The sequence below is a fragment of the Hevea brasiliensis genome, chromosome 8 (assembly GCF_030052815.1).
Source record: "Hevea brasiliensis isolate MT/VB/25A 57/8 chromosome 8, ASM3005281v1, whole genome shotgun sequence".
Taxonomy (NCBI): domain Eukaryota; kingdom Viridiplantae; phylum Streptophyta; class Magnoliopsida; order Malpighiales; family Euphorbiaceae; genus Hevea; species Hevea brasiliensis.
Window position 1 is genome coordinate 43,808,830 of NC_079500.1, and position 144,179 is coordinate 43,953,008.

Genomic DNA, 144,179 nt, shown 5'->3' on the forward strand with positions numbered 1-144,179 from the left:
AATGTTAAGTTTGAATGGAATGATAAATGTCAAGCCAGTTTTGAAAAGTTGAAGACAATGCTTACAGAGGCACCCATTCTTACATAAACCAATATCAGGGAAAGACTTTGTGATATATAGTGATGCCTCACACAATGGGTTAGGGTGTATGCTAATGCAAGAAGGCAAAGTAGCTGCTTATGCTTCCAGGCAACTTAAGCCACATGAAAAGAATTACCCAACTCATGATTTAGAACTTACAGTAATATTATTTGCATTAAAGATATGGAGGTATTATTTGTATTGTGAGAAGTGTTACATCTACACAGATCACAAGAGTTTTAAATACTTGCCAACTCAGAAGGAGCTCAATCTGAGATAGAAGAGGCGGGTAGAGTTTCTGAAGGATTGTGATTGCATCATTAATTATCACTCTGGGAAGGCGAATGTAGTAGCAGATGCTTTGAGTAGGAAATCCATAGTAGCATTAAGACCATTGAATGCCCGCTTGCCTTTAACACAAGATGGAGTTATTATGGCTGAGTTGCAAGTGAAGCCTAGTTTACGACAGCAAGTATAAGAAGGGCAGAAAATAGATGAGAAGTTGATAACCATTGTGGGGCAAATACAAGAGTGGAAGGAAAGTAAATATGAGATCAAGGGAGATGGTTATTGGTACTGTAAAGGGAGAATATGTGTACCTGATGATGGAGAAATTAAGAAGAGCATACTTGAAGAAGTGCACGACAGGTTTCATGCTATACATCCAAGAAGCAAAAAAATGTACCAGGATTTGAAAGTTCAGTATTGGTGGCCTGGGATGAAAAAGGAAATTGTGGATTATGTGGCAAAATGCTTGATATGCCAACAAGTTAAGGCAGAGCACCAAGTCCCATCAGGGTTGTTGCAACCAATAACAATACCAGAGTGGAAATGGGATCGCATCACCATGGACTTTGTTGTTGGCCTCTCTCTTACACAAAAGAAGCATGATGCAGTGTGGTTGATAGTGGACAAATTGACTAAGTCCACTCATTTTCTACCAGTTAGAACTGACTACTCACTGAAGAAGTTAGCAGAATTGTACATAAGTGAGATAGTTCGGTTACATGGGGTGCCAGTATCCATCATTTCAAATAGAGACCTGAGGTTCACATCTAGATTTTGGAAGAAGTTACAAGAAGCCTTGGGTACACAATTGCAATTCAGTACTACTTTCCATCCACAGATGGATGGTCAGTCAAAAAGGGTGATACAGGTACTGGAGGATATGCTTAGAAGCTACATCATAGATTTTGGAGGAAGCTGAGATAGATATCTTCCATTGATATAATTGCCTATAACAACAATTATCAATCAAGCATAAAGATGGCACAATATGAGGCTTTATATGGAAGAAAATGTAGAATGCCTTTTGTGTTGGACTGAACTTGGTGAAGATAAGTTGATAGGGCTGAATTTGGCGAGACAAACAGAGGAAAAAGTGAAAATCATTCGAGATAGATTAAAGGCCACCTCAGATAGATAGAAGTCTTATGCAGATTTCAAGAGGAAAGACATTGAGTATGAGGTCTGTGATAAGGTATTTTTTAAATTTATCACCATGGAAGAAAGTCCTCAAATTTGGAAAGAAGGGTAAGTTAAGCCCAAAGTTAATCGGTTCATATGAAATCATCAAACGTGTGGATTCGGTAGCCTATAGGCTAGCTTTACTACTAGAGCTAGACAAGATACATAACGTGTTCCATATATCAATGTTGAGGAGATACAGATTAGATCCCTCACATGTCTTGTCAGTAGAAACTATTGATGTACAACCTTATTTGATATATGAGAAGGAGCTAGTATAGATCTTGGCACGAGAAATTAAAGAGCCAAGGAACAAAAAGATTCCACTGGTGAAAGTACTATGCAGAAATCACAAAGTAGAGGAAGCAACATGGGAGAGCGAGGAGATCATGAGACAACAGCACCCACAGTTGTTTATATCAGGAAAATTTCGAGGATGAAATTTATTTTAAGAGGGAAAGAATTGTAATATCCTTACTTTAAGTAGTTTCATATATTCTACTGTTCCGATGACAGCTAGAATATCTGGAACCACACTGAAACTAGATTGAGGAGTTATAAATTGGTTAAATAATGATTAAGTAAAGTTGAAGAAAAATAAAAGAAGTAGAGTGTAAATCGATTAAGTAAGCCTAAGTCCACAACGATGGGTGACCAAACTGGGAAGTAACTATGAGTTCAGTTGCTACCCAAATTCATGAGGAACACTATGAGACTTTTATTTAGGACTTAATTGAGGGATTAATAGAAATAAATAAGTCCAAGACATGAAAGAAAACCAATGCCAAAAACTTAATCGGTAAAGATGGACTATAACTCGATAAAGGGCATTTTGATCATTTCACTTGAACAGCTTACTTTTGATCAAAATGCCACATGAATTAAATGAAATAAAAGTATTGAAGTGGACTTTAATTAATTGAAAAGAGAATGGAAAAATAAGGAAAATGGAAATAGAAATATGGTGATGGAAGAATTAAAATTTCAATTATAATTATTAAATATCTATTTTTCCTAATAAGACAAATTAATTAAATTAAAGTTTATATCTTTATACATACCAAATTATGTTATTGGTCTTCATTTCATCTTCTTCCTTTCTTATTGTCGTCACCCTCATTCTCTCTCTTTCTCTCTCAAATTCCACTATTAAAGCTTTATTCAAGCTTCCAAACCCTAACTTTTCTCCACAATTTATTTAGGAAATTAAAAGAAAACACTAAATTAAGCTTTGATTAAAAGAAAGCATATAAGAAATTCAAGGAAAGTGGAAGGATTTGTGGAAGGGAAATTTGGCCAAATCAAGATAAGTTGGGATTTATACTCATTTAGCTATTAGTTAATGATATTCAAGTTGAATATGAAGTTTTCTATGGAAAATTAATTGAAATCTTTGGTATGTTGAAGAAGAGAATTTCAGCCAAGGGTGGATTCAAGTTGGAAAGTCAAGTTTGGTTGGATTAGGAGGTTAATTTGAGTTGGTTAAAGCTTAAGCACAAATTTTAGTACTATGAATTATGATGAATTTTAAAGTTATAGAAATTTAAAATTAGGGTTTCATGAAATTAGGATTTTCAATTCTTATATCCTATTTGATGTGTTCATACCTAAATTAAGACTATTTAGTGTGCAATTGTTGTGAAATGTTGATGAAATGCCAAAATAATTGAGTGAATATGGAGTGGTAGATTCGGACTGCTCCTTGACAGCCTGAGTCCAGTGAGTTCAAATGTTCATTACTTGAGCTAGATAACTCTAATTGATGTGAAACTAAAGCCAAATTAAAGATAAGACAAAATACTTATAACACCCCTCACCCGACTACAGTGTAGCCGAGCGAAGTGTGCTACATTCGGTGCTGGAGCACTCTATCTTGTCTTACTTTATTATTTTAATACTTTGATCTCATTATATTTTAATATCAATTATTTTTCTAAGGAGAAACTAGCGGAGTTTCCCCTGTTTCTATTACCATTTGGCATATTTCACTATTTACCTGTTTGAAAATTTCAATAATAATTTCTAATAATAATATTATCCATACTCATATCATCATTTCAAAAATCATTAAGTAATTCAAATTTATACTCATCTGTACAAATTCATTCATGCTCCATTCTTATAGTAAAATTCTCAAATTTGCATTAATTTACATAATTTGCAACTAATTACAAAAATTCTTAATTTACATGATATACAAATTAATTACAATTTGCTAATTTATATTACAATATAAGAAATAAATAACATACACATAATACATGATATGCTTAATGTGAGCCCTATCTACATGCATTGCTAAGAATGTGACAACCTTTGAACATTCTACATATCAGAATTCCAAAATCTCTGTTTAGTATTCGCTGGGCTTTAACTTCAGTACCTGCGCGAGGAAGCAAATCCATCGAGCTAAGCATTGCTGCTTAGTGGTGCAATAATATAACAAGAAATAATGTATACAAATAAAAATAATTGGAGCATATTTTCTATACTCAAGAATTTTACTGGGTTCATATGAAATTTGCCATACAATATATCTTTCGTCATTTATGTTGCTCTCTAGAATCACTTCTTTCATAAGTTTACAATAATTATTTATATAATGTACAAATAAATCTAAATATTTATTTTATATTTATATTATTATGGAGGATGCATTTCTAATAATTACTTTCGTTATACTTATTTTGCTAGTCTTTCATTTACTCTCTTAGTATTTTCTATGTATTATGGATCATTTCATAATAATTAAATTCTTAATACTAGTTTAATACCTTTCGGATTTTTTCTCACTTATTTACTTTCTAGCATTTTTAATTGCTAATATTCACAACTTATTTTAATAAATTAGACTACCCAAGTAATCTACGACAGGCTGACTAAACTGGATAACGGGTCGTTGGCACTGGACACCGCGGTGCCTCGGGCCGTTATACCATGGGACGCAGAACATCAACCACGTATATAATCAGTATGGCTAAAAAGCCATGATAACACATAATCGGATATAAAGCCATGAATACGAGCATAAAGCCATGAATACAGGCATAAAACCTTTCGCAGTACTGCTAAAACAATACCCTATTGCCAAACTATCCAATCTGACACACATGTCTAGGCAATACAAGGGCACATAATATCATTAAATATTAATATATTGTGTTTTACGACTTCATTATTTCATGATAAATTTAAATTATAATTTATACATTCATTTGATCATTTATATGATCACAATTTTAAACAATGGTTCACATGAATCATTGTATTCAAAACATTTTTCCTTTCTCTCTTGATGGGAACTTAAATCCCAAATGGCACTTTTATCTCATTATACATTCAACAATCCATTCATGTAAAGAACATTTCATACTTCAAGTTGTTTTACTAATATATTATGAATTCCACTGGTGTTGGGAGTATAAATCTCAATTACCTATTCCAAGTAATCCATGAACATTTTATAGATTCCAAATTTCATGTCTTAATTTCCTCTACCAATTTAGTTCTTATACTTTGTGTCTTTGTATTACTATTCACCTTAATATTCACTCAAATTGTTGACTTTTGTATACATAATAAATTTATTGAACCTAAATTCACCAAGATACCATATTTTGCATTCTAAAGTTGTTGGTATTGGTTGTCAATACCATTTCAAAGCTTAGTGTTAGTTATTCACAATTTTCAGATTTCAAGCACTAAGTTTACTGTTCCATTGGTCATTTGTACAGTAGGAATTTGATAAAATTATCTTCATGAAAGTAGTTCCTTATTGTGTCTAGATACATTTCTTTTTTTTAATCACTCCATTTGGAGTTTTGTAGCTCAAGTTATGGTCATTTTACCATAACTGGCCGGATTGACCTGTACCCAAAATTTCTGGACAATTTGGTTCTGCCAGATTTTGTGACCTAAGTTTGGTTGGCAATTTGACTAGGTTATAGTCAGAATTTGGATTTATACTCTCCATGAAAGTTGTAGGACTATGTCTCAGCTTTCTTCTGGTAAAAGTTTAGGTCAATTGGACCTTTCTACATTGAGTTATGACCAAATGAATAAACATTATTCATTTGGTCATTTTGCACAGGCAGAATGCAAGTTACCCAGATTAGGGTAATTTTTAGGTCAACTTAGTTTGGTTTTCTGGGCAGGGTTTCTTCACTAAAGTTGTGCCATTATGTGTCTAGTTTAATGTCTAATTGACCTTGCACCAATTAAACCTATACAACTCTATTTATAGCTGCCCAAACCTCTTGGACTCACAACCAGTCCTGTAGGTCACCAAGGGCAGCATGCCTAAACTCAACTCCATTATCCTTACTCACTTCAATTCCTCCTCACACACATTCAAATGGTCACTACTTGACCATTACAAGGTTATATCATTACATGAGCAAACCCTAATGTTATTCAAATGTCCAAGTTCTCAAGTTCATTCACGCACTATACTTGTATTTCACTTATACAATCATGTTCAAGCACTCATCTCATGCTATGGGTAGCTCATAAATACTTTAATTCAAGTAAATTCATCAAACTCTAACCACCCTTAGGCTGATGAAATTTATAGGGATGGATACACATAATTTTTATTTTATTTTTCTTACATTTTCTACTTATCTCATGGCATTAAGCATGAATCAAGTAAAAGTGCTAAGAGATTGGACACTAACCTCTTTTTCTCACTCTTCCAAGTCTCTAAAACTTCCTTCTTTCTTCAAGATGCAAGATCACTTTTTTGTGAAGCAAGGTAGCGGTTTCAAGGTGAGATAGTGGGTGGTTTCAAGCTTACCTTAAGCTTTCATGGTGGTTGGGGTAGGAAGGGTGACGCCTGGTTTTTCTTGAGGAAGAAAGTAGATAGATTTTGTTTATTTTTACCTCCTTTTACCTCTTTTTGTTTGTTTTAAGTGGGCTTGGTTAAATATGATTGGTGGAAATGGTTTAATGACATCATGGTGATATCATAATTGGCATTTTCTTTCATTTTCTTTTCCTTTCTTTTCTACTCATTTTCAATTTAATTTTTAGCAATATTTATTCATATTTTATGTCATAACAATTATTTACTTAACTGGACAAGCCGGCCAAAAATCATCTCTGAAGACGAAATGATTAAAATGCCCTCCATTTGGCTTAACAGACCAAAATTGTCTGTACCGATTGAAAAATTTTTCTAAGCCTTTTCTTGACATTCTAATGCCATAGAACTCTCAATGACTCTTCTCTGAAGTCCCAAAAATTATTTTATAAATTTTCTCTAGAGTCTAGGGCTCTTAGTTGTGAGGACCGCAACTTCCCATTGGGTTACCCATCGCTAGGGCACCGGCTCATTTAACTTGGTTGTATTTTATTTCTAAAATTTTTTCTAAATTTTTCTTATTAATATTTGAGTAAATTATGGTTCCTCACTTTAGTTTAAATATTTTTTCAGACATTCTAACTGTCTGGACCGACACCGGTCACCGGAACAGTAGAATGTACGGAATTGCTACAGTGAAGGTGTTACAATACTAAATTTTTTATGAGGAACACTTGACCTGAAACTGACTGAAAATCACTTGAATTCTGAGTTGAATCTAGAAATGAAAATCTAGAATTCTGGAAAAATGACTAAATGAATAGTACACTCCAAAATGAGCATAACTTGTACTAGGAAACTCCAAATGAGGTGATTTTTGTTTTGTTGGAAAGCTGAGACATAATAGAGTAACTTTCATGAAGAACAAACTGCCCAATTCTAATTGTAACTTGGTCAAATTTTGGAATTCGAAAACTTGCTCAAAACATGTATTGTGACTGGAATAGTGAAATATTGCTTAAAAATAGTAATGAATCAAATGACCATAACTTTTGATCCAAAATTTCAAATTGAGTGATTCTTGAACCTATGTAACCCTGAGACACAGAGAATAATTCATATGAAGAACATAAAGTCAAATTGTGATTGCAACTTACTCAAAATGGCTTGACAAAGTAGCTCCAGAAATCTGCCCTGTTCTAGAATGCCCTGGACCTGAAATTGGTCACTGGACCAATTTTGATAAAATGACTATAACTTGAGTTACACATATGCAAATTGAATGATTTTAAAGCCAAAATAAACATAAGACATAAGCCTATAAATTTTATGAAGAAAGTATGGCTAAATTGTTACTGCATCTTGGCCAAATCTATTAGAGAAGTTAAAGTATCAAATCTGGAACTTATGAAATATCCATAAAATGGCTTAAAATGTAAATTGTACTTCATGCCAATAAAATGATGAACATATATGACATGTGAATCTGTGATTGGGACCTATGTTCCCACTATGATTGAGATGGTAATGCCATGATGAAAGAGTGATGATGAATGATGAAACAATGTGATCATTGAAATGCTAATGATAATAAATAAGCCCAAGGATACCTAGACAGTAGTGTAAGGGTTGGATAGATTGGTATGCTAAGAAGGGATGAGATTAGCAGTACTGCACATGTCTTCTATGCCAAGATACCATGGGCAGGCACCTAGTCTCCGATATGGTTATCCCTTATTGATAATGACTTGAATAATCACAGGCAGCCACCGAGTGTTCAATGTGATTATTCCCATGGCTTTATGCCCGATATTACATACCCAGTAGGCACTGAGTGTCCGACGGTATGATGGCCAATAGGCACCGAGTGTCCAGTGCCAGTATACCCATGTATCCAGCCTTAACAACCTGTTAGAGGTTATTTTAGGCACTGAAAGTAAGCAAGAAAGTTGAACAATAAAGTAAAAAAAAAAAACAAGTAAAAATCCTCTAAAAGGAATGATTCCAAAGATCATGAAAAATATGGAAATACATGAAAATATGGAAAGTACCCAGAGTTTATTACATAGTAAACATATGTAGAAGTTATAAACATTTGACATTATAAAACCCACATTACTATCAAATTGTTTTATGGAAACTCAAATGTAAATTATGCTTACTCTACACAGTATGTTAGCTAATTTAATTTTTATATATTGTATTTTATTATATTATTGTACTACTAAACAAAAATGCTTAGCGCGATAGTTCTTCCTCGCGTAGGTACTAGAGATAAGACCCAGTAGATATTGGACTGGGATTTTGACAACAGATCTGCAATAGGAATTGGTGTCCCCTCAGCATATCACTTTGGTAGGGTCCACAGATCCACAACAATTCATATTTTGTATGTTGTAATTTAATATAAAGTTTGTAATTAAATTTTGAGAGGTAAAAAAGTTATGTAAATTATGTACATTCTATAAATTAATGAAATGAGATAATTTCATGTATGGAATGAATACGAATTTTATGGAAACATAATTTATGATATGGAATAATGATGAAATTCGAGATTGTGTTATAGAAATATTTGCACAGGTAAATATTTTAACAGGGAAAATATCAATAAAACAGGAGAGACTCTTTCAATTTCTCGAAAAGAACAAAAAAAAAAAAGAAAAATTTCTGAACTGAATTATAACAGACTCAATGTGACAAGGAAATGAACTAACATAAGACTAGGTGCTCTGGTACAAGATATAGCTTTCCTTTGCTCGGCTACAATATAGATCGGGTAAGGGGTGTTACAGGGAAAGAGGTCGAAGAGAGAGAAAGAAAATAGGTGGGGGGCTTCTACTGAAATTTTGAAAATTTGACGATTTTTTTTTTTTACTTTTAATTACACTATTGGTCCTCGAACTTTTCAAGTTTATTCAAATAAGTCCAAAATTCTTTTTCAATTGGGTCCCAAATGCAAATTTGTATTTATTTACACAATAAAGAAAATAATAATAATAATAATAATAATAATAATAATAATAATAATAATAATCAAATTAATAATAATAATAATAATAATAATCAAATTAATAACAATTTAATCAAACCTTAAAATATATAAAATGAAAGTTTTACAAAAATTATAAATTAATTAGATAATATTGAAATATTATTAAAATACTGTATTAAAAATATAAAATTTATATTTTAAAAATTCAAGTTATTACAATCTTCCTCCCTTAAGAAAAATTCATCCCCAAATTTTCAAACAAACAGGGGGTAAAGAAAGAAAAGTTATTAGAACGGGGGCAAGCATTGCTCCTCCAGCTATGCAAAGATAATTAAAAACACTTTACTTACAATTGTCCCTGCTGTAGCACGCTAGTTACCATCTTCCATCTAAAACTAAGCTATTACATCAGAGTACTCGTTGATCTTTTTCTAACATCTCTAGTATTCTCTATGCTTCCTTTACACTCTAATGTAATAACTTGTAATGCTAGTCTTTGTTCCATTTTATTACCACTCTACAGTGCATGGATGTGACTCATACTGCCCATTTTACATTGTCTCATGAAGTGCTCTTTTGACATAATTACTTGTACATGCACCTTATCCAAGATCACTGCCAATCCTGTTGGCTATTAAAACTGTAACACCCTCACATTAGGTAGTTCCATACATTCTACTGTTCCGGCGACTGATGTCTATCCGAACGGCTAGAATGCCTGGAACTATACTTAAACCACAGAGAGAAGTCATAAACTAAAATAATAAAGATTAAATGAAGTTGGATTAAAATAAGAGAAATGAAGAACAAATCGGTTACATGAGCTTAACTCCCGAAGATGGGTGACCAGTCTTGGAAGCGACTGTAAGTTCAGTTGCTACCCTAATTTCATAAGGATCCTCATAAAGACCTTAATGAAGGATTAATTTAGAAATTATTAGGAATTTAAAAATCAAAGAAATGAAAAGGGAACAAGTACAAATGAATGAATCAAAACCTAAGGACTCATCGGGTATTATGGAAAAAGATGGACTATAACCCGATAAGTGGCATTTTGGTCAATTCACTTCAAGAGTTGACTTTTAACCTAAATGTCCAATTAAAATGAGTAAGACTAAAACACTAGAAAAGAAATAAATTTAGGAAGATTTGTATGGAAAATTTTATGGGACATGAAGGGAATTAAGTAAATTGTTAAAAATTATGACAATTATAAACTCAACTCAACTCAACTAAGCCTTTATCCCAAAAATTTGGGGTCGGCTATATGGATTCGCTTTTTTCACTCTGAACGATTTTGGGTTAAATCCTCAGAAATGTGTAATGCTTCTAAGTCATGCTGTACTACTCTCCTCCAAGTCAATTTAGGTCTACCCTTTTTTTTTCTTTCTATCCTCTAGCCTAATGTGCTCTACTTGTCTAACTGGAGCCTCCGTATGTCTACGCTTCACATGACCAAACCACCTCAATCTCCCTTCTCTCAACTTATCTTCAATTGGCACCACTCCTACCTTTTCTCTAATACTTTCATTACGGACTTTATCTAGTCTAGTATGGCCACTCATCCACCTTAATATTCTCATCTCTGCAACTCTTATCTTAGATGCGTAGGACTCTTTCAGTGCCCAACACTCACTACCATATAGCATAACCGGTCGTATGGCTGTACGGTAAAATTTTCCTTTTAATTTATTGGGAATCTTACGATCACATAAAACTCCCGTAGCACGTCTCCACTTCAACCATCCGGCTTTAATCCTATTACTAACATCCTCCTCACATCCCCCATCTACTTGAAGGACTGAGCCTAGATATTTAAAGTGATTACTTTGGGACAGTGCCACTCCATTCAAACTAACTCCTTCCCTATCACCAGTTTGGCCTTCACTGAACTTGCAATGCATGTATTGCTCTTCGTTCTACTTAACTTAAAACCCTTTGACTCTAGAGTACTTCTCCAAAGTTCTAGCTTCCTATTGACTCCTTCTCGTGTCTCATCTATCAGAACAATATCATCCGCAAACATCATGCACCAAGAAATACTCTCTTGTATATGTTTCGTCAGTTCATCTAAAACTAATGTAAAAAGATAAGGGCTTATGGCTGATCCTTGGTGTAATCCAATTGAGATCGGAAAATCTCTTGTGTCCCCTCCCACTGTGCGCACAATAGTAGTTGCTCCTTCATACATATCTTTCAATACTTGTATATACCTAATAGATACCCTCTTTTGTTCTAACGCATTCCATAAGACCTCTCTTGGAACACTATCATAAGCCTTCTCCAAATCAATAAAAACCATGTGTAGATCTTTCTTCCCATCTCTATATTTCTCCATCAAGCTTCTAATGAGAAAGATCGCTTCCATAGTTGAACGACCAGGCATGAAACCAAATTGATTGAGAGAGATAGAAGTATCATGACGTAGTCGATGCTCCACAACTCTCTCCCACAACTTCATAGTATGGCTCATGAGTTTAATTCCCCTATAGTTTGAGCAACTCTGTATGTCTCCCTTATTTTTAAAAATAGGTACTAAAATACTCTTCCTCCATTCATCATGCATTTTCTTTGAGTTTAGAATCTTATTAAATAATTTAGTTAACCATGCCACTCCCATATCTCCCAAATACTTCCACACTTCAATTGGTATTTCATCGGGTCCACAGGCTTTACCTACTTTCATTCTCTTAAGTGCTTCCTTTACTTCTAAAGATCTAATCCTTCTAGTATAATTTACATTCTTTTCTATTGTTCTATAATCTATATTCACGCTATTTCCATTTTGACTATTATTAAAGAGATCATTAAAATAATTTCTCCATCTTTCTTTAATGTCCTCATCTTTCACCAACACTTTTCCTTCTTTATCCTTAATGCACCTAACTTGATTGAGATCTTGACATTTCCTTTCTCTACTCTTTGCTAATCTATAAATATCTTTCTCCCCTTCTTTAGTTCCAAGTTTCTCATATAACTTTTCAAAGGCCTGTGCTCTTACTTGGCTAATCGCCTTTTGCCTATTTCTTTGGTATATTGTACTGTTCATATGTCTCATTATTATCACATTTAGGTAATTTCTTATCCATTCCCTTTTCTCTTCACTGCCTTTTGTACTTCCTCATTCCACCACCATCTCTCTTTTGAGGGTGGTCCATGTCCTTTAGACTCCCCAAGTACTTTTCTAGCTACTTCTCTAATCTTTGATGCCATCTGTATCCACATATCATTGGCCTCCATATCTAGCTTCCATACTTCGGACTCAAGAAGCTCATTTTTGAACTTCACTTGCTTTACTCCTTTGAACTCCCACCACTTTGTTCGAGCTACACTATTTCTTCTGACCTTACTTGAATTGTTCCTAAACTTGACATCCAAGACCACCAACCTATGTTGACTTGTTAAAGCTTCTCCTGGAATGACCTTGCAATCCTTGCATAGAGCTCTGTTGTCTTCTGGTTAAGAGGAAGTCGATTTGGCTTCTATGTTGCCCACTTTTGAAAGTCACTAAATGTGACTCTCTTTTTATAAAGTAGGTATTTGCTAGTATTAGGTCGTATGCCATAGCAAAATCCATGATGCTTTTGCCCTCCTCATTTCGACTGCCAAAACCAAAACCTCCATGAACATTCTCATAACCTTGCCTATCACTTCCTACATGTCCATTCAAATCTCCACCAATGAAAACATTCTCTTCATTCGGTATGCTTTGCATTAAATCATCCATATCTTCCCAAAACCTTTGTTTACTCTCCTCTGTCTAGTCCTATTTGTGGGGCATAAGCACTAACTATATTTATTGTTTCTCCGTCTAGTACTAGCTTTACTAGTATAATTCTATCTCCTACTCTTTTCACAGCTACTACTGCGTCTTTCAATGTCCTGTCTATGATTATACCCACTCCGTTCTTGTTTCTCTCCTTTCCGGTAAACCACAATTTGTACCCTGAATTACCCACTTCCTTACTTTTCTCTCCTACCCATTTAGTCTCCTGAATGCAAGCAATATTCACCCTTCTCCTTTCCAAGGTATCCACAAGCTCCATCAATTTTCTTGTAAGTGATCCAACATTCCAAGTACCAACCCTGATCCTCCTCCTATCCTGCTCCTTCCTAATTGGTCTCCTTCTATGATATCTTCTATTATTTTCTATGTCTATCTTGTGTTCTGTTCCACTATTTGTTCTATTATCTGTCTTATGGACTAACTTCTTTACCCACACCCGTCCATGATGTGGGAACCCTTGCTCACTTAACACCACACCGGTAGCGACAGGGCGCGTCGCTTTCGGTGAACGCCCTACACCCTTGCATATTTATCACTACACCCGGGCTCCGATGTAGCGCGTCGTTAGTAGAGGACGCCCCAACGTTTATATCATTTGAATCCATATCATAGGGTGTGACGAAATTTTTACGCTGGTTGTCACCTACCGCAACCCTCCTCCTTTATCCGGGCTTGGGACCGACTAAGCGCAAACTACATAGGCGGAGTTAAAAAATTATGACAATTATAATTAAAATTAAATTAAAATATATATAAGAGATATTTATAAAAGAAGACAAAAACATTTAAAATAAAACAAAATCATTCTTTTTCTTCTTTTAGTTGGCCGACTCCCACTTCTCTCTCTCTTCCTCTTCATTCTTCCTCCCTTGTTAAGTAATTTTGAGCTTGAAACACCCATTTTTCTCCCATAATTCCTATATCCAATCTTGAGAAAACCTCAAATTAGACCTCAAATTGAAGATTGGAAGAAAGAAAAATCAAGAGAATTGAAGAAAATATAAGATTGGAAATCATCATTTGAGGTAAGCTTCCTTTCAAGCTTAATTAATTATGTATGCATTAAATTAAGTTTGATGATGGGGGAATTACATGAGAAATCATAAAAATTATGCATGAAAAAGAGAGCTTGAATTTTGGCTAGCAAAGGGGAGCTAGGGTTTTGGTGATTCAATTTAATTGAACTTGAATTCTAGTGTTGGTTGTAATGTACACATGAATTTGATGCTTGAAATTGTTTAAAATTGCTTAGATGTGGAAGATGTGGAATTAGGGTTTTGAAGAATTAGGATTTCTTTGATATGAAGTAAAATAAGGGTTATTGATATTGAATTATGGTCATTTGATGTGCTTTGGTTGAGAATTGATGTTGGTTTGGTGAAGGGATTGGTGGAAGTGAATATGCACTTTGGGTGTTGAATCTGGACACTTGAGTCCAGTGTGTTTAGAAGCCTACAAGTTGAGCTACAAAATTCTAATTGGTATGAAATCAATTGAAAATGAAACCTAAGACATAATTCTAAAATTTCCATAAAGACAGCCCACCCAGAAAATGACCATAGGGAACCTTAATTAGAGCTTGAATCTAAGTTACTAATTCTGGACCTGGAGAAAATGATTATATAAATAGTACTTATTCAATTAGGCATAACTCACTCTAAAAAGCTCTAAATTAGGTGATTCTTGAATCTGTGGAATCCTGAAACATAGGAGAATAGTTTTTATGAGGACCATGAAGCTAAATTATGACCCTAACTTGATCAAATTACTAGACAAAATCAGTCTAGCAAATCTGTCCTGATTCTGGACTGAACCTGAAAAATGTGAGGAATTAGGCATCTGACCAGTTTTGGCAAAATTGCCATAACTCAAGCTACACAATAGCAAATTAGGTGATTCTAAAGCCAAAATAACCATAAGACATAGAACTAAAAAATTCATGTTTAGACCTAAACCCAGTTCATAGCGCAAAGTATGGAAAATATTGGGGTAATCCAGGAATGCCAAATCTGGAAATCCTGCACCTTAAGCAAATTACTTTATGACCTCTGAATGGTTATTAAGCCATAACTTCCTCCACAAAACTCCAATTAAAGTGATTCAAAATGATTTGAAAACCTAAGACAAAGGTCTAAAATATTGTTTTAGGGACCTAGTTTAAATTCTGAGCATAAGGTGCTCGAATATAGAATGCAAGTTTAAGGTACAAATCTGGAAAACTTAGAACTTCAGGATATGGCATTTAGAACAGTGTCTAGTAATTTCACTATAACTTGAGATCCAAAACTCCTAATTAAATGATTCAAAAAGGAAAATAAAACTAAGACATAGAGGAATAACTTTCATTGAGATCGCCTTCCCAAATTATGACTGAAACCAAGTTGAAATTAGGTTCTACAGTGAAGGTCCAAAACTATCCAGAACCCAGAATTCATTTAACTTATATAGTTAACTTAAGGATTCATTAGACATATATTGATTAGCTATTGGTGATAATTGGGATGAGTATTAAGACATTGCACTTATGTGTTTTCAGTAGAAATAGAGACCTTGAGAGATAAAGAGAAGTAAGTCAAAGAAAAGGAGATTCATTTAAGGTTTGTGCACAACTAGCTCCCTCTTTTGCTTTAAAATTTGTAATATGATTGAATGGACTTTTATGAATCAAATATGCTTTTCTTTTACATTTAAGAATTATTTACATTGTTTTGAAAATTTTGAATTGTGAAATGGATTTATGATTGTGGAAAGGCAAATGTTGGCTATTTGAAATTATTGTAGCAAGCGGGCGAGCCAGTTTGAATGCTTTTAGAAGTGTTTTGAGTATTAATGTGTTGCCAACCCTATATAAGGATTTTTTATAAATAAAATGTGATTATTTGATTTGCAATGTGATTATTGAATGAAAATTATTTTGAATTTGTTTTGAAACCACAGTTGGCATAGAAATTTGATTTGTATCTCTCATTATTTGAGGTGAGATTGATTATGTTAACTCCATCTCTGGCTTGCCAGTTGAGGTTGAGATTGGATGAGTATTGTAACACCCCTTACCCGACTACAATGTAATCGAGCAAGGAGTGCTACATTCGGTGCTGGAGCACCCTATCTTATCTTACTTTATTCCTTTAATCATTTTTAAGTTATTATCTTTTAATATCAATTATTTTTCGACGGAGAAACAAACGGAGTTTTCCCTATTTTATTATCGATTGACGTGTTTCACTATTCACCTGTTTGAAAATTTCAATCATATTTTAAAATAAAAATCTCATCATTTCATGCATCATCTATATATTTCAATTTAGTATTCAAATCTATACAATTTCATTTATATCAATTTCCATACATTCCCATTCATGCTCAACTTATATATGAAAATCTTCAATCTTCATTAATTTACATGATATACAATTTAATCACATATGAATTAACGGATTTATTAATTTACATTACATACCTATTAATTACATTTTCACAATCTACATTACAATACGATAACTATTGTACTAGAAATACTGTCACTCATATTCTTAACAACTTAAGCATAGAATTTCTAACAAAATATCAATGAACCTTTTCTATTACACATAAATATCTTATGTAAACGGAAAAGTAGAAATGCCTTTTATTAATAAAAACATGTACAAGATACATACTAAATGATATGCTCTAGGGCATACTATTAATAATCTCCCACTAGCACTAGAGCCATTCATTACAATATCTTTGACCCATCTTCTCAAGATGTCGGTTTAGCTAAGTTTGTGACATAGGCTTAGTGAATGGATCAGCTGGATTTTCAGCTGATGCTATTTTCTAAATGGCTACATTGCCTCGTCTAACTATTTCTCTGATAATGTGGTAGCACCTTTCTATATGTTTGGATTTCTGGTGAGACCTTGGTTCCTTAGCTTGTATGACTGCTCCATTATTGTCACAGTGTAGTGGAACTGCTGACTCAATGGAAGGAACTACTGTAAGTTCTGTCACGAACTTCTTTATCCAAACAGCTTCCTTTGCAGCATCTGATGCAGCAATATACTCAGCCTCGGTAGTGGAATCTGCAGTCTTGCTCTGTTTGGAACTTTTCCAACTGACTGCACCTCCATTACAAATGAACACATATCTAGAGGTAGACTTTCTATCATCGATATCTGATTGGAAATCAGAATTAGTATAACCATCCAATTGCAAGTCTCCACCTCCATAGATCAAGAATAAATCCTTAGTTCTTCTCAAGTACTTAAGGATATTCTTGATAGCTATCCAGTGTTCCAAACCTGGATTGGATTGATACCTGCTAGTCAAACTAACAGCATATGCGATATCCGGACTAGTACACAATATTGCATACATTAAACTTCCAATAGCAGAAGCATATGGAATCCTAGCCATTTATCTCTTTCTTCAGGTGTGTTTGGAGACATTTCTTTAGAAAGATGGATACCATGTCTCACTGGTAACAATCCTCTCTTGAAATCAAGCATGTTAAACCTCTTTAACACCTTTTCCAAGTATAGACTTTGGGATAAACCAATTATTTTTTCGCTCTATCTCTATAGATGTGAAACCCAAGAATATAGGTTGCCTTCCCTAAGTCTTTCATGGAGAATATATTTGACAACCATACCTTTACAATTGTCAACATACCTGTGTCATTACCCATCAACAGTATGTCATTCACATATAAGACAAGAAAAGTGATAGCACTGTCACTAACTTTCTTATATACACATAGCTCATCCTCATTTTCTATAAAACCAAAGAATTTAATGGCTTCATCAAAACGGATGTTCCAACTCCTCGAAGCTTGCTTCAACCCATAAATGGATCGCTTTAGCTTGCATACCTTGGAACTATCTTGGGATTCAAAACTCCTAGGTTGTTCCATGAAAATGTTTTCTTCAATGTATCCATTGAGAAAAGCTGTTTTGACATCCATCTGCCAAATCTCATAATCATAGTATGCAGCTATTGCTAATAGAATCCTAATTGATATAAGCATGGCAGTAGGAGAGAAAGTTTCCTCATAATCCATTCCTTACCTTTGGTGAAACCCTTTCGCTACTAGCCTTGCCTTATGGGTCTCTACCTTTCCATCAGAACTAATTTTCTTCTTGAAAACCCATTTGTTCCCTATAGGTACAATACCTTCAGGTAGGTCAACAAGATCCTAAACTTGATTCTTATACATGGAATCAATTTCTGATTTCATAGCATCAATCCATTTTGAAGAGTCTATATCTGATATAGCTTTTTCATAGGTAAGTGGATCATCTCCATTATCTACTTCTTCATGAGTAGACAACTCTTGTTCTTCTTCATAAAGGAAACCATATCTCACTGGTGGGTAAGATACCCTAGTTGTTCTATGAGGAACAGCTGCAGATGTTTCATCAATGGGTGTAGGTTGACTAGATGGATCTATATCCATCTAATCTGTTGGTTGGTCAGAATTCTCTAATTCCAACTCTATTTGCCTTCCTTTGCCTCCTTCTTGAACAAACTGTTGTTCAAGAAATGTGGCATCTCTACTCACCACAACCTTTTGTGATGTAGGCAAATAAAAATAATATCCAAAACTATCTTTTGGATATCCAACAAATCGACCCTTTTCTAATCTGGTTTCCAATTTATCAGTGTTCAGTTTTTTGATATAAGCTGGACAACCCCAAATCTTAACATGCTTAAGACTTGGTTTTCTTCCATGCCATATCTCATAAGGTGTGGAAGAAACTGATTTTGATGGAATCCTATTCAAAATATACAAAGCTGATTCTAATACAAATCCCCAAAAGGAGATTGGCATATCTGTATAACTCATCATACTACGTACCATATCCAATAGGGTACGATTTCTCCTTTCAGATACACCATTCAGCTGTGGCGTTCCTGGAGGAGTCAGCTGGGAAACAATGCCATGCTCTCTCAAGTATTCATCAAATTTAGTACTCAAATATTCACCTCCACGATCTGATCGAAGAGCTTTAATACTCTTTCCTGTTTGATTTTCTACTTTAGATTTAAATTCTTTGAACTTTTCAAAAGATTCATGTTTGTATTTCATCAAATACAAATGCCCAAACCTTGATTTATCATCAGTAAAGGTAATAAAGTAATGAAAACCGCCTCTAGTCATTTCCTTAAATGGACCACATACATCACTATGTATTAGCTCTAAAATATTTTCAGCCCTTAGCCCTTGTCCAACAAAAGGTGATCTAGTCATTTTGCCCTGAAGGCAAGATTCACAAGTTAGAGTAGGCTCAGAGCCCAATGAGGATAGAATTCCCATTTTCTCCAGTTTTGCAATCTTATCTTCTGCAGCATGACATAACCTTAAGTGCCAAATATGTTTTGAACTTGAGTTGGTTTTCACCATGGCATTGCATTCATTTAGATCACTTGCATTCTTTTTGTGTTTGTCATTATTATCTAAATAATAAAGACCTTCATTCATATAACCCGAACCAATATATTTATTTCCAATACAAATATTGCAAACATCATCTGTGAATTGAAATTCATAGCCATTTCTAGTCAAACTAGATATAGAAATGATGTTCTTAAAAGCATCAGGTACATATAAAATATTATCCAAACACAAAACATGTCCAAACATGTTAAAAGATTTAGATCCTATGGCTAAAGCTTCAACAGTTGAACTATTGCCAATCCGGACTCTAACATCTTGAGAACGCAAGCTGCTACTATTTGCTAGTTCCTGCATATCATTAGAAATATGAGAACTGGCACCAGTATTTAAAATCCAAGTTGTAGATGAACTATGAGTATTATCAGAATCTAAATAACAAGATATGGACATACCTTCCGAAGGTTTATCCTTCTTGTTCTTCAGAGAAGCAAGATACTCTGGGCAGTTCCTTTTCTAGTGCCCATCCTTCTGGCAGTGGAAATACTTTCCTTTGCCTCTATCAGCTTTAGGCTTCCCTTTCTGTTTAGCTATTTTCTTGGAAGGACCAGGAATCTGAGGTTTCTTTTTCTTATTGCTCTTCTTCTTTTTGGACATTCCAGCTGAAGAAGATGCAATCAAAGCCACCTCTTTTCCTTTATTACCTGGCATATTCTTTTGAGCAATAACCAGCATGTTGAGTAAACCAGCTAAGGTGCATTCCTGTTTAGTCATATAGAAATTTGTCACAAAATTCCCAAAAGACTCAGGAAGGGACTGAAGGATCAAATCAGTCTATAGTTGGAAATCCATGTTGAAGTCAAGATTTTCCAACTGCTCAATCAGCCGAATCATCTTGTGGACATGATCCCCAACATTCTGTCCCTCAGACATTCTCATGCGGAACAGCTGCCTAGATATCTCATACCTAGCATTCCTACTGTGCTCACCATACAACTCTTGTAGGTGAAAGAGGATCTCACTCACACTCTGCATGTTCTCATACTGCTTCTATAACTCATTACTCATGGAAGCAAGCATGTAACATTTAGCTCTCATATCACGCTCCTTCCACTTGTCCAAAGTTTTATGTTCCTCTTGAGTGGCCTCTGGAGGTAAGGGACCAGGAACATTTGAATCTAGAACATATCCTATATGTTTAAGGTTCAAGATAAGTTTCAAATTTCTTAGCCAATCAGAGAGATTAGGTCCTGTCAATCTATTGCGATCAAGTATGCTTGCAATGATATTGGATGGTGGTGGTTGTTCTGTGCTCATTATTATCAAAAAATTAACTGCAGAAAATAACCAGATTAATTAGTAAATATATCATGTAATTAACCAAAATGATTATGGTCTTTTAATCAAATTGGTCCTCCCACTAACTTAGCGAATCCTACACTTTCAAAGTAGAAAACGGAAATCCTAGTTGGATGGATTTCTAATGAGTGATTGAATTCTTATAATTCTATTGATCATTCTCAGGTGCATCCATTATTGGAATTACAATAAACTATAAGTGAGCAACTCCTTACCTATCACATCTCATGTGAGGTTCAATCCTTTACCTAGCCCCTAATGCTCAAAATCTCAGGTACATCCATTATTGACTTATCTTGCATTAGTTAAGTTGATCCCATTGAGTCAGTAATTATGCAAATAATTTTAATGTCCTCAGGTACATCCAATATTGGCCACCAAACCATTTACATATTTATAACATCTTATGCAACTATTTAAAATTTCTTAAAATAATTGCCCCAATGGAGGGCCCATGTTATAATTACTTTAATTATAGCATTTCCAACTTAATCATTTGTTTGGAAGATTTTATGGTCATACTAATCACTATTAAGGTCTCACTTTGCACATTATCCATCTAGCATGCATATATCATATAATTGCATACATTCCCATACATCTCATGCATTCATGGATAAGTAGTAAACATGGTATAATCATGGGCTTTCTAAGGGATTCAATTCTGAGCCACCAAGAATTGAATCAGGGCATTCCTAGGTGCATTTCATTCATTCATTTTATAAGAGTTTCTGAAGGAGTACATAATCAATACTTGATCTTGAATTCCTCCCACTGGTCCCACCAATGCTCTTGACCTCCTTGAACTTCTTGCAATCCAATATTACATAGTAATCATTGGCATACCAAAGCGAATTTACAAGAACTTAAATAAATGAAATTACAACCAAAAAATTATTACAAACTTAATAATACATGCCTAAAATAAATTAAAATAAATTAATTAATTTATAATCCCAAAAAAATATAAAAGAAATAAATCCAATCACATTGGTCTTTTATAGTTCATGATCATCCATCATGCATATCACTATTTAACAATTAAATAAAACATACATACTTAAATTAAATTGAATATCTCATATTCAACTTAAAAATCCAGATTTGAATATGATTCAAATAAATTTAAAATTTTAGATTTGAATTTTATTCAAACAAATTTAAAAATTCATATTTGAATCACATTCAAACAACCTTAAAAATTCATATTTGAATCACATTCAAACAATTTTTAAAAAATCAGATTTGAATCATATTCAAACAATTTTTAAAAATTAAGATTTGAATATTATTCAAACAACTTTAAAAAATCAGATTTAAATATGATTCAAATAACTTTAAAAATTCAGATTTGAATCACATTCAAACAACTTTTAAAATTCAAATTTGAATCACATTCAAACAATTTTTAAAATTCTGATTTGAATCAAAATTTAATTGTGTGATTGAAATTCTAATTAAATAATTTAATTAGACATAGGATGAGCTTTTAGATCATACAACAATTGCAAATTAAAAAGCCAAACCTTGAGCCACCCATGAAGCCACAAACCTTGCGCACCATTAGGTGTTCTCTTGCATGCCGCCACACATCCATTGCAACCAGCAATGGATAAATCATCTTATGATCAAAACACACAATTAAATCATATAATCAACAATCTAAATGGCAAATATAGTGGCTCTGATACCAATTGAAGGAGCGAAAGTGTGAAAAACACAAGTTTATACCATTGAATTCAAAAATTTTCACCTAGGGTCACATATTTCATGCAAGATTTATTTTTATCTATTTGATTTCAATGATAAACAACATATGAAAACACTTTTAATATGTTTTTAGATCTATATTTGTCATTTAAGATTTTAGAATTAATCAGATTAATTTTAGAACTCTAGATTAAATCAAGAACAAACACACTAATCTTTTGATGCACTGCAGTATATTTGCGCCTTTGAGACTCGTCTTCAGGATACCAGATGTTGTCCCTCTAGCTTGTCCACACCAAGAACACCTATGGCAGCCCTTGAACAGCTTCTAAAGCTTTTTCTATTATTTAGAAAATCAAGTTATGCCTTTTAAGAGATTAAAGATGTAAACAGGACACTATAAATGATTTCTAGTATTTTTAATTCAAGAGATTGTTTGCTAATCTCTTGGAATAGATGAGAGATGAAGAGGAAGAGAAAATATGAGTCTCAAGGGTGGCGGCACACAATGGGAGGCAGCAGCTTGTATTTTTATTTTTTCATAACAACACTTATATAGCTATGTCACCACTTAAACCCTTGCCACATGTCACCCTTTGATTGGTTCCAGGTTTAATTGACCCAATCACATTATGCCAAGTGTCAAACCTATATTTAATCTTCATTTTAATCATCTTACATGATTAAAAGACATTTGGCAAGCTTATGTGTAATTCCATGTGTCACCATCTCATGGTGCTACATGTCACCCTGTGAAATTACCAAAATGCCTCTGTGTCTTAATTTTGAGTTCTTAACCCAAAATAATTATTTCTCTTCTTCTAATCAATTTATATCAAATATAAATTAATTAATTAACCTCTATTAATTAATTTCTCATTAATTAAATTCATATTTAAACACTTTAAATATAAATTTAACCTATACTATACATCCAATAATCTAGATTTGGTTTCAAGTCATGCTAGGGACTTTGCAATCTAATTGCAAATCAAACCTATTTAATTAATCAATTAAACTCTTTAATTAATTAATTAAATCATATTTAATTAGGTGATTACTTGTGCATGTGTGTGACTTACTAGGCTCATCACTAATTAGCAATGAGATATGATATCAACTCTTAATATCATCAGAACTCTTTCTTACCATAAATGATTTCTTTAAATCATTTTACGCACCTCATAGACCATGGTTAACACCTAGCATAGCATGCCATGGCCACCCAATTAGTAATAAGGTTTACCTTAAATGAACCTATAATCATATGTTACCATGCACTGGAATCTCTCTGTTATAAAATCCCAACTCAAGTTGGAGTCATGGTTTATGTCAAACTCCATTTGCTATGAATATTATGTTCTCTTTTAATTTTAGTTCTTGATTAAAAAGATTTTCCCATCAGAAACTCTTTTCTGATTAAATCTATCTGTCCTGGCCAGGAATTTGAAACATCAAGAACAATTAAATGAATATAGGATTTTATCTCTATTTACTTAGAGGAACAGATTCCATCTTAATCAACACCTACCTCCATATATTACTAGTAGGAGCCAACACATGCCCATATACCTATACACAGTACAAGTATGAAAGCAGTATCAAACTCAAACTACCTATATACAAGATAACTGTGCTATCTCAGGTCTAAAGATTATATGCACTGATATGATTTATGACAAAATATTGACAACAGTAAACTCCATGTGCTTGTCATAAGTGTCACTGGTTCGGCCTACTTATCATTTATAAGTGCCTATCATGTTTGTCATATGGCATGAGACTCACCATTCCATCTTATTTATATCTCATATAAATAACTTGGAAACAAACATGAATACAATCTTTCTGAATAAGTCATGTCCTTATTATGAAGTATCCTCGATTGTGAACCTATTTATGATACTTTGTACTAGAAATACTGTCACTCATATTCTTAACAACTTAACAATATAATTTCTAACAAAATATCAATGGACCTTTTTTATTACACATAAATATTTTATGTAAACGGAAAAGTGGAAATGTCTTTTATTAATAAAAACATGTACAAGATACATACTAAATGATATGCTCTAGGGCATACTACTAATAAGAGCTTCAAATTACCCTAAGGTGACATTCACAATAATTTCATCAATTAAAATGTAACACAAAGCGTGCCTAATATTTAACTATATACATATATGTATAAGTGATACATGAACATGCCTTGAATAATAAAATAAAATTGAAATTATAAATAAAATCAATATCTACTCATAGTATACCAGAAGCTACTATAACAGCTGGACGGAGGAGGAATGCTAACCCAGCTCACCTAAACAATTATATTACAAATTTATTATAATCAACCCAAACCAAGACTTTAAAAAGTCAAACATATCCTAATTTATGCCAAAAATCTAGCAGAGTTTTCCCCATACCTAGGACTTACCTAACTTGCAAAATAGTTCAAATAATATTTCTAAAATCAAACATCTCAAATTCACATCTCAACAATATCATATGGCCCCTCTTGGGCCCGCTAAACTAGGCAAACTCAAGTAAATCAGAAAATTTAGCTATAAGTTTTAAAACTAACATTTTCAAAAACTAATCAAACTAGCTATAAAAATTCTAAAATTTTGCCCCCTTAACAATGCTATAAGGCTATTGCAAAAGGAATCACGATTTTTTATTACCCACGAATATTTTATGAATTTTATTCTAAATTCAGTATTAGGCAAAAATGAACAATTTAGAGTTCGGGTTTACCTATGCCAAATCTGACTTTTAGAATGCGTTCGGACGTCTGAAAACACTAGGATCGACTGTAATATTAACTATGTTTTGGGACACGCTGCCAAGCAACCAGATCTGACCGAAAACTAAATCTCGAATGCCGGTGGGCTATCATCAATCCGACCACATCAAAATAAAGCCCCAAAATTGTCAATAATTATTATAAAATTATTTTTAATTTTTGGAAATTAAAAAAGCCCAAAAATCTTACCAAGTAATTTGGACTGTCCAATGATCGTCTCTTTCAAACGGTATCGGATCGGGACAGAGCCAGTCCCATCTCAAAGGCTTCATTGCGCTGAGTTCATCGATGGTATCAGATTTTCGATCTGACAGTCGGATCATCAGGAAATTGGTCAGAAAGTCGCTTCCACTACTTTCTCTCTCCTCGATTCTCGCTGGAAACCTCCATGGAATGAGACACCGCCAGTTGAGACAAGAAGCCTGTTGTCTCTGGAGTCGAGCGCCACCTTCCTTTCATTGAATGGTCACCGAAGTTTGGAAAGTGGTACATCACGTCTATCTCTCTCCCTCCTCCAAAATGCACCAGACTTTCGCCAGACGGGGTGTTGCAGCTGCTATGAAGCTCGCCTATCGCCTCTAGAGTCCAATGGTCCACCATTGGCGTGGTTGGTTTGCCGACCCGAAGGGAAACGAGAGAAAGAAAGTGAGGGAGGGAGAGAGGTTGAAGAGAGAGAAAGAATTTTTTTTTGGGGGGGGGGGTGTTCTACTGAAATATTGAAAATCTAAGTTTTTTTTTTAACTTTTAATTAAACTACTGATCCTCGAATTTTTCAGATTTATTCAAGTAAGTTTAAAATTCTTTTTCAATTGGATCCCAAATGCAAATTTGTGTATATTTAAATAATAAAGAAAATATAATAATAATAATAATAATAATAATAATCATCATCATCATCATCATCATCATCATCATCATCATCATCATCATCAAATTAATAACAATTTAATCAATCCTTAAAATATATAAAATGAAAGTTTTACAAAAATTATAAATTAGTTAGATAATATTAAAACATTATTAAAATACTATGTATAAAATATGAAATTTATATTTTAAAAATTCAGGTTATTAGAATAACTATGTCCTTTTTGGTCCATCTCATTAATCTACCCTTCTCACTTTTATATAGATATCGTAATTTCATAAAGTATTTTTTGTATTAAAAGATAAATTAATATCTTTTAATATGTGGTTAGTGATAGATTCAATAAAATAAAGATTTTTTTTTATGATGTAGAAATTTATTATCTTATATACAAATAAAATAATGCACTTTTAATTAATAATTATGTTTGAAAAAGTTAAATAACTTCACTTACTTATGTCATTTTCTTATTAATTCATCATTTTATATAAATTTTTACGTAAAATTATGATTTTATAATATAATTTCTTATATATTTATGTCACAACCAAATCTCATCAGTTAAACCGGCACTGGGACTCGGCCCGGCTTAAAGCTATCAAAGCTCATCGTAAGCCTTATTGTTATCTGTAACACCCACCATTTCCTGATGTCGGAATATCTGTTTGTGACGGAATATTCTGGTGAAATCTGAGACTTCACTATCTTGGAAGTGGTGATAAAATGTGAAAGTAGGTTTATGTATATGTGTTTAAAATGTTAAAATGCATTTAAGAATGAAAAATATTTTAAGGGTTTTATTCTTTAAAAGTTCTAAAGAAGTTATTTTGGGCAGAAGGAACTTTGGTAGCCAAAAGATAGATTTTCAATAGCCGAAGTCTCTTTTTGGTCCGGATACCTCTTTGGGTAAAATCGACTCTGGTAGTCGAAAGTCCCTCGACAGAGAGGGCATAAAAGGGATCTCAGTTCATTTCCTACCCAAAACACTTGGGCTTCTTTTTTTCCTCTCTCTCTCTCTCTCTCTTTCAACTATTGGGGCATATAAGGAGCTCCTTGAAGAGATCTCATTGGGTTTTTGAAGATCTGGAGGTGGATTCTTCCATTTAAAAGAATGGAAGAGTAGATTTAAGCTTCGAAGTTTTGGTTCTTCTGCCTCCAAACTCTAAGAAAAGAGGTAACCTTCTTTTCTTCTTGATCTAATAGATAAATCTAAGAGAGTTGATAAGAAACTAGGTTTATAAAGCTTCAATTTCATGAAAAGTTATTTTAAGTTTCTGATAAAGTTTATGCATATTGGGTTTAGGAAAAACCTAGGATTTGAATTTTGATGAATGTATATAGGTATTAAGCATGTTTTCTAGTTGTTCTAGGCCCTAGAGATATGTATATGTAACATCCCTCACCCGTCTATAGTGTAGCCGAGCAAGGCATATCACACTAGGTGCTGGAGCACCTGATCTTATCTTATCTTAATTATAGTTCTTGATTTATTAATTTAAAGGCTTTTAAGTGAAACTCATACCATTTTTGTCATTTATTAAAATTTTGATTAATTTGGAAATTATGCAAATTTTACAGAAAATCCGGCAGAATGTCTGCTATAATTGAGAAAATAGTTCTTCTAAACCTGAAAAAAAAAATACTTCCAATATATTTTTGATATTCTTAACTCCAAATCAATCTCAACACAATTCAGCAAATCCCAATAATCTCAATATTTCAACACAATTTCATTCATATCATAATTACACTAAATTTCATGGAAAAATTCTTAAATTTTATTAATTAACAAAATTTACTGATATTTACATCAACATATAATTATATGAGTTTATAATGTACATGGCAAAATGATAATCTAATTACAAAATCCAAAATACAAAATATCTAATGAAGCCTAGTGGCCCTACCAAAATGCACAGTAGTGGAGGTGACTCTAGACTCAATGCAGATCTGAATGCTCACCCAATTTGAGATTTGCTGGGCTCTCTATCTGTGTTTCCAGTACCTACTCGTGACAAACAGCAACGTGCTAAGCAATACAGTTTAGTGGTGTCAATAATAAATAAAAATAAACTACATAATTGAATATACATGCATTATGTTGATATTTTATGCAAACTGAGATTTTTGGAAATCATTAACAATATTATTAAATTCAGTACTTTTTATGTTTATTATTTGTTAATATTTTATTAAGACTTCTTTTAGTTGCCCAAGTAACCTATACAAATTGACTGGGCTGGATAAACAGATAAACTAACACTGAGTACCAAGTACCTCAGGCCGTCACACCATCGATCACAAAGTGTCTCCAGGTGTGCAACAGAATGGTTAACAAGCCATAATAATCATCGGGCACAAGACCAAGTATATCAAGTATATCAAAATGGCCAAAAGCTATAATATCACAAAATGGCCACAAGAGCCATAAATCACGAAATGGCATAAAGCCATATGCAATACTGCTATCGAAACCCTATTGGCATGCCAACCTATCCAAATCAATCATACTAGGCATACTAGGGTATATTACAAAGTTAATTGTTTGATTCTTTATACTTAATGTTTGATGGTTACTATTCACCTTACTATTCACGCATAAATATTGACTTTTTCATGCACAATAGATATGTTAATTCTAATTACACCAAAATTCCACATTTTAAATTTTACACTTATTGGCATCAATTGCCAATCTCAATTCAAAGTTCATTAAAAGTTATTTCAAATTTTCAGATTTCATGGCCAATATTTACTGTTCCAGTGGACCAATCTACAATTATTTCGAATTTTTAGTTTCGATCACAAAAGTTCATTGATCCATTGCACATTTTTACAATAAGAATTTGGCTAAACACTCCTCATTAAAGTTGTTTCTTATTGTGTCTACTTTAATTTTCTTTTTGAATCACTCCATTTAGAGTTTTATAGCTCAAGTGATGCCATTTTTCCCATAACTGGCTGGATTAGTCATTACCTAGAATTTCTGGACAAAACTGATTCTAGTAGTTTTAGTGTCTTGAATTTTGGTTAGCAATTCGAGTGAGTTATGGTTAGAATTTGGGTTTCTATCCTTCATGAAAGTTGTTCTAAATTGTCTAAGCTTTCTATTGTCATAAAAATCAGGTCATTTGGACCTTTCTACACCAAGTTATGACTATTTAAACAAACACTGTTCATATAGTCAATTTTTAGGTCCAGCATGTTGGTTGCTCGGATTTAGGCAATTTTTAGGTCACTCTAGGTTGGTTTTCTGGACAAGGTTTCTTCATAAAAAATGTGGCATTCTATGTTTAATTTCATTTTCAATTGGCCTTACACCAATTAGAGTAACATAGTTCAAGTTATGGCCAATTGAATACTCTGGATACAAGCTGTCCAGAATCAGTCTCATTGCACAACCTTACATACCTTTAATTATTTTGTTATCTCGTCAATATATATCAATAAACACATGCTAAATAATCTTAATTTAGGCTTAAATATATCAATTAAATCATAAGAATTCAGATCTCCAAATTTAAAAATCCTAACACAATTTGCTAAAATTTTAAAATCCAAAAGATCCAATAGCACTAACCTTGTGTGCTAGCTTATCACCCTTTAAACACCATTTTCTTCAATCAAACACCACTTCCCTCTTATCCTCCACTTCTGGCTAGATTTTTCTCATGGAATTTAGTGTGTTTTTCTTTGCTTTAGGGCTGGATATGAAGTTCTCTCAAGGTTTGCAACAATTTTGGTAAAAAAGGGTAGATGTTTGGAATCTTAGGTTTGGTGTATCAATGGAAGAAATGAAGAAATTTTTGAGAGAAAATGGAAAGAAAGAGTGACGAGAATGCTTAAGAAGAAGAAGAAGACCATTAGCCTTAAAATAAGAAAATAAAAATGAGTTGTCAAATTTCCATTTGGTGGTGGCTTTTTATTGTGTCATGCTTAGGTTACCATGATGTCATAATTTGGGATTTTAATTTCTTTTTCTTTTTCTCTCTTCTCTAATCATTTTTAATTAAATTTTCATCAATATTTATTCATATTTTATGTTATATGTCTCACTTACTTAAATGGACAAGTTGGTCAAAAATCATTTCTGAAGGTGAAATGACTAAAATGCCCTTCATTTTGCTTATTGAGCCAAAAGCATCTGTACCGATTGATAAAATTTTTTTAGCAATTTCTTGGCATTCTTTTGTCATCAAAGACTCAATAACTCTCCATTGGAGTTCCAAAAATTATTTCACAAAGTTTTCTCACCGGTCTAGGGTCGCTGACTATCTTCACAGTTGCTTCCCGTTAGGTCACCCATCGCCGGAGCACCGACTCATTTAACCTTAGTGTATTTCATTACTCAAAATTTTCCGTAATTTTTCTTACCATTATTTGAGTTATTTATGACTTTCCTCTCTAGTCTAAATATAGTTCCATACATTCTGGCTATCCGGACCAACATTAGTTACTGGAATAGTAGAATGTACGGACTAGCTAAAGTGAGGGCGTTATAGTATATGTGATGAGATTGTGTTTTTGAACTTTGAAATAAGTTTTGACACTTTTGGGAGAGTGGATTTGTAAGTTTTTGACTTAGGAATTCTGAAAATTTCTAGGTTTGGCTACCAAAAGCCAGAGGTTCAGCAGTCGAAGTTTGTATTTTCTCGAAAAATTTAGAAGTTTTCTAGGTTTGGTAGTTGAAGTCCAAGACTTTGGCAGCCACAGTGGCTATTACCCGAAATTGGGTACTTAATGTTCAAAAGTTTGGCAGCCAAAATCCATGGCTCAGGTAGCCGAACTTAGTTCTGCCCACTGACTTTCTCCTTTGATTCCAAGGTTTCAAAACCTAATTTCATAGTTCCTAAGGGCCTAGAATAGGATGATTAAGTTATATATAGAGTGTGACACCCCTTACCCGTCTACAATGTAGCCGAGCAAGTTATGCCACTCAGTGTGCCGGAGCACCAATTTATGTTTCTATTACAATTTATCCCTTTATAATTCATTTATTTTCAATTTTGATAAATCTGAATTTATCCGCAAATTTTATAGAAAATCCGGCAGAGTGCCGGCTGTAAATTGGAAAAACAGTTCTTTTGAACCTGTTTAAAAACACTTCCAAAAAAATTTCCAAATCCAAACTCCATTATATATATTCAAGTCAATCTCAAAATCTCAATCTCAATCACGATATTATTTTCAAAACTTTTCTGTTCACTTCATCACTTGAAGCATATTCATAAATAATTCTCAACATTTCATTTATCAACATACATAATGCAGAAAATCTCAATAATATGAAATTTCATATATTTACATTAATACATAATTACAGGAGTTTATAATTACAATCCAAACTAATACAAAATACAAAATACAAAAGGGCCACCTATAGTCCTAATGTCCTACCATATGCAGTGCAGATATGAGGTGACTCTGGACTCTGACATACTACGAAGACTCACCCGTCGATGTCTGCTGGGCTCCCCAGCTAGGTCTCCAGTACCTGCGCGTGGCAAAAGCGACGCGCTAAGCAATTCTGCTTAGTGGTGACAATATAAAATAAAATAAAATAGAATAAAATAATTATGCAGAGTGTATGATTTCATTTTTGGATAGACTTAATTTCTGGTATTGTTTATAGTATTATTCACTTAAAACTTGATACGGTTTATTATCATTGCCCGAATAACCCATACTAGTTGACTGGACTGGATAAATGGGTAAATCGGCACTGGGTACTAAGTACCTCGGACCATCACACCATCGGTCACATTATGCTTCCCGATGTGCAACAGAACAGCTAATAAGCTGTAATAATTATCAGGGTCAAAACCCAAGCATATCAACTCAAATAACATAGCCAAAGGCTATTATTTCACAGAATGGCATGGGAAAGCCATGAAACACAGAATGGCATGAAGCTATATGCAGTACTGCTAACAGAACCCTATTGGCATGCCAAGCTATCCAAACCAATCTTGTTAGGTATACTAGGGCATTTTACACTTTTAAGTTTTACAATTTTTGAATTTCAAGTTTTGGTGTTCCTATTCACTTCATTAGTCAACCAAAATATTGACTTTTGCATAGACAATAGGTACATTAGTTTTAATACTCCCAACATACCACATTTTGCATTCAAATTTTGTTGGTATTGGTTGCCAATACCATTTCTAAGCTTAATGTTAAGTAAGCAGAATTTTAAGTTTTCATGCCTTATCTTTACTGTTTCATTAGTCATTTTTGCAGATGGAATTTGGTAAAATGATCAACATGAAAGTTGTTCCTTATTTTGTCTAGTTGAATTTCCTTTTCTGAATCACTCCATTTGGAGTTTTGTAGCTCAAGTTATGATCCAAAAACCACAGCTGGCCAGATTAGAATTTTTCTAGACTGACCATATCTACATTCCAGTGAATAGTGACTGCAACTCCTTTGTTGGATAGGTTCTAGTCATAATTTGGGGTAGGTTTCTTCATGAAAGTTGTTAGTCTATATCTTATCTTGTTGCTGGTAAAATTTCAGGTCAATTGGACCTTTCTACATTGAGTTATGGCCAAATGAAAAATCACTGTTCATTTGGTTATTCTGCAGAATCAAACTGCAGGTTACGGACTGCAACTCACTTGTTGGATAGGTTCTGGTCATAATTTGGGGTAGGTTTCTTCATAAAAGTTGTTTTTCTATATCTCAACTTGTTGCTGGTAAAATTTCAGGTCAATTGGACCTTTCTACATTGAGTTATGGCCAAATGAACAATCACTATTCATTTGGTCATTCTGCAGAAATAGCCTGCAGATCACCGGGATTTAAGTAAGCTTTTGATCCACTTGGTTTGGTTTTATGGGCATAGTTTCTTCACCAAAGTTGTGCCATTATGTGTCTAGTTTCATGTCCAATTGGCCTTGCACCAATTGAACCCGTAAAATTCAAGATATGGCTGCCCAAACCTGCTGGACTCATGTCCAATTCTGCAGGTCACCATGGGCAGCCACACCAACTGCAATTCCTACTAATCAAACCACCTCATTTCTTATTTACACATAACCAAATGGTCACTAATTGACCATTAAAACTCACTTTCATCATTACATGCTCAAAGTCCCATTTTCCACCCCAAACCCTAACCCTAACATCTCAAACATTACCCCAAATGCATTTTCACTTCATTTCATCAATCCATTTAGTAAATACATGTTGTGGGCAGCCATGATAGTCTTTTAATTTCATTAAACTCAACACAATCAAACCCTAACCATGGCTACCAAAAATCTAGGGTTTTCATCCAAATGGTATTCAATAATTTTTTTCTTTGCAATTTATACATGTTCAAAGTTCTTAACATGAATTTAAAGAAAATTTCATGGTTAGGTCACTAACCTTAAAGGAGTGAGCTTTCCAATTTGTTAAAGTTCTTCCTTTCCTTTTCTTTTTGCTCCCAAAAGAATCTCTAAGATGCTAGAACAATTTTTTGTGTTGGGAAATTTAGGTTTTAATGGATAGAAACCCAAGAAATCAAGCTTGGTAAAGCTTTGGTTATGGAGGGCAAAGGGGGTGGCATGAAGAAGAAGGAGAGAGGAGCTTCACGAATTTTTGGGCTTCCTTTTCTTTCTTTTTCTGCCACTTAATTCTTTTTAAATACCTTGGTGACATGTGTCAACACTTGATTGGGTTGGAGACTTTTAATGACATCCTTATGATGTCATAATTTCAATTTCTTTCATTTTTCCATCCTTTTCTTGTCCAATTAATTTCAATTAAATTTTTAACAACATTTAATCATATTTTATGTTATATAAATTATTTATTTAACTGGACAAGTTGGCCCAAAAATCATCTCTGAAGACGAAATGACCAAAATGCCCTCCGTTTGGCTTAACGGGCCAAAATTGTCTTTACCGATTGAAAACTTTTTCTAAGTATTTTCTTGGCATTCTAATGTCATAAGAACCTCAATGACCCTTCTCTGGGGTCCTAAGAATTATTTTATAATTTTTCCTAAATTTTTTTTAATTAATTTAATTTTTTTTATTAATTATTTTAGTTAATTTTTGGTTCCTCACTTTAGTTTAAATATTTTTCCGAACGTTCTAAATATGCGGACCGACATCGTCACCTAAGAGATCGTATGCGGACTAGCTAAAATGAGGATGTTACAACTCTTTCCCTGTAATAAAAATTTCATCCTCGAAATTTACCTGATGCAAACAGTTGAGGGAACTGTTGCCTCATTATCTCTTCACTTTCCCAATTTGCCTCTTCAGTGTTGTGGTGCCTCCAAAGCACTTTTACCAGTGGAATTTATTTATTTCTCAGTTCCTTCACTTCCCGAGCTAGGATTTGTATAGGTTCCTCTGTATATGTCTAGTCTGGTTGGATTTCAATTTCTTCCATGGAAATGACATGTGAAGGGTCTTAGCGATATCTTCTCAGCATAGAAACATGGAACACATTGTGAATTTTATCCAGTTCTGGTGGTAAAGCTAGCCGATAGGCCACTGGTCCCACACGTTCAATGACTTCATATGGGCCAATGAACCTAGGGCTTAACTTACCCTTTCTCCCAAACCTCAGTACTTTCTTCCACGGTGAGACTTTGAGAAACACTTTATCGCCAACTGCATACTCTATCTCTTTTCTCTTCAGGTCGGCATAAGACTTCTGTCTATCTGAGGCAATCTTCAGGTTAGCTTTGATTATCTTCACTTTTTCCTCAGTCTGTTTCACCAGGTCTGGTCCTACCAGCTTATCTTCACCCAATTCAGTCCAACACACTGGGGTTCTACATTTCCTCCCATACAGTGCTTCATACGGGGCCATTTGGATGCTAGCTTGGTAGCTATTATTGTATGCAAATTCTGCCAGTGGGAGGTATCTATCCCAACTCCCCTCAAACTCAATGACACAACTCCTTAGCATATCCTCCAGGATCTACCACATAATTCGCATTGTTACTATCATTTCAATTTATTAATTGCAAAAATTCAATTAGTTCTTAGGTTTACCTGAATTACTCGTTCTGACTGTCCATCCGTCTGGGGATGAAAAGCCGTGCTAAAGCGGAGTTGTGTGCCCAAGGCTTCTTGCAACTTTTTCCAGAATCTCGATGTAAACCTTGGGTCTCGGTCAGATATGATGGAAAGTGGGATTCCATGTAGTCTAACTATCTCACTGATATACAATTCTGCTAGCTTCTCCAATGAGTAGTCAGTCCTAACTGGCAGAAAATGTGCTGACTTTGTCAATCTATCCACTATCACCCATACTGCATCATGCTTCCTTTGGGTGAGAGGTAGACCACTAACAAAATCCATAGTGGCGCGGTCCCATTTCCATTCAGGTATGCTTATAGGTTGTAGCAATCCTGATGGAACTTGATGTTCTGCTTTAACTTGCTGATATGTCAAACACTTAGTTACATAGTTAGCTATATCCCTCTTCATACCAGGCCACCAATAATGAGGCTTCAAATCATTATACATTTTTGTGCTTCCTGGGTGCATAGCATAAACACTAATGTGTGCTTCTTTCAGAATATCAGTCTTCAGTTCCCCATCATCTGGTACACACACTCTTCCTCTGTAGTGCAGACACCCATCTGCTTTCACCTCATAATCAGTTTCCTTCCCTTTTGGAATTTTACCCATAATGACCATTAGTTTTTCATCTGCCCTCTGCCCATCTTGTATCTGCTGTAGCAGGGTTGGCCTCACTTGCAACTCAGCCAAAATAGCTCCATCTTGAGCTAAGGAAAGACAGGCATTTAGTGATCTTAAAGCTGTGATGGACTTCCTGCTTAAAGCATCAGCAACTACATTTGCCTTCTCAGGATGATAATAAATCACACAATCATAGTCCTTCAGGAACTCAATCCATCGCCTCTGCCTGAGGTTGAGCTCCTTCTAGGTTGGCACATATTTTAGACTCTTATGGTCTGTATAGATGTAGCATTTTTCACCATATAAATAATGCCTCCATATCTTCAGTGCGAAGATAATTGCTGCTAACTCCAGGTCATGAGTAGGGTAGTTCTGTTCATGTGGCCTTAACTGCTTGAAAGCATAGGTGACCACTTTTTCCTCTTGCATCAATACACACCCTACCCCTTTATGTGAGGCATTACTGTAGACCACAAAGTCTTTTCTCGACATTGGCTGTGTTAACACTGGTGCTTCTGTCAACATAGCCTTCAGCCTCTCAAAACTGGCTTGGCACTTGTCGTTCCAGCCAAATTTCACATTCTTGTGTAACAACTTAGTCATTGGAGCAGCTGTAAGAGAGAATCCCTTCACAAATCTTCTGCAATACCCAGCTAGCCCCAAGAAACTTCTGACCTCAGTTGTATTTCTGGGAGGCTTCCATTCCATCACTGCTTCTATCTTTTTGGGATCCACTCTAATCCCCTTAGCTGATACTATGTGTCCAAGAAAAGAGATCTCACTCATCCAAAAGTCACATTTGGACAACTTAGCATATAACTTCTTTTCTCGCAGGATTGCAGAACAATCCTCAAATGTTCATCATGTTCTTCCCTGGTCTTGGAATAAACCAGAATATCATCTATAAAGACCATTACAAACCGATCTAAGTATGGATGGAAGATACGGTTCATAAGGTCCATAAATGCTGCTGGTGCATTTGTCAAACCAGACGGCATCACTAAAAATTCATAGTGTCCATACCGAGTTCTAAATGCAGTTTTTGAGACATCTGCATCCTTTACCCTCAACTGATGATACCCTGATCTGAGATCAATTTTTGAAAATACACCGACTCCTTTCAACTGATCAAACAGATCGTCAATTCTGGGTAACGGATATTTATTCTTCACAGTTACTTTGTTCAACTGCCGATAATCAATACACAATCTCAAAGTTCCATCTTTCTTCTTCACAAACAGCACCGGAGCTCCCCATGGTGATACACTGGGGCGTATGAACCCCTTATCAAGCAACTCTTGCAACTGAGTTTTCAACTCTCTCAATTCAGTGGGTGCCATCCTATAAGGAGCAATAGAAATGGGTGCCGTACCTAGCATTACCTCAATAGCAAACTCGACTTCCTTTTCTGGTGGTAACCCAGGTAACTCTTCAGGAAATACATCTGGGAAATCTCTTACTGTGGGTATATTACACAGGTTTGGCTTAGCTTGCCTAGTATCAAACACGTGTGCTAGGTAAGCTTCACAGCCTTTTCTCATCAATCTTCTTACAACCGTGGCTGAGATAACATTGGACAGGAAATCTGTCCTTTCACCCACAACAGTAATCTCATTACCCTCATAAGTTTTTAAAGAAATCCTCTTTAATTTGCAATCAACTATTGCCTGATGACGTGACAACCAATCCATTCCCAAAATCACGTCAAACTCGTGGAAGGGCAACTCAATTAGGTCTGCCGAGAATTCATACCCCTGAATCCTCAATGGGCAACCTTTATACACCTTATTCACTACCACACTGTGGCCTAGTGGATTTGTGACCAAAATGTCTTGATCACACTCCTCTACTGGAACTCCCTTCTCTATGGGTAGTTTGATGCAAATGTAGGATTGAGTGGATCCTGGATCCACCAATGCAGGCACAGAAGTGTTGTAGAGGGAAAACATACCCCTGATGACGTCCGGGGCATCTTACTCCTCTTGAGCTCTGATGGCATAGGCCCTGGAAGGTATTCTAGTGTCAGGCCTCTCAGCTGACTCAGATGCAGGCCTCAGTGATGGACCAGCTGCCTCAGGTTTACCGAGCTTCCTACCTCTTTGTGGTGCAGGAGCAGGTCTGTCAGATTGTGTTGGAGCAACTGTAGTAGTCCTCTTCGGACAATTCTTGATCTGGTATTCTGTCGATCCACACCGTAAGCATGCACCGGTCACTCGCTAACATTCCCCCTTATGCCACTTCTGACAATGCTGACAAGCAGAAGATGCAGGGGCTGATCCCCTAAACACCATCCCTGGAGAGCTGCCCATTGATGGTGTGGACTGGCCTCTCCTAGGTGTGAGCGTGGTGCAGGCTCCTGAGGTGACCACGACCTTGTGGTGGTCTGAACTCGGCGGGAGGACCCTTACTCTTCTTCTTGGGAGCGAGAAAATGTCTTGGGTGACCGGACCCCTCTTCTGCTATCTTTCCCTTCTATTTTGTTCATTGATTCTGACCCTTTCCACTTTTGATGCTGCATCTACCAGTTTAGAAAAATCCGTAATCTCCAGTGCTGTGATCATGACTTTGATGTTGTCATTGAGCCCTTCTTCAAACCGTCTGCACCTCTCTACCTTTGTAGGGACTATCTCCCTCCCATATCTGCTCAGTCTGACAAACTCACGCTCATACTCAGCCACTGACAACTGTCTCTGTCTCAGACTGATAAATTCCCTTCTTCGCTCTTCTAAATACACTTTTCTAATATATTTCTTCTGAACTCTGTGAGGAAGAATTCCCAAGTGATCCGTTCGGGTTGCACCTCACTTTGATTCTTGTGTCCCACCACTGATATGCATCATCCTGAAGCAGGGACACAGCACCCACCAGGTTCTGCTCGGGGGTGCAATTTAGCTGTTTCAACACTCTGATGGTTCTATCCAACCAATTTTCTGCAGCCTTGGGATCATCCTCCCTCTTCCCAAAGAAGTCTACAGCCCCATGCTTCCTCAATTTCTCCAAATGAGATTTACGTAGTCTTTGGTGGTGGTTGTGGTCGTGGTTGTGGTGGTGGAATTGCCCCCATCATTTCTTGGTAGAATTCGGTCATTTCTTTGAAATAACGCATGGCGAGGTTGGGCAGTGCCTCATTCTGGTGGAGCAGATTCTACCACTGCCCAGTTCACCCTTGGTGGAGCACGACTCTCCACCTCTTCCTCAAGCTGCTCTTTGCGGCAGATCCATATCCTATTCAAAATAAGAAAACAAACAGATCTGCATCAGTGTCACCTCAACACTTACAAATGTAATGCAATGGTATGTACTCTATCTAGGCCCAGAAACACCTAAACCGATGCTCTGATACCACTAAATGTGACACCCCTTACCCGTCTACAATGTAGCCGAGCAAGTTATGCCACTCAGTGTGCCAGAGCACCAATTTATGTTTCTATTACAATTTATCCCTTTATAATTCATTTATTTTCAATTTTGATAAATCTAAATTTATCCTCAAATTTTATAGAAAATCCGGCAGAGTGCCGGCTGTAAATTGGAAAAACAGTTCTTCTGAACCTGTTTAAAAACACTTCCAAAAAAATTTTCAAATCCAAACTCCATTATATATATTCAAGTCAATCTCAAAATCTCAATCTCAATCACGATATTATTTTCAAAACTTTTCTGTTCACTTCATCACTTGAAGCATATTCACAAATAATTCTCAACATTTCATTTATCAACATACATAATGCAGAAAATCTCAATAATATGAAATTTCAAATATTTACATTAATACATAATTACAGGAGTTTATAATTACAATCCAAACTAATACAAAATACAAAAGGGCCACCTATAGTCCTAATGTCCTACCATATGCAGTGCAGATGTGAGGTGACTCTGGACTCCTGATACAGCTCTGAAGACTCACCCCGTCTGATGTCTGCTAGGCTCCCCAGCTAGATCTCCAGTACCTGCGCGTGGCAAAAGCGACGCGCTAAGCAATTCTGTTTAGTGGTGACAATATAAAATAAAATAAAATAGAATAAAATAATTATGCAGAGTGTATGATTTCATTTTTGGGCAGACTTAATTTCTGGTATTGTTTATAGTATTATTCACTTAAAATTTGATACAGTTTATTATCATTGCCCGAATAACCCATACTAGTTGACTGGACTGGATAAATGGGTAAACCGGCACTGGGTACTAAGTACCTCGGACCATCACACCATCGGTCACATTGTGTCTCCCGGTGTGCAACAGAACAACTAATAAGCTGTAATAATTATCAGGGTCAAAACCCAAGCATATCAACTCAAATAACATAGCCAAAGGCTATTATTTCACAGAATGGCATGGGAAAGCCATGAAACACAGAATGGCATGAAGCCATATGCAGTACTGCTAACAGAACCCTATTGGCATGCTAAGTTATCCAAACCAATCTTGTTAGGTATACTAGGGCATTTTACACTTTTAAGTTTTACAATTTTTGAATTTCAAGTTTTGGTGTTCCTATTCACTTCATTAGTCAACCAAAATATTGACTTTTGCATAGACAATAGGTACATTAGTTTTAATACTCCCAACATACCACATTTTGCATTCAAATTTTGTTGGTATTGGTTGCCAATACCATTTCTAAGCTTAATGTTAAGTAAGCAGAATTTTAAGTTTTCATGCCTCATCTTTACTGTTTCATTAGTCATTTTTGCAGCTGGAATTTGGTAAAATGATCAACATGAAAGTTGTTCCTTATTTTGTCTAGTTGAATTTCATTTTCTAAATCACTCCATTTGGAGTTTTGTAGCTCAAGTTATGATCCAAAAACCACAATTGGCCAGATTAGAATTTTTCTGGACTGACCATATCTACATTCCAGTGAACAGTGACTGCAACTCCCTTGTTGGATAGGTTATGGTCATAATTTGGGGTAGGTTTCTTCATGAAAGTTGTTAGTCTATATCTTATCTTGTTGCTAGTAAAATTTCAGGTCAATTGGACCTTTCTACATTGAGTTATGGCCAAATGAACAATCACTATTCATTTGGTCATTCTGCAGAATTAGACTGCAGGTCACCGACTGCAACTCACTTGTTGGATAGGTTCTGGTCATAATTTGGGGTAGGTTTCTTCATAAAAGTTGTTGGTCTATATCTCAGCTTGTTGTTGGTAAAATTTTAGGTCAATTAGACCTTTCTACATTGAGTTATGGCCAAATGAACAATCACTATTCATTTAGTCATTCTGCAGAAACAGCCTGCAGGTCACCCAGATTTGAGCAAGCTTTTGATCCACTTGGTTTAGTTTTATGGGCATGGTTTCTTCACCAAAGTTGTGCCATTATGTGTCTAGTTTCATGTCCAATTGGCCTTGCACCAATTGAACCCGTAAAATTCAAGATATGGCTGCCCAAACCTGCTGGACTCATGTCCAATTCTGCAGGTCACCATGGGCAGCCACACCAACTGCAATTCCCACTAATCAAACCACCTCATTTCTTATTTACACATAACCAAATGGTCACTAATTGACCATTAAAACTCATTTTCATCATTACATGCTCAAAGTCCCATTTTTCACTCCAAACCCTAACCCTAACATCTCAAACATTACCCCAAATGCATTTTCACTTCATTTCATCAATCCATTTAGTAAATACATGTTGTGGGCAGCCATGATAGTCTTTTAATTTCATTAAACTCAACACAATCAAACCCTAACCATGGTTACCAAAAATCTAGGGTTTCCATCCAAATGGTATTCAACAATTTTTTTTTCTTTGTAATTTACACAAATTCAAAGTTCTTAACATGAATTTAAAGAAAATTTCATGGTTAGGTCACTAACCTTAAAGGAGTGAGCTTTCCAATTTGCTAAAGTTCTTCCTTTCCTTTTCTTTTTGCTCCCAAAAGAATCTCCAAGATGCTAGAACAATTTTTTGTGTTGGGAAATTTAGGTTTTAATGGAAAGAAACCCAAGAAATCAAGCTTGGTAAAGCTTTGGTTATGGAGGGCAAAGGGGGTGGCATGAAGAAGAAGGAGAGAGGAGCTTCACGAATTTTTGGGCTTCTTTTTCTTTCTTTTTCTGCCACTTAAGTCTTTTTAAATACCTTGGTGACATGTGTCAACACTTAATTGGGTTGGAGACTTTTAATGACATCCTTATGATGTCATAATTTCAATTTCTTTCATTTTTCCATCCTTTTCTTGTCCAATTAATTTCAATTAAATTTTTAACAACATTTAATCATATTTTATGTTATATAAATTATTTATTTAACTGGATAAGTTGGCCCAAAAATCATCTCTGAAGACAAAATGACCAAAATACCCTCCGTTTGGCTTAACGGGCCAAAATTGTCTTTATCGATTGAAAAATTTTTCTAAGTATTTTCTTGGCATTTTAATGTCATAAGAACCTCAATGACCCTTCTCTGGCGTCCTAAGAATTATTTTATAAATTTTCCTAAATTTTTTTTAATTAATTTAATTTTTTTTATTAATTATTTTAGTTAATTTTTGGTTCCTCACTTTAGTTTAAATATTTTTCCGAACGTTCTAGCTGTCCGAACCGACACTGGTCACCGGAATAGTAGACTGTACGGACTAGCTAAAATGAGGATGTTACATAGAGTTTTAGAGCCTTATATAATACTCTAGGGTCCGATTTTATAAGATTTAGCTTGAGAGACTCATAAGAGTAAGGATCTGAGGACAGCTCCTGTTCAAGTATGGAGGTTGATAGACTACAAGAGATAAGTAACTCTCACCTTAATAAAATGAAAACTATTTACAGGTAATTAATGAGTATCCTCATATATCATATCATATTTATTTAGGATATATGTATCTAGAATACGAAGATATTACACAACTGCATAAATTACTATTGGTGTATTAATGGATATTGGATGACCCATTACTCCCCCCATGTTATGTTATGTAATGTTATAGATCCATATGTAAATCCTAAGGGGAGATCTTGATGTTGCCCTTTAAGGGAGATCTGATAGTTGCCCTTGGGTACATGATATAAGTCATGTTTAAAAGGAAAGTTTTGGGATTTATTGGTGATAATGTCCATCTTACATGAAATGTCTGTGATATGAAAATCTATGTGAATGATAAATTGCACATATATGAATAAATGATGAAATTAATGATGGTTAATTTACTTACTGAGCTTGTGTAACCTTATCTTATTTCCCTAACCGCCAAGTGCAGAGTTGTAGGACTAGAAGAGTTCTTAAAGAGAGAGCTTTGGAGAGTCTTAACCCTTCCTTATGTATGCTGTATGGGTAGATAGACATGTAATTTATAAATTGATAGTACTGTGCTGGCAATTTAAAGAAAAATGTAATAATTATTTAAAGTATAATGATGTTTATGTTGTGTGAACCCTTTTGAGGGTATGCTTGTTGAACTATTATACTTTGAATTTTATGCATAAGGTTCAAATTATGAACCACTATTATGTTATGAATGATTATATAAGGATAAAAAGACTGAAGTATAATGGTTTAATATATATTAAGATTGTGAGATGTAGGAATATATATATATGTTTTACAGGTTTCAGGCTTGTTACAGGTTCTGGCATCCTTAAGTTGACTCGATCCCTCGTGTCGGTAATGGTCCCTAGCCTGAGTTGTTACATTATCAAATCCAATACTAGACCCAACATAAAATCAAAATGTACATAACATAAAAGCCTAATTACAAAAATAAGTCAAATTTTTTGTGCTTTTACAATCTGATTCAACCATTTAAATCTTGGCATACTTGACCAAAATTTCGAACTTTATAAAATTTTATCCAATTTTTTTGAAAGTTTGAAAAATTGTTGCAATTTATCCAATTTTTTTCGCTATATTATTCCACTTCATTTTTTGACTGATCCAGCTTTACTATTATCATTAACTACTACCAAAATTCATTTTGTTATGTATTGTACATCAAAATTCCTAGTAATTTGGTCAAATTGTATAGTTTTAGTCACACATTCTCTATCTTCACTATCACTAAATCTCAACATTATTTGATGGTTATCAAAATGAAATTCTGGAAGAGTTGGTGAATTTGGCAAAGTTAGATTTTCAATGGTAGCTAAAAAGAAGTAAAAAAATAGAGTTTAAAATTATGAAAATTGGATAAAATTTTAACAATTTTTAGAAATTTAACTATTGTTACTAAGATTTAATTGTTCAGATTATATTATTGAGATGCGAAAAGGTTTAGATTTTTTTGGTAATTAGGCCTAACATAAAATAACATAATCTAGAGGGATAAATTTTGACAACTGTCCCTGAACTTATCTAGCTGTAACATTATGGGACCTCAACTTAAAAATGTAACATAAAACTCTATCAACTTTCAAATTTTGCACAGTAAAATCCTTCTAACATCCAATTACTAGTTTTTCAGTTAGACGCTGATCTGGACAGTTCCAGCATAGAGCTTAGTCAGTGTTTCTCTTTTCTCTCTCAAGCCATGTGTAAATTAAATTCTTTTTCTCTCTATAGACAGAGTAATTTTTCATGCGTAAAGAGAATAATTTTATACTTTGCATAAAAAAGGAGAGAGAAATGTTGACTAAGTGCCATGCAGGAGCTATTCACATCAATTTCTACATGAAAAATCAGTAATTAAAAGTCAGAGGAATTTTACTGTGCAAAATTTGAAAGTTTAGGGGATTTTATGTTACATTTTAAAGTTAAAAGACTGTAGTGTTACAACTATATAAGTTCAAGGACAATTATTGAAATTTATCCTAATCTAGAGAGTCCAACTCAATTCAGTAGCATCATAGGGAGCATAATTCAACCCATATTTTTGCCAATCAACCCTAGATTCATATATTTTTTATATGCAAATTCAACTTCTTTCACATATATTCAGCTCTCTATTTTTACTTCTATAATACCTTGTTCTCCTCCATAGATTCATTTATCACATACTTAGCTCATGGCGGCATTTTAGGGTCACACTAAAGAATGAATTATATCCATCCTTCTACAGACAATAAATTCACGAACCCATTAATGTGGACACATTATATTCACACACCCATTAATTTGCACAATAAACATAATCTTCAAATAAATACATTATTAGCAAAATAAATAAACTTACTATGCATTTTTTACATCAAAAAGCCTTTGACGTCCATATCAGAAAATTTGCTTACATAGTATAATTGCAATAGATGGAAAGGCTCTTATAACTATGCTTCATTCACTCTTGTCATATAAGGAAAAAGAAGATGTTGAAAATGTAGAAATCACCATTATTCCTTTACTCATTTTGAGTATGAAAATAATAAACTATGTATTGCCAAACAATTTCTCTATTTCCACAATTCCATTTAGATTTTGCATTTTTCAATCACTAAATATCAAGAGTTAAGGTTCTTTCAATTTGGAAGTTTTACATGCATTATTACGATTACTTCTTCTTTATTTTACTCTTTTTTACTGAGTCTTGATAATGGTGGCAATTAATGAATAACCTTGTATATGAGCTTATACGATCACTTATGTGTCTAATTAAGAAAATTGAGGACAAAAAAGCTTAATTGAATCTAAAATTTTTTTATAGAACTCAATTGAGCTTGGTAAGTTTCTTCTTATTGTTTAATTTTAATTAGTTCTTGAATTTTATTGACAAAAGTAAAAATTTTTATCAGAATTATGAAAAGGTTAAAGTTGGTGCTTATTATTATTATTTTTTAAATTATACTAACATTTAATTAGTTTTTTCTATAAAAAATTAAAAGACTAAAAATTCAAATTTATTACTTAGACTAAATTAGACTATCCGAGCATCTTTTAATTAAAAATACATTTAATTAGTGAGTATAAAGAGAAGGAGAAAAAGGAAATAAAAGGTAGGCGAGAAAGGAAATCATTGCAAACGCTCAAAACGACATCGGAAGAATTGCGGCTTGTCCGCAGTTCGACCTCAGTCTCGTTCGTCTGCATCTATTAACAGTGTGAAATACCGAATTGCCCTTCTGTCGAAAGAAACCCCTCCCTTTTTCTACACCTATCGGCTTGCATTGCAGAGCTCCTTTTTCTTCCTTCTCTCCCTCAAATTTTTACTTTGTAGCTTTCTCCGATTCCTCGATCGGACGACCACTTTTACCACCCATGACTCTGATGACTCCTCCACCATTAGATGTAATCACCATAAGCCATTGCTCCTTTCTCTGATCACACTCGCTGAAGCCATTTCTCTCTGGTTTATTTCAATTGAATTCAATTTCGATTTCGCGATGATTAGCTTTTACTATTTCGATGGTTATTTAATTTAACCCAAAAATTTCTCCATTTTTTGGTCTCCTGTGCTTAGCTCTTAGGGTTTTCGATCAGCAGATCCAAGCGCTTGCATTGAATGTGTTTTTTTTTTTTTTTTTTTTTTTTAATTTTTTCCCGAAATTTGAAAAATTTTTTTAGCAGCAAGAGGACGATGAGATGCTAGTCCCACACAACGACTTAGTTGATGGTCCGCAACCTATGGAAGGTACATTCCGTTCCTGTCCTAAATAATACTGATTGACTATGGAAGAAATTGGAAATCCTGAATTTTTCGGTTTTAGTTTTCTTTCTCTTTAGTATGATGTCTGAGTTCAAATGGGTAGTGCTTCATATGTTCTTATTTTATGTTCTTCCCATAGAAAAATTATAAATTTTGAAATGGTTTGGATGTTGGTTTGAATTTCGCAGTTGGTATTGCCCTGCTGGTTTCAGTTGAGTGTAGTCTGGGTTTTGTCTAGGAATGAATGACCCATTGATTTTAGGAGCTTAGAATTATAGTAGTAGATAGTTGCTCAATTTGAATGAACTGAAATTAGGGATTTTTTGGTTAATTGCAGTTTTTTTTTTATTTCTTTTGCCTCCAAAATGGAATTGAACTTATTTCTTGTTGTTATGCCTTTTCATTTTGAACATTGAACATTTAACATTTTCATTTTGGTATATTTGGTTTCTGATTGTTTGGTTTATGATTTTTAGTAGCACCAGCAGAAACAGCAAGTGCAGTTGATGCGCAGTCAGTGGATGATCCACCATCAGCAAGGTTCACGTGGACGATTGATAGTTTTTCAAGGCTCAATAGCAAGAAGCTCTATTCTGATATTTTTGTTGTTGGAGGCTATAAATGGTATTTGATCTCTTACAATTGCTGCTTAATTTGATACGGATTCTTTGTTAATTGTTACTTGATTTCGTTAAGTTTTTGTTGACCATTTAAATTTGCATTGGTAGGCGGATTCTGATTTTCCCAAAGGGAAACAATGTGGATCATTTGTCCATGTATCTGGATGTTGCAGATTCTGCAACTTTGCCATATGGGTGGAGTAGATATGCGCAGTTCAGCTTGTCTGTTGTCAATCAAATTCATCAAAAATACTCAATCCGGAAAGGTATTGTCCCTTGATGGCTTGGAATGATCTATCTTTTCTTATCTTTCTACATCTACCTATTAATATCCATGTGTTGAAAATTTGCCTTAATGCTTGTTCTTAACTTTGCTGGATTTGTGAAAGTTATAATTGCTTTATCTTTATCCTATTTTTTTTCCCCTTACTTTTTAAACTTCTTATTGGGCAATCCATTAAATTGAGCAAAGCTTGTGCTGAACCCATTTCTGTATCAGCTGTGGTTTTATTTATGTTTTTCTTTTTGCATTGAAGTTCATTGTTATCTATTATTATTAGTTTTTTATTTTATTTTATTTTATTTTTGCTTTATATGGCATTGGCTCAACTTGTATCTGTGGCGAACTTTGCTTGATATCAGTTAATGGATTTGCAAGTGAGTGATCCCGGATCTCTTATGATACTCCACGGATACTTCCTGATTTGCATGGGGTATTTCTTGGAGTACTGCTAGAAGCTAGATTAAACATAAAATCGTTCTTTCCTTGTACATCCTATTTGGTATTTCTTGGATTTCCTGATCTTAGTGAATTTAGGTTGACGATTGAACATTACAGGTTGCATTGTATGTCATAAAGAAGCTTGTTGCAAGTAGCAATTTGTGAGGGCATTTTTATATGCTTTTTAACTACACACGGAATGGGAATACCTAGGTTATTTACATTGTGAATTAACTATACACTAGACAATACTATAAATTTCAAGCAAGGGAAGAATTTACGTTTCAAAATTTTCACTAATGTATTTATTATTTAATGGATGCTGCCATACTGTATGATTTTAAACCATATTCTTCCTATGCTTTGGGGATAGGCAAATTCTCTGTCTCTCTCTTTGTCTATCTGTCTGTCTGTCTCTCTCTCTCTCTCTCTCACACACACACACACACACACACACAGAGGCTTGTGTGTATTACTTAAACAAACAAAAGGTTGTGGACACTAATCAATGATGGATCATGTTTGAGATTAGTGGTATTAGAGACTAGTTTTGTTGCTTTTAATCTCTTTTTTGAATCTTGAAATTTCTCTTGGACTTTTGAAAGTTGATGCTAGCTTTACTTTAGTAGGCCATAGAGAGTTGTGCATTGGTAGATGGTTCGATGTTTGATGGTGCTGGTAGGGTGGAGAATGATAATGATAATTTGGATTCCTTGATCTCTGATTAGAGTGAAAATGCTGGTGTTGTTGCTTCTGTTATCATAGTGACTATTTGTGGTTGATGAAATGGATCTCAGGGATGGTAAATTATTTTACCTGTAAAAGTGGCTGAGTTAACTCAGTTTTAGTTATTTGGTGTGTTCACTTAACCCTTCTTGTCTGCATTCTGGACTGGAGAGGTATTTGTGTGCTGAGACCTATGTTACTGGCATATGTAGAGGGCTAGAACCTCCCAATTTTTTCCCATGGTTTTGAGCTGTCAAAAGTGTCATATTCATATTTGGGAATTTTTGTACCATTGTGGGTCAATCTCGAGCGTTTAAATAGACCATTGTTACTACTACTAGAAATTGCTGCACAGTTGACTTAGCAATTTCTGAGATGATCCAGAGCATGGATGATAAGCAATATGGATTGTTGAAATCAATGTTTCAACCATAGTCACCTGGAGTGTGGTACGCTACTTGGTTATATGCTACGTAGGCAGGCTTAGCCAGTTCGCTCTTTTGGGACGTTGTACATTTGAATAATATTTTGGATTTACAAGTGTAAATTGATGATATTTTTAATTTTTTTTAGACATTTTATCACTTGTAATCTTTTGTTTAGTTTATTTTTTAATTTAATTTTGATAGTTTTAGAAGTTCGGTAGCTAGAGGCTAATTAATATTTATGCTAATTTATGTATAATTTTAAAAGAATCAATTAATAACATTTATTATTCTCTATAATTTTTTAGCCTTTCAAAAATCATAATGATAGTTTGATGTCCATTTATTTAATTTTCTTGAAAATGATAGTGATAAATGCTCTCTACGTCTCCCAACACACGTAATCCCTACCAATCAAATATAATCACACATGTGACACGTTATCTCACCCAGCTAAATCGGAGTCCACCCTTGCAAAGTCACTTCTTCTTCCTGTTCTCTAATCTATTCATCATTCAGCGCCTTCTCTCTAGTTTGTCTTCCTCTTCTTGTCTATTCAGATGAGATAAACCATGAGTCCAATGACGGATTTTCTTCCTCCTTGTTCTTTCTTATCTATTTTTCCTTCTTCTTGTCCTCCTTATTCTTTCTCCTCCCCTTATCTTGTTTTGCTTCTTATTCTTTCTCTTTCTTCTTTGTCTCTTGGTTTCTTGCTGCCATGGAAAGGAACATATGAAAAAAAATTGAAATCAATATTCGCTATTTTCAGCGAACAGGATATTTACCCAAGCGTTTTGGACTGTTGGAGTACTGTATTCTGGGATTTGCATCCCTATTCATGGTTCGGGGCACACTAACAGCAATAGGGTAGGGAAACATAATAACTTAATCACTTTAACTTTAGATTATTTTGATATTGGGGATCTGTTTGATTTTTGATAGTGTTGAGGTAGGTAGCATAGCATTGAAAATTGAAACTAATTATTGGGCTCATAAATCTGGGATTATTTTTATTTCATTATAGTTAGGTGTTTGGCCTGTATGATATTTAAATGTGCAACAAAAAGTGTATGGCCTGTATGATATTTAAAAGCAAAAATAGTGGACTGGTATCTCACATTTATGTAATATTCACTTGTGAAGTTAGCTTGTGAAACCTGTATGGATGTAAGAGGTTGGTCCACTAATCAGTCCTCTCTCTTTGCAGTCTCCTTTATTCTTCCATTGTGGGCTCAGTTTTTGTACTTTACCTTTCTTCCAATCTCCTCTCTTTTGCACTCCTCTTTATTATTGATATTATTATTTTAATTCATTTCCTTTCCTTCCCATCTTCTCTCTCTCTCTCTCCCCCTCTCCTCTCACAACTATTCTTCTGTCCATAAATAAATAAATAAATAGAGAAGTCATCATCTGTTTATTTACCCCTTTCATTCATTTTTTTTTAAACTTTTTTTATTCCTTATTTTCCCAACTGAATTCTATGAAACCTAGGATATTGTTGCCCCACTCATAAGAAGATGGGCATGGACATTTTGTCTCAATCTCTAATATGGATACTATTCCTCTATTTTTTGAAGCCCGTTGCGTTGATTTAGAAAATGGATTCCAATAATTCTAGCATTTAATTCCATAAGAAATCATGTGGAAAAATGGAATTCACTCTTATTTCTGTGAGAAGGGAGTATTGACTATAATGTGTGATACTAATTTTTCACTTTTTTAGTGCAGTTTTTTCTCATTTTGTGCCTCACCTCTCAAAGGTAAGTGCATCCGCCATGACCATTGTGCTTAGGCTTTAGGATCACTTTGCACCTTTAATAACTATGGTGGGAATTGAAAAGCCAGGGGTCCACAGTCCACTATAAGAAACGCTGACTATATGGGAGATGCATGGGGTTTGAAGCAAAGAGGGACAAGAAGATAGCATAGTTTTTGAAAATAAGGGCCAAGTGTGACTAGCTTATATTCTTGAGTTGGTTTTTTAAGTTCGCTCTAAAGGTTTTAAAGGATGTATTGGCTGTTTTACATCGGATAAACACTGAAAAGGGTGACAGCAGTAAAATATGTAACAAGATGGATGAGGTGTCTTTGATGCCTATGATGAATTATGTTGACGTACTGATTTTGACAAAAATTAGGACAAGGTTGAATATTTAGGTTTAATGCGCCATATATATAGTGTTTTGAAGGTGGCCTAAGTTGTACATTATTTGTTCAATAATTGATTTATAATATGCTTAGAGAAGAATTCGTAAAGACAAAAGGAGGCTTGGCTTGTTTGAAATAAATTGATTAACTTATGTAAACAGTTATTAGGCACCTTATGTTCCACCGAAAATATTTTCCCATATATATATATATATATATATATATATATATATATATTAATTATTTGCATTGTTTGAAGTTTGAATGCTTAGAAAATTTGGTCAATAGAAGATATAATTTGTTTTTCGAAGTGAAAACTAAACATTTTTCCAAGAAAATGACTTTTAAGTTTCAAAATAGGAAATCATTTTTGTTTTTCAGAGTTTTTCACACACATTAAAAAGGAACTAGTCTATAAGGGAACCATAGGTACATATCTAGTAGTACATCAACCTTTGAGGATCATCTCTAGTGGTTGCCAGCCACTAGTGACAATCACAATTTTTCTTTCTTTGTGCAATTTTCATGCTGATTGCAAATAGAAGAATATACTTGCCTTTTGGGTCCAAATTGTTTCATTATTTTATTACTGAAAAAAAAAAAATACCAACTGATTTTCAGTGTTGCTACTTAATAGCAGAAAGTAACTTTCTTTCATAACAAAATGTTTTTCCTTATTTTTTTATAGACATTTTTATTTATTTTTTTGAACAAATGGAGCTGAGCCTAAATGCAAAGTGTTTAGGTATATTCCTGAACAAGGAGGTGATGATATATCTTGTATATGCCCTTACTCTTTGGCCGAGGTAAAAAAGGGATTGAGTTAGATTATTCCCAATCCAACTGTAGCATTTATAAAAATTTGAGATGTACTTTCTAATGGCTGCTTTACAATGTAAAGAAAGCTATTACTTATCATTGATTACTTGTTCCAAACAAAATCAAATTAATCCATATTGAGAAGATATTGGTAAAATTCTTTAAGTTGCTGGTATTGATTATGTTTTGTTGCTTTATGCAGACACGCAGCACCAATTCAATGCACGGGAGAGTGATTGGGGCTTCACTTCATTCATGCCTCTCGGGGAATTGTATGACCCTGGAAGAGGTTATCTTGTTAATGACACATGCATAGTTGAAGCTGATGTTGCTGTCCGTAGGGTCATTGATTATTGGTCTCATGATTCCAAAAAGGAGACAGGTTATGTTGGACTTAAGAACCAAGGAGCTACCTGTTACATGAACTCTCTCCTTCAGACATTGTACCATATTCCTTATTTCAGAAAGGTTAGTGTGTTTGGTATTTATAGTTTGAATTAATGAAATTATTTGCAAGCCCATGTTTGGAAATGTTATTGGCAGGCTGTGTATCATATGCCGACAACTGAGAATGATATGCCATCTGGGAGCATTCCTCTGGCTTTGCAGAGTTTGTTTTATAAGCTTCAATACAGTGACACCAGTGTAGCAACAAAAGAGTTGACAAAGTCTTTTGGCTGGGACACATATGATTCTTTCATGCAGCATGATGTGCAAGAACTTAATAGGGTTCTTTGTGAGAAGCTTGAAGATAAAATGAAGGTATAAAGTTTCATGGTTTCACTGTTATTGCTAAGGTGTTCAATGGATTAGTGAATATGTACCTTTGTTTTGCTGGCGCAGGGAACAGTTGTGGAGGGCACAATACAACAGTTATTTGAAGGACACCATATGAATTATATTGAATGCATCAATGTGGACTATAAGTCGACAAGAAAGGAATCATTTTATGGTACACATTTGGGTTACACTGAGTAACTAGATTATCAAGATTTATCTTGTTGGCCTCACGGGATTTTATATATAATTGTAGATCTTCAGCTTGATGTCAAAGGCTGTCGAGATGTTTATGCTTCTTTTGACAAATATGTGGAGGTGGAACGCCTTGAGGGTGATAATAAATATCATGCTGAGCAACATGGGTTACAGGTTAGATGATTTGGGGACATGGGGACTTTAAGGGGGTGTTTGGTCTAGCTTTGGGATGCAGTTGATAGTTGATGGCTACAAACAGCTAAACGAGCTTGTTTGGTAAATCCTTTAAAGGGGCAGCTGATAGCTGATAGAACAATCATTAGTTGCCTTTTGGATCAGTTCTAATTGTAGAGTTGTTCATGAATTGCTGGGTCATTCTTTTATTATTTGACAAAAATAACCTCAATATTAATAGTATGTGGCAACATAGTACTCTTATTTTCTCTTTCTTGAAACTTTATAACATTAAATGTCAACTGTGCTAAGTACACACGCCTTCCATAATAACTTAAATAAAAAATACTTTCTAGTAAAAGTTACTTTGTAGATGAATCGACAACTGAGATATGAGAAATCCCATTTGTTCTCCTTTTTTTTCCTTCTTTATTTTGCATTTTATATTTATTTTATTATTATTATTATTATTATTATTATTATTATCCACCTAAGTATCAATTAGTTTTTAAAATTATTTTTTTTAAAAAAATTAATATATATTTTTTAATTTAGAGTCTCAGTACTAAATAGTCATAATTTTAATTTTTTTTAATTTATGTTTAGGTTATAGAATTACAATTTTCTAAGATTATCTATTATTTGTTTATATATTTTAATAATAAAATAAATTATATAATATAATATATTTATTTCAATAGTAAAATAAATTATATAATATATACTTATTAGTTGTTTTATACATCAACAGTAATAGGTAGACATAATTTTACCAAATACTTAATATAAATCAGCTATAGTCAACTATTAGTTATCAGCTAACAGCAACAGCTATCAGCTGCATTCGACAACTAAACCAAATAAGCCCTAAGTTTTTGCACATTTGTGCTTCTTTTCAGGATCGCTCAAATATCGAACCTTTGTTTTTAGACACTTAAGGGTTTGAACAGAAATTTTTATTTATTTATTTATTTTTTATTTTTGCATTTGAGCAGCTTGTCTCATTCTCAGGAATTTCTTTCATGTCTCATATCTTTCATTTGCTTGTTTAATTTTTGAAATCATTAACAATTAATGAAGTGCATTGGTTAATTCTTCTGGTTCTAGTTTTGCTTCTTCTTTCTTTCTATTTAAATAGATTGTTTGGAAAATGCTTCCTAGTGTTTTCTTATTTTGAACTTTTGGAAAAGTTACCTAATATGCTTGATATATTGGACTTTTTCAGGATGCTAGGAAGGGTGTCCTCTTTATCGACTTTCCCCCTGTTCTTCAACTTCAGTTGAAACGATTTGAGTATGATTTTATGCGGGATACCATGGTAAAGGTTAGTTGTTGACCACATTGTTTCTTTCTAGCTTTGTTTTTATGTTTTGCATTTGGCCCATTGAATATAATGGGGTTAGCTCTCCCCTTCATATAAACCCTCCACCCCAACCTAGTGGGATTCAAATTTGAGACCTCTCAGTAGAGATATCAAACTCTTTGCAATAGAATGTCTGCTTGGGGACTCTAGGGCAATGTTTATTTGTGGTTAACAATATCTGTTTTCCTAAAAATCTTTCCATGAAAAATAAACAAAATTTGTTGCTTAGTAGAATGATTTGTTACTTGTGAAGTTGGTAAGATGTTGAGGAGTAGAATCATCTGGAGGTAGTGGGTCAAATTGTCAATCCTGTAGAGATGTCTAGGAGTGTGGTAATGATAGAGTTAGGAGTTTGAAAAGAGAAATTAAAGAGAGAAAATGTAAAGGATATTGCTCAACAAGCTTTGCATTACTGAATAAGAAAAGGAAATACAACCAAATGAAATTAACTACTTCAAATGGCCCTCCAGAGATTCAGACCCTGGCCCAGCAAGTATGCCGTTACGATAAGAAATCACTCAAAGCATGCCCTTATTCTATTGTTTACTACTATATATAATTTTCTTTCCTGCACATGCTATTTCTTTGGGTATTCAGTTATTGGCCAGCTTGCTCCAACTCATCCCTCCTTCTAGGACCTTTCCCCTTGCTACTAGAAGCTCTTGCTCGGTCTCTCTCTTTCTCCATTTCTTCCTCTGCATTCCATCAGGTGCAGGCCCATCTTTCTTTAGCTTTCCCAATCTGCATAATTCATATCATTGCCAACCTGTAAAAGATCAGCCTTGTCCTCAAGGCTGAAGTATGGAAATTGATGCTGCATATGTATTGAATTCATCTGGTTCACGAAGCCCTCAATGTCATACACAATTTTTAGTCAACAAAGCCAGACGGGTTAAACAAAAAGGGAAAATTTGTCCGTGAAACCACAAGGAACCAGCGAGAGATTGTCATGATTATGTAGACAAAAGTACTTGCAGCCAAATCACTGTTGGAAGCATATATTATTTGAATGACTCCAAGCTCCATTGCCTTCACAAAATGGCTTAGTGCAATTAGTCTATAATTCCTTTGGGTCAAATTGACTCCAACCCATTCCTTTGATGACACATAACACCAAAGTAATTTTGAGTCATCCTCCCTTAAGGAACTAAAATGATCTCTTAACATTCCACCTCCTAAAATTTCTTGTTCTAAGGATCTCTCAATCACCTTGAATAGGATCATAACAACTAACGCTATCTCAAATGTAATCACCAAACTAGATTTAAAAGAATTAGGGCTTGCAAAAGCAAGTTCAGATAGCCAAATCGAGGCCACTCCTTTGACTTCTTTCTCTAAAATCCCTTCCATCGTATTGGTATAATACAAACAACATGATGATATAACAAGGATGATATAACAAGCAACAAAGGCTTCCAATGTAAACAAGGTTGGCTTTAATTTGTTTGAAACAAGATAATGTCATTTGGCTACAAGCAATTGGCAAGGAGCATTTCACACCTTCAGTTTTAGTGGAATAACATGTGATATATATCAGCCTATGGAAACATAAACAAATTCTTGAGGTTGCAGATTCATCATGTTCTTCCCAATCAGCAATAAAATCAACCCAAATGAATACTAGCTCATATCGGTTAAGCTGTATAATTACCTCCCTTTCGATAACAGAAATGACAGTGAATTGTAGCGCGCTTCTCCTATCAAAATGAAGAACCATGTGATGCCTCCATCGATAAAATCCAGATAGAATATATATTTTGTTCTGCCGTTGATGGAGGCGGTAGGGTAATTCCATGAAGGCTGAGTTGGACATTAAACCTTTTCCAATCTTCATTTGGAAGCTTGGGGGGCGGGCTTTCAAACTGATTCGGACTAATATTTTGCTCAGGTGGTCTGATCTAGTGGTACAGTAATTTCAGTGTTTCAAATGGTCCAGGTCCAAGAGTTGGGCCGGTTGGTGGAGTTGGACCTGCTTCTCCTAATGCTACGTTCAGTCCAAGCCTAGCACCCCACTTTATCTTCTTCCCCATTGGGTTAACAAAGAAACAGCGCGAGGCGAAAGTTCTTCTCCATGATTTTGTTATGATACTCTCTCCATTCTTGCTTCCACCTCCCTCCTTTGACAGAGGCCATGGGTCTTTGACATGAACTAGTCCCAAGTGAGTTGAGAATTTTGTTGTTGAACCTCATGAACCTAGTGAAGAGAGGCTCCATCCACGCAAACTAAGGCCGATGGGACTTCCTTGTCCATTGGTGTGTGATGCGCAACGAAGCATTGATTTTCAAGGGCTGGGCAATTATCAAAGTCTTCCTCCTTGAAACTGGGTAATTCTTTTTTTTTTGAGTGTTAATTGGGGCTCTTCGGCAATTATTGGAAGAGTTGGGTGCCTCTGATTTGATGGGTCTTCTAAAATGCCCAAATGCATTGGAGTCATGATATTGCCTGGTTATTACTCTCAAACTTCTTCCCTTTCACCAAAGCGATTGAAATACTTCAATTGCATCTAACTTTTCTAATTTTTTTTCTGGTTTCCATGAATGAGATGGCTATTGCTTCTAACTTGTTAAAGCGTTAATTATGTTCTTGTCGCATGGTATCCAACATCTCTTCCAAGTTTGCAATTCTCCTCTCTATCCTCTCTACTCTGTTTTGCATTTTGATTTGGGGATCCGGCACGTCGGACCAATAGTTAGGAGTTTGAAAAGAGAAATTAAAGAGAAAATGTAAAGGATAATACTCAATAGAGCTTTGTATTACTGAAAAGAAAAGGAAATACAACCAAATGAAATTAACAACTTCAAATGGCCCTCTAGAGATTTTGACTCTGGCTCAGCAAGTATGCCGTTGCAATAAGAATTCATGCAAAGCACGCTCTTATTCTGTTGTTTACTACAATATATAATTTTCTTTCCTGCACATGCTATTTCTTTGGGTATTCAGTTATTGGCCAGCTTGCTCCAATGCATCTCTCCTTCTAGGACCTTCCTCCTTGCTACTAGAAGCTCCTGCTGGGTCTCTCTCTTTCTCCGTTTCTTCCTCTACATTCCACCAGGTCCAGGTCCAGGTCCATCTTTCTTCAGCTTTCCCCAATCTGCATAATTCATATCAGGTAGTAGTCAACGTTCTTTAATATTAACAAGAAAAGATAAAACCTTTATGTTTTCCTATTCCACTTTGCATATCAATTTCTAATTTTCATCTGCGATGGAAAATTGGAGAAGTTATCATTTTTATCTCAATTTCTACTACTTTTTATGTATAATAGGTTTTGCTTGTGTTGGAAATATTAGGTTAATCATTTTTTTATTATTATTATTATTATTATTATTATTATTATTATTATTATTATTATTATTTTAAATACGGTAGCATAGCCCAATGAGCCCATAATGAGGTGATGGTGGCAGGTGTTGGGGGTTAAGGAGGTGATTGGTGATGGTAGTGGCATTTGAGGTGGTAGGTTGTGATAGCAACCACGTTAGCAAGGTGATGTATTGGGTGGTATTATGATGATAATGGGACTGCAGGTTGGCAGCCAAGTCGTGTTACTAATGATGGTGATGTGGTGGAAAGGGGATGGGGGCACTAGTGTTGGTGGGTTTAATGGTGGTGGTGATGGTAGTACCAATACGAATTATGTTGTTGGTGATCAATAGTGGCAGGGAGGTGGTGTAAGCTGTTGTCAATGGTGGTCGTGTGCTTATGACAATGGCAAAGTGGCAGGGGCAATGGATTTAAGTCGCGGTTGTGTGTAATGGAAATGGGGCTGTTGCAACTGTCACATAACGGTAATTACCTTTTTGTGACCTGTACCATTATGTAAAAGCGTCGCCTTTTCCTTTCGAGGCAGAAGCATCAATTATTTGCCTCTCTTCTATTTTCTCACTTTTGCTGACACCTATCTCCTCCCAGAATAACCCTTTGAGCTGCTGTAAGCTTGCTGCCATTAAATTTCATCAACCCACTTCAAATTTCTTCCCCAAGATCACATAGAAAGTAGAAAGAATTAAGGAGCAAGGTAAAGGTCTCTCTCATTGTTGCTTATTTCTTGTTGCCTGTGCTTGGTAAAGAGATAAAGCATCAATTATCTCATAGAAGGTGCCACTCACTTGATTTGGTCTCTCCTTCCTGTGTTCTTTTCTTTCCCTCTTTCCTATTGTGATGCAATATCATTTATGGTTTTAAATATCAGCAGCTATGTACTTGTATTGACCAATGTGTAACAGAATTTTGAAGGAATGATTTGACATTTTTCAAAATATCCCTTGTGAATTTAGATTTCACTGCAGAACGCTTATGTATCGGCTGAAACGACTGTTACAGCCCTATTTTTGAGAAAGGTGCACTGGGAATGGCCAGCCTAATGAAGAAAAAAATAGAAAAAAAAATAAGGGAAAAGAAGACAGGAAGAAGAAAAAGGGTTGGCAACCGACCTTGTTTGAATTTTCAGATCTTCTTTTTCTTCAACCATCGTAACATGAATCAAGGAGTTGTGTATATATTTAAAAGTTTTTAACACAAAAACTATTTGAAAGATGCATATTTTAAATTTATTTATTTAATTGATAAGTTATTATTATATCATTTTTTAATAATTTAGTATTACATTATAATCCGTTCATATTATATATATAATTTTTTTAAAATAATATTTTTTTTATAGTAAATTATTTCTCTTTAACTTTTTTTTTTTTAATTACAATTTACTATATATACAAGATTATGGTGATATTTAGTTCAATCCTTGCTTATTGTCGATTTTAGTCATTTTGCTAATGATTTAAAAAAAAATTCACGAAATCAGAGAATGATTTGGTCTGTTTCAGACCCATTAAATCCAATTCTGTTATATAATTTCCAATTCCAAAACCGTTTCCGATTCCCTTATCTAAAACCCTGGTGTGACTTCATTAGCCAGCACACATTGATTTGTCTGAAAGGTTAATTTCCGATTCCAAAATTGCTTCCAATTCCCTTATTTAAAACTACTGATATTTGCATATAAACAAATAGATGCAAATATCAGTAGTTTTCTTCCTCGTTGAGTGACAATGGTTCCCAAAGGATTACATAATGCTTTGTCTGAAAGGTCAAAAGTTTGTAACATTTTCTTTCCAGGGAGGGTTCTGTCTTTTTGTTGAAATATTTTTGCCATCTGTTGATTTACTCATCTTTAATTATGTTATCTTCAGCTACATGTACTTTTTCATGGTTTCCTCTTTTCAGTTTTCTTCATTTAAACCATTGATGCCATGCAGATAAATGATCGCTATGAGTTCCCTTTGCAACTTGATCTTGATAGAGAGGATGGTAAATATTTATCTCCTGAGGCAGACAGAAGCGTACGCAACCTTTACATGCTTCACAGGTAAAAATTTGTGTTGTAAAAGAATATGAGAACAAATTAAAAGATATTTTACTTGAACTAATCTATGACTGAGAATTCATAGGAAACTGAATAGCACAAGTGAGTGTGCTTTGAGGACACCCTATGCACCTATGCGAGTAAGCTGCTCCAACTATTTAAAAGAAAGAAAAGTGTCATGATAGCAAAAAGTAACTAATAATTGTCTGATGAGGAGACGTAAAAGCACAATGACAGCTTGAAAGGGCCAGTCACGAGGATGACAGATGGAAAACCTTGAATAGTTACATAGGAAGCTTGACATATTTAAACAAAAAATTAATTATCTTACAGTTGATCCGAAATCAGGCTCAGATGTGTGGGCTGCCTTGATTTTGTCATCTAGTGCAAAATATTCTAAATTTTTGAGGCTATGTGTGGAATGACATAATAATCATTACATATAAAAAATTGATGGTAATTACATTGCATATTTAATTACTTTATTTCAGAACAAAAAAAAAATTGATGTAATGGAATAGCAATACATAATGTAATCAATTACATTTTAAGTAATGTAATTATCATTACATAAAAAAATGGATGGAATCATGATTATTTGTTTTGATTTTTTTATTTATTGTCAACACTATCATCACTAACACCCTGCCAACTCTGCCAGCCGCGGCCACCGCCACTACCACCCTCACCTGGCCACCACTACTACCACCACATTGCTGCTACCACCACTGCCCCCAGCCCCACCTTGCCACCACTATTGCTACCATCACCCCCGCTTGGCCACCAACACCACTGTTTGGCCATCGTCATCGCCCCCACCACTACCATTACCACCCCACAATCACTTAGCCACTGTCAGTACCACCTTCTCCACCACCACTGCCCTATTACCACTGTCGCCACCACTACTTGACCACTGGTTGTCAGTCCGTAGCCACTACCATCACTACCACCACTTAGTCACCACTAGCAGCACCACAAGTTAGTTACCGCCACTACCACTTAGTGGGGGTGGTGATAGTTGAAATATTAATAATATTGAATTAGAATAATAACTAATAAAATAGCATTATATATTAAAATTTCATTATTAATTTGATTGCATTCCATCGATATATATATGTAAACAAACACGAGATTGTAATGGTAATTACATTTCAGTTTTGTTCTTCCAAATAAAGTAATGTAATGCTTCACACATTGCATAATATTACAACTTTGATTCCATTACATAGTTAATTACATTTCATTACTCCATGTTGTACCAAATGTAGCCTAATAGACTACTATCCAACATTTTGGCTTACTAAATGTCTTCATCCAGCTCTATGTATGTGCCTTTTTTTCCTTTTTCTCCTATGCATATGTATAGTGATTGCTTCCATAGGGATTCGTATATGGTTGGGTGAAATGTATTCATATTCTTAAGGTATCTGATACCCCTTTAAATCTGTAGTGCTGTTGACATTTTCTTTTTGTTGTCAGTTTATCCTGTGATGGTTCTCGTTCTGATGGTTAAATTTTCTTTTGATTCATTGGTATCCATGGTATTTCCTTAGTTACAGAGTTATGCAAAGGGTTTTCTTCTCTATGCTATTTGGTCAGACCTGTCATTCACCAATACAGTTGGACTTCTCAACCAATTCCTTATGATGGATGCCTATTTTAACTGATGAATATGAGTATTTTGTTGCTGATATGCATATTGAGATGATAATTTAAATTTTCTTTTGATTCATTGGTATCCATGGTATTTCCTTAGTTACAGAGTTATGTAATGGGTTTTCGTCTCTATGCTATTTGGTCAGACCTGTTATTCACCAATACAGTTGGACTTCTCAACTAAAGCATACTGTTGTCTTCCTTATGATGGATGCCTAATTTAACTGATGAATATAAGTATTTTGTTGCTGATATGCATACTGAGATGATAATTATGTGCCGTTGCTTGTTTTCAGTGTTTTAGTTCATAGTGGTGGTGTGCACGGTGGGCACTATTATGCATATATCCGGCCGACCCTCGCAGATCAATGGTATGCATTGTGTTCCCTTGAGTTTTGCTAGTTTAAGTTGATGCATTTTTTTTTTCAAATTATTATTTGAAGCATTTACATTACACTATCTAATTCTTTTGTTGAAATGAGTATTTATAAGCTATTCTAATATCTTATTTATTCCATTCTCTATTTGTTTGTTAAATGTTGCTGGATGACTGTTACGTTAATGTTTCTTTTTACCACATTCCCTTTCTGTTTTTTGGGAGGGAGTTAATTACTTAACTACTCGTTCATGTTACTACTTACTAGTGTTCTTGAACTTGCATTTTTGGGCATGCTCTTCAATACCTGTTCTAAAGTAGCTCTTGCTTTTTCTTATTTGAAACCTCTTCTTGTTATTTATATTTTTATAGTGCATGATATGTCTTGGTTGTGTCTCTTTATCGTAATTTGCTGCTCATTTGGCTTTGCATCATGTAGGTTTAAATTTGATGATGAGCGGGTAACAAAGGAGGATGTGAAAAGGGCATTAGAGGAGCAGTATGGTGGTGAGGAAGAGGTAACATTATTAAGCATTACTTGTTAGCTTTTATTTGATTTCAAGGCTTCAATTTAGCTTTTTGTGTAGCAGTTACCACAGACAAATCCCGGCTTCAACAACTCTCCATTTAAGTTTACAAAATATTCAAATGCTTATATGCTTGTATATATACGTGAAAGTGACAAGGAAAAGATAATATGTAATGTGGATGAGAAGGACATTGCAGAACACCTCCGGGTGAGATGATGCTGATTTTTATCAACTTGTATATTTGATATTCCATTGTTTAGCAATATTTTATTGTTTATATCTAATATCTCATTGCAGATTAGGTTGAAAAAAGAACAGGAAGAAAAAGAACAAAAGAGAAAGGAAAAAGCTGAGGCCCACTTGTATACTATCATCAAGGTACAGGCTTTCAAAATTTTACCCTTATACCCCTATGGGCCCACCTAAGACTCGTGTACAGAGGGAGGGAAAAGCAGTTGCACTCATATCTTTTTCCACCTGTATATGTACACATCCACATAAATCGGCATATCATTGTTTGTTGTTGGTATAATGCTAAAATGTCTCTCATGGAACATTGTCAACGATTTATTTATTTTGTGCTTTTAGGTTGCTCGTAATGAGGATCTACTTGAACAGATTGGGAAGGATATATATTTTGATCTTGTGGATCATGACAAAGTTCGTAGTTTTCGTATCCAGAAACAAATGCCCTTTAATCTTTTCAAGGTATCTCTTTTCTTTCTCTTTCCTTCCTCCTATGTTGGCTTTCTTGCCTTTTGTAATTTAGAGATGCTTGGCTTTTTCTAATTGGATCAAGCTGTTCCAGTTCTTAAAAAATTCCAACATTTGTGCTTTACATCGTCCAATTTGAGACTATTTAATATTTCCAACACTATATAATATATCCAACAATTAATCTTAATTGGGAAGATTTATAAGCATGATTTCAAATAACGGCTGTTACGTAGCGTAATGACTGATATTTACAAGTTTTGGAAGGGCTCATTATAGGATACACTGTTATTTACAGTAAATCTAGAGTTGCAGGTTTAACGACCCTTACGACCATTACGTAACGATGGCGGCCATTATGTACTGTTATGTAATGGTAACGGTTGTTGCTTCCTTTTTTGCAATCACATGGAAACAATGTTATTTTGCTTCTATTTTTTTGTCTGCATATTCTCTATTCCACGGCTACCATATCTCATATTCTCTCAAATTTTCACCACTCAAATTTCTTCTATAAATTCTCTCCCTTATTGTTTGCTAAGCTAAGATCATCATTAAATACCTCTATTCTAGCTATAAATTGTTCTTATTATATAGTTGTATAACTTAGTTTTACTTATGTCTACCAATATATAGTCATTTTATGAGCTTTGCAAATTTTTAAAAAAAATTGGCATAGCACCAGGCTGTTGCCGCTGTGTTATGGTCGTTACAGGCTTATTTCCATTATCCACGACTGTGCCCACGATTTTAAACCATGTTTATTAGTGCTTTACTAAATTTGCATTAACTAGCGACATCAGTTGATGTACCATAACTAAGTGGATTGAAATGGTGTAGTTTGGTTCCTTTGTCATTCATACAGTCAATGTTGTTTATTGCTTCATTATTGCCTTGTTGCACTCCTAATTGTCAATATATATGTATCTAACATGCACAGCTAGGCACATTCAAATGCTTACATGATTTTATAAATATGTTTAGTGTAATTTAATATTCTTTAATATAACCTAGTTGTGTGGGTTCAATTTTGATGGATGTTATTTAATGGAAATTTCTGAAGTATAGGACTTGTTCTGGTTGATATGGTGTAACATATTGGTCATTAACAAGAATAATGGTAGGCTTTGATTTTATAGTGTTGCGGCTTTATGACTATCATATATAGTTCTTTTAAAGTAACCTTTTTTGTTTTTTTTGATAAACTATATTCTGACTTTTGTTAATAATTTAAATTGTTAGATACATGAGATTATTATGATATTTAGTTCTGTTCATTTAGTGTCAGTTTGAGTTGTTTTCTATTTTTGTAAAACATTTTATGAATTACGATAGCAGTGGCCATGGATTTAAATCACAGTTGCGATTGCGAGTAATGAAAAGAGGCCTATCACGGCCATAATGCAACATAACGGACTATCGTCGCATAATTTTATTTTTTTTTGGGAAAAATTTGCAAAGATCATGAAATGAATAAATACTGATTATATAATAAAAAAAGATACACAACTAAATAATTAGTATAAATACCTCAAAAAAAGACATTAATCTATCATTAGTTTTAATCAATTTAAAATTAAAATAACTAAGTAGATAGTAAAGAACTAACCTTGTTTCCACCAAAATGTGTCTGGAGGGTTCTTGATGGTTGACTTTGATTTTGGGAGCCTTGATCATCAAATGTTAATGAAGCCTAAACCTTTCTTTGATGTTATTCTCCAATTACTTATGTATTTTACTAAAAGTAACTTTGAGAATGGTTAAAAATTAGAAAAAAAAAAGACTATAACCTATAGATTGGGCAAGTTAAAGCTTCATACTATAAATTTCATAAATAACCTAGCATAAATCATAATTTTCTTCAACAAATGAGCAAAAACACCAAAAATGAAGACAAATAACTCACTCTTTGCAAAATGTGGATATGTAAGTGTGATTAATTGGTTTCATTCCCTTCAAATAAACCTTCACTTCTTAGCTCAAGAAATGAAGATTTGTAAAAGATGGAAAGTTGAGAGAAACATAAGAGGTGTTGGAATCCCACATCGAAAGAATATGAAGTTAAAGGGCAATATATAAGTGGTTGGGTTGCAACATTTACTTGGCTAGTCATTTTGATGTATAAAGCAATCTAATCACTTATATAAGGCCGAATTAAAATGAATTAATTATAATTTAAACGACACTCTCTCCGAATTTAACGGGGTATCAGAGCCCCGATTGGATTGTGGATTTCAGCTGCCCATAAGGCTGTATAATTGGGCCCGTATTGGGTTAAAAATAAAAATACAAACTAATTGTCAAGTGACAACCATGTGGTTACACTTGAGGGGGGAGTGTTAGAATCTCATATCGAAATAATACGAAGTTAAAGGGCGATATATAAGTGGTTGGGTTGTAACATTTACTTGGCTAGTTATTTTAATGTGTAAAACAATCTAATCACTTATATAAGCCGGAATTAAAATGAATTAATTATAATTTAACCGACATTCTCTCCGAATTTAACAAGATGAACCCTAGAAAGCAACATCATCAACAACAATAACAATTAAGTCTTAATCCCAAGCTATTTGGGGTTAGGTTTGAATCATTTTTCGCTATTCAACTATGTTTGAAACCAATTCCATTTCAATATCCAAAAATCATAAATCTTGTGATACTTTCTTCCACGTTATTTTAGGTTTCACTTTTTTCTTTCTCACTCTTACTATTAACTAATCACATTTCTACACTGGGGCATTTGATGCTCTATGTTAGATATGATTAAACCATCTTAATTGACCCTCTCTTATTTTATCCCCAATGTGTACTATATGCACTCTCCGGGGGATGTAATCGTTCCTAATCTTATCTGTTATCATAATATTAGACATTCATCTTAACATGTGCATCTTTAACACACTCATCTTGTGGAAATGTTGTATCTTAGATGTCCAACTTTCGCTCTTATACAACATAGCTGGCTTGACCAAGGTTCTATAGAACTCAACTTTCACTTTGTTGGGGATTAAGGTCGCATAGCACACCCATTGCATACCATTTCATCTATCCTGTTTTGATCCTATGAGTTATATACTCATGTTACTTAGTTCTTAATAGAAACTAAAGAAATAAGCTCTCTGCCTCTTGCTTCAACAGAAAAAGGACAGGTGAGTAACAGCTATTACATGTTACTTAATGGCCAGTAACGACCATAACTGTTATGTAATGGACATAATGGTTGTTACGCCTGCAAATTTTTTCGGTCGTTATTTCACATATATCATGGTAAAGGCCCTCTACAACTTAAAACCTATATTTAACGGTTGTCACATTACATTATGACTGTTAGTTAAAACCATGGCTGCAGCTGATTTTGTCAAATTCAGTTTGATTCATTCCAATTCCATGACACCATTTTCAACTGTTATTTAAAACCCTGATCCCTGCCCTCCATTGCCATCCCTAGCCAAACAACTCTACTAAAGCATGGGCCTTTTTGCATTTAGTTGCATTGCATGTGGGGAAGATTAGATGCTAGGTTAGGGTTTTAAACAATGGTATTGGTCATTGCCTTGAGTCATGAAAAGAGAGATATTCTCTAGTCAAAATTGATGTTGTAGTATTAATAGTTTTTAAAATTGATTATTAAGGGCACTTGATAAACAAATTTTGAAACAAAAAAATAATTCTATAATAATTTTGTAAAGCATTATAAAAATTTAAGAAATTAATTTTTAAATCATTTGAAACAAAAATGATGGCTGTATATAAACTGTTGGAGCCCCTTGTTTTATGAATTGGATGATAATGTTAAACTAAGTAAATACTTGGAAAAAAAAATAGTGGACAGTATGATTAGAGAGGGAAAATCCATTAGATGCTAGGACAAGGTACACCTTACACCTCTACCTCTCTCTCTCTCTGTCCTCTCTCTCTCTCTCTCTCTCTCTCTCTCTCTCTCTCTCTCTCTCTCTCTTTACTTATCAACTCTTTCTTTTCCTAGTCAGTCCAGGCTTTTATGGTGATTACATACACTTTTTGTGATGTATATTGTAATATGTCTGCTGCAATTGTTACTCAGGACAGGATTTTGTTTCTCTATGAATTCCAACTCAAAAGTAAAATATCTGTAAAAAAGATGCATCAAAAGCCTTAAAATCAGTTGACCTCTTTCTCATTCTTAGGGGTGTGCATCAGTCAGTCAGGTCTGAAAATTGACCAAAACTGAAATAACTGAATTTTTTGAGAACAGAAACTGAACTGAATTAAATTAAATAACTGAATTCATCGGTTTAGCCTTCATTGGAAAAGAATAATTATTGAAACAAAAGTTGCATACTTGCAGATGGTAACAAAGTTGCAGCGATGAAGATAATGAAAAAAGCAAAAAAAAAACTTTTGTCGCAATCTAATCCAATTAGATAGGATGGGTTTTAAAAAATTTTGAAAATTGAGTGGTTGAAGTCTATCCAATCTCAATCAATAACAGCAACACTGCAAAGAAAAAGTTTAGTCAAACACAATCAAACAATAGCTTGAATTGGGTAAACTTTAATGGCATAATCAATAATATCAACAACAACACATTAACAGCAGTCATTCCATGAACAAACAAATTTTAAAAAATAAAACACTTTCAAAAAATCCATGTAATATTTTGTTCAAATTACCTTATGTTGTGTAAACTTTCACTTTCTATGAAAATGGATAGATTAGTGGAATTTACAGACAGAATCCGGGCTTGAAATACACTGATTATGGTAGAGAAAGAAAAGGAGGAAAAACCACATCTTGGAGAGGTGGACAACAGAGTTAGACTTGACCAAATTGAAGAGAGATTGATATTGATTGACTATTTGTGCAAGAGATGATTGGCATGCGAGCATAGCTATGAATGTCTATCCAACGGCCGACATTAGAGGATATGGGAATCGACTCTTAATTGGAAATAGTGGTAAGATCGATGTCTCAGCTCTTGATTGGCAAGTGGAGGCATGGCTGCTTGTTAGCTTGTGAGGATTCAATTCAAATGGGCCATGACTGTGAGGTGATGTGATAGAGGGAGTTAACTGGAAATGGGGGGCACTGCTGCACTTGGGCTTGCTGGCAGACTTGGTAGATCGAAGTGACTAGTGAGACAGAGAGAAGAATTGAGACAGATATAGAGAGGGTAGAGAGGAGATGACAGTGAGACACAATTGAGAATTTATAAATGAGTTTTAGTTTTGGGGTTGGAAACTTAAAACCACAGTATATCATACCTAAAAATAAAAATTTATTTAAATTATAGTAGAATTCTAGTTTGGTTTTTATGGTTTTTTCCCCTAAAAACCAAACTGAATTGAATAAACCAAAATTTTTATTGTGGGATCGTTGAATCTGGTTTAATATCGTTTTCCCATAAAAATTCGATAAATTTGATAGGTTTGAATATTTAATTAAACTTATTTAATTATTTTTTAGGTTAACATGAAGCCCTAAAAATATTAAATTAAGCTTAGTTAAATAATTTGGGCTTTTAGGTTGTTCCATTAAAAAAAAAAAAAAAAACCTTGTTATGCTCTCAATTAGCAAACCAAAATAAAAAAAAAATATTCCTGTTTTTCTAAAGTCTCCCGAGTGCTTTAAGATTTCTCATTATTCAGTGGTATTTCATGGTAGGACTCTCACTGCTTTTACAAAACATGCATTCTAGGGGTCAAAAAATAGATGTCTGCATTTTTAAAGCAAAACAAAACTGAATTTTCAAAGAAACAGAACCAAATTTCTGATTTTTAACAGTTAGGTTCGACAATTTGGTTTTAACAGAATAGTGCTCGCTTCAACTCTTTCTGCCCCCTCTTTTTGTCTTACTACCTTTTAATCCTACTTTTACTACTAAAAAATTAGCAGAAAAATATAAGAGTTTATTCACATTAGACCATGTATAAAATCTTGGATTTTTGAACTGAATTGCACATATGCATTTTATAAATCTTGCTGATCCCGCTACATTAACTAAATCTAGAACTAGAAATTAGTGCCTCCATTTGCTCGATTGGCTGCTTTTTTTGCACTGTTAAGCGTACATGCAATGAAAAGACGCCTCACCTGAGTGCTCCTCTTTCTTTTGACGTCCTGGCATTCTATGCATATGTAATATAAAAATATCATGAATAGAATACTTGGTTTTATACAATGAGTTATTATACACCACGTAGATTCTATGTAACTACACCTTTGAAGGTACGGGTCAAAATAATACTAAAGTGATAATGGATGGATATTTCATGGAGGAAATGACGTAGCGTGAAGCTCAGAAAGAACACTCTCACACACAATGCACAAGTATTGGGAGAAAAACTCTGTAGAATTTTATTAATCAAATCTTAAAATCTGAAAATACATAGAATATATGGGCTATTTATAGAGCTTTGATCTCCTAAACCTAATAGGAATACAAAACTATTAATTAGGAAGTTTAACTAAACTAAATTACAATAGGAAATCCTAAATAAAATAGAAATAAATCTAGATCCTACTGAGAATAGGAAAATTAAATAAATCCTAGATGAACTAGGAAACCGAAATTGAATGGGAAAGCTAAAATAAAATCCTAATTGAAATAGAAAAACCCAAAAACTAAATCTACAACTGTGTCTCAACAAATAGGAAGTGGAAGTGTGTTTGGGCAGCTTAGAGGCGAAATCTGGACTGAGAATCCCTGCTGCCCGCTGGTGGACAGAAGAACACATGCCCTGGGCATGTGGAAGCGTGCTTTTACATGCCCAGGGTGTGTACAACACTGCCAAAACTTGACACGTTTCCCCAAACTCGCTGCCACTACGTTTTTGTTCCAAAAGCCCAAAATAGCACCGTGTCAGAAAAATGATATAAAAACAATCACAATCCCCCAAAGCGAGAAATAACTAAACTACAAAGGCATGTTTCTAAACTTTGCATTATGTCTTTTTTATGTGTGGATTTTGTATGCATCTTTTTGGGCCCTGTTATCTGCGGTATTCTAATTGTGAAGCTCTTTGCAGGAAGAAGTTGCTAAAGAGTATGGTATACCAGTGCAATTTCAACGATTTTGGTTGTGGGCGAAGCGCCAAAACCATACATATCGCCCAAATCGACCATTGACTCCTCAGGAGGAAGCACAATCTGTTAGTACTTAAATTATTGTGTCTTTAACATAATATTGTACTGTGCTAGTTCGACTTGGGTGTGAGCATCCAATACGTGTCTGCATGCTGGGCTTACTTATTTTTCAAAATGTATTAGATTTTTCCCAACTGATTTGAAGTGTGAAAGTGCTTTACCCATGTTAAGGTATCTTTATCGAACATGGAACCTTTAGTGTAAAGTGAAGATTTGAATTATTTGTAGTCACTTGTTTCACTTGGTAAATTATATTCAATTTTATAGAGTTGTTTAGATGAAAAACCAATCATTATCTAATTGACTAGATATTATTTTGCATGACCTATAAGAAGAAAGTAGTAAATCCCAAAATCAGTTTGGGTGATACAAAAAGTTCTTAGACTGCAAAAAAAATCTTGAGTAACATTTGATATTTGAAATCTGAAGTTAGGGTCTTATTTGTGCATTGATGTAATGGAAATATTAGGTCGCTGAACTAGTTTATAGGAATGCAATTTTTTTTTCCTTTGATAACTTAACGGTATAGGATTCTGAGCAGGCCCCCATGCATGGGCTGCAGTGTATGCCTGTATGATCCCTCAAGTTTTTGAAACTCCTATTTTGTTCTATGCAAGATAGGCTAGATGCCTAAAAAAATGTCACCTTGTCCAGATTAGTTTGCATGGCATTGAAGTTCGAAAGTTTTAAATGAATGTGGCCTGCAATTCTCAATGAATGCTCATTTAGTTGTGCTATTCTCTTAAACTGATAGCACGCCTGGTCTAATTTATCTCATTTCCTTTCTGTTTTTCTATGTCAACACATTATTTCTTCTTTTTGCTCTTTCGCTAAATCCTACTGCAATAATATTCTGCAAATTCCCTGCTTTCTTGCCAAAATAAGCCCCTAAATTAGACTAAATTACATGTCAATATACCCTACTTCTGACACATTATTCTTTATTAACTAATCAAACAAATTGTAAACCTCAGTCTTGAGCAGCTGACAAATACCGATTTAATTCCGAATGCTATTCTTATGCCCTCAATTCTCATCCAATAACATCCAATTCAAACTACAGATGCCATTTTCTAAGATCACCCGCTAAAATTTCCGTCTGCCAATCATTGCAGTCCATCAGTACAATGCTTTGCAGTGCCTCTTGTTCTTTTTGTTTTTTTTTGGATGTTTTAATGACCTGTGGCTAGGTTTTTTCTGTAGTGTACTCTATGGGTGCATTTTCTTTTTGTCTATATTTATTTTATTTGGGATCTTTTGGCTTTTGTTGGGGGAGGAGTGTGTGTTGGTGCTGCGATTGAAAGGGACATGGCCCACCATCTGCTAAAATTTAACCTGTTTTCCACTGAATGACTGAAATGAAACAAAAGCTAAAGTATAGTTAAATATTTTTTTTGACAAAAGTCTCATTTAATGATTATTTCTCATTTTCTTGGGAAACAATGAAATCTTGTTATTTGTTAATGGAGTTGAATAATTCTTGGCGTCTGTGTTAGTTGATGGTTTTTACTTTCCAAGATGTTTCTATGCAGGGAATTAAAATAAATAAATAAATAAATAAAATTGACGTGCGCTGCTCAGTTCTAAATATAGACAATAGATTTTTTTTTGTGATTATATGCTTATGCATAGCAAATGTTCTGCTTGCGACTGTCTTTGGCTTCTAAGTTTATTTTCCCCTTTTCTTGTTTGTAACACTAGAAAAATGCATTGCAGGTTGGACAATTAAGAGAGGTTTCCAACAAAGCAAATAATGCTGAGCTAAAGTTGTTTTTGGAAGTAGAATTTGGACAGGTATAAGCTTAGCAGTAGCACATATCATAGTTTATCTTTCCAATGGCTTTCTAGATAGACATTAATGAATGTTTTTCAGCTTATCCTTCATAACTTATCACTATGATAATCCAGGATTTGCGTCCAATCCCTCCACCAGAGAAGACTAAAGAGGACATTCTTCTTTTCTTTAAACTTTATGACCCTTCGAAAGAGGAGCTCCGGTAATCTAAGTTTCTAGGTTTTCTAGCTTTGCGGGAATGTAGTGAGTTAGCTGACGTTCTGCAATGACAGGTTTGTTGGGAGGCTGTTTGTGAAGGGGATTGGCAAGCCAGTGGAGATATTGACTAAGTTAAACAAAATGGCTGGCTTTAGTTCTGATCAAGAGATTGAACTTTATGAGGTCTTTCATCTAGGTTTAGTTTGAATGGCAATTATTTTATAGATGTATTAACTGGTTACAACATTGATTATATGTCCCAACAAATATCTTACTGTCCTCATTTGTATCCAGGAAATAAAATTTGAACCTAATGTCATGTGTGAACACATTGATAAGAAGCTCACTTTTCGTGCTAGTCAGGTATGTAAAATCAGCTTCTAATTGCAGTTTTTTTTTAATTGCTTTATAGCAATTAATTTGTTTTTTATTTTTATTTTTAATTCATCATCTTTGTTTTCATTCTCATGGGTTCTATATGCAGCTCGAAGATGGAGATATAATTTGTTTTCAGAAATGCCCTCAAGTTGGAAGCGGTGCACAACACCGCTACCCTGATGTACCTTCATTTCTTGAATATGTGCATAACCGCCAGGTATAATGTGGAGTATTCTGATAAGGATTGTAGTTTTCCATTTATTTCCTTTATTTCTGCTATTCGAAGTTCTCTTTATCATAATGGGTTAGTTCCTTTATTGTTGCAAACTTTGCGTCCACCATAATTTTACAATGTTCTAAACTTTGGTATTTAAAGATTCCATTATGTCTCATATTTGACATTCTGCTGATGGTTTTTGTATGTGGCATTGGCTTTCCTTTTCCTGATGCCCTGTAGGTTGTTCGCTTTCGATCTTTGGAGAAGCCAAAGGAAGATGAATTTTGCCTTGAGCTGTAAGTTAAACTTGCACACGCACATACACACTACTTGGGCTCACAATTGATTGATTGTACTTTTTTTTTTTTACACTACTTTGTCCAATAAAATTCAGGTCAAAGCTTCACAATTATGATGATGTTGTGGAAAGAGTAGCTCACCATCTTGGCTTTGATGATCCATCCAAAATTAGGCTTACATCCCATAACTGTTATTCCCAGCAACCAAAACCCCAACCTATTAAGTACCGAGGAGTGGATCATTTGTCTGACATGCTGGTCCACTACAACCAGGTAAACCAACCACAGAAGTGTAGATTTATATCATAATTTTTTTCTTTGTTTTCTGGACTGATGGCTGGAATCAAATGGTTTTCTTTGTTGCTTGATAGACATCTGATATTCTATACTATGAAGTACTGGATATCCCTCTGCCAGAACTTCAAGGCCTGAAAACGTTGAAAGTTGCTTTTCATCATGCCAACAAGGATGAGGTTGGTGTGGATCTTTAGAATTAGTTTTTTAATTATCATATTAAGTAAGCTTCAAGTTTTTTGATTCATTGGAGCACTGATGTTTTCAGGTGGTAATTCATACCATTAGATTGCCAAAACAGAGCACTGTAGGTGATGTTATTAATGACCTTAAAACAAAGGTATCTGTTGTAACTTTGCAGTTGGCTTCATTTTTTTACCCTCCAAATATATTTGATAATTTAAGTTACCTTGATTGATTTGAATTGCCAATGACATGCTTCTTATTAAGGGAGTCTTATTTTTGAAATTGGAAACTATATAAATCTATCTTAGAATGTACAATTTTTGTTTGAAATAACTAATTCCTTTTTGTGATTGCTTATATCTTTTATCTTGTTGCCATTTTGCCTTCTTTTGGAACAGGTTGAGTTATCTCATCCCAGTGCAGAACTTAGATTGCTTGAAGTTTTCTATCACAAGATTTACAAGGTATCAAGTATTCTTCCAATAATAGTATTCTATTCTTAAATGTGGAATCCTTTTGTAATGATTTCAACCAGTCATTAGCCGAGTCCATTTGGTTATCCATGCTGTTTTCTGTAAGCGTCCAATATTTTCTTTTGCAAAAAATGGTGAGCACCAAAGAAAAAAATCCAACTTGCAACCTCTTGTTTTGTGCTTCTGGTGTCTTGTATCTAAGTTGCAGTTTATTTTTCCAGATCTTTCCACACAATGAAAAAATTGAGAATATTAATGATCAGTATTGGACATTACGTGCAGAGGAGGTAATCTCTCTCTCTCTCTCTCTCTCTCAATCATCCCTCTGTATGTTTGCACCATGCAGTCTGAGCTGAATTTTGACAATGCAATTTGAAAATATATATTTGAGTGGACTAGATACATTATGAAATGCGTCTGAATAAATGTTGAACGGAGAAGTTTATAATTAAAATTGCTCAAGCCCATGTTTGCCTTTCTTGTTTAATGCACATTAATATGCCGAACTGCTTGCTTTGGTTAACTATCCACTGTATTAACTTTTCCATCTTTGGATTGGTAAATTGTTAAATGCGTCTGAATAAATGTTGAATGGAGAAGTTTATAATTAAAATTACCCAAGCCCATGTCTGCCTTTCTTGTTTAATGCGCATTAATATGCAGAATTGCTTGCTTTGGTTAAGTGTCCACCTATTAACTTTTCCATCTTTGGATTGGTCCATAAATATTAAAAGGATAACATTTCAATATTAAACTCCCATCATATTGGGGTAAATTGCACCAATCGTCCCTCAACTTTGGTGGTTATTTTATTTCAGTCACTCAACTTTAATTTGTTGAAACAAAATCCCTCAAATTTAGTTTTGTTTCAGAAAGTCCTTTTAACCTGCAATGGCAAGTTTTCATTTTTTTTTTCTAACACTAAATTAATATTTAATCAAAATAATCTATAAATTATTATGTATTGTTTATTTCTTATATAAAAACTAAAATATTAGTAAAATATTAACTCCGCCTAAGTAGTTTGCACTTAGCCGATCCCAAGCCTGGATAAAGGAGGAGGGTTGCGGTAGGTGACAACCAGCGTAAAAATTTCGTCACACCCTATGATATGGATTCAAAAGATATAAACATTGGGGCGTCCTCTACTAACGACGCGCTACATCGGAGCCCGGGTGTAGTGATAAATATGCAAGGGTGTAGGGCGTTCACCGAAAGCGACGCGCCATGCCGGCGCCCGGGTGTGGTGTTAAGTGAGCAAGGGTTCCCACATCATGGACGGGTGTGGATAAAGAAGTTGGTCCATAGGACAGATAGTAGAACAAATAGTGGAACAGAACACAAGATAGACATAGAAAACAATAGAAGATATCATAGAAGGAAACCAATTAGGAAGGAGCAGGATAGGAGGAGGATTAGGGTTGGTACTTGGAATATTGGATCACTAACAGGAAAATTAATGGAGCTTGTGGATACCTTGGAAAGGAGAAGGGTGAATATTGCTTGCATTCAGGAGACTAAATGGGTAGGAGAGAAAAGTAAGGAAGTGGTAATTCAGGGTACAAACTGTGGTTTACCGGAAAGGAGAGAAACAAGAACGGAGTGGGTATAATCATAGACAGAACATTGAAAGACGCAGTAGTAGCTGTGAAAAGAGTAGGAGATAGAATTATACTAGTAAAACTAGTACTAGAAGGAGAAACAATAAATATAGTTAGTGCTTATGCCCCACAAATAGGACTAGACAGTGAGAGTAAACAAAGGTTTTGAGAAGATATGGATGATTTAATGCAAAGCATACCGAATGAAGAGAATGTTTTCATTGGTGGAGATTTGAATGGACATGTAGGAAGTGATAGACAAGGTTATGAGAATGTTCATGGAGGTTTTGGTTTTGGCAGTCGAAATGAGGAGGGAAAAAACATCCTGGATTTTGCTATGGCATACGACTTAATACTAGCAAATACCTACTTTATAAAAAGAGTCACATTTAGTGACTTTCAAAAGTGGGCAACATATAAGCCAAATCGACTTCCTCTTAACCAGGAAGACAAATAGAGCTCTATGCAAGGATTGCAAGGTCATTCCAGGAGAGGCTTTAACAAGTCAACAAAGGTTGATGGTCTTGGATGTCAAGTTTAGGAACAATTCAAGTAAGGTCAGAAGAAATAGTGTAGCTCGAACAAAGTGGTGGGAGTTCAAAGGAGTAAAGCAAGTGGAGTTCAAAAATGAGTTTCTCGAGTCCGAAGTATGGAGGCTAGATATGGAGGCCAATGATATGTGGATACAGATGGCATCAAAGATTAGAGAAGTAACTAGAAAAGTACTTGGAGAGTCTAAAGGACATGGATCACCCTCAAAAGAGAGATGGTGGTGGAATGAGGAAGTACAAAAGGCAGTGAAGAGAAAAAGGGAATGGTGTAAGAAATTACCTAAATGTGATAATAATGAGGCATATGAACAGTACAAGATAGCAAAGAAAGAGGCAAAAAAGGCAGTTAGTCAAGTAAGAGCACAGGCCTTTGAAAAGTTATATGAGAAACTTGGAACTAAAGAAGGGGAGAAAGATATTTATAGATTAGCAAGGAGTAGAGAAAGGAAATGTCAAGATCTCAATCAAGTTAGGTGCATTAAGGATAAAGAAGGAAAAATGTTGGTGAAAGATGAGGACATTAAAGAAAGATGGAGAAATTATTTTAATGATCTCTTTAATAATAGTCAAAATGGAAATAGCGTGAATATAGATTTTAGAACAATAGAAAAGAATGTAAATTATACTAGAAGGATTAGATCTTTAGAAGTAAAGGAAGCACTTAAGAGAATGAAAGTGGGTAAAGCCTGTGGACCCGATGAAATAACAATTGAAGTGTGGAAGTATTTGGGAGATATGAGAGTGGCATGGTTAACTAAATTATTTAATAAGATTCTAAACTCAAAGAAAATGCCTGATGAATGGAGGAAGAGTATTTTAGTACCTATTTTTAAAAATAAGGGAAACATACAGAGTTGCTCAAACTATAGGGGAATTAAACTCATGAGCCATACTATGAAGTTGTGGGAGAGAGTTGTGGAGCATCGACTACGTCATGATACTTCTATCTCTCTCAATCAATTTGGTTTCATGCCCGGTGGTTCAACTATGGAAGCGATCTTTCTCATTAGAAGCTTGATGTAGAAATATAGAGATGTGAAGAAAGATCTACACATTGTTTTTATTGATTTGGGGAAGGCTTATGATAGTGTTCCAAGAGAGGTCTTATGGAATGTGTTAGAACAAAAGAGGGTATCTATTAGGTACATACAAGTATTGAAAGATATGTATGAAGGAGCAACTACTATTGTGTGCACAGTGGGAGGGGACACGAGATTTTCCGATCTCAATTGGATTACACCAAGGATCAGCCATAAGCCTTTACCTTTTTACATTAGTTTTAGATGAACTGACGAAACATATACAAGAGAGTATTCCTTGGTGCATGATGTTTGCGGATGATATTGTTCTGATAGATGAGACACGAGAAGGAGTCAATAGGAAGCTAGAACTTTGGAGAAGTACTCTAGAGTCAAAGGGTTTTAAGTTAAGTAGAACGAAGACAGAAGACAGAATACATGCATTGCAAGTTTAGTGAAAGACAAACTGGTGATAGGGAAGGAGTTAGTTTGAATGGAGTGGTACTGTTCCAAAGTAATCATTTTAAATATCTAGGCTCAGTCCTTCAAGTAGATGGGGGATGTGAGGAGGATGTTAGTCATAGGATTAAAGCCGGATGGTTGAAGTGGAGACGTGCCACGGGAGTTTTATGTGATCGTAAGATTCCCAATAAATTAAAAGAAAAATTTTACCGTACAGCCATACGACCGGCTATGTTATATGGTAGTGAGTGTTGGGCACTGAAGGAGTCGTATGCATCTAAGTTAAGAGTTGCAGAGATGAGAATGTTAAGGTGGATGAGTGATCATACTAGACTAGATAAAGTCCGTAATGAAAGTATTAGAGAAAAGGTAGGAGTGGTGCTAATTGAAGATAAGTTGAGAGAAGGGAGATTAAGGTGGTTTGGTCATGTGAAGCGTAGACATACGGAGGCTCCAGTTAGACAAGTAGAGCACATTAGGTTAGAGTATAGAAAGAAAAAAAGAGGTAGGCCTAAATTGACTTAGAGGAGAGTAGTACAACATGACTTAGAAGTATTACACATTTCTGAGGATTTAACCCAAAATCGTTTAGAGTGGAAAAATTGAATCCATATAACCGACCCCAAATTTTTGGGATAAAGGCTTAGTTGAGTTGAGTTGAGTTGAGTTGAGTATTAGTAAAATATTATTTTAAAATTTATTATTATTATATTATTTTTTCTAGGTTGTTACAAATTAAATTTTAATTAATTATAAATAACATATATATATTTAATAATTTTATTGTTAATAATTATTAATTAATTTAATCATTAAGGTAAGAAAGATAAAGAAGGAAAAGAGGGTAAAAGGGTAATTTTATTCTTTTTTAACTTGAAAACCTACTATTGTGAGTCAGGAAGACTTTTTCTAAAACAAAACTAAAGTTGATGAATTTTATTTTAATACATTGAAGTTGAGTGACTGAAATGAAATAACTATATTGTCTGCTTGAGCTTCAGATGATCATAGAAAGATGTTACCTTTTTTGTCCGTCCCTTGTTTGTTATGTTTAAGAGTTATATTAAGCATCTAAGCATAGCTAGTTTTGCTTCTTTTTTTTTTTTTTTTTTTCCTCATAAATTATATAGAATACGCTGTACTTTTGTTAAATTTTGTTGAAGGAATCCTTCCAGTTGCTGGGAACTAGGAAGAGAGATTGGCAAGGTAGACATGGGATGGGATACCTAGTTGTCAATTGTCGCGATAAATTTGTGAATAGTTCTGCTTAAGTAGTTTTTTATTCTCTTTAGCTAAATTTCTCCATGTTTTATTATGTTTATTTCCTCTTGTGCCTGCTTGTGTGACTTTTGACATATTACTTGTTGCCTCAGATTCCAGAGGAGGAGAAAAACCTTGTTCCTAATGATCGTTTGATTCATGTTTATCATTTTATGAAAGACCCAGCTCAAAATCAGGTGCTATGATTTAATTTAATTTCCCTTTTGATTTTATATGGAAGAAATGGATCTATGTAGCCATCTCCAATCATTTCTGGATTAAGGCTTTGTTGAGTTTTGGTTGGCATTTTTATTATTTCCTTGTGCTTGTGGCTCAGTTTTACTTGATGTTTAGCCAGTTGTTGGCCATCGATGTGAGCTACTAATCCTTTTACTTTGTAACTACTGAAGATTACTTTCTTGTAAAATTTAACAGCAGGTTCAGAATTTTGGCGAGCCCTTTTTTCTGGTAATTCATGAAGGTGAGACATTAGCTGAAGTTAAAGTGCGGATACAGAAAAAATTACAGGTTCCTGATGAGGAGTTTGCGAAGGTATTTATTTAATACCTGAACCTGATTATATATATTTGTGCGCGTGCATGTGCTCTTTTTTCAATGTGTTTCTTAAGTTTTGAATATGGTATTTCACTGTTTTACATTTTAAGGAGCTTGGTCTATTCCTCCAATAAAAAATTGGCTTGGTTGTTAAATATATACTTTTTGTACTTGTACCATTTCTATTTATGGGGCACTTTTTTTATTCAGTGGAAGTTTGCATTTTTGTCACTGGGTCGTCCTGAATACCTTCAAGACTCCGATATTGTATCCAGTCGATTTCAGGTCTCTATCTCATTCTCATTTACGTGCGTTGCAAAACAGCAGCTCTCCCACTTAAATGAGCTTTCTACTGACTGGATTTTCATTTTGGTTCAGAGGAGGGACGTCTATGGTGCTTGGGAGCAGTATCTTGGACTGGAGCACTCTGACAATGCTCCTAAAAGGTCATTTGCTGCTAATCAGGTATCTTTTTTCTTGGACTTACAAATTAGGGTGTGTTTGGATTGAGGTTAAAGGGGCTTAACAAGTTATCCTCCTTTAACCTTGTTTGGTATGTCTGATCCTTCAAGAGGGTAACAGTTAGGGAGTTTAATGGTTAACCACCTCCCCCAAAGGTTAAAAGTGTGTTGAGAGTTGGTAAAGTGGTGAAGTTATTAGAAATTATAATTAATTATATATATATATGTATATATATATATATATATATATATATATATATATATATATATATATATATATAACAAATTCTCCTTGTTTTTTCAACTTATACGGACCATACCCCCTTAATTGTTACACCCATAACCTTTACGCCTGTAACAGTTGAACCCCCAATTCTTTAACCTTAATCCGAATGCAGACTAAGAATTAATCATGTGAGCAACTTATTAATCATGTAAGGACCTTGAGTGCAAACATGCACCGACGATTATGAGGGGGAAAAAAAAAGCTTAAGGGCCTGTTCACTTTTGGAAAATTGGAAAGGTTTTCTAAGAAAATTGAAAAATAGGAATTATGTTCACATGTGCCTATTTTTCAAATGAAGAACTGGAAAAGTAAACTAGTTTTTCAATTTTCCAAAGTTTAACAAAGGTTTGGAAATTGGGTTTCAAGTTATTTTCCTCTGTTTTCTCATATGACAAAAGTGCTGTTTTTCACTTGTTATCCAAATGGAAAAAAAAAAATAACTTTTCCATCACCAAAATTATATTACAACTTTTTATAATTAAATATTTAGAAAAATATTTATGTACAATGATAAAAAAGTAATATTATTATAAAATAAATAATACGTATTACAAATTTTAAAATTAAAATGTTTTAAAATATATTTTATAATGAATTATGAAAATATGATTTTTTTTAAAAAAGATTTGTATTAGAAAATTGTTTTTTTATTATTGACAAGTGAACACATTTTTCATGTTTTCCATGGAAAACAAAAACTGGAGTTTTTTTGGAAAATAAAAAACAAAAATCTGGTTTCTACAAGTAAACAGACCTTTATTGATCCTTTGGTAAGCTGTTTCCTGACATTTTCTTAATTTTGCAGAATCGACACACATTTGAGAAGCCAGTGAAAATCTACAATTAGGAAAGAATGATGAGTTGAAACTAGTCCCAACTTCTATCCAGGATCCGAATGACATTTGAACTGTTGCAAAATGAGAGAAGCTTGCATTGAAGAGGAAATTATTAGTTGGTGTTAGATGTGTAATTCTTTTCTGTAGGGCAGAGAGGACTTTGGCAAAAGACCTCAATAGTTTTGACTTCTCTCTTGTGCCTTTTTCTCAGGTGAAATAGATGGCATAAATTGGATTGTAATTTAGTACATAAGATTTTGTGGGGGATGTATAGAGGGTATAGGTGTGTGTACTTGATTATTTCTTTTTATTATTTTTATTTTTTTTAAATCATCCCTTTTGTGGATTTTCTTTAGTTGTATTAGAGAATGGTTATAGGTTGTCTGTATAATGTGTTATTTGGTTACTGATTCTGGGGCTTCCAGGATTTGTGCAATTTCAAAACCAATTTGATCTTTATGTTCAGCTTCTCCACCCTCTTTTTTTTTCTTTGTTCTGTTTATTTGTTATTTTGGATCTGTCTGGTAATTTCTGCTTAGGCTATCCTAAGTAAGCTCCATGGCAGTTGAAAAGGTGGATATTTGTATACATCACCAGAGATATGGAGCAGTAAAAGAGGTGAATTTTTCCAAGATCCATATATTTTATCCTTTTTTGCAACAACGATTTCGTTGGTAGTTAAGAGTTAGGGGTGTGTATTATTTGGTTTAAATTGAAAGGTTCAAGACAAAATATGGTTTGGTTATTACGCATGTGTTTGGTTAAGTATTTCGGTTAATTCAGATTGATTTTTATAATGAAAAGATTGAATTTATGATTATTAGAAAATTTGCGATTTGGTTCTTATGTTTTAGCACCAGACAACTTATTTCTTGTATTTTAAAAATTAAACTATTTAGGTCTTCAGGCTTAATTCTGTTAAAATCAGTAGCCCTTTTATTTAATTGTTAGTTATAATAATAATTAAAAAAAAAAAAACTAAATTGCCCTCCACTCTTTTTTCCTTTCCCTTTCTCTTATTTCTCCTTTCTGGACTCTCTTGTGGATTTTACAGAGCACTCATCCCCGTCTCTCCTTGTTTAGTCATGCTTCTTCTAGCACTCGTTTTCAAGGCAGCTGATGCTTTGAATTTAATGCTCGAGTTGCTAAGTCGTTGTTGTGCCTCCAGTGCATTTAAAAATTTGTTTGTTCAATTCTCCTGGATTGTTTCTCGACAGCAAAATCCCTCTTGATCTTCATTCTCCGTTGCGTATAAAGCTCTAACAACCTATTTCATTGCAGCCTATCTCATCCATCAGAATTGGTGTGCCTAAGAGTATGGATGTCGAGAGCCGGTCAGGTCTCATCTACTAAGCATTAAACTGTTGGGGTATTGTTCAATTTTCGCAAAATCATCCGAAGCAAATGGTTGATCGAAACAAATATATCAGAGGCAGCAATATTTAGGATGACGCAAGGGGAGATAGAAATCCTTGTTGGATTTCAAGATCAAGAGTTTGTTTTGTTGAGTGGCACGAGTTTTGTCAGTAATTATCTATGGAAAAACTTGTTGAGTAGCTGTATCATAAAAGATGTCAAATACCTAGGGGTGGCCACAGTTTAGTTTTGAACCGGAATTGAACTGGAACCGGTTTGGTCAAAATCGAACTAAAACCGGTTAAAATCGGAACCGGCTTCGAATCGGATAGAAACCGTTATTCTCTGTGATTTAGTTCAGGTTTATATTTTTTAGGAACCATGAACCGACGGTTCCAAACCGGATTGAACCAACGGTTTTGAATCGGACTAAACCGAAAATTTAAATACAAAAAAAATCAATAAATATCTTCTCTCACTCCTAATTCATTTATATATATCATTAATTCTCAACACTCTATTCAATTCTTAATATTTTTTCAATTTCTCTCAAATTCTCTAAATAATTATTTTCTACACTCTTTTTAATTTTCATTGCTCTCTCAATTTTTCTACTTCATTATTTTATATACTCACTAAAATTTTCAATATTATCTCAATTACTTTGTTATTATTTTATATTATCGATAAATTTTTAATACCCTCTATTTTAATTTTTTTTTTTATCTTTTATACTTTTTTTAATTATCATATAATTTAAAAAAAAGAAGGCAAGTAATAGAATTAGAAATTTTGATTTCTCTAAATCCTAAAGGGATATATAGGCAAAATTAAGTTCATACAATTTTTACTAATTTCTTTAAAAAAAATTAATTTCATCTCTAATTTTTTAATCAGGTTCAAGTCTTTACTGATTAAATTTTTCTTAAAGATAAATTATTTTCTTTCTTTTTTTCTTATTTTATTTTGATCGAAAGATTTCTAAGAAAAAATAAAATATTTTTATAAATATAATTTAAATTCTGAATCAATAAAATTTTTCTCTAATTTTTTTTGTCTAAATTCCCCTTAAACCGCTCCCAAATCATCCTCTAAACCGTCTTGAACTGTTTTTTTTTAATCGCCATACAGACCGTTTTAAACTAGGGTTCGAATCAGAACTGGCGATTCATGAATCGTCTTCCAAACCTAATGGTTTGTTCAGGTTCATGATTTCATTGAACCTAAATTGGCGATTCAAAAATCATAATCGACGATTCCTGAACCGTGGCCACCCCTAAAAATACCTACATTGTTTTCTAATACAATGGTGAGTTGGCTTCGCTACAAAAGAGAAGTCATTTCTTAACTTATGGCAATTGTAATATAACCACTGTATGAGGCATATTTTGGGTCCCGTAATTATTTTTAAAAATTTTATTTAAATTTATTAAAAAATAAATTTTAAATTAAAATAATTAAGAATTATTTGAAAAATAATGAAAATTTTTAAAAATTAAAAATTAAATTAAATTAAAAAGTTGAAAAACTAAATTAAAATATGAAAAAAAAACAATGATAAAATATTATCATCAATAATTATCTATAATAATTTATTATCGTTAGTATTTATTTGCGATAATTTGATATCTTTTGTAATTAGTGATAAAAATTTTCATCGGTCAATATCCTTTAAACCATTACTAGCTTATGATCCCTACGAAATCACCAACAAAAAATTTCACTTCATCAACCATTTTTTTTTTATCAATAAATTTAATGACAAGCTTTTTTTAATCAGTGAAAGTCACATGTGCATAAATTTATGTAAAAAAAATTTCATCGATAATTAGTTAATAATTCTAATTACCTATAAAATATAAGTATATTTCATCAGTAATTTTTGTAATTTTTCTTTTAATTTTTGTAGTTATTATTATTATTATTATTATTATTATTATAAAAATTTTGGAACAATTATAATCTGTAATTCACTATTCTAATAGTAGTGTTGTAATTCTTTTACTATTCTTATTTCTAATATTTTTTGTTTTGTAATTTTTTTATTTTATTTTTACATAATATATTTTGAAAATCTTTTTACATGCAATTTCATTTTTCTTTTTTCTTTTTACTTAGTTAAATTTTTTATACTGGAAAGAATGCTTGAATTCCTTTCAAATTTTTATTTAGTTTTTTAATTTGATTAATTATTTTTTGGCTCTTCGGGTCATTTAATTTTTTCCAGGTGAATCTCTTATAATGAAAAATCGATTTGATTTTAAGTTCAGATCACTAGTTTATGCCGTTGGATTAATCCAAATTTTATAATAGTAATATAAAAAATAGATTGAAATCCTTAAATCTAGTAACTAGAAAACCTAAATTGAAAAATATTCTCTCACCACAGGTGGAAGATGACCATCATAAAGTAGTGATAAATATAAAAGTGATAAATATAAAAATATTAATTTACGGTTTTCATAGGGATGAATGTCTGTTTAATTGAATATTTATCTTAATTTACAAATAGATGACAAAAAAAAAGTTGAGATTAATTTTTTATTTTGTTACTTATAAACATAATTTGACTCATTACTCTCATTTAATGAAGGAGCTGAACTATAAAACTTACAGAATCAATTATGCAAGAACATAAGCAAGGATTTGAATCTACGTGTCCGTTGGGAAGCAACAGATAATCTGGCTCTCCTTTATGCATAGACTCCAAGCGAAAAACACCTTTGCTAATTACAACTATGAAGAAAAATATTCAATAACCAGTCAGTTGTGTTGTAATTTTGTGGGGAAAAAAAATCCTCAGCACAGGTCATACAAAATTTAATGCATCACAAAACAAACCCAGTATCAAAGTTCAGAAACCAAAACGTTAATGCGGTAATGTTTTTAACAAAACTAGCCCCATAAAGGGTAACGTCAAAACTACCTGAGGCAATAGCACAATTTCTACTAGCATGGTCCTAAACTCATGACTCACTCTCATCCTCTTCCTCTCCATCTCCACCAGAAGCCTTCTTGCTAGCTGCTCTCTAGTCCTTTCTCTTCATTCTTCCAGGACGCCCACCACCAAATGGACTTGTCAAGGAGAAATCAATGTGCTTCTGTGAATCAACCCTCACCATGAAAGATAGGATGTTCACCACCGGCCTTCTAACCCTGCCAACCCAAAAATTTATAGGATATAGAAAATAAGTAAATGACTGTGTCATCACATTACAAGAAAATTGTAGCCAAATATTTTAATTTCAAGTCAATAATACGATGACAATTCAAAACATTAGGCAATCTATTGTCTACAAAAACGATTCTTCCAAACAGAGTGAAAAACATCAGCACTTTGAGCATACAAAGAGTGAAGCCAGTATTTTAGCAATATGAAATTCATGCTTCTTCTTATTCTGTTGTTTTCCCCAAGTTTTGATAGTTAGTGGGGGGTATTTGAAAACAATCTCTCACTAGTTGACCACTTGAACACATTTCATGGCCAGAACCTTTACAAACAACAAATGCTATCAAGCCCAGCCCCCAAGTGATGGAAATATATATTTTGTTATGACTACTTTGCCTCTTATATTTCTCCTGATTTACATAATATTTCCTTCCAATGTCATTGCAACACAGAGCTAAAGTCATCATATTTCAAAGTTTCAAACCAATAATACAGTACTACCATCATAACATAATATATGTCAGATGAGATGTAAGCACCATCATTATGCCTCGCAAGTACCTATTTCATCAAGGTACACTCCAGTGATTTTGTCAAAAAATATTTATCGTAGAACTCACAATTTTCTAACACAACTGGAAATTTAAACATTTGTAATCAGTAGTAGAACATAAATAGGTGGCTAAATTTTTAAAATCAACAAAGCACTAGGCGAACATCCTAGTGTAAAACCAAAATAAAAATTTTATAAGCTCATCTGATATGCCTCTGCCTGATAAGCACTCGGGCATGATGGATGGACTTTGCCATACCAGACTTATAGACAAGTGTTTGCACGCAGCGTTCAAGGAAGTTCTCCACTGTCAAGGCCAACACATAATCAAGCTTGTTCTGACTCTCATCCAATAGACCACAGTGGTTCAACCTGCGGAGAAGAGCCTTACCCTCAAGGATACGAGGAGGGTTCTTTTCATCAAGAGTCAAAAGCATTCTAGCAGCATTACGGATGCCAGGATGTGGCTCAAGGCATAGCTCTTTCTTGCACCACAAACTCTATTCTCCCACCAATTTCAGCTCTACATCCAATCTCTCCTTCTCATATGACGGCGGGGCTTCTTAAATGTCTTCCCATCTATTTATTCAGAATTTTCAGTAAAACCCAGAAATAAAACACAAAAACAATTATCAAACTAAAAAATAAATATATATATATATCATGTATATTTTTAGGTTCCAAATAAACCATATATGTCATGTATATTTTTAGGTTCCAAATGCCTAGACAACGCCCAGACTGCTTAATTAAGCTTCACATAATACGTTGGAATTTTTCATTTCAATAGATCAAAAAATCTCATACCCTAATATTTACATCTTCAAAATTAATTTACCTCTTATTGCATATCACCTGGTTAACCTAAAAGCAACACAAATCGGTAATGCCTCACTAGTTTACTATTTAGCATCCATGCTAACAAAGCCTTCGACTCAAAGTGCAAGACACAACCATTTTAGCCTTGTCGGGAATAATAACAATAAATTAAATAAATAAAGTGATTGGGCATGACACTTTTCGCTTGTTTTGCACAATTTTCTCGGGAACCACACAACAGAAAATTAAATTTGTTTATGACCCTTAATTTACGGATAAAAAAAACTTTAGATCAAACATATAAAACTACAAGAATTTTACTGTAAATACTTCACTTAGACAACAGGAATCACTAAAAAACAATTGCTAAACTAAATGTATACATATATAAATTTATTAGAAGAAAATGCAGACATAAAGGGAGAGTAAGAGAGATGGAGAGATTACAGTTGCGATAGAAGGACACATGCACCATGGCTCTACTCCTGAGGAGCCGTTCCTCTGACAGAGCTTCGTCTCTCACTAGACTTCCGCTCTTGAAAAAGGAAGGAAACTTTAAACCCCAATGGTATTTTCTCTCACAGACCGCTTCTAGAGTAGGGCCTTTTTTCTTCATTGCTCCCTCTAAATTCATGATTTTTTTTTTTTGGCGATAGGTACACGGTGGAGGTGGGGATCGAGCGGGTTGTGTCGTGCCACTGGACCAAAGCGAGGCGGCCGAACCAAATTAAATTAAATCTATTTAAATTATAAAAATTAAATTAAATTAAATTAATTTAATTCAATTTAATTTTTCAGTGTAAATCAAATTCTGCTCAGGCCTAGCCTAAATGCATGATTTTTTTTTTCTTCTTAAATTTTCATTGTTTTTTTTAGGCACCTGCAATTGCATGACAACTTGTTATATTATCAACTAGCATAATGGCCATTGAATAATTTATAATTTATAATTATATTTTAAATAAAATAAATTATTATTATTATCAAATTAAATTTTTTATTTAATTTAATTTTAATAAATTTTTACTTATTATAATAATAAAATTTTAATTAATTTACAATATAATTAATTAAAATACCTATTTAATTATATATATATATATATATATATATATATATATATATATATATATATATATATATTAATAATAGTTTTTATGATTATTTCATTTAAAATGTAATAAAAATATTTTATTCAAAAAATAATTTAAATTTTATGAAATTTTGATATTTTATTACATAATTTATGTAAATTAATATTTATTTTTCTGTAAATTATAAAAAATATATTAAATTAATGAAAAAATAATATTATTTTAAAAATATATAAACATAATATTTTTTGTTATCAATATAATTAAAAAATTAAATTATTAATAATGAATTGAATTATTTAATTTTAATAATAATGAAAATATATAACATTATTATTAATTAAAAATAACATTCTATTATATTATTTTTTAAAAATACTATATCTAAGTGTAAATTTTTTTTATTAATATAATATTTTTTATAAAAAATTTTTTTAATAAAAATGGTTATCACTTTTTATAAATTTATAATATAAAATAACTACATTTCATAAAAATTAAAATTTTAAAAATTTTTATTTTCTAATAATATAATAAATATTAAAAATAAAGACTAAATTTTCGGTGCAATCATATTTCTATTTTATCTTTGAAATTTTAATTCTAAATAAAAATATAATTGAAAGATGATTTATGCATAAAAATATTGTCACGACCCAACCTATGGGCCGGACCGGCACTAGGACCTGGGCCAGCTTAAAGTCCCCGAGGCCCGTAGTAAGCCTAACTATTCACTTAACCCAACTTTAAGGCCCATTTGGGCCCAATATCAAGAAATCAACCGGATAGAGTCCGGCCATAAAATGGACCTTTCAACGGGGAGTTTTTATCTCACCCGACCTGTAAACAAAATATATCATCAATTGGGGAGCTCAGCTCACCCTCCACATACTCATCAGCATAAAAATAATGAGAGCTCAGCTCCCTCATCCAATCCATCAAACAGGCATATCATTATATGTTTACAGGTCCAACATGATAATAATATTACAAACCAAAATCAAATAAATACTTCTAACACATGCGGAAATTCTAGGAGTTAATAAAATTACACAAACATTGATAAAACCACCTGCGAGGGAAAAAAACAGGTTAACCTCAAAAATATCCTCATGTGGCCTGGAAAAATATTGAACAGGAGTGAGCGTTCGACTCAGAGAGTAAAATATCAATTTTAACCATAATCTCTATAACTATCTAAAACTAATGCACCCTATAGAGTGAAAATGCAACATCAACCACATTTTCACATCATAATATCAAAAAGGTAATTTGGAGCATTCACACACCCAATAATATCAATCATAGTATATGGGAGCTGATCCCCTATACAGCTCTCTTAATTCCAACTGTGCCAGCGAAGAACTCAGCTCGGACTTCCACTTAATAATCAAATCGGGGTCCCAGCGAAGAACTCAAGCCGTGTCTACCCCGAAGGACCAGGTCCCAGCGAAGATCTCAAGCCGTGTCTACCCGTCCTATCCATAGTCCACACCACATCACACACACGCCAACGCATGCACACTGCTCCAAATTACCACAACAACATACATGGCACTTTCACAGTTATGAATGCAACATAAATCGTGCCTAAAGTTTATCTACATAGATATATGTATATAAGTGATGCATGGGCATGCTCAAACATATAATAATAGTGAAATTACAATTAAAATTAATATTTTACTCACAGACTTGACAACGGTCACTGTGGCGGCTGGGCGGAGGAAGAAGGCTGTCCCGGCTCACATGACAATTACATTACAATTTTTAATATAAATGAGTCAATACAATCAAGAAAAGACCAAATACGTCTTAAGTCGTACCGAAAATCCGGTAGAGTCTTCCCTATACCTAGGACCTACCCAACCTGCAAAAGGGCTCAAAACACACTTCTATATTCACAATCCATATATCCACAACTCAATCACATCACATAGCCCCTCCTGGGCCCATCAAATCAGTCATCCATCACAATATGTAAAATTTTAATTTAGTCCTTATAATTAATCATTTTTGCAAAAACTGCCCAAACAAGCTCTAAAAATTCTAAAACTTTGCCCCGCTGTCCTTAGCAATATTACTAGGCTATTGCAAAAAGAATCATAATTTTCTGAGCTACCACGAATATTTTATGGATTTTTAATCCTATTTAAGCACTAGAAAATTATGAAAAAGGAAGGTTCGGGTTTACCTTTACTGATTCCAACTTCGGGGATCCGCTCGGGACGTCTGACAATGGGGGGTTAGCCAAAACCTCAGGCCAATTCGGAGACTTTTCCAGAATGCATGCGGCGAAATTTGCATCTTGGTCAACTGTCGAATTTCCACAAATTGAGGATACCCACACGAAGCCCATAACACGGGGGTTAGTACATAAATTTTTCAGAATTTTCTAAGCTCATTTAATGCTCGGAAAAACACTGCGAAGTTCCGTGGGACCCACCGAAAAACGGTGTCGGAAAATTTCGAAATTTATGTCGCCGCGAAGCTCTCGTCGAGTGGAGCGCTCTAGTACTCTCGGTTTTCTCGTGGGATTCACGGTTTGTGAGAAATCTAGCCCGAAAGTCAAAATGGGCTAAAAATTCCCGGGTAAAAATTGGACAAACCGCTCAATGGATTTCGGCGTTCTTGGTGTATATGGAAAGCTCTCGTCGAGTAGATGATTTTAGACACAAGACCCGGTCCGATTGGTGGCCGGATCAACCGAATTTTGGCCGGGGAAGTCGAAACGCCGCGCACGCGAGAGAGGGAGTTCGCGCGCGTTTTCCCGCTGTTCGGGGCGGCGGCCGGCTGGCTGGGGAGGCTAGGAGGAGGCGCCGGTCGGCTGGGGTGGCAGGGGGAGGTGGCTGGCCGGCGGCAGGGGCAGGAGGAGAGAGAAAAGAGAGAGAGAAGGAAGAGAGGTCGATGCGCGCGGTGAAGGAAAGAAGAAAAAGGAAAAGGCCGGCCCGATTCGACCGGTCCGATCCGGTCCGGTTCGATTCGGCCAGTCCGATTCAAGATACAAAATTTTGAATTTTTACTCTGCCTCGGGACTGAAAACGAGGTCCAAAAATTCCGAAAAAATTTCAGAAAACTCAGAAAAATACGTAGACTCCAAATATATTTTTAGTTTTGCCACGTAGTCTTTAAATTAATTTTTAAAAAATCATCAAAGTTTATATTTTCGGAAAATCGAACCCGATTTTTAAAATCCGAAAAATCTAAAAAAAATTCCTAAAATTTAAATAAAATTAAAATACAAAAAATGCTCATAAAATTTAAAATTTTGGGGTGTTACATTCTTCCCCCCTTACAGAAAATTCGTCCTCGAATTTTTACATAAGGCAGAATAAAGTACATGATTATACATTGAACAAATAAGGGTACTTGCTACACATGTCCCGTTCTGACTCCCAGGTGCACTCTTCCACCGACTGACTCCTCCACAAAACCTTAACCATAGGGATCTGTTTTGATCTCAGCTGTCTCACTTGGTAGTCCACTATGGCTACAGGCTGCTCCTCAAATGTCAAATTCTCTTTTAGCTCTATCACATCATTTGTAGTACATGAGAAGGATCTGGAATGTATTTCCTGAGCATGGAGATGTGAAACACGGGATGAACGTGAGAAAGGTTGGGTGGTAGCTCCAACCGGTAGGCAACTGCTCCAACTCTATCAGTAACCTCAAAAGGTCCGATATACCAAGGTGCCAACTTGCCCTTCTTTCAAAATCTCATGACTCCCTTCATTGGAGAAACCTTCAGGAATACATAGTCGCCCACTGCAAACTCCACATCCCTCTGTCTGGGGTCTGCATAACTCTTCTGCCTACTGAAAGCTATCTTCAGTCGTTCCCTAATTAAAGGAACTACCTCTGAAGTGTACTGCACTAGGTCTACATCATGCACCTTCGCTTCCCCCATTTCTGTCCAACATAGAGGAGACCTACACTTTCTTCCATATAGTGCCTCATAGGGTGCCATCCCTATGCTGGAGTGATAACTGTTATTGTAGGCAAACTCCACCAAAGCTAGTTGCTCATCCCATTGACCTCCAAAATCCAAAACACTCATGCGAAGCATGTCTTCCAGTGTTTGGATTGTCCTTTCGGACTGTCCGTCATCTGAGGGTGGAAAGCTGTACTGAAGTTCAACTGTGTGCCAAGTGCCTCCTGCAACTTTCTCCAAAACCGAGAAGTGAACTGGGGCCCTCTGTCAGATATTATGGAAGCCGGAACTCCATGCAATCTGACTATTTCTCGAATGTAGAGCCGGGCATACTGTGCCACAGAGTATGTAGTCTTTACAGGCAAGAAGTGAGCTGATTTGGTCAAGCGGTCTACAATTACCCATATCGAATCACATCCTCGCGTGGTACGAGGCAACCCAGTCACAAAATCCATAGTGATCATTTCCCACTTCCATTCTGGGATAGGGAGCTCTTGCAGCTTCCCTGACGGTCTCTGGTGTTCAAACTTCACCTTCTGACAAGTCAAGCACTTGGACACAAAGTCTGCTATGTCTCTCTTCATACCATTCCACCAGTAGCTATCTTTCACATCATGGTACATCTTGGTGGAGCCTGGGTGGACATTGTACAGTGTATAGTGTGCCTCTCGCATGATTTCATTCCTGAGATTGTCCACATCGGGCACACATATCCTAGAACCTTGCACTAGGGCGCCATCATTGGCAAATCCAAACTCACCACCTTCACCTTGCTGTACTCTTTCTATGATCTTCATCTATTGTTGGTCTCTGTGCTGGGAAACTCTAACTCTGTCTCTCAAGTCTGGCCTCACTGAAAAATGAGCCAGCAATACCCCCTCATCTGAAAGATCTAGGATTAAACCTTGATCCATGAACTCATGTACTTCTTGGATCAATGGTCTCTTCTCTGCTGAGATGTGGGCCAAACTACCAGAAGATTTTCTGCTCAAAGCATCTGCCACTACATTGGCCTTCCCAGGGTGGTACTGGATGGTGCAATCATAGTCTTTTTCAAAAGCTCCATCCATCTCCTCTGTCTCAAATTTAAGTCCCTCTGTTGGAAGATGTACTTCAAACTCTTGTGATCGGTGTATATCTCGCACACTTCACCATACAGGTAGTGTCTCCAAATTTTTAGTGCAAAGATTACAGCCGCCATTTCCAAGTCATGGGTGGGGTAGTTCTGCTCATTCCTCTTCAGCTGCCTTGAAGCATAAGCCACTACTTTTCCATTCTGCATCAAAACACACCCTAGGCCAACTCTGGAAGCGTCACAGTACACGGTGTATCCTTCACCACTCATAGGTAGTGTCAACACAGGGGCAGTGGTTAGACACTCCTTAAGCTTCTGGAAACCCCTCTCACAATCATCTGTCCAAATAAATGGAACATTCTTCCGAGTTAACTTAGTTAGGGGAGCTGCTATCCTGGAAAAATCCTGTACAAAATGCCTATAGTAGCCAGCTAGACCCAGAAAACTTCGCACCTCAGTGACTGTTGTAGGCCTAAGCCAATCAGTTACAGCTTCAATTTTCTTAGGATCCACTTGAATGCCGTCATTAGAAACCACGTGTCCCAAGAATGAGATGCTTTTTAGCCAAAATTCACATTTCGAAAATTTGGCATATAGCTAGTGCTCCCTCAAAGTCTGCAAAACCATTCTCAAGTGCCACACGTGCTCTTCCTCGGTCCGAGAGTATACCAAAATGTCATCTATGAATACAATGACAAAACGGTCCAAAAATGGCTTGAACACCCTATTCATCAAGTCCATGAAGGCTGCTGGTGCATTAGTGAGTCCAAAAGACATCACCAAGAACTCATAATGACCATATCTTGTCCTGAATACCGTTTTGGACACGTCCTCATTCCTGATTCTCAACTGATGGTAGCCTGATCGCAAGTCTATCTTGGAAAAGAATCTAGCTCCTTGGAGCTGATCAAACAGATCATCAATCCGAGGAAGTGGATACTTGTTCTTCACAGTCACCTTGTTCAGCTGTCTATAGTCAATGCACAACCTCAATGACCCATCCTTCTTTCTCACAAATAGAACAGGAGCACCCCAGGGTGAAGTGGTCGGACGTATGAAACCTTTGTCCAACAGCTCCTGTAGTTGCTCCTTTAACTCTTTCAATTCTGCTGGGGCCATCCTGTAAGGTGGCATTGATATGGGGTTTGTACCCGAAACAACATCAATGCAGAACTCTATTCCCCTTTCTGGTGGCAACCCTGGAAGCTCTTCAGGGAAGACATCCATAAATTCTCTGACAACAGGAACATTTTCCATACTGACACCTTCTACAGAGGTATCTCTCACCAATGCTAAATACCCTTGGCATCCACGCCTCAACATTTTTCTAGCATTAATTGCTGACACCAAGTTATATGGAGCCACGCTCCTGTCACCATCAAAGCTAAACTCTTCCACACCAGGTATGTGGAAATACACCTTTTTGTTCCTGCAGTCTAAGGTGGCATAATGAGTTGCCAACCAATCCATCCCCAAGATTACATCGAAATCCATTACTGGTAGAGGAACCAAGTCTGCTGGGAGGATCTTTCCATCCACTACTACTGGGCTACCCGGAAAAACCATATCTACATCTATGTTGTCACTAAGTGGGGTAGCTACCGACAAAGGGCATTCTAAAGTTGTAGGGTTTCTACCTAATCTCATGGCAAACACAGGGGAGACAAATGAGTGCGTAGCACCCAGATCTATTAAAACACGAGCCTCATAGGAACAGACCAGAAGAATACCTACCACAACTGCATTTGAAGCTTGAGCATCCTGGTGGGTCAGGGTGAAAACCCGAGCTTGACCCCTACAACTGACGAGGAACATTCGCAACAGAACCCTGTGACCCCATCTGTGGCTCGCTGAACATGGGGCATTCCCTAGCAAAGTGACCTGGTTGGCCACACCTGAAGCATACTCCTGAACCCATCATACAAGGTCCTGAATGTCCTCTTCCACACTGTGCACAAGGTGCCAAGGAGGATCCTGAACCAGACCCAGAACTGCTGTACCCTGAACTGTGACCACTGTTGGATCCGTACCCTGGTCTGAACCCTCGGGATTTGTGTCTAAATCCACTCCTCTTATTTCTGCTTCTTCCTCTGTAATTAGTTTGGCCACCACTATCCGTAGTACCCATGTGGGGAATACCTGAAGAACCCTCTGCTCTATTTTTCTTTGCCCTTCCGCTGTCATCCACAGCATAGCTAATCTCTATCTGTCTGGCTCGATCAACTACCACATCAAAAGACTGGTCAGACATCATGGCCAGGTTTGCATACTTCCTGTCCAGCCCCTTTAAGAATCTCTTCACCTTCATAGTTTCTGTAGCTACTGCTGTAGGGGCATACCTGCTCAGTTCTAGAAATTCTGTAGCATACTCATCTACAGACCTGCCATTCTGTCTCAAGGCCTCAAAGGCCCACTACTTCTGATCTCTAAAGCTTTCTGGCACAAACCGATTGATGAACAGTTCCACAAACTGAGTCCACGACAAACCCTCTATCCGAGGTAGTATGTAGTCATTCATCCACTGTCTAGGCATAGGCCCCATGACATGCTGCATACACTCTATTAGTCTTCTATCAGTCAACTGTAATTCTGTTCCTGCCTGTCTACAGGAATCCAAAAACCGATATGCATCGTCTGACACATCATAAGTACCAGGCACTAACTTCTTGAAATTGATGATCTGTTTATAAGGTTCCCCTCTTGGTGCGGTGGACTGTTGCTACTATGGAGGGTGGACCATATACTGCGCCATCATATCGATGGTCCTCTGCAACCCGGCTAGAGTAGCTGCCATGGGGTCCATGGGACCCTGTGCCACAAAAGACTGATCCTGTACTGGTGGCAGCTGCTCTTCTACTTGAGCAGCTCTAGGCCTCCTACCCTGCCTCCTCGGGGCAGGCGCCTCATCCTGTGCCGACACCTCGTCAGGCACATCTGGTTCTGGTGCAGTGGCAGCTTTCCTGCTTCTACGCATTTTCCTGAAATTCAGCAGCATTAGCCCATAAAATTCAAAATTGCACATTACATAGCTCTATAGACTCATGTTTACACACAATATATGGAGCAGAAACTAGAAGCAAAGATGACAATGCAAGACAAATGTGGACCCTATTTTTCCGCATGTGACTCATAGTAGACTCTTCCCAACACTTTAGATAAACATTCCCTAAGAATCTGGAGCCTAAGCTCTGATACCACATTTGTCACGACCCAACCTATGGGCCGGACCGGCACTAGGACCTGGGCCAGCTTAAAGCCCCCGAGGCCCGTAGTAAGCCTAACTATTCACTTAACCCAACTCTAAGGCCCATTTGGGCCCAATATCAAGAAATCAACCGGATAGAGTCCGGCCATAAAATGGACCTTTCAACGGGGAGTTTTTGGCTCACCCGACCTATAAACAAAATATATCATCAATTGGGAGCTCAGCTCACCCTCCACATACTCATCAGCATAAAAATAAATGAGAGCTCAGCTCCCTCATCCAATCCATCAAACAGGCATATCATTATATGTTTACAGGTCCAACATGATAATAATATTACAAACCAAAATCAAATAAATACTTCTAACACATGCGAAAATTCTAGGAGTTAATAAAATTACACAAACATTGATAAACCACCTGCGAGGGAAGAAAGCAGGTTAACCTCAAAAATATCCTCCTGTGGCCTGGAAAAATATTGAACAGGAGTGAGCGTTCGACTCAGAGAGTAAAATATCAATTTTAACCATAATCTCTATAACTATCTAAAACTAATGCACCCTGTAGAGTGAAATGCAACATCAACCACATTTTCACATCATAACATCAAAAAGGTAATTTGGAGCACCCACACACCCAATAATATCAATCATAGTATATGGGAGCTAATCCCCTATACAGCTCTCTTAATTCCAACTGTGCCAGCGAAGAACTCAGCTCGGACTTCCACTTAATAACCAAATCGGGGTCCCAGCGAAGAACTCAAGCCGTGTCTACCCCGAAGGACCGGGTCCCAGCGAAGATCTCAAGCCGTGTCTACCCGTCCTATCCATAGTCCACACCACATCACACGCACGCCAACGCACGCACACTGCTCCAAATTACCACAACAACATACATGGCACTTTCACAGTTATGAATGCAACATAAATCGTGCCTAAAGTTTATCTACATAGATATATGCATATAAGTGATGCATGGGCATGCTCGAACATATAATAATAGTGAAATTACAATTAAAATTAATATTTTACTCACAGACTTGACAACGGTCACTATGGCGGCTGGGCGGAGGAAGAAGGCTGTCCCAGCTCACCTGACAATTACATTACAATTTTTAATATAAATGACTCAATTTAATCAAGAAAAGACCAAATACGTCCTAAGTCGTACCGAAAATCCGGCAGAGTCTCCCCTATACCTAGGACCTACCCAACCTGCAAAAGGGCTCAAAACACACTTCTATATTCGCAATCCATATATCCACAACTCAATCACATCACACAGCCCCTCCTGGGCCCATCAAATCAGTCATCCATCACAATATGTAAAATTTCAATTTAGTCCTTATAATTAATCATTTTTGCAAAAACTGCCCAAACAAGCTCTAAAAATTCTAAAACTTTGCCCATGTCCTTAGCAATATTACTAGGCTATTGCAAAAAGAATCATAATTTTCTGAGCTACCACGAATATTTTATGGATTTTTAATCCTATTTAAGCACTAGAAAATTACGAAAAAGCAAGGTTCGGGTTTACCTTTGCCGATTCCGACTTCTGGGACGCGCTCGGGACATCTGAAAATGAGGGGGTAGCCAAAACCTCAGGCCAATTCGGAGGCTTTTCAGGTAACAGTGCATGCGGCGAAATTTGCGAACGATCAATCGCCGAATTCCGCAAATTGAGGATACCTACACGAAGCCCATAACACGGGGGTTAATACATAAATTTATCAGAATTTTCTAAGCTCATTTAATGCTCGGAAAAATACTGCGAAGTTCCGTGGGACCCACCGAAAAACGGTGTCGGAAAAATTCAAAATTTATGTCGCTGCGAAGCTCTCGTCGAGTGGAGCGCTCTGGTACTCTCGGTTTTCTCGTGGGATTCACTGTTTGTGAGAAATCTAGCCCGAAAGTCAAAATGGGCTAAAACTTCCCAGGCAAAAATTAGACAAACCGCTCGATGGATTTCGGCGTTCTTGGTGTCTATGGAAAGCTCTCGTCGAGTAGATGATTTTAGACACAAGAACTGGTCCGATTGGTGGCCGGATCGGCCGGATTTTGGCCGGGGAAGTCGAAATGCCGCGCGCTTGAGGGAGGGAGTTCGCGTGCATTTTTCGGCTGTTCGGGGCGGCGGCCGGCTGGTTGGGGAGGCTGGGAGGCGACGCCGGTCGGCTGGGGTGGCAGGGGGAGGTGGTTGGCCGGCGGCAGGGGCAGGAGGAGAGAGAAAAGAGAGAGAGAAGGAAGAGAGGTCGACGCGCGCGGGGAAGGAAAGAAGAAAAAGGAAAAGGCCGGCCCGATTCGACCGGTCCGATCCGGTTCAATTCGATTCGGCCGGTCCGATTCAAGATACAAAATTTTGAATTTTTACTCTGCCTCGGGACCGAAAACGAGGTCCAAAAATTCTGAAAAAATTTCAGAAAACTCAGAAAAATACGTAGACTCCAAATATAATTTTAGTTTTGCCACGTGGTCTTTAAATTAATTTTTAAAAAATCATCAAAGTTTATATTTTCGGAAAATCGAACCCGATTTTTAAAATTCGAAAAATCTAAAAAAAATTCCTAAAATTTAAATAAAATTAAAATACCAAAAATGCTCATAAAATTTAAAATTTTGGGGTGTTACAAATATAAATATTTAATTAAAATTTTAAAATAATTATATTGAAAATTAATAATAATAAAATTTAAATAATCAAAATATTAGTTATCGTTGTATTCAATATATAATTATAATGAAATAAAATATTTAAAAGTTTAAAAAATATTAAATAAAAAATTTATAAAAATTTAATAATTAAATAAATATTAATTAAATATATTTAAATAAATAAATTTTGACAATGATAATAATAACTTTTGAAAGAAATAATAAAAAAATAGTACAAATAAAAAAAAATTTAAGAGCATTTAGATGAAATGAAAATATTTTGTGAAAAGAGAATACTTGATGTGTATTAAATGTGTCATATAATATGCTATATATAAACAAATAAATGAAAACCATTTAAATAAAAAATTAATTTATAATTAAATATTATTTAATTAAAAAACAGTAACAAATATTCAAATTCAATTTTTGTAACAGTAAAATATTTTCTATTTACTTGACTATTTCAATTAAATTATCATAAGTTAGCCATAATGATAATAATAAGCATTAATTAATCTTAAAAAAGTGAAATAAAAAGAATATTAAATTATTAACATAAAAAATAATACATATTAATTATAAATAAGGCAAATTTTTATATTTTATTTTTAGAATTTTTCATGTAAATTACACTTTTTGTCTCTAAAATCTTTTTAATAAAGATTTTATAATAAAAATAATGAAAAATATAACAATGTAATAAAAATATTTATAAAAGATTCGAAATAATTTAAGGTTGATTAAATTGTATGATAGTTGATTATGAGATTACAAATTAATATTCAATTTTCTTTGAACTAATGGCTATCAATGACCTTATATTATTATTATTATTATTATTATTATTATTATTATTATTATTATTATTATTATTATTATTATTATTATTATTATTATTATTACTATTACTACTACTACTACTGAGAATAACATGTGGTAAATAATATTTTTGCATAAATAAATTTATAAAAAAAATATAAATAATTTTTAAGTATTACATTTAATTATAAAAGGTCTTAATTTTTTAAAAAATTAAAATATAAAGAAAGTAATAATTTAAATAATAAATGTTAAGGTAATATTATAAATAATAATGATAATTAAAAGAGAAATAAAAAAAATTAAACAATAATTAGTATTTATAAAATAATATAAATAATTTTTAAATATTATATTTAATTATAAAATATCTTAATTTTTAAAAATTAAATTTTAAAGAAAATAATAATTTAAACCATAAATGTTAAAGTAGTATCGTAAAAAATAATAATAATTAAAAAAAATTAAATAATAATTAGTATAAAGGAGAATATATATGATTACTTATAAGATTATAAATTAATGATCAGTTTTCTTTAAACTGGTGACTATAAATTAATGGTCAATTTTTTTTAAACTAGTGGCTATTAATAACCTTTCTTCTTTTTTCTTCTTCTTCCTCATCTTCTTCTTCTATTATTATTATTATTATTATTATTATTATTATTATTATTATTATTATTATTATTATTATTATTATCTTTTAAATTATTTTTTATTTTAAACTCCTATTATTATTATTATTATTATTATTATTATTATTATTATTATTATTATTATTATTATTGAGGGTAACATGTGGCAAATAATATTTTTGTATCAATTAAGTTATAAAAAAATAATATAAATAATTTTTAAACGTTACATTTAATCATAAAAAGGTCTTAATTTTTTTAAAAATTAAAATTTAAGGAAAATAATAATTTAAATCATAAATGTTAAAAGAGTATCATAACTAATAATGATAATTTAAAAAAATAAAAAAATTAAATTATAATTAGTATTTATAAAATAATATAAATAATTTTTAAATATTATATTTAATTACAAAATGTCTTAATTTTTAGAAATTAAATTTTAAAGAAAATAATAATTTAAATCATAAATGTTAAGGTATTATTGTAAATAATAATGATAATTAAAAAAATAAAAAAATAAATAATAATTAGTATAAAGGAGAATATTTATGATTGATTATAAGATTATAAATTAATGGTTAATATTCTTTAAACTAATGGCCTTCACTGATCTTTTATTATTATTATTATGAAAGGTAAAATGAGGTAAATAATATTTTTACATAAATAAATTTATAAAAAAATAATAAAAATAATTTTTAAATATTACATTTAATCATAAAAGGCCTTAATTTTTTAAAAATTAAATTTAAAAAAAATAATAAATTAAATCATAAATGTTAAGGTACTATTGTAAATAATAATGGTAATTAAAAGTAAAATAAAAAATTAAATAATAATTAGTATTTATAAAATAATACAAATTATTTTTAAATATTATATTTAATTACAAAATGTTTTAATTTTTTAAAATTAAATTTTAATAAAAATAATAATTTAATAATAAATATTAAGATAGTATTATAAATAATAATAACAATTAAAAAATATAAAAATAAACAATAAATAGTATAAATGGGAGTATTTATGGAAGATGATACGTGGCAAACTTTTTAAAGAAAGTGTCAGGTATCATTTTTTTGAGAATACCTCTTTGCTTTTTATATATATATATATATATATATATATATATATATATATATATATATATATATATATTATTTATCTAATAAAATATAAAAATTAACATTTTCATAAAAATATTATTTATTTTATTAGAGAAATTGTAATTTTTTCAAATTATTAATATTTAATTTAATCATTTTTTTAAAATAATCTCTTATTGCATGGATACTAGCAGAATATTCATATTATGCATGGGATGATTAAAATACTTTATCTAACTCTTTTTATATATAAATTAATAATAATTTCTATGATTATTTTGTTTAAAAAATAATAAAATTACTTTATTAATTCAAAAGACAATTTAAATTTTATGAAGTTTTTATATATTATCACATAAATATGTGTAAAGCGTTATTTAATTTTTTTTAGTAATCAATTTATAAAAAATATATTAGATTAATAAAAGAATAATTTTATTTTATATAAATATTATATTTCTGTAATTAATATAATAAAATATTATATTAAATTTATAATAATGAATTGAATTATTTAATTTTAATAATAATGCTATATGTTTGTATTTTTTAAAGTGTAACTATTTTTTTATTAATATAATATATTTTTTGTAAAATAATTTTTTTACGAAAATTGTTGTCGCTTTACAATAATATAACATACATAAATTTTATAAAAATTAATTTTTTAAATAAATATACGGCATATCACCATTTTTTATTAATTTAATAAATTGTAAAAAATAAATATATTTTAAGTAATACAATAAAAATATTTATTAAAGATATAATATAGTTTAAAGTTGATTAAATTATATAGTCATTTTCATCATTTATTTATATCATCTTAATATATTAAAGAAGCATAACATATTCAAAATTTTTTATTTAGTAATATTAATATTACTCTATAAAATAATATTAATAACAAGAAAAGTAAAAGATAGTGCAAAAGAAAAAAAAATAGAAACAACATTTTATGTATGTGCTAACAAAGTTAAAAGTATATGGAATAAATGTAGGTTAATATATTATAAGTTTTCTAACAATAATGGTTACTTATTGTTGCACGAAGAGGGTAATTATTTAATAATTTGCGGTTTATATATACATAATTAAGAAATTAATAACTTAATTATAATTTAAATCAATTGAATAAATAATTAGTAAAAAATAAAAAAAATTTTAATAAAATTAAATTAATTAATTTAAAAATAGGAATACTTGTTCTATTGCACGTGGCAAATAAGAATTTTAATACATAAAATAACTTTAATTCATTTTTTTTTTAATTTTAACATATAAAAATAAAATGATATTTTAAATTTATTATTAATTATTTCATATGTTATTTTTATTACTTTTGTGGAGACTAAATTTTTTATCTCTCAAATTTTTACTAAAGATTCCATAATTAAAAAAAAATAACAAATATAACAATATAATATAAATGTTGATTAAAAATATAGAATAATTTGATATTAGTTTTCATCATTTCAAAATATTAAATTTTTATATCCTCTTGATATATTAAAGAAATATAATACATTGAAATATTATCTTTATTTAGTAACATTAAAAATTAATATTAATAATCTAAAAAGCATAAAAATACTGCAAAGGGAATAAAAAATTATGTGTATGTACTATATAAAATTATAAGTATATAGAATAAACATATTGCGACACCTCTCACTCGTTTACAGTGTAGCTGAATAAGACATGTCACATTCTGTGCCGGAGCACCTTATCTTATCTTATTTTATTCCATATTAATTTTATTGCCATTTTTAATTAATTGTTCAATTATTTTCATGTGGAGAAACCGATGGAATTTCTCCTGTTTATTTAACATTTGACGTAATTTACTATTCACCTGTCTAAAAATTTCAGATCAAATTTTATCATTTCATGATATCAAATAATATCATCCATGTTCATTTCTATGAAAATTCCCATATTCATCAAATGGAAATTTCAACTCATATTATACATGAAAGTTACAAATTTATTTATTTATAATATGTACAAATTAATTATACAAACTTACAATTCACATTACAACTCCAGAATTAATTACAATGAACAAAAATAAAATACACTGATATGATACATGCGGGCTCTACCAAAATGCACTGCAATGAGGAGGTGACACTAGACACTATCTGCAGATCTAAATTCCAAAAAATCCCAATCTGATGATTATTGGGCTTTATCTCTATCTCCAGTACCTGCGCGATGGAAAATCTAACGCGTTAAACATTTCTGCTTAGTGGTGCAATAATACAAAGAAAATACAAATACAAATAAGAGAAATAATTTCTTAGTTGTAGTGTAACACCCCTTACTCGTCTATAGTATAGCCGAGCAAAGTATGTTACACTCGATACCGGAGTATTTAACTTATCTTATTACAATTCCCAGAACTTAATTTGTTTATTAAAAGGTTTTCAAGTGAAGTTTATATCATGAATTGGAAATTTTAATTAATTTGTAGTTGCAAAGATTTTTACAGAAAATTAGGTAGAGTTCCGTCTAAAAATTGAGAAAATAGTTCTTCAAAAATCTGTTAAAAACACTTCCAATATATATATCATATCTGCAACTCCAATAAACCTCAACACAATTTCATCAAATCACAATATTTCAAACTCAATTTCATAATTTCATTCACAACATACTTAAGCTCAATTTTATAAAGAAATACTCATATTTTATTAATTAACACACTTTACAAATAATTTACATAAGTTCATAATTACATGACAAATGAATGTCTAACTACAAAGTACATAATACAAAATACAAAATACATGATGTCGTCTAGTGTTCTACCCAAAACACTACAGATGTGGAGGTGACACCGGACTCTATGTAGATCAGGACTCTCACCCAGTCTGAGGTCTGTTGGGCTCTCGCTCGGTATCTCCAGTACCTACGCATGGCAAAAAGCAACGTACTAAGCAATATAGCTTAGTGATGCCAATATAAAATGAAAATAAACTAAAATAAATAAATGTGCAAAAATTTCGTTGTTATTTCATGCAGAATGAATTTATGGTAATTATTCGTAATATTATAAATTTTAATACTTTATGTGTTCATTATTTGGTTATAATTTATTAAGACTTATTTTGGTTGCCCAAGTAACCTATACTAGTGACTGGACTGGATAAATGGGTAAACTGATGCTAGGTACCTAGTACCTCGGGCCATCACACCATCGGTCACAGAGTATCCTTGTAACACCCCTATTTGCATAGCCTGGTATATTTCACTATTCCGGTGATCGGTGTCGGTCCGGATAATTAAGGGGATTAGAACCACATCTAAGACAACTAGATAAGTCTTGAACACAAATAATTAGTAATTGTCAATTAGTTAAGTATAAATAAGAAAAACAGAACATAAGAAGTTAAATGAGCCGAGAGTCACAGCGATGGGTGACCTTCTCGGGAAGGACTGCGAGGTCTATTTAAACTCAAATTTTGAACCGTAAAATATGAAGCCGCGATCCCTAGGACTATTGCAAATACAGTGGAAAAGAGAAAATCACAAAAAAGAATTGTTAAGTCAGTCAAATAATTAGGTCAAGGATCCGGAAGAAATATTGAATTATTTGCAAACCGGATCGAACCGGTGAAGGGAAATTTGGTCAATTGACCTCTAGAGCTGACTCCTGAGCTAACTGTCAAATAAAATCGGAGAAAAGAAAACTTCGGGATCAAGAATTAAATTAAAAAACTAAAGAAAAATAAATGAAAAAGAAAAAAGAAAATGGATGGAAAATTATAACATCATAGGGTGACATAAGCCATGACATCATAATTAAATTTTAATTAATGGAAAAATTGACTAAGTTAAAAAGCTTTAATAAATATACAAAAGAGTAAAAGAAAAAAAAATAAAATCTTCATCTTCTTCTCCATATTGTCTCCCCAATTCTCTCTCCTCTCTTTCTTATTTTCTTCCACCATTTTTAAGGAACAAAAGCTTGGAATTCTTTGGTTCCTTTTCATAAATCCCCTAAATCCCAACATTAAATCTTACCCTTAGACCTAGATAAACACTTTGGGAGCAAGAAGGAAGACAAAACTTGGAGAATTGAAGAACTAGGGAATCTACAAATTGATGTAAGTGCAACTTCAAGTTTAGATTCTTATTGAATTCATGAATTTAAGTTTAAATGTGATGAAATTGAATTAGAAATAAAGAAAACCATGCTTGAATAAGGGAAGAGAAAATTTGGCAGCTATGGAACCCTAGGGTTTTGATGGTGTTTAGTTAGGTTAAACAATAAATCTTGGTGAATTGATGTTGTATGTGTGATTTGTATATTTAGATTGCATTAATTGTGATGATTGGACAAATTAGGGTTTTGGCACCTAGGGTTTTGGGAGGAAAAATGTGAGACTTAGCCAAATGATGTGTTTGACCTCACCCAAGTTGAAAAATGGTCATGTATGACCAATTGTGATGTGTAGGAAGTGTTAGAACCAAATTGAAATTCGGATTGGATATGGTTATTCTGTAGGCAGCATGACCAAGGTCCCTTTCAGGGACCAAGATTGAAAATTTACCAACCCAATTGGTGAGAGGCCAATTGGGAATGAAACTAGACACAAAATGACAAATTTTTTATTAAGGAATCACGCCCATAAAGTGACCATAGCATAGTAAACAAATTGGCCAAATCTGGATTAGAGCACACTGCCTTGTACAAAAATGACCAAATGAACAGTGTTTGTTCATTTGGCCATAACTTGGGCTAAGCAGGTCCAAATGACCTGATTTTTGTGGCATTAGAAAGGTATGACATAGTACTACAACTTTCATGAAGAACACAAACCCAAATTATGCCCTTAACCAAGTCATTTAGCCACCCAAATTTAGTGACCTAAAACTGCCAGAACCAAATCAGTGCCCAGAAAATCTGGGTTAGACCAATTCGGCCAGCCATATTCAAATGGTTATAACTTGAGCTACAAAACTCTAAATGGAGTGATTCACAAAGGGAAATAAAGTTAAGACAATAAGGAATAACTTCTATGAAAAAACGTAGCCAAATTCTAACAGCAACATGACCAATAAAACAGTGCAAAATAGGACACCAAAACTGAAAATTTGAAATTTTGCCTAAAAGACTTAAGTTTTGAGAAAATAACCAAAATGTGGTATGTGGGTGAAATTGGAATTCCCATACATATTAAGCATTATAAAGTTAACAAATTGACTTGAATAGTATCATGAATAGTTACTCCGAAATACAAATTTTAAAGAACATCAAGTTTAGCATATTAAAGCTAGGTATAAGTAGATTTGAATTTATTTTTGAAATTATGATAAATTATGATACCGAAACACTGTGAAATTGTGTGTTTCAGTTGAAAAGAATACCGGAAAAGAACCCGAAGCATCGAGTTAAGGTCAATAGGCGACTCGCATCAGGTTTGTGCACAATAAACCTTAATTTATCGTTTTCTCATAGAAAATTTGTTTAGTTATGCATTGTGAAATTATTGTATTAATTATGGCTTTTGAGAACTATTGTGTTACCACTTTGGGAATGAAAATTTGACTTTGAAAATCGATTGTGTTTTGCATAAAATATTTGAATAACTTGATTAAATTGTTTTTAATTCACACTTGGCATGGCAATATTAATACGTTCCTCCTCCATTTGTGGGGTGAGTTTGATATTTGATCACTTTCCTCCCTCTCTGGCTTGCCAATCTGATGTGAGTTCTGATGAGTACTCATTAGCTAGCTAGCCACCTCCCTCATTGATTTCGATTAGTGGGGTGAGTTTGCCTTATTGTGATGTACACACGGCATGTTCGGAAATTTTGTGTCATGGCCTAAGTTGTGTTATTGATTGGCAATACTATGATTATTAAATTATTTGATCAAATTTGTGTTATATTAAGCTTTGAAAAATTTGATTTGCTATAAATGTGATTTGAAAAAAAAAGAAATTGTGAAATGCGATTATGAGATTTTTGAATTATGATTTGTTCATAAATGTTTTATGTTATGCATTTTATACTTTATTGTGCACCACTGAGTATTTTTATACTCAGCGATAGCTTCTTTTGCTGTCGCCGATAGAGAAAAGGACATAGCAGCAGAGTGAGCTGCTACAGTAAGAGAGGAGCATAGTTTGGAGATTTTATGCGGGTATTTGTTAATACCTTTGTAATTATTTTGATGTAAATGATTTAGTGTCATATGTATTAAGATAGATTGAGCAGTTGTACAGTCAATGTATTATAATATTATTTTTGAGATTTTGCATCTGTAAATTAACTTATGAATGTAAATTAAATATTTAAAATGCAATGTGCATGAGATTATGAAATATTTTGAGATATCAATTCTTGATTTGAAATTTGGATTTTGAATTGAAGTGTTGCTATTGTTGTTGAGTTGAAGTTTGGTGGTTGCAAATGGGGTTGAAATTAATTATTTGGAAATGTTTTTCACAGGTTTTGAAGAACTGTTTTTCCCAAATATAGACGGTACTCTGCTGAAATTTTTTCAAAAATTGCAGACAAATAAAAATGGATAAAAATTTTTATTAGTTTTGAAACTTCAATTAAATATTTTTAATTCCTTCTAAAATGCTCACCACTTCCAAAAAGTAAGAAAATGGTTTTTTAAAATCCCTTGTAGGGTACTTAATGAGTTATCGGTAGGTGAAGTTCGGTAGTTCATTAGGTATTCTACGGGATCATGTTATACCTTACAGAGGGGGTAGGGTGTGACAGTCTCCAGGTGTGCAACAGAATGGCTAATAAGCCATGATAAACATTGGGCATAAAGCTAAGTAAATCAAGTATGACAAAGTGGCCAAAAGCCAAAATAACACAAAATGGCACTGTATGCCATAAATCACGGAATGGTACGAAACCATATGCAGTAATGCTATCAGAACCCTATTGGTATGCCAACCTATCCAAATCAATCATTCTAGGCTTACTAGGGCATGTTAAAGGGTTAATTGTTTAATTCTTTGCACTTAAAGTTTGATGGTTACTATTCACTCTACTATTCATGCATAAATATTGACTTTTTCATACATAATAGTTATGTTAGTTCTAATTACACCAAAATCTCATATTTTGGATTTTATACTTGTTGGCATTAATTGTCAATCTCAATTCAAAGTTCATTAAAAGTTATTTCAAATTTTCAGATTTCATGGCTAATGTTTACTGTTCTATTGGACCAATCTACAGTAGAAGTTTGGCTAAACTTCCTTCATCAAAGTTGTCCCTTAATGTGTCTTATTTAATTCTATTTTTGAATCACTCCATTTGGAGTTTTGTAGCTCGAGTTATGGTCTTTTTACCATAACTAGCCGGATTGGTTCATTCCCAGATTTCCTGGGCAGAATTTGGTTCTGGCAGTTTTTGTGACCTAAATTTGGCTAGAAATTTCAATTGGTTAAGGTCAGAATTTGAGTTTCTGTTCTTCATGAAAATTGTTCTATATTGTCTAAGCTTTCCATGGGTTTAAAAATCAGGACATTTAAACCTATCTACACAAAGTTATGGCCATATGAACAAACATTATTTATTCAGTCATTTTTCCAGGTCCAGAATGTTGGTTACCCGGATTTAGGCAATTTTTAGGTTAACTTAAGTTGGTTTTCTAGGCCAGGTTTCTTCATAAAAAATGTGTCTTAAGGTCTTAAATTTCATCTTCAATTAGCCTTACACCAATTGGAGTAACATAGCTCAAGTTATAACCATATAAACACACTGGACTTAAAGGGTCCAGAATCCCAACAATAAGGCAGCATACCAATTCCATCTTCAATGCCACAATTGCTTTCATTTTAAGGTCAAAATTTATCAAATGGTCACTAATTGACCATTAAAAAACCAATTCATCATCAATTGAGCAAAACCCTAATTTTGCTTAAACCCTAATTTTCAATTTCTTCACCTTGCACCACACATGACAATTTAAGGTTCTAATATATAAATTCTCATTCATTGCCATCTCTACACACTTTAACACCGTGAAAATTCATCCAATCCATCTTTAATATCATGGCTGCCAAAAATTTAGGGTAATGCTGCATGCACAAATTTGTTTCAATTTTTACAATTTCTCACTTAATTCATACTCCTAACATAGAATATAAAGAGAGAGAGATGAAATTTGGCACTAACCTCTTAGTGAGCCAATCCCAACTTGCCAAACTTCCTTTTTTTTCTCTTCTTTTTGCTGCCTCAAGTTTGCTCAAGGTGCAAGGAGAATTTTTAATGAAAGAAGCAAGGGGTTTTATGGTGAATTCAAGGGGGAAATGAAGCTTTATTGGAAAAGAAATGGTGGAGCACCATGGGAACTGGTTCGGGCAACTAAAAAGAATAGAGAAGATGAGTGATTTTTCTTTTGTTTTCATCCCCTTTTAATTTTTTTTATGTATGTTTGTTGAGTTATGATTGGCTACACATTTTTATTGCATCATGCTTGCATATGCATGATGTCATAATTAAACATTTATTTTCATTTTCTTTTTCTTTCTCTTCTACTTATTTTTAATTAAATTTTCATCAATATTTATTCATATTTTATGTCATATAACTCACTTACTTAAATGGACAAGTTGGTCAAAAATCGTCTCTGAAGGCGAAATGACCAAAATGCCTTTCGTTCTGCTTATTAAACTAAAGTTGTCTGTACAGATTGATTTAATTTTCTTTGTGTTTTTTTTAGCAATTTATTATCATCGAAACCTCAATAACTCTTCATTGGAGTCCCAGAAATTATTTCACAGGGTTTCTCCATGGGTCTAGGGTCGCTAACTGTCTTCATAGTCGCTTCCCGTTAGGTCACCTATCACCGGAGCACCAACTCATTTAACCTTAGTATATTTCATTACTTAAATTTTTCCTTAATTTTTCTTATCATTATTTGGTTTATTTATGACTCCTCACTCTAGTTTAAATATGGTTCAGACATTCTAGCTGTCCGGACAGACATTAGTCACCGAAACAGTATAATGTATGGACTATCTAAAGTGAAGGCGTTACATGTAGTACTTATAAAGGAAAATGCATATTTAATAAATTTTTGATTTGTTAAAGGCTAGTTAAAATTTAAGATATCAACTCTTTCTAGTGTTTTATTGGTTGATCCTATAATGATTCTAGACATCATTTAAAATTTTATAGAATTTTAGGAACATTTATTTTATTGTTATCTTTCTTTTCCTTCTTTGTCTTATTATTAAATTCCTTTACCTTATTTCAATACATTTTTAATCTCATTAATACTTTTTACTACCCAAGTAACCTATAACAGACTGACTGGACTGGATAAGTGGGTAAACTAGCACTGAACACACTTGTGCCATGGCCCATCATACCATGGGACACATAATGTCAACCAGGTAAGCAACAGAATGGCTAAAAAGCCATAGTAGAAATTAGGCATAAAGTCATATCAATCATTATGTAACAGAATGTGTAACAACCCTAATTGTAATAGCCTGGTATATTTCTCTGTTTCGGTGAACGGTGTCAGTCCAGACAATTAAGGGGTTTAGAACCACACTTAAGACAACTAAAGAAGCCATAAATACAAATAATTAGTAATTGCCAATTAGTTAAGTATAAATAAGAAAAACAGAACATAAGAAGTTAAACGAGCCGAGAGTCACAGTAATGGGTGATCGTCTCGAAAACGACTGCGAAGCCGTTTTAAACTCAAATTTCAAACTGTAAAATGTGACGCTGTGGTCCTTAGGACCATTACAAACACAGTGGAAAAGAGAAAATCACGAAAAAAGAACTGTTAAGTTAGTCAAATAATTAGGTCAGAGAGCCGAAAGAAATACTGAATTATTTGCAAACCAGGATGAACCGGCGAGGGGCAATTTGGTCAATTGACCCCGAGAGCTGACTCTTGACCTAACTGTCAAATAAAATCAGAGAAAAGAAAATTTCAGAATCGAGAATTAAATTAAAGAACTAATAAAAAAAATAATAAAAAAAAGAAAAAGTCAAAAGGTGATGACATCATGCATGATGCCATAAAAATGATACTTAATATATTTACTTAATTAGATTTTTGGGTCTTCCATAAGGATAAAAACAAAACAAAAGAAAAGAAAAAAAAAATCAACTAAAAGTCATCTTGCTCCCAAACTTGCCGCCTCCCATCGCTCTCTCTCCCTCACCATAGTTAAACCTCCATTAAAGCTTGCTTCAAGCTTTGAAATCACCATTAAACCTCAAATCCTTCCATACTTGCTTCACAAAAAATTGATTTAGTCACTTGAGAAGAAGCTTGATCATCAAAGAAAGAAGAAAAGAAGAGGGAAATTAGAGAATTCAAATTCAAGTGAGGTAAGCACATCAATTTGAAAGTTTGAGATTTAATTGTTGTGTTTTTAGCTTGAATTAGCTTGTAATATGCTTAAAATGAAAAGAAAAAAATTGTGAGGGACCATTACTGAATTTCGGCCAGCATGAGGGGGAGGGTGATTTGCATGATTTGAATGGGTTGAATGGGTATATAAACCTTAGTTAGTTGAATGACTATAGTTGAAGTCATGGAATCAAGTACATGCAACAAATGACATGAATTAGGGTTTTGGACATTAGGGTTTAGAGACCAAAAATGTGAAAAACTTGTAAATGGTGTCTTTGACCTAATGTGAAGTGAGAAATGGTCATTTGTGACCTAATGAAGTGTGTTAGAAGTGTTGGAATTAAATGCAAATTCGGAGGGACTGTGGTCATGTTGCTGCAGCATGACCAAGTCAACTTTGAGGGACCAAAAATGAAATTTTACAAGTCCAAATGGTATGAGACCAATTTGGAATGAAAATAGGCACTAAATGACACAATTTTTATTTAGGAAGCATGCCCAAAAAGTGACTAAAACCTAATGAACAAATTGACCAAAGTTGAAAATCTGTAGGTTGCCTTGTATAAACTGACCAAATGAATAGTATTTGTTCATTTGGTCATAACTCGAGCTAGGCAGGTCAAAATGACCTGAAATTTTATCAGTGGTTAGATGAGATATAGATCTAAAACTTTCATGAAGAACACAAACCCAATTATGCCATTAACCCAATCAAATTATTGAGCAAAATTGAATCACTAAATCTCCAGAACTGCAGATTTACCATATGAACAGTAAAGTTTCAATGACTATAACTCTCTCTAGAAAACTTCGATTTAGGTGATTCTTGAACCGATGGAAACCTAAGGCATAGTAGAAAATTTTATATGAAGAAAATTAAACCAAATTATGGACTTAACTTGACCAAATTGCTGAACGAAGTTGGATTAATAATCTGCCAGAACTAAAATCTGCAGCATGAACAGTAACCGTAATTTGGATATAACTTGAGCTACAAAACTCCAATTGGAGTGATTAAAAAAGGAGAATAAACTTAAGACAATAGGGGACATTTTCTATGAAGGAATTTTTGCCAAATTCCAATAGAAAAGTGACCAATGGAACAGTGCAACCTTAGACACCAAAATTGAAAATTTGGCAATTTTGCCTAAAAGACCTAAGTTTTGAGAAAATGACCAAAACCAACAAGTTTGGTGACCAAAATGTGGTATGTGGATGAAGTTGGAATTCTCATACCTATTAAACCTTAGAAAGTCAACAATTTGACTTGAATAGTGTAGTGAATAGTAACCCGAAACACAAAAATTTCAAGAACTTCGAGTTTAGCACATTAGAGCTAGATAAAAGTGAAGTTAAATTTATTTTTGGATTTATGCTAAGTTATGGTACTAAAACACTGTGAAACTGTGTGTTTCAGCTGAAAAAGACTTGGAAGCTCTGAGAGACTGAGTCAAGGCCTAGAGGCGACTCACGTCAGGTTTGTGCACAATAAACCTTATTTGAGCCTTTTGTCATTGAAAAATTGATTTAGTATGATTTATGAAAATTTGAAGTTAATTATGAATTGTGTTGCCATCTTATGAATGAAATTATGACTTTGGAAATTTATTGGATTTCTCACGAATCATTTGAATAAAATGTTTGAAATTGATTTTTGATTCACACTTAGTATGACAGTATCTTATTATTCCTCCTCCATTTATGGGGTGAGATTGGTTATCTTTCCTCCCTCTCTGGTTTACCAATTGAGGTTGTAGATCGGATGAGTACTCATTAGCTAGCTAGCCACCTCCCTCATTGATTTCGATTAGTGGGGTTGTATATTGCTTTGTCGTGGTGTACAACGCGGCATTGATCGGAAATTTTGTGTCATGGCTTAAGTTGTGTATGAATTGGCAACACTGTGTTTATTAAATTATTTGACCAAATTGTGTTATTATGAGTTTTGATAATTTGTGAAATGTAATTGAGAAATATTTAAATTGTGTTTTGTCAATGAATGATTTATGTATTGTATTTTAAATTTTATTGTGCACCACTGAGTATTTTTATACTCAGCGATAGCTTATTTTGCTGTCACAGATAACAGCAAGGAGAAGGCAGCAGAGTGAGCTGCTACTGATATTGAGGACTACGCTGATATTTTTGCACAGGTATTGTTTTATACCCTTGTAGTTATTTTGATGTAAATATTGTAATGTTTTATGTATCAATGTAAAGTTGAGCAGTTGTATAATAAATTGTAATAATATTATTTTTGGGAACTTCTTTTTGTAAATTAAGATTTGTATTTGTGAATTTCATACTTTATGCATTGTGAATGAAGTAATGAAATATTTTGAGATGATAAACTTTGATTATATTGTGAAATTATTTTGAAGTGGATTGAATTGAGTTGACTTGAGATTATTTGGAGGTTGGGAGTTGTGGAAAATTTATTGGAAGTATTTTTCTCAGGTATTTGAAGAACTGTTTTCTCAAAATACAGGCGGAACTCTGTCAAAATTTTTATAAAATTTGCGGCAAAAATTAAAATGGACAAAAATTTTTACTAGTATTTAAGCTTTGAATAAATAATTTTAATTCCTAACCAAATGCTCACTACTTCCAAAATGTAAGAAAATTGTTTTAAAATCCCTTTTAGGGTACTTAATGATTTATCGGTAGGTGAAGTTTGGTAGTTCATTAGGTAGTCTACGGGATCATGTTATGCCTTACAGAGGGGTAAGGTGTGACAGAATGGCTAAAAGACATAATAATAGAACTGCATGAAAGCCATGATAACAGAATGGCACAAGGCCATAGGCAGTACTGTAAATCAGAACCTTATTGGCATGCCAATCTATCCAAACTAATTATAACTAGGCATACATGGGCATATTTGCATCTTAGGTATTTGTTCTTTGCATTTTGTATCATAGTGGTTATTATTCACATTACCATTCATGCAAATTTTGACTATTTCATAATTAATAGGAATACAAATTCTAATTTCATATTCTTACCACATTTTGATTTATAAAGTTGTTGACATTGATTGCCAACCACAATTCAAAGCCTTCTAAGAGAAATTCAACAATTACAGATTTTGTAACCTAAGTTTACTGTTCCATTAGGCCAAGCTACAGTGATAATTTGGCTAACTTTTCTTTATCAAAGTTATTCCTTAATGTATTAACTTTAATTCTCTTTTTGAATCACTCCATTTCTGTAGCCCAAGTTATGGCATTTTTACCATAACTGGTCGGATTGGTCAATGTCTAGAATTTTCTGGGCAGTTTTGGTTTTGGCAGTTTTGATAAGCTAACTTTGGTTAGCAATTTGATTAGGTTATAGTCAGAATTTGGGTTTCTGTTCTTCAAGAAAGATGTTCTACTATGTCTAAGCTTTCCATGGGTTCAAGCATCAGGTCATTTGGACCTCTCTACACAAAGTTATGTCCATTTGAACAATCACTATTCATATGGTCATTTTTCCAGGTCTAGATTTTGGTTACCCAGATTCAAGCTAATTTTAGGTCACTTTGTGTTAGTTTTCTGGGCAGGGTCTCTTCATAAAAAACGTGGCATTATGTCCCTAGTTTCACCTCTAATTGGCATTACACCAATTGAAGCTACAGAACTCTACTTATGGCTGCTCAAACCTACTGAACTCAAAGTCTTCCCTTTTAGCATTCTAACCCCAAAACCAAACCCAATTTAAGGCCGAACCACACCAAATGGTCATTAATTGACCTTAACATCTTCAATTCAACATCAATTTAACAAATCCCCAATTTATCACAAACCCTAACCATCACAATCCGTAAATTCATCCAACACATACCAAACTCATACCAATCAACTTATCTATCACATATACTCATCAACAACACTAATAAACAAATTAATTTCATCAAAATCATCAAACCCCAAATCTTCTCATGGCTGCCGAAAATTTATCTTTCAAATACTTATCATTTTCTTTCAATGTCATAAGATTTCAACTTAGTTTACTATGCTAATAAAAATTAAAGAAAGAAATAAGCTTGTTTATGGCACTAACCTTGAATTGACCAATCTTTGGCTTATTAAAACTTTAATTTCTCTTCAAATTTTTGCTGCCTAAGGCCTCCTCAAGGTGTAGGATGAATTTTTAGTGAAGACAATTATAAGTTTTAGGGTGAGAATAGTAAGAAATTTAAGCTCACAAGATCAAAAATGGTGGAGGTCTTTCAAATGGGTTTTGGCCAAGCATGAAGGAGGTAGAAGATGATGTTAATTTTTGGTTTATTTATTTCCTTTTTATCTCTTATACTTAGGCTTGTCTAATTTTGATTGGCTAAACATTTTTAATGACATCACTTTTACATCATGGTTATGTAATAATTGAAATTAAATTTCATTTGTTTTTTATTTTTCTTTCTTCTTTCTTTTACTCATTTCTAATTAAATTTTTATCAATATTTATTCATATTTTATGACATAAATCTTACTTACTTAAATGGACAAGTTGATTAAAAATCATCTTTGAGGGTAAAATGACTAAAATACCCTTCTTAGTGGTCATCGAGTTAAAATTGTCTGTATCGATTGACATGGATTTTATTGCATTTTCTTGGCATTTTATTATCATCTAAACCTCAATAATCCTTCACTTAAGTCTTAAATAATTATATCATAGGGTTTTCCATGGGTCTAGGGTTGCCAAATGTATTCACAGTCACTTCCCGTTAGGGTTACCCATCACCGCAGATTCGGCTTATTTAATCTCTTTGCATTTTATCTTTTTAATTTTTCCTTAATTTTTCTTAAATTTTCTTAGTCCTTATTTAGATTATTTATAACTCTTCACTCTAGTTTAAATATAGTTCTAGACATTCTGACTGTCCGGACAGACATTAGTCACCGAAACAGTAGAATGTATGGACTACCTAAAGTGAGGGCATTACATATATAGTAATATATTATAACTTACCTAATAATAATAACTACTTATTATGGTATTAAAGTGTAATAATTAAAAAATTTATAACTTATATATACATAATAGGAGAATTAATAACTTAATCATAATTTAAAGAAATTATATAATTAATTAATAAAAAATAGAGAGAATTTAATAAAATTACTTGTTATATATATGTGTATAATTTAAAATTTTTTCTAAATAATAATAAAATAATATAACATGATTAATATTAACCAAAGTAATAATATTAATTATTTATTAATTATACTATAAAAATATCAAGAAAATAATGAAAATTGAATATTAATATAAATTTCTCATTTACCAAAGCTATATAAATATAATTTTATTTCATTTTTTCATAATTCATTATATATATATATATATATATATATATATATGTGCGTGTGTGTTTATAATATTGAAAATATGTCTTTATTAAATGCGTATTAGAATAAGATATATAAAAATAAAATAACATTAAAATAAATTAAAATTTATTAAATATATAAAAAGGAGAGAGATGGTAAAGTATTTAATTCCATTTGACTCTTTTTATAGCGTAATTGTAAATTAGTTTATTAATTTTAAGGTATATAATTTTTAAATTTTTATAATTAAATTTTTAAAATTAAATGAAATAATTAGAAAAATTAAGAATCATTAAATAAAAAATTTATAAAATTTTAACAATTAAATAATTATTATCGAAATATATCTAATATTTTCAATCAATTCATCATGAGAATTGTGGTAGCAATGATAATAATAAAGATATCTAAAAAAGAAAATTAAAAAGAGAATGAAATAAAAAATAGAATTAATACTTAACATAAAAGACAATAATTACTATAACTATAAAATATGATAATCTCTGTATGGTAAGTACTGTAACACCCTCACTTTAGATAGTCCGTACGTTCTACTATTCTGATGACCAATGTCTGACAGGACAGCCAGAATGTCTGGAACTTTAATTAGACTAGAGTAAGGAGTCATAAATAATTCAATTAAGTGTAAAGAAAATTAAGGAAAAATTTTAGAAATGAAATACAATAAAGTTAAATGAGCCAGTGCCCCGATGATGGGTGCCCCGGTGATGGGTAACCCTAATGGGAAGTTGCTGTGAAGACAACTAGTAGCCCTAAACCTAAGGAAAATTCCGTGAAATAATTTTTAGGACTCCAGAGAAGAGTCATTGAGGTTTCAATGGTATTAGAATGCTAAGAAAATGATCAGAAAATTTTTTAGATATGTACAGACAATTTTAGTCTGTTAAGCAACACTAGGGGCATTTTGGTCATTTCATCTTCAGAGATGATTTTTGGCCAATTTGTCCAGTTAAATAAATAATTATTATAATATAAAATATGAATAAATATTGCTAAAGATTTAATTGAAAATGAGTAAAAAAGAAAAAAAAAGAAAATGAATTAAATAGGAATTTTGACATCACTATGATGTCATTCAACACTTCCATCCAATCCCATTGTGACACCTACTTATAAACCTAATTAAAAGAGATAAAATTGAGTAAATTAGAACACAATTTCTGCACTCATGTTCCCCATTCAGTCGGCACACCTTTCTCTCAACCTCTATGAGTGTTGTTTCATCTCTCTCTTCTATTCCCATGAATTCTCACCACTAAACCCTAGACTCCCTTCATTAAAACTTGTTTACACCTCTTGGGGAAGTGTTTGGCTATCAAGAATTGAAGAGAAAGTGGAATTTAAGCTTGGAAAAATTCTGCTCAAAAAGGTTAGTGCTACTACTCTTTAATTTCTCTTTAGATTTCATGTTGGAAGCATGAATTGACTTAGAATTTGAAAGAATTGAAAGAAAATGTCCATGTATGAGCTACTTCCATTTTTGGCATCCATGAATTAGGAAAGTGTTTCATGATTTTTGATGCAATTAAAGATGTTTATGGGTGGCTTTGATGGTGATTATGAGACTTTGAACATAAATTGATGTGTGTGAAGTAGGATTTGAATATTTGAAAATTACGGTTTGAGGCATAAAGTAAGGGTTTTGCTCATGTGTTAGTGAATGGAAGTCTTAATGGTCAATTAGTAACCATGTGGCTGTGTTTGATGAGGAATTGAAGTGAATTATGGCTTTGGATTTGAGGTTGGGTATGCTGCCTCATAGGACCTGCAGGGCTGGATATGAGTCTAGCAAGTTTGGGTAGCTGTAACTTGAGTGGTGTAGGTTTAATTGGTGCAAGCCTAATTGGACATGAAACTACACACATAATGGCACAACTTTGATGAAGAAACCTTTCCCAGAAAACAATATTAGAATACCCTAAAAATTAACCAAATCCGGGTAACCAACCTGCTGGTCCTGGAAATTGACCAAATGAACAGTGTTTGTTAATTTAGCCATAACTCAGTGTAGAAATGTCCAAATGACCTAAATTTTATATCAATGGAAATCTTAGACAATTTAGGACAACTTTCATGAAGACCATAACTCTAAATTATGACCAGAACTAAATGAAATTACCCATCAAAGTCAGGACACCAAAACTGCCAGAATTGATTTTGCTCAGAGATTCTGGGAAAACTGCAATCCGGCCAGTTATGGTAATTTAGCTATAACTTGAGATACAAAACTCCAAATGGAGTGATTAAAAAAGGTAATTAAAGAAGACAAATAAAGAAACAACTTTGATGAAGAAAAGTTTATCAAATTCTCACTGTAGCTTAGACCAATGGGACAGTAAACATAGCACATAAAAACTGAATTTTTGAAAATACTTTTAAGAGGCTTTGAATTACAATTGGCAATCAATGCCAATAAACTTAGAAATCAAAATGTGGTATAATTATGTATCAAATATTTGTATACATATTATGCATGAAAAAGTCAAGAATTTGAGTGAATAGTGATATGTGAATAGTAATCCCAAAGACATAAGAAATAATAAAAGAAATTAAAGAAGCCATTATGAGCATTAATATATATAGTGTAATTAGTGAATTGAATAAATGAATCAAATGAATATAAGCATGAGACATTAGTTCTCATTATTGTAGAAAGGAAAAATACTTTGTGTACAATGGCATAGAAGGATAATTGATGTGAATTGCGATCATATGAATGATCAAATGAATGTATAAATTATAATTGGAATTTGTCATAAAATAATGAAGTCATAAAACACAATATATTAACATTTAATGGTACTATGTGCCCATGTATTGCCTAGACACATGTGTCAGATTGGATAGATTGGCATGCTATTAGGGTATTATTTTAGCAGTACTGTTCAAGGCTTTATGCCTGTATTCATGGCTTTATGCCTGTATTCATGGCTTTTATGCCTGATTACTTGTTATCATGGCTTTTAGCCATACTGATATGTTATCATAACTTTTTAGCCATACTGACTGTATATATGGTTGACGTACTGAGCTTACACGTCCCATGGTATGACGACCCGAGGCACCCCGGTGTCTAGTGACAATGACCCATTATCCAGTTTAGTCAGCCTGTCATAAGTTACTTGGGCAGTGAAATTTATTGAAATGAGTTAAGAATATTAGCAACTGAAAATATTAGTAATTAAATAAATGAGTAAGAATATTAAAATTTAATTATTATAAAAAAATCTGCGATAACCTAGAAAGTATTGAAAGAAATGATAAAAAGATTTGCTAAAGAGATATAACTTAAATAAGCATTACAAATGCACTTATTTTCTTTTTTATAATAATATAAAGTTAAGAATAATAATATTCTTAGAATTTTTAGGGACTGTATATTACTACTGTGAATTTAGGAATAAATTGCTTCTTAAGGGGAATAAATTAGAACGAAAGATAGTTGATACTAGAAGTATTATATTAAAGTAGATTAAATTCCAGAGTATCCAAAGTATAATCCATTTTTTTTTCTTTATTTGCATATTATTTTGTTGTTATATTATTGCACTACTAAGCAGCAATGCTTAGCGCAACGGATTGTTTCTTTCTCGCAGGTACTGAAGTTAAAATCCAGTGGACAATTGACTGGAACTTTTGGACTCCAGATCTGCAAAAGTGTCTGAAGTATTCAAGGTTGTCACCTCCTCAGCAATGCATGTAGATAGGGCTCACATTAGTCATATTATGTAATTTGTGCATTATAATTATTTATTATGTTGTAATGAAAATTAAGAAATTGTATGTAATATTTACCTAATGTAAATTATGAATTTATGTAATTAGTTTGCAAATTATGTAAACTAATGAAATTGAGAATTTTGATATATGTAATAAGCATGAATGAATTTGTACAAATGACTATGGATTTGAATTACATAATAATTTTTGAAATGATGGTATGAGTATGGATGAATTATTGTATGAAAATATTGTTGAGATTTTTAAACAAGTAAATAGTAAAATACGCCAAACGGCAATAAAATAGTGGAAACTCCGCTAGTTTCTCCTTAGAAAAATAATTGATATTAAAATATAATGAGAACAAATTATTAAAAGAATAAAGTAAGATAAGATAGGGTGCTCCGGCACTGAGTGTGACATATCTTGCTCGGCTACACTATAGACGAGTAAGGGGTGTCACAATTAGTGGTATCAGAGCATGGTTTAAGCGTTCCTAGGCATCGATAGATAGAATGAGATAGTATGCACAGCATGCATTGCATTCATATGAGTCGAGGTGACACTAATGCAGATCTGTTTTCTTTGGTTATTTTAGGTTAAGGTATATACCCAGAATCGTAGAGGGCAATAGAGGAAGAAGTAGTAAGTCGTATCCCGACTGGGTGTGATGTTGGAAATAAGGGAGATCCTGCTGTACAAGTGCCAGATAGGCATGCACAACCCCAACAAGCCTTGTTTGTGCAAGTGACTGAATTCTTTAGGTAAATGACTAGGGCAATTCCACCACCACCGCCTCAGCAAAAATCACCTTTGGGAAAAATTAGGAAGTATGGAGCTGTAGATTTCAATGGTAGAAAGGAATATGATTCTTCAGTTGCAGTGTATTGGTTAGAAAGGACTGAAAGAGTCCTGCAACAGCTCTATTGCACACCAGAACAGAGTTTAGAGTGTGCAGTTTCACTACTACAAGAAGCTGCATATCGGTGGTGGGATGTCGTAACCAAGGTAGTGCCACCAGCCGAAGTGACTTGGGAATTCTTTCTGATAGAGTTCAGAAAGAAATATATTAGCTGTGTTCATGAAGAGGAACATAATAGGAGTGGTGATCAGCAAAAGAGGGAATTTGGATAGTTTAGTAACAAAAGACCTAGAGAACAGTTAATTCAGACATGGGATCAGAGTAGGAGACAGAGGCCTAGGCCTATACCCAGAAGAGGTCAACCAGAGATACCAGTAGTGAGTGCACCAGGACTATCAAGAAAATGTGGCCATTGTAACAAGTGGCATAAAGGTGAATGTAGGGGATTGACTGGAGCCTGTTATAGATGTGGGGCCATGGACCATCGTCTGAAAGATTGTGCTAAGAGGAATTTACCACGGACCCAGACAGAGATCGTGGAAGGACCAAGTGCAACAGTAACACCACTTGTAAATATCACGCAAGCCGGAGAGGAGCAAGATGCTCCAGATGTGAATTTGAGGTAAAGTATTCTTCCTTTATGATATACCTAAGTGTATAATGATAGATTCGAAAAGAATAAATAATGCCATATATATAAAAGTAGTAGATAGAGGGAGCAATAGAAAGGTAAAAGAATTATCTCAAATACCTAAATTCAGTAAATTTCGAGGATGAAATTTTTGTTAGAGGGGAAGAATTGTAACACCCTCACTTTAGATAGTCCGTACGTTCTACTGTTCCGGTGATCAATGTCTGACCGTATAGTCAGAATGTCTGGAGCTATAATTAGATTAGAGTAAGGAGTTATAAATAATTCAATTAAGTGTAAGGAAAATTAAGGAAAAATATTAGAAATGAAATACAATAAAGTTAAATGAGTCGGTGCCCCAGTGATGGGTGACCCTAATGGAAAGTTGCTGTGAAGACAGCTAGTAGCCCTAAACCCGAGGGAAATTTCGTGAAATAATTTTTAGGACTCAAGAGAAGAGTCATTGAGGTTTCAATGGTATTAGAATGCCAAGAAAATGATCAGAAAAATTTTTAGATCGGTACAGATAATTTTAGTCTGTTAAGCAAAACGAAGGGCATTTTGTTCATTTCATCTTCAGAGATGATTTTTGGCCAATTTGTCCAGTTAAATAAATAATTATTACAACATAAAATATGAATAAATATTGCTAAAGATTTAATTGAAAATGAGTAGAAAAGAAAAAGGAAAGAAAATGAATTAACTAGGAATTTTGACATCACTATAATGTTATTAAAACACTTCCATCCAATCCCATTGTGACACCTACTTATAAACCTAATTAAAAGAGATAAAAATGAGTAAAATTAGAACACAATTTCTGCACTCATCTTCCCCATTTAGCCGGCACACCTTTCTCTCAACCTCCATGATTGTTGTTTCATCTCTCTCTTCCATTCCCATGAATTCTCACCACTAAACCCTAGACTCCCTTCATTAAAACTTGTTTACACCTCTTGGGGTGTTTGGCTGCCAAGAATTGAAGAGAAAGTGAAGTTTAAGGTTGGGAAAATTCTGTAACACCCTCACTGTAGCAATTACGTACATTCTACTGTTCCGGTGACCGGTGTAGGTCCGGACAGCTAGAACGTGTGAAAAAATAATTAGACTAGAGTGAGGAGTCATAAATAACTCAAATATTAATAAGAAAAATTTAGAAAAAAATTTTAGAAATAAAATACAATCAAGTTAAATGAGCCGGTGCCCTAATGATAGGTAACCTAGTGGGAAGTTGCGGTCTTCGCAACTAGGAGCCCTAGACTCGGGAGAAAATTCATAAAATAATTTTTGAGACTCCAGAGAAGAGTCATTGAGGTTTCTATGGCATTAGAATGCCAAGAAAAGGTTTAGAAAAATTTTTCAATCGGTACAGACAATTTTAGTCTGTTAAGCCAAACGGAGGGCATTTGGTCATTTTGTCTTCAGAGATGATTTTTGACTGACTTGTCCAGTTAAGTAAATAATTATTATGATCTAAAATATGAATAAATATTGCTAAAAATTGAATTGGAAATGAGTAGAAAAGAAAATGAAAGAAAAATGAAAGAAATTAGGAATTATGACATCATATGATGTCATTAAACACTCTCCACCCAATCACAAATTGACAAGCCTCTTAAAAGGGATAAAAACTAAATAAAAAAGAGACAAAATGAAAAACAATATGCACTTGTCTTCCCCAATCACTCGTAACAAAGGAAAAAAGAGAGAAAAAGAAGAAGGAAGACCACCATTAAAGCTCCAAATGAGCTTGATTCCCTAGCCAACTACACCATAAAACCTCACCCTCTCTTCACAAAAAATTTCCCTTACAACTAGAGCTAAACTTGGGCAGCCATTAGAAGAGAAGAAAGTGAAGGAAAGTGAAGGGTGAAAATTCATCCAAGAGGTTAGTGCTAATTTTCTTGCTTCTATTCTTTTTTAAGCATGAATTTAAGTTGAGTTAAGTTGAAAATTTGATGAAAAATGAATTAAAGATGCATGAACTTGGCCCATGAAATTTTGGCAGCCTTAGGCTACCTAGGGTTTCAACAATTTGATTGCATAATAGTTATGTATGGCTGCCATTAAACATGATTTTGGTGTTTTAATTCATGGATTGTATGTATATAGAGAATTGAAATTGTTGGAGTTAGGGTTTGGGCACCAAAATTTGGATTTTGTTTAAGTATTGGTCAAAAGAGGCTGTAATGGTCAATTAGTGACCATTTGGTCATGTTTGAGTAGGAAATTGAGTGAATGGTGCCAAGAGAATTGAGGTTATGTATGCTATCCAGTGTGCACTGCAGGATTGGGCATGAGTCCAGCAGGTTTGGGCAGCAATAACTTGAATTGTAGAGGTTCAATTGGTACAAGACCAATTGGACATGAAACTAGACACATAATGGCACAACTTTGGTGAAGAAACCATGCCCAGAAAACCAAACCAAGTGGACCAAAAGTTTGCCCTAATCTGGGTGACCTGCAGTTTGCCTGGTCAAAATGACCAAATAAATAGTGTTTGGTCATTTGGCCATAACTCAGTGTAAAAAGGTCCAATTGACCTAAAATTTTACCAGCAACAAGCTGAGATATAGACCAACAAATTTCATGAAGAACACAAATCCAAATTCTGACCATAACCTAGTCAAATTGCCAACCAAACTTAGGTCACCAAATTTGGTAGAACCAAATTGCCCAGAAAATCTGGGTACAGGTCACTCCGGCCAGTTATGGTAAAATGACCATAACTTGAGCTACAAAACTCCAAATGGAGTGATTCAAAAAAGGAAATGCAATTAGACAAAATAAGGAACAACTTTCATGTTGATCAGTTTGCCAAATTCCCACTGAAAAATTGACCAATGGAACAGTAAATATAAGGCATGAAAACTGAAAATTCTGCCCAATTAACATTAAGCTTGGAAATGGTATTGGCAACCAATACCAACAAATTTTGAATGCAAAATGTGGTATCTTGGAGAACTTAGGTTCAATAAATTTATTATGCATTAAAAAGTCAACAATTTGAGTGAATAGTAATGTGAATAGTAATATAAAGACACAAAGTATAATAACTAAATTGGTAGACGAAATTAAGGTATGAAATTTGGAATCCATGAAACATTCATGGATTACTTGGAATAGAAATAGTAATTCACCTAAATGACTTAATGAACATTTAAGTTATGTGAGGATATAGTTAAGATTTGTATTCCCATTACTAGTAGGTCTAATAAAACATGAGTGATACCACTTGAATATGAAATGAAATTAACCTAGATGGATTGTTGAGTATAAATGGGATGAGGTCTACATTAGGATTTATGTTTCAATTACAAATAAGATAATAACACCTTGTATGAGTTATGAATTCATATAAATATTGTAATGAATAAATGAATCACATGAAAATATGAATGAAACATTAGTTCTCTTTATAAGAGAAAGGAAGAATGTTTTGAGTACAATGGTATATGAACACCATTGTTGTGAATTGTGATCAATATGTATGATGTAAGGAATGTATGAATATTATGATGAATATATAAATTATGAAATTTATCATGAAATAATAAAGTCATAAAACACAATATATTAATATTTAATGATATTATGTGCTCTTGTATTGCCTAGACATGTGTGTCAGATTGGATAGTTTGGCATGCCAATAGGGTATTGTTTTGTTTTAGCAGTACTGCGAAAGGCTTTATGCCCGTATTCATGGCTTTGATGCCCGTATTCATGGCTTTTATGCCCGATTATGTGATATCATGGCTTTTTAACCATACTGACTGCATACGTGGTTGACGTTCTGTGTCCCATGGTATGACGGCCCGAGGCACCTCGGTGTCCAGTGCCAATGACCCGTTATCCAGTTTAGTCAGCCTGTCATAGGTTACCTGGGCAATGAAATTTATTGAAATAAGTTAAGAATATTAGTAATTAAAAATATTAGAAATTAAATAAATGGGTAAGATGACCTAAAATAAATTAGAATAGTTATTTATTAGAAAGAATCGAAATGAACTAGACTGATATTAAAATTTATTTATTATGAAATAATCTGAGACAACCTAGAAAGTATTGAGAAAATGCTAAAAGATTAGCAAAGAAAATTATAACATACATAAATATTGCAAATGTGACTTGCATAATAATATAAGCATAAATTTATTATTTTTAGATCATTTTTCTTTGCACATTATATTGTACATTGGCGAAATAAACACTTCCAAAGAAGACTAAATTAGGATAAAACGTATTAAATTTTAGAAACCGCATGTGAAGTATAAATAAATCTTAATTATCTGAATTTTGTTTTTATCTTTATTTGTATATTATTTCCTTGTTATATTATTGCACCACTAAGCAGCAATGCTTAGCGCGATGGAATTGTTTCCTCACGCAGGTACTGAAGGTAAAGCCCAGATAAAAATATTAAACAGAGATTTTGGAGTTCTGATCTGCAGAAGTGTCTAAAGTATTCAAGGTTGTCACCTCCTCAGCAATGCATGTAGATAGGGCCCATATAGATTATATTTTATATTTTGTATAAAATGCTTAGATATTGTATTGTAATGTATAATGTAAATTAATTAATTAGCTTTTTCATATGTAATTAATTTATATATCATGTAAATTATGAAATTATGTAAATTAATGAAATTTGAAAATTTTACTTATGTGATTTGAGCATGAATGAGATTGTATGGATTTGAAGACAGATTTGAAATATATAGATAATGCAGGGAAATGAATATGAAATTGAGATATATGTGAATGAGATTTGAAATATGAGAAAATTATGAAAATGATTAATGAGATAATTATGATTAGCATGGATAAGATTTTATTTTGAAAATATTATCGAATTTCAGACAAGTGAATATTGAAATATGCCAAACGATAATAAAATAGAAGAAACTCCGCTGGTTTCTCCGTCGAAAAATAATTGATGTTAAATTAAACGAATTCAAAATTACTAAAAAAATAAAGTAAGATAAGTTAGGGTGCTCCGGCACCGATTGTAGCATGCCTTGCTCGGCTACACTATAGTCGGGTGAGGGATGTTACAAATTCTGCTAAAAAAGGTTAGTGCTACTACTCTTTAATTTCTCTTTAGATTTCATGTTGGAAGCATGAATTGACTTAGAATTTGAAAGAATTGAAAGAAAATATCCATGTATAAGCTACTTCCATTTTTGGCAGCCATGAATTAGGAAAGTGTTTGATGAGTTTTGATGTAATTAAAGATGTTTATGGGTGGCTTTGATGGTGATTATGAGACTTTGAACATAAATTGATGTGTGTGAAGTAGGATTTGAATATTTGAGAATTAGGGTTTGAGGCATGAAGTTAGGGTTTTGCTCATGTGTTGGTGAATAGAAGTCCTAATGGTCAATTAGTGACCCTTTGGCTGTGTTTGATGAGGAATTGAAGTGAATTATGGCTGTGGATTTGAGGTTGAGTATGCTGCCTCATAGGACCTGCGGGGCTGGATATGAGTCCAGCAAGAATGGGTAGCTGTACCTTGAGTGCTGTAGGTTCAATTGGTGCAAGGCCAATTGGACATGAAACTAGACACATAATGGCATTACTTTGATGAAGAAACCTTACCTAGAAAACAAACTTAGAATACCCTAAAAATTGATTAAATCCGGGTAACCAACCTGCTGGTCTTGGAAATTGACCAAATGAATAGTGTTTGTTCATTTGGCTATAACTTAGCGTAGAAATGTCCAAATGACCTACATTTTATATCAATGGAAAGCTTAGAAAATTTAGGACAACTTTCATGAAGACCATAACTCAAAATTATGACAAGAACTAAATGAAATTGCCCATTAAAGTCAGGACATCAAAACTGCCAGAATTGATTTTTCCCAGAAATTCTGGAAAAACTACAATCCGGCCAGTTATGGTAATTTGGCCATAACTTGAGCTACAAAATTCCAAATGGAGTGATTCAAAAAGGGAATTAAAGAAGATACATAAAGGAACAACTTTGATGAAGAAAAGTTTACCAAATTCTAATTGTAGCTTAGACCAATGGAACAGTAAACATAGGACATAAAATCTAAATTTTTGAAAATACTTTTAGGAGGCTTTGAATTGCAATTGGCAATCAATGCCAATAAACTTAGAAATCAAAATGTGGTATAATTTTGTATCAAATATTTGTATACATATTATGTATGAAAAAGTCAAGAATTTAAGTGAATAGTGATATGTGAATGGTAATTCCAAAGACATAAAAAATAGTAAAAGAAATGAAAAAAGCCATTATGAGCATTAATATATATAGTGTAATTAGTGAATTGAATAAATGAATCAAATGAATGTAAGCATGAGACTTTAGTTCTCATTAATGTAGAAAGGAAAAATACTTTGTGTATAATGGCATAGAAGGATAATTGATGTGAATTGCGATCATATGAATGATCAAATGAATATATAAATTATAATTGAAATTTGTCATGAAATAATGAAGTCATAAAACACAATATATTAACATTTAATGGTACTATGTGCCCATGTATTGCTTAAAATGTGTGTCAGATTGGATAGATTGACATACCAATAGGGTATTGTTTTAGCAGTACTGCATAAGGTTTTATGTCTGTATTCATGACTTTATGCCCGTCTTCATGGATTTTATGCCCGATTAATTGTTATCATGGCTTTTAGCCATACTGATATGTTATCATGGCTTTTTAGACATACTGATTGTATACGTGGTTGACGTACTGAGCTTACAACTCCCATGGTATGACGGCCTGAGACACCGCGGTGTCCAGTACCAATGAACTGTTATCCAGTTTAGTCAGCCTGTCATAGGTTACTTGGGCAGTGAAATTTATTGAAATGAGTTAAGAATATTAGCAATTAAATAAATGAGTAAGAATATTAAAATTTAATTATTATGAAATAATCTGCGATAACCTAGAAAGTATTGAAAGAAATGATAAAAAGATTTGCAAAAGAGATATAACTTAAATAAGCCTTACAAATGCACTTATTTTCTTTTTTATAATAATATAAAGTTAAGAATAATAATATTCTTAGAATTTTTAGGGATTGTATATTACTACTGTGAATTTAGGAATAAATTGCTTCTTAAGGGAATAAATTAGAACGAAAGATAGTTGATACTAGAAGTATTATATTAAATTAGATTAAATTCCAGAGTATCCAAAGTATAATCCATTTTTTTTCTTTATTTGTATATTATTTTGTTGTTATATTATTGCACCACTAAGTAGCAATGCTTAGCGCGATGGATTGTTTCCTTCGCGCAGGTACTGAAGTTAAAATCCAGTGGACAATTGACTGAGATTTTTGGAGTCCAGATCTACAGAAGTGTCTGAAGTATTCAAGATTGTCACATCCTTAGCAATGCATATAGATAGGGCTCACATTAGTTATATTATGTATTTTGTACATTATAATTATTTATTATGTTGTAATAAAAATTAGGAAATTGTATGTAATATGTACCTGATGTAAATTATGAATTTATATAATTAGTTTACAAATTATGTAAACTAATGAAATTGAGAATTTTGATATATGTAATAAGCATGAATGAATTTGTTCAAATGAGTATAAATGAATTATTGTATATTGTTGAGATTTTTAAACAGGTAAATAGTGAAATACGCCAAACAGCAATAAAATAGGAGAAACTTCATTGGTTTCTCCTTAGAAAAATAATTTATATTAAAATATAATGAGAACAAATTATTAAAAGAATAAAGTAAGATAAGATAGGGTGCTCCGGCACCGAGTGTGACATGTCTTGCTTGGCTACACTGTAGACGAGTAAGAGGTGTCACATTTAGTGGTATCAGAGCACGATTTAGGCGTTCCTAGGCATCGATAGATAGAATGAGATAGTGTGCATAACATGCATTGCATTCATATGAGTCGAAGTGACACTAATGCAGATCTGTTTTCTTTGGTTATTTTAGGTTAAGGTATGGACCTAGAATCGCAGAGGGCAATAGAGGAAGAAGTAGTAAGCTGTATCCCGACTGGGTGTGATGTTGGAAATAGGGGAGATCCTGCTGTGCAAGTGCCAGAGGGGCCTTCACAACCCCAACAAGCCTTATTTATGGAAATTATTGAATTCTTTAGGCAAATGACTGAGGTAATTCCACCACCACTGCCTCAGCAAAAATCACCTTTGGGAAAAATTAGGAAGTATGAAGTTGTAGATTTCAAAGGTAGAAAGGAAAACAATTCTTTAGCTGCTGAGTATTGGTTAGAAAGGATTGAAAGAGTCCTGCAGCAGCTCTATTGCACACCAGAACAGAGTTTAGAGTGTGCAGTTTCACTGCTACAAGATGCTGCATATCGGTGGTGGGATGTCGTAACCAAGGTAGTGCCACCAGCCGAGGTGGCTTAGGAATTCTTTTTGATAGAGTTCAGAAAGAAATATATTAGCTGTGTTCATGAAGAGGAACAAAATAGGAGTGGTGACCAGTAAAAGAGGGAATTTGGACGGTCTAGTAACAAGAGACCTAGAGAACAGTTAAGTTAGACATGGGATCAGAGTAGGAGACAGAGGCCCAGGCCTATACCCAAAAGAGGTCAACCAGAGATACCAGTAGTGAGTGCACCAGGACTATCAAGAAAATGTGGCCATTGTAACAAGTGGCATAAAGGTGAATGTAGGGGATTGACTGGAGCCTATTATAGATGTGGGGCCATGAACCATCGTCTGAAAGATTGTCCTAAGAGGAATTTACCACGGACCCAGATAGAGATCGTGGAAGGACCAGGAGCAACAGTAACACCACTTGCAAATGTCACCCAAGCCAGAGAGGAGCAAGATGCTCTAGATGTGAATTTGAAGTAAAGTATCCTTCCTTTATGATATGCTTAAGTGTATAATGATAGATTCAAAAAGAATAAATAATACCATATATATAAAAGAAGTGGACAGAGGGAGCAATAGAAAGGTAAAGAAATTATCTCAAATACCTAAATCCAGTAAATTTCGAGGACGAAATTTTTGTTAGAAGAGAAGAATTGTAACACCCTCACTTTAGATAGTCTGTACATTCTACTGTTCCAGTGACCAATGTCTGACCGGACAACCAGAATGTCTGGAACTATAATTAGACTAGAGTAAGGAGTCATAAATAATTCAATTAAGTGTAAGAAAAATTAAGGAAAAATTTTAGAAATGAAATACAACGAAGTTAAATGAGCCGGTGCCCCGGTGATGGGTGACCCTAATGGGAAGTTGCTGTGAAGACAACTAGTAGCCCTAAACCCAAGGGAAATTCCGTGAAATAATTTTTAGGACTCTAGAGAAGAGTCATTGAGGTTTCAATGGTATTAGAATGCCAAGAAAATGATCAGAAAAATTTTTAGATCGGTACACCCAATTTTAGTTTGTTAAGCAAAACGAAGGGCATTTTGATCATTTCATCTTCAGAGATGATTTTTGGCCAACTTTTCCAGTTAAATAAATAATTATTATGAAATAAAATATGAATAGATATTGCTAAAGATTTAATTGAAAATAAGTAGAAAAGAAAAAGGAAAGAAAATGAATGAAATAGGAATTTTGATATCACCATGATGTCATTAAAACACTTTCATCCAATCCCATTGTGAGACCTACTTACAAACCTAATTAAAAGAGATAAAATTGAGTAAAATTAGAACACAATTTCTGCACTCATCTTCCCCATTCAGCCGGCACACCTTTCTCTCAACCTCCATGAGTGTTGTTTCATCTCTCTCTTCCATTCCCATGAATTCTCACTACTAAACCCTAGACTCCCTTCATTAAAACTTGTTTACACCTTTTGGGGAAGTGCTTGGCTGCCAATAATTGAAGGGAAAGTGAAGTTTAAGCTTGGAAAAATTCTGCTAAAAAAGGTTAGTGCTACTACTCTTTAATTTCTCTTTAGATTTCATGTTGGAAGCATGAATTGACTTAGAATTTGAGAGAATTGAAAGAAAATATCCATATGTGAGCTACTTCCTTTTTTTGCAGCCATGAATTAGGAAAATGTTTGATGAGTTTTGATATAATTAAAGATGTTTATGGGTGGCTTTGATGGTGATTATGAGACTTTGAACATAAATTGATGTTTGTGAAGTAGGATTTGAATATTTGAGAATTAGGGTTTGAGGCATGAAGTTAGGGTTTTTCTCATGTGTTGGTGAATGGAAGTTCTAATGATCAATTAGTGACTATTTGGCTGTGTTTGATGAGGAAATGAAGTGAATTATGGCTTTGGATTTGAGGTTGGGTATGCTACTTCATAGGACCTACAGGGCTGGATATGAGTCCAGCAAGTTTGGGCAGATGTAACTTGAGTGGTGTAGGTTCAATTGATGCAAGGCTAATTGGATATGAAACTAGACACATAATGGCACAACTTTGATGAAGAAACTTTCCTAGAAAACAATCTTAGAATACCCTAAAAATTGACCAAATCCGGGTAACCAACCTGCTGATCTTAGAAATCGACCAAATAAATAGTGTTTGTTCATTTGGCCATAACTCACTATAGAAATGTCCAAATGACCTAAAAGTTATATCAATGGAAATATTGGACAATTTAGGAAAACTTTTATGAAGACCATAACTCTAAATTATGACCATAAGTAAATGAAATTGCCCATAAAATTCAGGACACCAAAACTGCCAGAATTGATTTTGCCCAGAAATTCTGGAAAAACTGCAATCCGGCCAGTTATGGTAATTTGGCCATAACTTGAGCTACAAAACTCTAAATGGAGTGATTCAAAAAGGGAATTAAAGAAGACACATAAAGGAACAACTTTGATGAAGAAAATTTTACCAAATTCTCACTGTAGCTTAGACCAATGGAATAGTAAACATAGGACATAAAAACTGAATTTTTGAAAATTCTTTTAGGAGGCTTTGAATTGTAATTGGCAATCAATGCCAATAAACTTAGAAACCAAAATGTGGTATAATTATGTATCAAATATTTGTATACATATTATGTATGAAAAAGTTAAGAATTTGAGTGAATAGTAATATGTGAATAATAATCTCAAAGACATAAGAAATAATAAAAGAAATTAAGGAAGCCATTATGAGCATTAATATATATAGTGTAATTAGTGAATTGAATAAATGAATCAAATGAATGTAAGCATGAGACATTAGTTCTCATTAATGTAGAAAGTAAAAATACTTTGTGTACAATGGTATAGAAAGATAATTGATATGAATTGCGATCATATGAATGATCAAATGAATGTATAAATTATAATTGGAATTTGTCATGAAATAATGAAGTCATAAAACACAATATATTAACATTTAATGGTACTATGTGTCCATGTATTGCCTAGATACGTGTATCAGATTGGATAGATTGGCATGCCAATAGGGTATTATTTTAGCAGTACTGCGTAAGAGTTTATGTCTGTATTTAGGACTTTATGCCCATATTCATGGCTTTTATGCCTGATTATTTGTTATCATGGCTTTTAGCCATAATGATATGTTATCATGGCTTTTTAGCCATACTGACTGCATACGTGGTTGATGTACTGTGTAACACCCCTAAGTTCGGTAGTGCGTTCTGCTGCTCCGGTGACCAGTGTTGTTCGGATAGCTAGGATGCCTAAAACCACACTTCAATATGAGTGAGGAGACATAAAATAATGAAATACAAGAAAAGAAAATACAAGAAAAACAAAGGAAAAATAATAGCAAAGAAGAGTAACCAAGTTAAGCGAGCCGGGAACCCTAGCGATGGTTGACCGCACCGGGAAGTCATGGCGTGGACCGTTGACTAGCCTTGGACTGCGGGGAACCCTGGAAAACATTTTTAGGACTTAAATAGACCCTTATTGAAGAATAAATATCATTAGAAAAATTAAATAATTAGTACAAAGAAAAGTGAGAAATCGAAAAACAGACAAAACCCGATGTTATCGAAAAATCGGGAATGCAACCCGAACAGGGGCATTATGGTCATTTGACATCCCGAATTGTCTTTTAACCTAAATGTCCATTAAAAATAAATAATATTACACTTAGAAAATAAAATGAAAAATTAAATTGAGGGTACCTAATACAAATAGCCAAAATGGAGTGAAAAATGTGTAAATAAAACATGTAAGCTTATTATATAGTTATAATTGAGTGAGTGGGCCACTAAAGGAATATAATAGACACATAATGGGGCAGCTGTACTTCCATTATCCCAGCTGAAAGTTCAACTTCTCCATTTCCATAAAACCAGCCGAATTGAGAAGAAGAGAAGTCCACCAATGACGTTTCCTTAAAGCTTCATCTAACCCTTCCATTTCACCTTCAATCACTTAGGTCCCTTCATGAAAAATTGTCTACACATCACAAGGAAGAGTTTGATACCAAATTTAAGAAGTTTAATCAAGGTTTAGCAAGCTCCAACCATAAGGTAAGTTAGCATTTTTGAAGATAGCTTTGTTAAATTTTGTGTGCATGTTATGGGTGTTGGATTTGTGAAGAAAATTTTTGAGTTTGAAGAGTTATTGTTGTGTTCATTTTGGACAGCCATGTAGTCATGTATTTGATGAGATAATTGTGCATATAATTGATGGGAAATTATGTTGGTTATGGTGATTTAATATCCTAGTAAAATATTTCGTATGTATAAGGTGATTTTTGCACTTGGATGAAAATTGATGATTGTAGGACACTTTAGTATTGAGGAAGAATTTTGGCAGCTTGGGGATTCTTGAATAAATGTATGTTTTCATGAAGGTGGTGGCAGAATATTTACATAGAAGTTTGATGGATATGTATATAGATTGATATTGTAAAGTGTATGTAAGATTTGTAATGGTTAGGTGTGTATGTGATTGTACTTAGAACTTGTAAATGTGAATTATATTTGGTGTGTTGAGGATAATTGTAATCTGCCCAAAGTAATGTTAATGTAAAGTGGAATATGTTTTTGGTAATGTACCAAAACAGATTTGGTAGGGAAGTAAACATATTGCAAGGTAAGTGTGTGATTGATGTGTGTTTAAGCAAGGTAACTAAGGGCAGTGTACATTTTAACCAATAAGTTTAAATGTGTAACCTCAATTGGTATGAGACCAATTGGAGGTGGAACTAGGCACAAAATGTGCCAACTTTCATTGAGAAAGCATACCAAAATTCTGCTTGCAAGGTGACCTAAGAAAATGACCAATTCGGATTAGGTACAATTAGGACCTGAAAAATGACCAATTGGGCAGCAGTGAGTGTTTAGGCCATAACTCACTCAAAACAGGTCCAATTGACCTGAAATTTTAACCATGAATAGTTAAGACCCATACCTACAAGTCTTATGAAGACACCAAAACCCAGAAATGACCAGAAGCAAGTCAAAAAGCTTGCACAAGTTCGGGTCCAAAAACTGGCCGAACCAAAGTTGACCAAATTGACCTAAAATTGACCTAATTTGATGCCATTTGACCAGCAATTGTATAATGACCATAACTTGGTCTACTTAACTCGGATTGACCTGAAATTTTGCCCCGCGTGCAATAAGACATACATCTACAAGTTTGTAGTTTTGACCGAAACTCGAAAACCGAGGAAACTAGATCGTCCGACTAGGTCAAACTAGTATCCCGAAATCCAGCAATTTGCAATGAAATGCAAGAAAACGCAATATACATAGAATTGAGTTTGGTAACACGTACCAACCCTAAAACCCTATCGAATGTGACATATAAAGGACACTAAAACCTAATTTACCTAGAAAACATCGAGGGTCGGTATATTAGGTGATTAAGCAAATAAAGGTATTCAGTGAATTATTTATCGAACATTATCGTTAGAGGCAAATTAATTTAGCACTGAAACACTTCAAATTGTGTTTCTCAGTTAACCAGGACTCAGCAAAAGGGAAAGAAATACTGAGTCAAGACCAGGGGACAAATATCAGAGGTTTGTGCACAACAACTATTTCTTTTGAATTATTTTCAATTGAAATAAATATTGACTATTTGTATATTATTGTTTTAAATTGTGGAAATGTATTTGAATGAATATTTATTGCTTGAAAAGCATTGTAAACGATTTGAAACTATGAGAAATTGTTTGAATGACATTGATGGATACTTATTGATTTAAAAGCATTGGAAATGGTTTGAAACCACAACTATCATGTATATTGATTGTATTCCTCATTAGCTTGTCTAGTGGGACGAATTGAATTCCCTCTCGTCAAGTGTTGAGGTGTGTGCCTGTTGAGGACGAATTGGATGAGTACTCATATTTTTGCTAGCTAGCTATGTTATTCCTCATTAGTCATCGACTTTTGGGACGAATGGAATACCTCATTAGCCATTGGCTTTTGGGACGAATTGAACTATGGATCATGATTAAGCTGTGTGTGATTTATTGATATGTATTGTGAGATTGTGAAATGGATTTAAACTCTCATTGACATATACTGTCTTTTGAATTTAAACATTATCTAACTTATGAAAATTATTGTGATATTGACAAATGGAGTTTAAATTCTTATGGACAATTATTGTCTTGAAATTGACTATGGTTTTAAGTATCCACTATTGATATGATTTATGAATTGTGATTTAAATTGTATTTGGTTAATGTTGTGCACCACTGAGACATTGTCTCAGCGATAGCTTTTTATTGCTGTTGCAGGTAGAGAGACAGACAGGGCAGCAGACTAGGTGAAGGAACGGAAGCGTGAAAAACACAAGTTTATACCATTGAATTCAAAAATTTTCACCTAGGGTCACATGCATCATGCAAGATTTATTTTTATCTATTTGATTTCAATGATAAACAACATATTAAAACTCTTTTAATATGTTTTTGGATCTGTATTTGCCATTTAAGATTTTAAAATTAATCAGATTAATTTTAGAACCCTAGATTAAATCAAGAACGATTACACTTACCTCTTGATGTGCTGCAGCGTGTCTCCGCCTTTGAGATTCGTCTTCAGGACACCAGATGTTGTCCCTCTAGCTTTTCCACACCAAGAACACCTATGGCAGCCCTTGAACAGCTTCTAAAGCTTTTTCTATTAATTAGAAATTCAAGTTCTGCCTTTTAAGAGATTAGAGATGTAAACAGGACACTAGAAACAATTTCTAGCGTTCTTAATTCAAGAGATTGATGGCTAATCTCTTTGAATTGATGAGAGATGAAGAAGAATAGCTGGAGAGGCTCAAAGTGGCGTGACAAATGAGAGGAGAGGCTGCTGGTTATTTTTTCTTTTCATAACCACACTTAAATAGCTAGGTTAACACATTAAACCCTTGCCACATGTCACCCTTTGATTAGCTCTAGGTTTAAGTGACCCAATCACATTGTGCCAAGTGTCAAACCTATATTTAATCTTGATTTTAATCATCTTACATGATTAAAAAACATTTGGCAAGCTTATGTGTTATGCCATGTGTCACCATCTCATGGTGCCACGTGTCCTGCAATGAAATGACCAAAATGCCCCTGTGTCTTAATTTTGAGTTCTCAACCCAAAATAATTATTTTTCTTCTTCTAATTAATTTATATCAAATATAAATTAATTAATTAATCTCTATTAATTAATTTATCATTAATTAAATTCATATTTAAACACTTTAAATATAAATTTAACTTATATTATACATCCAATAATCTAGATTTGGTTTCAAGTCATGCTAGGGACTTTGCAATCTAATTGCAAACCAAACCTATTTAATTAATCAATTAAACTCTTTAATTAATTAATTAAATCATATTTAATTAGGTGATAACTTGTGTATGTGTGTGACTTACTAGGCTCATCACTAATTGGCAATGAGAAATGATATCAACTCTTAATATCATCAGAACTCTTTCTTACCATAAATGATTTCTCTAAATCATTTTATGAACCTCATAGACCATGGTTAACACCTAGCATAGCATGCCATGGCCACCCAATTAGTAATAAGGTTTACCTTAAATGAACCTATAATCATATGTTACCATGCACTAGAATCTCTCATTACAAAATCCCAACTCAAAGCTGAGTCATGGTTTATGTCAAACTCCATTTGCTATGAATATTATGTTCTCTTTTAATTCCAGTTCTTGATTAAAAGATTTTCTCATCGAAACTCTTTTACGAATAAATCTATCTGTCTGGCAGAACTTGAAACATCAAGAACAATTAAATGAACATAGGATTTTATCTCTATTTACTTAGAGGAACAGATTCCTTCTTGATCAACACCTACCTCCATATATAACTAGCAGAGCCAACACATGCCCATATACCCATACATAGTACAAGTATGAAAGCGATATCAAACTCAAACTACCTATATACAAGATAAGCTGTGCTATCTCAGTCTAAAGATTATATGCACTCGATATGATTTATGACAAAACATTGACAAGAGTAAACTCCATGTGCTTGTCATAAGTGTCACCGGTTCGCCTACTTATCATTTATAAGTGCCTATCAAGTTTGTTATATGGCATGAGACTCACCATTCCATCATATTAATAACACATATAAATAACTTGTGAACAAACAAGAATACAATCTTTACGGATAAGTCATGTCCTTATTATGAAGTATCCTCGATTGTGAACCTATTTATGATACTTTGTGCTAGAAATATTGTCACTCATATTCTTAACAATTTAAGAATAATATTTCTAACAAAATATCAATGGACCTTTTCTATTACACATAAATATGTTATGTAAACGGAAAAGTGGAAATGCCTTTTATTATTAAAAATATGTACAAGATACATACTAAATGATATGCTCTAGGGCATACTACTAACAATCTCCCACTAGCACTAGAGCCATTCATTACAATATCTTAGACCTATCTTCTCAAGATGTCGGTTTAATCGAGTGCGTGACATAGGCTTAGTGAATGGATCAGTGGATTTTCACCGATGCTATTTTCTGCATGGCTACATCGCCTCGCCCAACTATTTCTCCGATAATGTGGTAGCGCCTTTCTATGTGTTTGGATTTACGGTGAGACCTTGGTTCCTTAGCTCAGATGATCGCTCCATTGTTGTCACGATGTAATGGAACTGGCGACTCAATGGAAGGAACTCTTGTAAGTTACATCACGAACTTCTTTATCCAAACGACTTCCTTTGCGACATCGATGCGAGAATATACTCGACCTCGATGGTGGAATCTGCGATCGTGCTCTGTTTGGAACTCTTCCAACCGATCGCACCTCCATTACAAATGAACACATATCCAGAGGTAGACTTTCTATCATCGATATCTGATTGGAAATCAGAATCAGTATAACCATCCAATTGCAAGTCTCCACCTCCATAAATCAAGAATAAATCCTTAGTTCTTCTCAAGTACTTAAGGATATTCTTGTGACTATCCAGATGTTCCAAACTGGATTGGATTGATACACCGCTAGTCAAACTAACGAGATATGCGATATCCGGCCTAGTACACAACATTGCATACATTAAACTACCAATAGCCGAAGCATATGGAATCCTGGCCATCTTATCTCTTTCTTCAGGTGTCTTTAGAGACATCTCTTTAGAAAGATGGATACCATGTCTCACTGGTAACAATCCTCTCTTGGAATCAAGCATGTTAAACCTCTTTAACACCTTTTCCAAGGATAGACTTTGGGATAAACTAATTATTCTTTTCGCTCTATCTCTATAGATGCGAATCCCAAGAATATAAGTTGCCTCCCCTAAGTCTTTCATGGAGAATGTATTTGACAACCATACCTTTATAGTCGTCAACATACCTGTATCATTACCCATCAACAGTATGTCATCCACATATAAGACAAGGAAAGTGATAGCACTGTCACTAACCTTCTTATATACACATGGCTCATCCTCATTTTTTATAAAACCAAAGGATTTAATGGCTTCATCAAAACAGATGTTCCAACTCCTCGAAGCTTGTTTTAACCCATAAATGGATCGCTTTAGCTTGCATACCTTGGAACCATCTTGGGATTCAAATCCCTTAGGTTGTTCCATGAAAATGTTTTCTTCAATGTATCCATTGAGAAAAGCTGTTTTGACATCCATCTGCCAAATCTCATAACCATAGTACGCAGCTATTGCTAATAAAATCCTAATTGATTTAAGCATGGCAACAGGCGAGAAAGTCTCCTCATAATCGATTCCTTGCCTTTGGCGAAACCCTTTCGCTACTAGCCTTGCCTTATAGGTCTCTACCTTTCCATCAGAACCAATTTTCTTCTTGAAAACCCATTTGTTCCCTATAGGTATAATACCTTCAGGTGGGTCAACAAGATCCCAAACTTGATTCTTATACATGGAATCAATCTCGGATTTCATAGCATCAATCCATTTTGAAGAGTCTATATCTGATATAGCTTCTTCATAGGTAAGTGGATCATCTCCATGATCTACTTCTTCATGAGTAGACAACTCTTGTTCTTCTTCATGAAGAAAACCATATCTCACTGGTGGGTGAGATACCCTGGTTGATCTACGAGGAACAGCTGTAGATGTTTCATCAACGGGTATTGGTTGACTAGATGGATCTATATCCATCGATGCATTGGTTGGTCGAATTCTCCAATTCTAACTCTACTTGCCTTCCTTTGCCTCCTTCTTGAACAAACTGTTGTTCAAGAAACGTGGCATCTCTACTTATCACAACCTTTTGTGAAGTAGGCAAATAAAAATAATATCCAAAACTATCTTTTGGATATCCAACAAATCGACCTTTTTACGATCCGGTCTCCAATTTATCGGTGTTCGTTTTGATATAAGTGGATGACCCCAAATCTTAACATGCTTAAGACTTGGTTTTTCCATGCCATATCTCATAAGGTGTGGAAGAAAGCGATTTTGATGGAATCCTATTCGGAATATACAAAGTCGATTCTAATGCAAATCCCCAAAGAAGATTGGCATATCGGTATAGCTCATCATACTACGTACCATATCCAATAGGGTACGATTTCTCCTTCAGATACACCATTCACCGTGTGGCGTTCTGGAGGAGTCGGTGAGAAACAATGCCATGCTCTCTCAAGTATTCATCAAATTCGGTACTCAAATATTCACCTCCACGATCGATCGAAGAACTTTAATATTCTTTCTGTTTGATTTTCTACTTGATTTAAATTCTTTGAACTTTTCAAAAGATTCATGTTTGTATTTCATCAAATACAAATACCCAAACCTTGATTTATCATCGATAAAGGTAATAAAATAATGAAAACCCCTCTAGCCATTTCTTTAAATGGACCACATACATCACTATGTATTAGCTCCAAAATATTTTCAGCTCTTAGCCCTTGTCCAACAAAGGGTGATCTAGTCATTTTGCCTTGAAGGCAAGATTCACAAGTTGGAGTAGGCTCAGAGCCCAATGAGGATAGACTCCCCATTTTCTCGGTTTGCAATCCTATCTTACGCAACATGACATAACCTTAAGTGCCAAATATATTTTGAACTTGAGTTGGTTTTCACCATGGCATTGCATTCTTTTAGATTACTATACTCTGGCCAGTGGAAACACTTTCTTACTGGCAATGGAAACACTTTCCTTTGCCTTTGTCAGCTTTGGTTTTCCTTTTCTGTTTAGCTATTTTCTTGGAAGGACCAAGAATCTGAGGTTTCTTTTTCTTGTTGCCCTTCTTCTTGTTGGACTTTCCAGCAAAAGAAGATGCAACCAAAGCTACCTCTTTTCCTTTATTGCCCAACATATTCTTTTGGTCAATAACCAGCATGTTGAGTAAACCAGCTAAGGTGCATTCCTGTTGAGTCATATGGAAATTTGTCACAAAATTCCCAAAAGACTCAGGAAGGGACTGAAGGATCAAATCCGTCTGTAGTTGGAAATCCATGTTGAAGTCAAGATGTTCCAACTGCTCAATCAGCCGAATCATCTTGTGGACATGATCCCCAACATTCATCCCTCGGACATCCTCATACGGAATAGTGTCTAGATATCTCATACCTAGCATTCTCTTTGTGCTCACCATACAACTCTTGTAGGTGAAGGAGGATCTCACTCGCACTCTGCATGTTCTCATGTTGCTTCTGTAACTCATTACTCATGGAAGCAAGCATGTAACACTTAGCTCTCATATCATGCTCCTTCCACTTGTCCAAAGTTTCATGTTCCTCTTGTGTGGCCTCTGGAGGTAAGGGACCAGGAACATTTGAATCTAGAACATATCCTATTTGTTCAAGGTTCAGGACAAGTTTCAAATTTCTTAGCCAATCAGACAGATTTGGTCCCGTCAACCTATTGTGATCAAGTATGCTTGTAAGGATATTGGATGGTGGTGGTTGTTTTGTGCTCATTTTTATCAGAAAATTAACTGCAGAAAATAACCAGATTAATTAGTAAATGTATCATGTAATTAACCAAAATGATTATGGTCTTTTAATCCAATTGGTCCTCCCACTAACTTAGCGAATCCTACATTTCCAAAGTAGAAAATGGAAATCCTAGTTGGATGGATTTCTAGTGGGTGATTGAATTCTTATAATTCTATTGATCATCCTCAGGTACATCCATTATTGACTTATCTTGCATTAGTTAAGTTGATCCCATTGAGCCAGTAATTATGTAAATAATTTTAATGTCCTCAGGTACATCCAATATTGAACACCAAACCATTTACATATTTACAACATCTCATGCTTAACAATTATTCTTAAGAAAATCTCTTAAATTAATTGCATCTCATGCAACTATTTAAAATTTCTTAAAATAATTGCCCCAATGGAGGGCTTATGTTATAATTACTTTAATTATACCATTTCCAACTTAATCATTTGTTTGGAAGATTTTATAGCCATCCTAATTACTGTTAAGGTCTCACTTTGCACATTATCCATTTAGCATGCATATATCATATAATTGCATACATTCCCATCATCTCATGCATTCATGGATAAGCAGTAAATATGGTATGATCATGGACTTTCTAAGGGATTCAATTCTGAGCCACCAAGAATTGAATCAGGGCATTCCTAGGTGCATTTCATTCATTCATTTTACAAGAGTTGCTGAAGGAGTACATAATCAACAATTGATCTTGAATTCCTCCCACTAGTCCCACCAATGCTCTTGACCTCCTTGAACTTCTTGCAATCCAATATTACATAGTAATCCTTGGCATACCAAGGCGAATTTACAAGAACTTAAATAAATGAAATTACAACCCAAAAATTATTACAAACTTAATAATACATGCCCAAAATAAATTAAAATAAATTAATTAATTTACAATCCCAAAGAAACATAAAAGAAATAAATCCAATCACATTGGTTTTTTGTAGTCCATGATCATCCATCATGCATATCACTATTTAACAATTAAATAAAATATACATACTTAAATTAAATTGAATATCTCATATTCAACTTAAAAATCCAGATTTGAATATGATTCAAATAAATTTAAAAATTCAGATTTGAATCTCATTCAAACAAATTTAAAAATTCAGATTTGAATCACATTCAAACAACTTCAAAAATTCAGATTTGAATCACATTCAAACATTTTTTAAAAAATCAGATTTGAATCACATTCAAATATTTTTTTAAAAATCAGATCTGAATTTTATTGAATCAATTTTAAAAAATCAGATTTAAATATGATTCAAACAACTTTAAAAATTCAGATTTGAATCACATTTAAACAATTTTTAAAATTCTGATTTGAATCATAATTTAATTGTGTGATTAAAACAACTAATTAAACACTTTAATTAGTCAAATAATAGGCCTTAGATCATACAACAATTGTAGAATTAAAAGCCAAACCTTGAACCACCCAAGGAACCATTGTTGCCGCCACCAATGGTGGCTTCACC

The 144,179-nt window shown here is 33.7% G+C and overlaps 1 protein-coding gene and 1 pseudogene across 6 annotated transcripts; one reads left to right on the plus strand and one right to left on the minus strand.

Moving 5' to 3' along the window:
- The first annotated feature begins 45,791 nt into the window (after positions 1-45,791).
- On the plus strand, positions 45,792-81,500 carry LOC110637894 (ubiquitin C-terminal hydrolase 13). 6 transcript variants are annotated; one of them, XM_058151550.1, is made up of 32 exons: positions 45,792-46,065; positions 46,342-46,408; positions 46,900-47,047; positions 47,152-47,309; positions 52,085-52,350; positions 52,426-52,644; positions 52,726-52,834; positions 52,916-53,031; positions 54,257-54,355; positions 59,654-59,763; positions 61,719-61,793; positions 62,238-62,316; positions 62,386-62,535; positions 62,626-62,706; positions 62,917-63,036; positions 70,053-70,175; positions 71,887-71,964; positions 72,079-72,167; positions 72,238-72,346; positions 72,458-72,526; positions 72,648-72,758; positions 72,999-73,054; positions 73,153-73,330; positions 73,429-73,530; positions 73,620-73,691; positions 73,936-74,001; positions 74,232-74,297; positions 79,017-79,100; positions 79,342-79,455; positions 79,669-79,743; positions 79,837-79,923; positions 81,011-81,500. In XM_058151550.1, exons 1-32 carry the CDS (start codon positions 46,036-46,038, stop codon positions 81,050-81,052), a joined length of 3,348 nt encoding a protein of 1,115 aa, XP_058007533.1. In that variant the 5' UTR covers positions 45,792-46,035; the 3' UTR covers positions 81,053-81,500. The 6 variants fall into 6 exon arrangements, with proteins under 6 accessions (XP_058007533.1, XP_058007536.1, XP_058007531.1 ...); XM_058151548.1 differs by having other exon boundaries at positions 45,793-46,065; positions 79,339-79,455; XM_058151549.1 differs by having other exon boundaries at positions 45,793-46,065; positions 62,389-62,535; positions 79,339-79,455.
- A 3,648-nt stretch (positions 81,501-85,148) lies between these two features.
- Positions 85,149-87,612, minus strand: LOC110637892 (40S ribosomal protein S9-2-like; annotated as a pseudogene).
- Positions 87,613-144,179: the final 56,567 nt, after the last annotated feature.

What these genes read in the sequence shown, in the direction of transcription:
- LOC110637894 (XM_058151548.1), top strand. Translation starts at nt 46,036, where the DNA reads ATGACTCTGATGACTCCTCCACCATTAGAT. An exon ending in TTAATGACCTTAAAACAAAG is followed by an intron (nt 73,692 to 73,935) that starts GTATCTGTTGTA and finishes CTTTTGGAACAG; the next exon opens with GTTGAGTTATCTCATCCCAG. An exon ending in CTGATGAGGAGTTTGCGAAG is followed by an intron (nt 79,456 to 79,668) that starts GTATTTATTTAA and finishes TTTTTTATTCAG; the next exon opens with TGGAAGTTTGCATTTTTGTC.